Genomic DNA, 113,117 nt, shown 5'->3' on the forward strand with positions numbered 1-113,117 from the left:
ACGTAACTAAAGCATGGTGAGGTTTTTGGCAGTAGATGGGGCAAGGCAGGGATGGAGATGGGTGAAATTACAAAGGTTACACTTTAGCAGCCAGCAGAGAGGAGATTTTTCATCCCATCAATCTGGGCTGGATTCAAACTTAAGTGCCAGAGGTAAAAGGACATGTTTGAACCCACTGTACTGGCCACTTCTCTTGGACTGGGCTCTTTATCATTTTTTTTAGTCTTGTAATTAAAGAGGTATTGTAAGCTCCTTTGATGACTTACTCTGACACTTGAGTATGAATGCAGCCCAGACTGATGGGATAAAAATTTCCACTCTCTGCTGGCTGCAAAGCTGCTAGTGTAATATACATGGCAGTGCGCTATGCTCCATAGGTGAATAATTTTTAATGTTAAGAGGCAGGAGTTTCACATCTCTCCTAATGCCAACATGATTTGTAACACTGCTCTGCAATGGAGTGGAGTTACACTATACCAGCTGTGTAGCCTGAATGGTGTGAGATTGCTACCTGTTGTGATACGCAGACCAGAAAGGTCCCAGGGTTGACCTCTGATGTCTGCTATCACTCAAAGCAGCAATGAAGGGCACAACAACTCATCCTAGTGAGGACCCTGGGCTAGCAGAGGGAGTAAATCAGCCAAGGTTCCAGTTCCTGATTCCTAGTTAATTTGCTGAAAGGTCAGGATATACTGTGGCATAAGCCAGTGCTGCAGGACAGCAGAGATACAAAATGATTATTGTAGATTATGGCCCAGGATTTTCATTTATGCTATTTCCCAGGGTTTTCCACCGATCTCCTGCCGAAGTTATGACAGGACCTCAGGAGAACCCTTGTGGAAATTCAGGGACACTAGTCAGTATGTGTTTGCTTAAATTTTTGTACCTACTTTTTCAGTTATTCATGGCAATACTCACATGGAAAGTGCTAATTTATGTTTGTTTGACTCATTGATAATTTTTCTTCCATTTTGGATTTTTAAAAATTTACTTTACTGTATTCCACGTTTTGATTTATAAGAACATAAGAAATAGGAACAGGAGTAGGCCATACGAGCCTGCTCCACCATTCAATAAGATCATGGCTGATCTTCTACCTCAACTCCACTTTCCTGCCCTATCCCCATTTCCCTTGATTTCATTTATCTTTTCTATTTATTTAAATTTCTCTTCGACGTACTTCCTTCAAAATTATTTCAGTGGAGATGTGCCCGACTGCTCACTTCCACACCCAACCCCTGTGCAACAGTGTAACTTTGTACTCACTGTGAACAACGCTGCAGGAGGTCAGTTGGTACGAGTTTATGCAGTACCTGATTCTGGCCACTGGGCGGTGTTCCATTGAATCTGAGCAGCCTGTTGCAGTTCTTGACTACTCCAGCAACAGAGTAAAGCCGGGAGGACCAATTTTAACAGGGCTGCAGCAGCCCTAAAATAGCTGTGCTGCATTTACTACCTTGTTAGCCCCTCCAATGCCGCCTGCCACTATTTTCCACTGGGCAGTCCAGGCTGTATCAGGCAGGAGCCTCTTTAGTGCATGCAAGTCTGGGTCCTATGACCTACATAGGACCTACGGTTGACAACCCTCCTGGGGTGTCCGGGAACCTCCTGGACTTGAGGATTGGTCTCCCGAGCGCTGCTGCTAGTAACCCGGGAGAAAAGTACTTTGTATTCATGATTTGCGGAACTTCACACCTGCGCGCCTTAGGTGTGATGTAGTCTGTACTTGCAATTCCCTCCCCCATCATCGTACCTGATGTGCCGCGCACAAGGAGCCTGTCTTGCTTTGTCTCAGAAATTCCTCCCATTTCAAGAAGTGGCCTGGAATTTCTTCACAGCTGGTCCCTCCCAGTCGCTATAACTTTGCTGAAATTGCGGCGATGTTACCCTGTGGAGTGAGACCAGCCATAAGGAAACTCCCAGCCTGCTTTCTGAGAATTTCAACTCCAACAAGCCTGCGACCAGTAAAGAAAGAAAAGAACTTGTGCGTTTGTGCCTTTCACAACCTCAGGACGTTTCAAAGGGCTTTATAGTCAATTAAGTATTTTTGAAGTGCAGTCATTGGTGTGATGGAGGAAACGTGACAGCCAATTTGCGCACAGCAAGGTCCCACCAACAGCAATGAGAAAATGACCAGATAATCTGATTTAGTGATTACTGGGCTAATAAATGGAAGTCAGCACGGATTTGTTAAAAGAAAATCATCTTTGACTAAGTTGGTTGAGTTCTTTGATGAAGTAACAGAGAGGGTTGATGTGGGTGGTGCGGTTGATGTTGTGTATATGGACTTTCAAAAGGCATTTGATAAAGCACCACATAACAGACTTGTTAGCAAAATTGAAGTCCATGGGATTAAAGAGACAGTAACAGCATGGATACAAAATTGGCTAGGGGACAGAAACCAGAGTAGTGATGAATGGTTGTTTTTCAGATTGGAGGGAAGTATACAGTGGTGTTCCCCAGGGGTTAGTATTAGGACCACTGCTCTTTTTGATATATATTGATGACCTGGACTTGGGTATACAGGGTATATTTTCAAAGTATGCAGATGACACGAAACTCGGAAATGTAGTGAACAATGTGGAGGATAGTAACAGACTTCAGGAGGTCATAGACAGACTGGTGAAATGGGCAGTCAAGTGGCAGATGAAATTTAAGGTAGAGAAGTGTGAAGTGATGCATTTTGGTAGGAAGAACGATGAGGCAATATAAACTAAATGGTACCATGTTAAAGGGGGTGCAGGAACAGAGAGACCTGGGGGTGCACATACACAAATCTTTGATGGTGGCAGGACAAGTTGAGAAGGCTGTTAAAAAGCATATGGGATCCTGGGCTTTATTAATAGAGGCATAGAGTACAAAAGCGAGGAAGTTATGCTAAACCTTTATAAAACACTGGTTAGGCTTCAGCCGGAGTATTGTGTTCAATTCTGGGCACCACATTTTAGGAAGAATGTCAAGGCCTTAGAGAGGGTGCAGAAGAGATTTACTAGAATGGTACCAGGGATGAGGGACTTCAGTTATGTGGAGAGACTGGAGAAGCTGGGATTGTTCTCCTTAGAACAGAGAAGGTTAAGGGGAGATTTGATAAAGGTGTTCAAAATCATGAACGGTTTTGATAGGGTAAATAAGGAAAAACTGTTCCCAGTCACAGAAGGGTCGATAACCAGAGGACACAGATTTAAGGTGATCGGCAAAAGACCCAAAGGTGACATAAGGAAACATTTTTTTTACGCAGCGAGTCGTAATGATCTGGAATGCACTGCCTGAAAGGGTGGTGGAAACAGATTCAGTAGCAACTTTCAAAAGTGAATTGGATAAATACTTGAAGGGAAAAAATTACAGGGCTATGGGGAAAAAGCAGGAGAGGAGGACTAATTGGATAGCTCAACCAAAAAGCTAGCATGGGCATAACGGGCCAAATGGCATCCTTCTGTGCTGTACCTACTATGATTCTCTGCCACTGGAAGAAGATCCACTGCCGGTGAAGAAATTAATTTGGTCATTAAAGGTCGCCCGCAGTGAGAAACTGCCATTTGCGGCTTTTGGATGATTATTGTAACTTTCAGCCGAAAGAACAGAGATTCGATGAGGGTAACGCGTTTGATGTAGTGTACATGGATTTTTAGCAAGGCTTTTGACAAGGTCCCACATGGCTGACTTGTCAAAAAAGTAAAAGCCCATGGGATCCAAGGGAAAGTGGCAGGAAACAAAGGGTAATGATCGACAGGTGTTTTTGCAGCTGAAAGTCTGTTTCCAGTGAGGTCCCTTGCTTTTTGTGGTATATTTTAATAATTTGGACTTGAATGAGGGGGGCTTGATCAAGAAGTTTTCAGATGATACAAAAAATGACCATGCGGTTGATAGTGAGGAGGAAAGCTGTAGACTGCTAGGAAGATATCAATGGACTGGTCAGGTGGGCAGAAAAGTGGCAAATGGAACTCAATCCAGAGAAGTGTGAGGTGATGCATTTGGGGAGGGCAAACAAGGCAAGGGAATACACAATAAATGGGAGGATACTGAGAGGTGTAGAGGAACAAAGGGATCTTCAAGTGCATGTTCACAGATCCCTGAAGGTAGCAGGACAGGTAGATAAGGTGGTTAAAAAGGCATATGGGATCATTTCTTTTATTAGCTGAGGCATAGAATATAAGAGCAGGGAAGTTATGCTGGAACTGTATAAAACATTGGTTAGGCCTCAGCTTGAGTACTGCGTACAGTTCTGGTCACCACTTTAAAGTAAAGATGTGATTGCACTTGAGAGGGTACAGAGGAGATTTACAAGGATGTTGCCAGGGCTGGAGAATTTTAGCTATGAGAAAAGATTGGATAGGCTGGAGTGTTTTCTTTGGTTGAGTTATATAAAATTATGACAGGACTATATAGAGTGGATAGGAAGGACCTATTTCCTTTAGCAGATGGGTCAGTGACCAGGGGGCATAGATTTAAAGTGGTTGTAGAAGGGTTAGAGGGGAGCTGAGGAGAAATCTTTTCACCCAAGGGGTGGTCGGGGTCTAGAACTCACTGCCTGAAAGGGTGGTAGAGGTAGAAACCCTCAACTCATTTAAAAAGTACTTGGATGTGCACTTGAAGTGCCGTAACTTGCAGGGCTATGGACCAAGTGCTGTAAAGTGGGACTAAGCCGGATAGTTCTTTTTCGGCTGGCATGGACACGATGGGCCGAATGGCCTCCTTCTGTGCCGTAACTTTCTATGATTCAAGTTTTCAGGAGCAGACGTAGCAAATTTTGTGCAACCAATCAGTTGAGGAACCAAGAAACTTTCAACTGAATATCTGGCCTTGTTTCCTTGCACATGACAGTGCAACTCTATTTCAGAGCTGATTACTTTAATTATGTCAGTATTGATATCTCGACAGGTTGAATTGTTGCACCTACGTGTGTTTGTAATCGAACTGAAAATTACGTGCACTGCATACACTGAGTATGTCCATACACATTTGCTTTTTGTTTGCTGCGTATTGTACATCTCTATGTATGGTAGCCAATACTTGTACGTGTTAAAAAAAAAATGTACAGTCTTCCTCCAAAACAAATCACTTCATTGAACCATCCATCCGTCCCATGGTCTGCAAAGAACACGCAGCACCATTAGAATTTAAAATGTCAAATTATCAAAGATCACAAGCAATTTAAAATGTTACAGATGAGGCAACAAGTTTATTTTCAGATTACAGAAATAGTGGTTTTATAACATCAGATTCAAAATGTATGTTCAACTTACAAGACCCTGCCGCCAAACGTACACTTGCACAGAGAGCTTGGCATTTAAAGGTATGTTTAAAGTAGCAACTGAAAACACATGGCACTGTGTTCTACAACCCACAAATGAATATAACAAAATGACGAACAATGTAAAGTTAAATTAAAGTTACCTTGAACTAACTTCTGTTGTACCAATAGAGGAAAATAAAAGCCCCCACCCCCCATTTCCCTGGCCACAAATTCTTCTGAACACTAAAGCAAATGGACTGGGAACACGAAGCTGTTACAGTTACATTGATTCACAAAATGTATTAGAAAAACAAATTAACTACATTTACATGACTGAGTTTAGAAAGGCTTCTGACATTCAGGACTATTCTCATTTTAACAGTAACCGGCTAAGTGGTTATGTTTCATGTCATAACATAATAACGTTTAAGCTACTGTTTACTTATAGTGCCCCCTTTTTTTAAAAAAAAAGTACAATTAAATTTATTTATACATACATGTAAGAAAATAGGCTGGGAAATCACTGCTTTTTGAGATATCCCATTGGAGTTTCAGTATTTCCTCATGGATAAGATCAATATTCTGGTCAGCACTGCCCATCCTGTCAGTCACACAGGATGTCCTGTCTCCCTAAAGTACTGATTAAGTACAGCAGCAATCATATTTTTTCCAGTCTACAGAGAAAATGCAACAAATGTCTGCATGCAAATGTTCCAATATAAACAATAACATTGTCTCTGTACATAGTCCATTGTTACAGAGTTGGGGTACTACAAGTAGGCTGAAAACAATGGTATCACTGTCAGAATATGACATTTTGTCCTCAACTCCAATCACAAGAGCATGAGATATTCTAAGAGTATTTGGTCAAGTATTTTACCTCCCTGCATGCTGATTCTACATGCAATATTCACAGCAGCGGGCAGGGATGCAAGAAACTTGGACTGCGCTCCAATTTAGGCACCAACACATTGTGTTAATCAGTATGTAAGAGTGGGACTTACCTCAAACTTTGTTTTAGGAAACAATTCATGGAATTGTTCATAGAAGTTTACAAGAACAATGCAGCTTCCTATTTGCATAGAAAGACAAAACAGGTATGTTTATTCTACTCAGTGGTTCATTATACAAGTGTGTGTACAGTTGATTTTGTACAAATGGATGGTTGTATACATAGTGATTCAATATAGATAGATGGGGGGGTGTGTGTAGAAGTTTACTTGGCGCGTGTGTTTTTGTTTAAATACATAAACAGTAATATGGCACATGGTCAACGTGTCTGTACACAAAGTGTTTAGTTAAAATGATTTGAAGTGTATATGCAGTGATTCAGTACAAATGAATCAGTGTAGGCTTGTATATAAGGCGATTCAGTACGCGAGTATGTGTACATGTGGTCATTCAGTACAGATAGTTGGGCAAGTGAGCATGTGTGTATACATGCTCATTTGGTAGATTTGATACACAAAAATACACTGTGATTTAATATGTACGTGTACAAGGGATTCTGAAAGACAAATGGGTACATATACAAGGCTCTATTTAGCAGGAGTTTTGTAAAACCAGTTTTTAAAAAAAAGTTTCATGTTGGGCATTAGCTCGACCAAGTTTATTAGAGCACACAGTAGAAACCAAGCTCAAATTGATAGGAGGTACCTTCCCATTGCACAGTTATGTCATAGAGCAGGAATCTGTATAAACAAATTTTGGAAGAAGCACATAACCTGAACAGGAGCTGTCAGCCAAGAACCCAATGACCCCCCCAAAATATATTCTGCAAAGAATCCCTTAATTAAGAAGCACCATAAAGATGCCCCAAAATAAGGATTTGCTAAAAGAGATTGCCCTAAATAAGAAGTCTGACTAAAGAGAATGTTGAGAAAGAATCAGCCAGTTAAAAACATTTCATTGCCTCTTAGAAGGAAATATTATGGGGCAAGGCAGGTACCACAATAAGTGTGTTTAGAAGATAATTTGTTTTAAAATAATTTTTTTTTAACTCTGTCATGTAAAATATTATTGGTGACAATTGTCATTTAGGACAAGCTGGTTCCAGAACCCACATCTTAAAAACAGCAAAACTATTTTGTCTTTGATTAAAATAAACGATCTTTAAAAATGCAATAAAAACACGAGAAATTAAAGGTTTGCTTTTGTTTGCGATGAAAGAATCGACAGTGAAATGGACTGGGCTTAGTGGTTAAACTTTGATGCCGTTTCATGTTAAGACTACAGAAGTAGACAACATTTGTCAAAGTTAAGGCACAGTCCCCATCATGCATCCATGGGCAAAGCACTATGCTGACTTAGGCCTGAAGCAACTAAAATGATTGAGAATATACAAACACAGACAGGAAACGACCAATTTGCTCACTTAACATAAACTTTAAAAAAAAAATAACCTCCCCCTTGAAGAACCATTTTGCTGAGTTACAGTATTATTGTAACATGGTTGTTTTTGGCTGGTTATTTTTTACATTTCACATCAAGGACACTTGAATAAAGAACTTTTTGGGGGAGGGGTAGAGGGATGGAGATCAAACACATACACACAGTTTCTCTTGAAAAGTCACAAAAGTAAAACAAAACCCCAAATAAAAGTTTGGGGTATAACTGGCAGCATTTATTAATCCTTTAAAAAAAAATCAAATAAATAAAAAAAATCCTCACCCCACCCTGCAGTTTGAACAAGTTGCAGGAATTCTGCAGTGAGATCAATTACATGTTTAACCAACCTAACAAAAAAACAAATTGGAGCCAAAGCCTGTATTTACAGTGTGGATAGCACTCAATGATATGCCATTGTATCTGCAGGGACATATTGATTTATTCTGGTCAACAAATCTTTAGTGCAACACTGGAGACTGCTATACAGTAACCAACCAGGGTGAGGTTGAGTTTTCTTTCTGGTGCTATGGAAAATACAGTATAAAGAACTGAGTTACATTTTATACTCGAACTTGTGTTCACAGTTCGTTAGGGTCTGGGGTGTTCTTGTACTTCTTGAAATGTAAACAGCACAACAAACTCAATGGGGGGAAAAAAGACAATGCAAGAATAAATCAGTGATGCTGTGATAGGCCCAGTCTCCAGGTAATAAGACTATCTTCATCATATTTAATTCTGAACACATCTTTAGGACAAACTCCAAGATTCATGTCTGTTGCACTGGTAACGTGGCTCATAACAGCCTTTGGTAAAGGCATCCTAGTGGCTGATTTCTATCTCACCCCATTTACCACAGCTACCTTCCCTTCATTAAGATGTCCTGCAGCCTCCATCCAAAACTGACAAGAGCAAAAACATCAGCAGGCATGCACCCCATCAGAGCTGAGCATTTACCACTGGAACTAAACAGACTTGCAAATGACAACTGAAGACTTGAGGCCTTTTCAGATAACTGATCTGTTTGGGACAGTAAGACTACAGTGTTTCATATCTCACGCCCATTGATAAGGCTGCAAGAAGAACAGTCTCTCTAGAGGGCCAGCCATCATTTTCTTTGCTCAATTCTGATCAGCAGATAGTGATGAAAGTAGAGTGGTTTAGGGGTGAGACAGGATAGAATAAATTTGTGATTATCACAGTTTTTTTTTCTTAGAAATTTCCCAATTTTTAATATCCAGCTTCATGAAGCTTTTGCTTTCCTTGCACGTGGTGATGTTCCACTTTCTGTCTTCACTGTTCCATTAGATGCATTAGCTGCAAAAACATTATGAAAAATTCAGTAAGGTAACAAAAACTTTGTGCAAAAAACACTCAAAATAGTGATGTGGCCCTCACTGGTAATTCCCATCAATCCACGCCTTATTGGGAGTAGATCCATATTCCTATTTAGAGATGGGATGCGCTAGAGACCTGCCACCCTACTCTCATCCTAGACCAAGAGGTCATTAGAGCTTTCCTGCTTTTTAATCACTTAGTTGACGTGACCCGGTGTACTTAGAGGAACTTTCCTCCATGAAAACCTGTAAGTTATGCTACACAACTACATGAATGAACCTCAGAGCCTGGAAGTGGTCATTTTACTTTACGTGGGCTGCCAGAAACATAGCAAGAATGACTATGAAGTATTAAACATGTAAGAATGGTATGAAAGTATTGCATCTCATCACAGAAATGCATCTAGGGATGTGCAAAAATACCATCTAGTATAGGAATAGCATTTGGAAGCTGAACATTACTACTAGACCAACAACTTGCATTTATATAGCGCCTTTAACATAGTAATATGTCCCAAGGTGCTTTAAGGGCTGTAAATTTAGAGACAGCATGTAATAAGAACCCTCTGATTTTAGGTGTGATTAATCAGGGATCCTAAATTCACAACACTATCACACACAGGCAAAGAGACTGTGAAATCAACTGATACAGATTTAAATTAATTTTTTTTCTACTAACTTTTGATCTTTGCTCTATGAACAGTCAACTATTTGTAAGAATCAAGGCAAATTATTTGACTGGTTTCTCTTTTGCATGTCTACTTTCTAACCAGCATAAATCTTAAGGTATTACAGATTCCATGACACATTCTAATCACCTTGCTGAACAGAGTATCATGTAGAATCATAGAAAGGTTACAGCACGGAAGGAGGCCATTCGGCCCATCGAGTCCGCGACGGCTCTATGCAAGAGCAATCCAGCTAGTCCCACTCTCCCACCCCGTCCCCATAGCCTGCAATTTTTTTCCTTTCAAGTACTTATCCAGCTTCCTTTTGAAGGCCATGATTGAATCTGCCTCCATCACCCTCTCGGGCAATGCATTCCAGATCCTAACCACTCGCTATTTAAAAAACATTTTCCTCATGTCACCTTTGGTTCTTTTGCCAATCACCTTAAATCTATGTCCTCTGGTTCTTGACCCTTCTGCCAATGGGAACAGTTTCTCTTTATATACTTTGTCTAGGACCTTCGTGATTTTAAATACCTCTATCAAATCTCCTCACAACTGTCTCTGTTCCAAGGAGAACAACCCCAGCTTCTCCAGTCAATCCACGTAACTGAAGTCGCTCATCCCTGGAATCATTCTAGTAAATCTTTTCTGCACCCTCTCTAAGGCCTTCACATCTTTCCTGAAGTGCGGTGCCCAGAACTGGACATAGTATTCCCGTTGTGGCCGAACCAGTGTTTTATAAAGGTTCATTATGACTTCTATACTTTTGTACTCTATGCCTCTATTTATAAAGCTCAGGATCCCATATGCTTTTTTTAAAACCGCTTTCTCAACCTGCCCTGCCACCTTTAATGATTTGTGCACACATACCTGCAGATCTCTCTGTTCCTGGACCATTTTTAGAATTGTGCCCACTAGTCTATATTGCCTCTCCTCATTCTTCCTTCCGAAATGTATCACTTCACATTTTTCTGTATTAAATTTCATCTGCCATGTGTCCGCCCACGCCACCAGCCTGTCTGTATCCTCTTGAAGCCTATCACTATCCTCCTCACTGTTCAGTACCCTTCCAGGTTTTGTGTCATCTGCAAGTGTTGAAATTGTGCTCTGTACACCCAAGTCCAAGTCATTAATATATATCAAGAAAAGCAGTGGTCCCAGCACCGACCCCTGGGGAACACCACTGTACGCCTCCCTCCAGTCCGAAAAACCATCGTTCACCACTACTCTCTGCTTTCTGTCCCTTAGCCAATTCTGTATCCATGTTGCTGCCGCTTCCTTTATTCCATGGGTCGCAAACTTGATGAAAAGCCTATCATGCGGCACTTCATCAACGCCTTTTGAAAGTCCATATACACCACATCAACTACATTGCCCTCATCTACCCTCTCTCTTACCTCATCAAAAAACTCTATCAGGTTAGTTAAACACGATTTGCCTTTAACAAATCTGTGCTGGCTTTCCCCAATCAATCCACACTCGTCCAAGTGACTGTTAATTCTGTCCCGGATTATCGTTTCTAAAAGTTTCCCCACCACAAGGTTAAACTGACTGGCCCATAGTTGCTGGGTTTATCCTTACATCCTTTTTTGAACAAGGGTGTAACATCTGCAATTCTCCAGTCCACTGGCACCACCCCCATACCTATGAATGTTTGGAAGATTATGGCCAGTACCTCCACAATTTCTACCCTTACTTCCCTCAGCAACCTAGGATGCATCCCATCCAGACTAGGTGACTTATCTACTTTAAGTACAGCTAGCCTTTCAAGTACCTCCATCAATTTTTAGCCCATCCAGTATCTCAACCATATCTTCCTTTACTGAGACTCTGGCAGCATCTTCTTCCTTGGTATAAGTCACATATGCATCATACCTTTTCCATTTGCCATTATATCTGCAATGCTATGCTGAGCAGTTGTGAATGGGTAAGCAATTGAGAGAACAACAGAAGGGTGAATATTCTTGGAAGATGTATGTGACCATTTGTGCCTTTTCCAACAAAAAAATGGCGCAAGAGGAAAGAAAATAATTAGAGAATGGTTTAAACCATACACTTGTTAGGGAGCAGCTGTCCATTAAAATCAGTTAACAAGCTTGGCAGTTTTAATTAAAATTCTGTAGATCTTCTATGGTATTACCCATGGTAAAGCAGGTGAGATGCTATTTTATAGGGACAGGAGATTTAACACACAATAGATTATTCTGATAAGGTGATTATTCTGATATCCCTTTAAGGCAACAAAGTTTAACTGTTGGGAACTGAACACAAGTTCAAGTTACTCAGATCGATGCAATGTGATGCAAAACACCAGTGCACATATGGAACACTGTGGCCTGAGACTGACTCTATGCCTGATGCATAATGTGCATGTCCACGTGATCAGACAACACATTGCATGCTTGGGACTTGCACGCAAGGCTCATTAAGGTGCTGGTTTTTATCCTAAATAGAAGTCCTCCCCATAACATGGCTAGAGCATCTGAGCAGCATTGCAGATACTTTAGGGGAGGCCTCTAAGAAAGTGGAGCCTTTTTACTTTTGCTTGGCTCTTTCCTGATAGACCACCTTTTGGTGTTCCATTTACCTTTGTTTGTTCTTGAAATAAATTGTTGTTCCTCAGGTCATTTTTGGCCCCAAAAGTACTGCAGCTATAAGGACAGCAGTAACAAAGCCTGGTGTGTGACATCTGGCACACCTCAATATAATGGTTTTTTTTTAAAAAGTATTTTAGATCTCGGGGCTCTGAATTTCCACAAGATCCTCAGAGAAACAGCCATTTATGCTGTTTTTTCTAGGGTTACCGCTATCTATCAATGAAGTTACAGCATGAGATTGGGACAACCTTCATAGAAATTCAGGGCCAGTTTATTTAACTGTAAAAAAAACAATACAGCTACTGTTCAGTGAATTATACTTGTAAATTTAACAAAATGCTGAGCATGCTTTTGGGGTTAGAAGATTAAATCATGAAATGGAGGATGCAGGAAAGGAGAAAAATTAATGAGATTTCCAGGTTTTGATACTGACCCTTGTTGTATTCCTTTTTTGAAGGTTTGTTCTTGGTATTAGCTACTTTTTTTCTGGGGATCTGATTCTGAGTGTGTTCCCTCCACTTCTTCAGCTGGAAGTTAATAAACTTCCACATCATCCATGCTTGTGTTAGACAAATGGCTGCTAAGCAACTGATCCTGTCCAAACATAAAGGCAACCACAGGTCAGTGAAGTACATAATTATTAAAACTAAAAACTTGCACAAAGACAAATGTAATCTAGAAGGCAGTGCCATTAGCTTGCTCTAATATCACAAATGATACTAAATATCTTTGTACTACTTCAGCACTGAGTCATCTGGAAATATAATTTCAGCAAAGCAGTTTTTAATTTAAAACTAAATCCTCGTGTGTTGCATTGGTTGTGAAATGTATTGTGTGACGGAGTGGAGGCCAGTCACAATTCCCCAGATAGTGACTTTCTAATTGCCAGGGCAATTGAGAACAGAGATACAATGCTTCTCTGCAGGGAAGGAGTGAAATTCACAGGGTGAGCAACACCAGACAGCTGTCATATATCTCTTGGACAGTTACAGACCAGCATTTGCTGAGGCTTAGGCGTGAACCACCTGCCTGCTGTCTTAGCTAGGGGATGATGTGTGACATAGTGAAATCTAAGTTATAGTCCAACGATTTTTATTTGAAATCTACAAGCTTTCGGAGGCTTCCTCCTTCCTCAGGTAATTGAGGAATTACCTGAGGGAGGAGGAAGCCTCCGAAAGCTTGTAGATTTCAAATAAAAATCGTTGGACTATAACTTGGTGTTGTAAAATTGTTTACAATTGTCAACCCCAGTCCATCACCGGCATCTCCACATCACAGTGAAATCTGGAGGAGGAAATACAATTCAAGTTTTTTCTTTTTTTAAAAAAAGCTCAGATCGAACACCATTCGTTTTATATTTGTTGCAGGGAATAGATCCTATATTAAAAACCAAGGCTAAAATCAACACCCCTGAACCTTCATCAAAAAAAATTGTACTGACAAAATTACTGCTGCCCTCTGTATTATCTGCTTCACTAAAAAATGACTTGCATTTATACAGTGCTTCATCATGTTTCTCAGAATCGGTTCAAAATGCTTTGCATACAATGATGAATTATTCTGAGGTGCAGTTATGTAGACAACAGCAGCTATTGTGCACACAGCAAGATCCCACAAACAGCAATGAGACAAATGGCCAGTTAGTTGAAGGAGAACTGCTAGCCAGGACACTGGTAAAACTTATTCTCTGAATATTTGCATGTATCCTAACATACATCCACCCAAACAGGCAGATATGGCCTTGGTTTAATGCCTCATCCAAGGGAGGACACCTCCAACAATGCATTGTCAGACAGCCCACATTAAGTGCTTGATTCCTGGAGTGAGGTTTGAGTTCACAAATGTCCAACTCAGATGTGAGAAGCTTCCAAATGAGCCAAACTGACACTAGATGACCTCATAAACAGGGCTGTAAATTTTTAACAGATTGCATTTTTCTGCAGAATCCCTGGAGCTCCATAAAGTCAGGGGGAACTGATGGTTTGCACAGAAATGCTTTACATAGACTTCTGTTATGCAAATCATTTAATTTCTCACCCCGCCCCTTCACTCTTTCACTTCAAGGAGTTTTAAAATACTCTGCAGGAAAAGTGTACTCGGTGAAAACACCCCTCCCCCATCCCCACTCCGGCCAGGCAATTGTTCTCCCCTCTTCTTGCTAATTTCTTCACTTTTCTTAAGGCATTGATTTCTAACTGGGGTATGATTCATAAGTACTATTTGCCTTCTTGTTTTCATCCAAGTGGCCATTATTTACCTACAGGAGTGTTGACAAGTCATTTGACTGTGGAGGCATCACAGCTGAGCCCAATCACAATCTTACCTGAATCCACTCATGCACATTTCCAGCATAGGTTACTCAATAGCAATCAAGAACGACAAGCCTGGCTGATTTCCAACCCCTCCTCCCAAGGAGTGCTGAAACCAACTGTAGTACAACTACTGATACCGAGCAGAGATCAGCTAACCAGGGACGCTTCAGGACCATATGACTCAGTTATTCACTGGATACATTTGCTGAGCTATCAAGGGTGCTCAACATTATAGATGAAGCAGAGAAAATATTCAAACAAAAAAGCAGAATTAGCTTTATACAGCATTATCCTGCATGAAAATCGTGAGACACTGATCATTATAGCATTTACATTCAATGTTACACAGTGTAAGAGGAGGACAGTTTGATCCTCTGTGCTGTTCACTTCCGGGTCTGTGCCATTTCAAGCACGCAGCAAATGAAGGTTACAGCATCTCCTGTGGTCAGGAGGGGGTGCAGGAAGAGAAAGAAAGGAAGTTCAAACAGCAGAACATTACCCAGGTGGTACCTTTCTCCTAGTAGCCAACAAAAGGGGCATTAGTGAGGTGCAAGTCCAGGCAGACGAAGAGAGAAACAATACATGAGAAAAGAGAGTTGCCGCAAACTGAATCTTCAAGACTCATCCGAAGGATGAACTTCATTTTGAAGAGGAAAACCTCCGTCCTCATTTTCTTATCCTCTTCAAACAACAGAACATCAAAGTAGTAAAAAAAAAGTTTGCAATTCTTCGGATTTAATGCTATTACTAACTTGGAACATAGAATTGATAAAATGAATACCTCTGTGAACAGAGATAGATTCAAATAGTAATTCCTGGAAAAAAAATCATGAGGGCTGCTTTTTGTAGATTACTTTAAGAGGCCAAAAAAACACATTTAATTTTGGCCCATGATGAGGGTAGCTACATGAATAGAATGAGCTTTTATTCTGCCTCATAATTCATGACCAGCTAAACTAACACACAAAGAAATTCTTTCCATTACCTATCCCACAACACAATATTCACTCATGAGGTGGTCCTGCACAAGCAAAATAAGCTTTTAATCGGCTTGGCAATTCATGACAAGTTATGTTTTAACACAAAGAAATACACACCCAGTATTCATCCTTTTTAGAGATGGGATTACCTGAAGTTATATTTCAAAAGTAATAATTAATTAGCTAGACTGGGCATATTTGTGTAGTTCTATCTGTATGGTATGCCAGGACCTTAAAAAAAGTAATAAAATTTATCTTTGATTTCAGAGACCAAATATTTCCCCACAGAAAAGGAGGAAAAATTCTAATGAAAGGTTGCCTGGGCTGCCCTCTCACAACAGCTACCAGTTAGTTACCAAGTGGCACTCGTGAAGGCCCTGTGGTCATCTTGGCCAGGAGTGGTGCAAACCACTGGGGCATGAACAAAAGTGAAAGAGGAGAAAAATACTTTTTAAAAAAAACACAAGTCAAACCCTGAAAAAAATTAACTAAATGTAACTAAGCCACATATTCAACACTAAAATGTCAGCAATTCATAACCTGGGAACTAAAATAACACTAACCTATGCCTTTAATGTTAAAATAACATCTCAAATATACCCTCACAACAATAGGTACGACTGTTTTTCAAAAGTTAAGACTACATGCGTCACTTCAATGTCCCACCTGATAGTCAATGTGTTGAAATTTCCATTTGCTACTGAAAAGCCTTGATTCTCTGCCCTCGCAAGGCCAAAGCCAAAAGTGAGGACAGACAGAGTCAGTGTGAGGAGGCGAGCCATTACAAAAAGTAGAGCCCAGAGAGTGAAGCTGGGGAGAACAAAACACATCTTTTTAGACGGATTGCTAAACCTTATTAATTAAATTAAATATACTCATCATTCAGCACATTGTTATATCAAATATATTTTACAGTTCCAGTGATCACCAGTTATTTGCAGCATTCTAACCTAGTGGCACAATGTATTAGCATACTGTACCTTTCCATCATGCCTCAGCTATTGTGTGGCAAAGCATTCCATTTTCCAACTGTGAAGACATTTTTCCTAATTTCTCTCCTCATTCCCAATTTTAAACTGATGGCAACTTTTTTCTGACTCCACAACCAGTAGAAATAGTCTTTCCTTATTCACCCATCATAATTTTTAAAATCTACATTAAACTTGCTCTTAGCCTTCTCTGCTCAAGTGGAAAGTCCCAGTATCTCATGTCTCTAGTCATAACTGTAGTTCTCCATCCTTCGTACCATCCTGGTGAATCCACACTTTCTTTTTGGCTTTGTGTCCTTTCTATAATGGGGCATCCAAAACTGCACAAAGTACTGTTGCCTAACTAATGTTTTGAACAAATTTATCATTACCTCTTTGCTCTTGTACTTTATGCCCCTAACGATAAAATCCAAAATACACTATGGCTTTATCTAACTACACTCACACTTTCAGGGAATTTGTATTTGCACCCGACCCCCCAGATCTCTCTCTTCATTCCACATGCTTCATTGAGTGTTTATTCCGATTCTTTGTTTTTCCTCCCAAAATGTATTACCTCACACCTCTCCACATTAAATTTTATCTGCCACATGTCTGTTTATTCCACTAACCTGTCCTTCTGAAGCTACAGTCCTCATCACGGTTTGCCAACCCCCCTTATTTTGTGTCATCAACAAATTCTAATATGGTGCTCCCTATAGTCCCAAGTCCAAATCATATATCAAGAATAAGAGTACACCAAATGCTGACCACCCATATCCAACCAATCCTCAAAACGAACACCCATTAACCCTAACTCTTTGTTTCCTATCAGTCAACCAGCTCATATCTAATTAGGCTAAAATTAAAACAACGTGCTCGAAGTACACAGGTCAGTCAACATCTGTGAAGACAAAAGGGGGGTTATGACGTTACAGTGATGTTGGACTAACTGGTCCATAATGACCCAGCTTATCGTTCTCTCCATTCTTGAACAGAGGTCTTACGTTGACTATCCTCCAGTGCCCCCTGCACAATTTGCATATCTAAGGAGTCTTGAAAAAATGTGATTAACAGCTTCTGCAATTTTCCCTCTAACTTCCTTCAACAGCAGAGGGTGCATGCTATCAGGATCCAGTAGTTCATCCACCTTGAGTTCTGCCAATTTTTCCTTTCATTAGTTATTTTTAACAATGGTTCTGCATCCTCCTGTAGTACACCTACATTCTCACTTCCACTTATTAAATATTTTGTGTCAATTTTTATAAATATCTCTGCCATACCTTCTACCTCCACAATTAGGTTTTCCCCTTCATCAATGAGCATTTCCACCCTCTCTAACTATTCTTTCACTTTTAATATGTTTATAAAAGTCATTATTTCCTTTTATATTATCTGCTAGCATTTTCTCACATTTCCTTTGACTCTCCCTTTTTATCTCCCCACTACACTTTCTACATCCCTTATGATGTTTTTTAATATTGTTAGTCCTAGTTTTATCAAGTGCTTTCCTCGTAAGTTTCAATTGAGTTTTAATCTCTCTATTTGGTCATAGAATTCTATCCTGTTCTGCACTCCCTTTTTGCCTTATAGGAATTTATCTGTTTTGTACTCTGTCCATCTCCTATTTGGAGATCCCCTACTGCCTGTTTGCTAACTTTTCGGCTCAAATAATTTGGGCCAGGTTGCTCCTTATCTCGGCAAACTTTGCCTTTTTCTAGTCCAGCACTCTCATCTTTAACTCTTCATTATCCCTTTCAATTTTCACATCAAACACAACTATGTCATGGTCACTATTTTACAATTGTTCTCCTACTCTCATATCAGTTATTTGTCCAAATTCATTTCCCATAACTAAATCAAGCAAGCTTCTTTCCTTGTTGGACAAGAAGCATATTAGGAAGCAGTCTTAGATGCATTCTAAAAAGTATTTCCCACTTTGACCACATACAATACCTCCATCCCACTTGTGATAGTTAAAATCACCTAACATTATTAACCTGCTGGTTTTATGGTATCTCTCTGAACTGTTTGCAAATCTTCCCCTCTAAATCATCTCCATTGATAGTGGCCTGTAATGTACACTGAGAGCTTTAAGTTCTTAGTCCTGCCCAAACCTAAGCCATATCTGTTATACCAACATCATATTCAACCTTAGTTATTAATGTTTCTAATTCTCCAATTTTGAATGCTTTGTGCATTCAGTTGCACAATACTTGATCCTGACTCCAATTTCTTGGTATGGTGGCTCAATCTTTTTCTTAGTTTTCTCATTTATCTCTTACCCCTTTTACAACAGTGTTTTTATCTCACTTATTGAAGCCTCTTTCTTTCCCTTTATCCTCTTGCTATTTCCTCACTATTTCTTTCAACTACACTTGATACTTCTACTCCAACAGTTTTATTAATCCTGCACTCCTCCTTTAGTCCTAAGTCTAGACTTTCCCCACCACCTACATGTAAATGAGTTAGGGAAATCTCACTCACAGTAGCCACTGTTTATATAGGAGTCTTGACAGGATTTTTGACTGCAGGTGACATTAATTGAACTTAATCTTGTCCTCATCAGATGTCCGCACTTATGTACACTCAGCATTGTTTGTTGAACAGCAATCAGGAACAGACCTCTAGCGAGTTTTCCCTTCTCCAACCCAGGGGTGCTGTGGCTAATTATAATGCCAGTAGCGCTGCCTTTGCTGAGATCAGCTAACTTGGATTGAAGGTGGGTCCCACTGGCTTATCTACTTACTGGATAAATTTTGCTGGAATGAGCCCCTATATTTTAATGATGAAAAGAGAAAAACATCTGGTTGTACTCCAATACAGTTCGACAGTTCAAACTCCTAAAAAGTGTCCACAAAACTACTCTTACCCCTTTTGTTTGTTTTCATCACTGAAGTAGAATAATCGTGATGCATGAAACAAGAGCTCTACCAGGTAATGCGGCACCAAGAGAATCAAGCCCAGCCTGTGAAGGCTGTAAGAAAAACAAAATCACTTACAAAACCAAGCTTAAATAAGGTATACAAATTCTGTATACTTCTAAATGTCATCTTGGACTGTTACTTTTATTCTAAAGAGAATACCCACCTTGAAATATCCATATCCACATAGTGTATTTCATTAAACCAGCTATCACAGGCATCAAGAGTCTATTTAAACTTTAAGTTATTATAAGAGCATTACATGAATCACAATTTATTTTCAGATTGGACATGGTAAACTTTGGCATGACTGTACTCAAGAAATACAGTGAACGAGGGGGTTAAGGCAGTGCATTAACTACTGGCTGCTTGCCTGAAGCAATAAATAGCTCCTCTGAATACTGTCAAGCGACACTAATGGTCCCAGTAAACAAGTCAATTTGTTCAATGTTAATTGTATGATTTATATCAATTAGTGTTAATTGTATTCAGGTGGTGAATATCAATTGGGGACTCTCTTGTATCCTTTTGAAAGAAGCGCTTAGCTGGGGTGTGTATATGGGGAATCTGTGAATAAAGGCTTGGAAACAACTATAAAAACCAGGCTCTGGTATTCCATCGTTCACCACATGGCTATCCAATTTTAACATGGTAGCAGACAATGAGAAAGCTCATTATGAGCTTGACAAATATTAACACCTGTGACGTATTTGTATATTTAATGTAAGATGTTTGAAACTACAATTTTTTTTGGACATACAATACAATACAAAACAAAACTTGAAAGCCTAGTGGCCATTGTGGAAAATGGCAGAAAGCAAGTTTAAATCGTCTAGTTACGATTTCCCTCTGATGTTCTTGGAGTTTGAACCGTATGACCAGTGGAAAAATGAGGTTGATATGTGGACACGGTTACTACTCTACCAAAGAGTATACCAAGGCTATGCCATCTACCAAGGCATAGCTTTGGCGTTTTCGCTCCTGAACAAAGTAAAATCAGAAGGTATTTTCTGAGATGGATGCAGATCTTTTGGATAATGATAACGTTTTTACCTTTCTAATAAAATTTCTGGATCAAATTTACAAGAAAGATTAAGTGCCTATGAGGTCTGGTCAGCATTTAATAGATTTCGAAAAACAGACAGTCATTCAGTGGAAGAATAAATCATGGATTTTAACAAATTGTATAAAAGGTTGACCAAGTTCAAATTGGGAATCCCTGGATCAATACTAGCATTTAAATTACTAGATTGTGCTAAGGTGTCTCATATGAACAGGCAACTGGTCCTAACTGGTGTCCAGTTCTTGGAAAAGGAAACTCTGTTGGAATATCTGCTGCCTTAAAGGAATTCCTGGGGAAACGGTCACTCCCTTCAGTTTTCATGGAACAAATGGGGTCTTCCGCTGTGACACAAAGAATGGAAGATTCGATGGTTACCAGGTTTCAAAATGTGCCAGATACTAAATGCAGGCTCCAGTCCAGGTTTCAAAATTTTCAAGAGACCAGACGCAGGCGTCAACATGACGGAAGAATTAAAGACAGCCAGATTAGTGATGAAAGCAGGTACAGCAAATCCAGATATATCAACAGAAGACAAAATTGGGACAGTAATTACAGGTGAATGAATTCCAGGAATGCCAAAGGAAAAATCAGGAGATGCTTTCGATGTGAGTAAGTATCATTGAGGCAAATTGCCCAGAACGAAGACACAGGGTCTTTGAAATGATGCATGAAGAAAGTAGTTCTGATGAAGATAATGAACATGAACAGATTATACTGGTCACAAGATGTTATAATCCTGTGATGAATGTATTAGTCGAGGATTCCTTTAATTGTGCGGTGTTAGTGCATGTACTTCAACTGTATGCGGGGTGGATTGGTTAAAATGTTATCTTGATTCACTAAGTAGTGAGGATCGAAGCAAGGTTAAGGAATATAAAAGTTCTACATGTTTTAGTTTGGAGATGACAACACCTTGAGGTCACTCAAGAGTGGTAATTCCATATAGGATAGCTGGAGTAAGCCATTTTATAAGTACGGATGTAGTCTCTAGTGAGATACCTATGCTTTTAGGCAAACCTTCCATGAAAAAGGCAAAAATGAAACTTGACATGGAACACGATGAGGCAATCATTTTTGGGAAATCGGTTGATTTGCAGTTTACCCAGTCAGGGCATTATTGTATTCACTTAATAAAATCTGATATTTCTCATCAGCGTGTTAGGCAAGTATTAACAGCATCAGGCGATAAGGAGAAGAGAAAAAAAAAGACAAATTGTCTTGAAGTTACATAGACAATTTGCTCACCCTACTTGTCAACGTTTAAAGATCTTGCTAAAAGATGCAGGTGTAGTTGATGAGGAATATACGAGGTTCATAGAAGAGATCAGTGAGAACTGTGAAATCTGTAAGAAGTATAGACAGACGCCCCCACGTCCTGTTGTAAGTGTTCCATTAGCACGTGACTTTAACGAGGTAGTTGTCATGGATCTAAAAGGTATGAGACAAAGACAGAAATGTTTTCATAAATTTTATTGACCTGGCTACAAGTTTTAGTATTGCTACACTGATATATAGGAAAGAGAAGGTTATTATAGATAAAATTATAGAAAAATGGATAGGGGCTGGACTTGGGACACCAGCAAAGTTTTTGACCGATAATGGAGGTGAATTCGCTAATGTGGAGTTCAGAGATATACGTCAGCATATGAATATAATTGTCATGAATACAGCAGCTCAGAGCCCTTTTAGCAATGGTCTTTGTGAAAGGAATCATGCTGTGATTGATAGCATGATGCATTAAAATTTTGTTTGAGTGTAAATTGTCAACTGCCCTAGCATAGGCAGATCATGCAAAGAATTCTCTTCAGATGATTGGAGGATATAGTCCTTACCAACTAGTCTATGGGCGCCATCCCAAATTATCTTCTGTTCTTTGTGGTAATCCTCCTGCTCTAGATGACACTACAATTCGTGCCATTTTTTTCTGAGCATTTAAATGCTATGCATGCAGGGAGACAGGCTTTTACCAAGACTGAGGTATCAGAGAAAATTTGTAAGGCACTGAGGCACCGTATTAGACCACCTGAGACAGAGTTCAATTCGGGAGATTCAGTATACTATAAAAGAAAGGGTCATAGGGAATGGAAAGGCCCTGGTAAGGTAACAGGTCATGATGGTACGCAGTACTTTTTCAACATGGCAATCAAACTGTAACGGTTTATTCCTCACGATGAATTGGAATTAATTATAAAATCTCGGACTCTGAGCAGTTGATAGAAGTAAACGAGACATCTTCTGCCTCCGACGTTCATGATTTTTTTTTGATGAGGTTCCGAATGAGGTAGATCAAGGAACACATGTCAGAGCTATCACATCCACAGAACAATTACCCAAAGTGGGGACACAAGTGACATATATTCCAGATGGGTGTAATGAATGGAGGAATGCAACAATTTTGGGACGTGCAGACAAAGCTACTGGTAGGTTTAAATTTTGGTTGCATGTTCAGGAAGATGGCCATCAAGCGAGGTCCATGGAATGGCAGAATGGGGTAAAAGAGTGGAGAGTACGAAAGTGGAGTATAAGTAGTGATAGGGAGTCCGGAAGTGAATCTCATGTCAGGAAACGATTACGAATTAGAGATGAAAGAGGGAGATCTCGCAGTAGTCCCTACAGACATAGACGTGGACGTAGAGGACGTAGTTTGACTAGGTCAGACAATGAAACAAAGACCACAGAACAGTCACGTAACAGAACTAGAAGCAGAAGTCCTCATAATGATAAGCCGCGTGGGAGGCTTATCAAGATTGCAGCCCATGGAATAAAGGGGGCAGTAGCAACATGGATACAGAATTGGCTAAGGGACAGGAAACGGTTGTTTTTCGGACTGGAGGGAGGCGTGCAGGGGTGTTCCCTAGGGGTCGGTGCTGGGACCACTGTTTTTCTTGATATATATTAATGACTTGGACTTGGGTGTACAGAGCGCAGTTTCAAAATTTGCAGATGACACAAAACTTGGAAGGGTAGTAAACAGTGAGGAGGATAGTGATAGACTTCAAGAGGATATAGTCATGGGCGGATACGTGGTAGATGAAATTTAATGCAAAAAAATGCAAAGTGATACATTTCAGTGGGAAGAACGAGGAGAGGCATTATAAACTAGAGGGCACAACTCAAAGGGGTATAGGAACAGAGATCTGGGGGTATATGTGCACGAATCGTTGAAGGTGGCAGGGCAGGTTGAGAAAGTGGTTAAAAAAGCATACGGCATCCTGGGTTTTATAAATAGAGGCACAGAGTACAAAAGTAAGGAAGTAATGATGAACCTTTTATAAAATACTGGTTCGGCCACAACTAGAGTATTGTGTCCAGTTCTGGGTACCACACTTTAGGAAGGATGTGAAGGCCTTAGAGAGGGTGCAGAAGAGATTTATTAAAATGATGTCATGGATGAGGGACTTCAGTTACGTGGATAGACTGGAGAAGCTGGGGTTGTTCTCCATGGAACAGAGACGGTTGCAAGTAGATTTGATAGAGGTATTCAAAATAATGAAGGGTCTAGACAAAGTAGATAGAGAGAAACTGTTCCCATTGGCAGAAGGGTCAAGAACCAGAGGACATAGATTTAAGATGATTGACAAAAGAACCAAAGGTGACATGAGGAAAAACATTTTTACACAGCGAGTGGTTAGGATCTGGAATGCACTGCCCAAGGGGGTGGTGCAGGCAGATTAAATCATGGCCTTCAAATGGGAACTGGATAAGTACTTGAAAGGAAAACATTTGCAGGGCGACAGTGATAGGGCGGGGGAGTGGGATTAGATGGATTGCTCTTGCATGGACTCGACGGGCTGAATGGTCTCCTTCTGTGCTGTAGCCTTTCTATGATTCTATGATTGTGAAGTTTTGGTGGCTGCCAATATACTTAAGGATAAACAAGTAAGAGAGACAAAATAAAGGGAGTTAAATAGTTGGAAAGAATTTGAAGTTTATTCTGAGGTAACAGGTAAGGGTCAACCAGCTTTGTCGCATAGATCGGTTTGTACTGAAGGTCCTTGCAGAGGGGACTTATAAGGCAAAAGCGAGGTTGATAGCTAGGGGTTTTAAAGAGAAACTGGGTGCCACGGATGTTCGAGTGGATTCTCCCTCTGCTGGAAAGGTAATCTCAAAAATCTTTTTGGCTCTTTTGGCAACATATTCATGGGAAAAGCCGCATTTCCACAGAGCGAGACTTTGAGGGACGTGTTTCTAAAACCGCCTAAAGAGGCGGTAGATGCGGATAGAAAACTATGGAAACCATAAAAAAACTATGCTTCTAGGGTATGGTATTTTTCGGTGAGATCTGTATTCCTGAAAATAGGTTGTGTTCAACTAAAAGCAGATCCTGCAATGTTTTATTGGTACCATAACGGAAAACTTTCAGGCATCTTCATGATGCATGTTGATGATTTCTTATGTGGTGGAACTGTGGAATTTGAGAAATTTGTCATTAATAAGATTAGAGTAGAATTTAAAATTGGGAGTAAAGCCTGTGGGGTTATAAATATATTTGTTTAGATATTAAGCAGAGTGGGTCTGGTATAACTTTAAATCAACATTCCTATTTAGAGAGTGTTACTCCCATCCCGGTGAATCGTACTAGGTCATCAGAGAAAGGTGATGTTATATATAATGAGTCAGAGCAATTACAAAGCTTGATTGGTCAGTTAAACTGGTTGCGCACTCAGACTAGACCAGATGCTAGTTTTGTTGTGTTGGAGTTAAATACTTCAATGAAACACCCCATAGTAGAGAATGTTTTAATGGCAAATAAAACATTATGAAAATTAAATATAGATAAATGTGTACTTAAGTTCCCATCCTTAGGTGACCCAAAGAAAATGAAGCTAGTTATCTTTAGCGATGCTAATCTTTCTGATGGGTATTCTAGTGCAGCTGGTTTCATAGTGTTTCTTATAGGTGAGAATGGGAAATGTTGTCCTTTAGCTTGCGAAGCCAAGAAAAAAAAAGGGTTGTTAAAAGTACTCTAGCTGCTGAAACACCAGCTCTTGACGATGCAGTGGATATGGGATTCTATTTGGTAAATATTTTGAATGACATCCTGTACAATGGGAGTGCTGAAGATAGTATACCCATTGAATGTTACACAGAATCGTTCAGTGTGGGATAATGTACACTCTATGAAAAATGTGAGTGAGAAAAGATTACGGATTGACCTTGCAGGCTTGAAACAAATGCTGGAGAGAAAGGAAATTTCTAAAATTAAATGGTTGGATTCAAGCCATCAACTGTCAAGATTTTTACTAAAAGAGGTACATGGTCAAAGAAATTATTAGGAGTCCTGGAAAAGGGTCAGCTCACAACGTAATGCTGTGAATAGTATAAATTGTAAAGAGTATGGAAATTTTAGATTTTTGAAATTTGTTTGTATTGTGTGTGTGTATATATATATATATATAAAAAGTTTATTTTTTTTAGTTAGAGAAGGGAATCTTAATTGTATGATTTATATCAATTAGTGTTAATTGTATTCAGGTGGTGGGTATCAATTAGGGACTCTTGGATCCTTTTTTTAATATAGGCGAGCTTAGCTAGGGGGTGGGGTGTGTGTAAGGGGAATCCCTGAATAAAGGCCGGGAAACAACTAAAGACCAGTCTCTAGTATTCTATCCATCACCACATGATCTATCCTATTTTAAACACAATACTGTCATTTTTCTCCGTGCCCCACCAATTTTCACCCTACTTTCCTAAAAGCATTGAATTCTGCTGAGCAAGGTACCACAGGCAGCAGGCTCCCTTACCAAAATGGCTATCCTTCATGAGTGATAAGTGTTAGCAGACTATTGCACTGTGGAGGACATTCAAGCCTAATGTTGTCCTCATTCAACGTCAACACACTTTCCAGTAGATGTTACTGAATAGTGAACAGCAAGAACCTTGGCTGATTTTTCCCTCCGTAATCAAGGGGCACAGAGGCTAACTGTTGTACCTGAGACCAGCTATTGTGAATGGTTTTATTGGTTACAGCATACACAAATCACCAGTATTAATTAAATCAAATGTAACTCCTGAAAATCAATTTCAGCAACTGTAAGTGCATTAAAAACAGAATTTCCACAGGGTCACTTCAGTAATATGGGTAGGGAAAATCCAAGCACCAAATCACATTTTAGGTTTGAATTCAAACTTAGAGACTGCTCCCAGACTTTGAGTAGTCAAACTCAACTAGATGTTCAATCGATAGGATGGATGGGAAAAATCAGCATAGGCTCTACCTTGAGCTGCACCTCAATTCTCCCTACTGATGATATCAGCAGAACTCAGGAAGAGGTCAATGCGCACACTGTGGTGTATGTGGGGACAGAAAAGGAGGGATAATAGACATTACAAAATGAAAGTAGATTTTATTATTTGAAAAAAAAAATCCTCACTATTCCGTCGTTCAATATCATCAATAACATTACATAAACATAAAAGTCCATGGGACTGTTGACAAGCACTCTTAATGAACGGATGTCAATTCCTAGCTTAGTCTTTGACAAAATGTCAAAAGCAGAACTTCTTACCATGTGAGGCTCCTAAGCAAATTCACTGCGTCTGACCAGGCAAATGTCAAACTCTGGTCACATTGTCCTAGAAACTAGTTAAGGGGACTTCCTTTACTTCACCCCTGCTAACTCATTTAGCATTGGGTTTAATATATCCAAATCAAAAAATATTACATCATGTAAATACATGGTACTGTATTCTAGCAAGTAAACAATATGTTTGAAAAAGTTAATGGAAAAAAAATATCTATTTCCTTAATCCAAGCAAATTTTTAAAAATCTGACTTAAATAACCAGAGCAACAGGTCAAATTTCTTGTATTTTTAAACTGACTCGGAGAAGCAAGATAATTGGAGAATGAGAAAATTTGTCAACAGTCCCAAATTGGACAATATACCAAAATAAATTATCTAAACAACAGCCTGGTTGAGGGAAAAGTTAAAATATGAAGGTCCGTCCTTTAGGCTACAATATAATCTAATTGCTGTACACTCCAATATGGTACAGTGGAATTTGGATTATCCATGCTCTTATTACCCATAAGTGTTTTCAGAACAGTCAAGATTAGCAGTTCCTGTAGCAGAGAGCAACGAGAGTGCAGCACGCTGAATTGCTGTTCAGAATGGGCTGACTAGTTGCTTTCATTGTGTACCACTTCTTTTGAAATCTTTTCGTTAGTTATATTCTCTAGCAGTCAAAAGATTTGAAAAAAGATAGAATGCAAGGAGAATGATGTACAAAAGGGAGCAGCAGGCCAGTGGCAACAGTTGGGAGAGATCACTGGAGGAAAGGAATGCAAGAGGAGTGCACTGATCAACAGGTGGCTCTCCTTACATTCTGTTCCTTTTCAAAAAAACTTTTGGCAGCTTGAGAATAACTCAATAAAGATCTGGAAAGAAACAGAATGTAGGGAGGGTCATACACATGGGGCTTCTTGCACCCCTGAAAAGTGGATCAATGTGCTCTTTGTTCAAGGGAATCTCAATTACCCACCATTTTCCATGGGCTGAGGAAGAGAGAAGAGATTTTTTTTGGCAGATAATTGAAGTTCCACTGTACATAAATATGATCACTGTATCTAATTTAAAAATAACTGCATCAGAAACATGAATAAAGCTTAAAAACTTACTTTAATATGTAGGCACCGGTGATATGGAATATGTAAAGGCAAATATAGTACAGCTGTCGAGCAATATCCTCCTGTAAGATTTAACAATTTGAAACACATGAGGAACAGAATTTAAGAAATCGAAAAAACACCATGTGTGCCATGAAGCAGGGATGCAGGTTTGCCCCACAATTCCCCAGAGTGTTTGTTCCCAATACCAGCCTTGTCGTTAGAAGATGATAGTGAGAGGAAACCAGGTGATTCCCTACAAGGAGGGAGAAGTCAGGAGTATTACTTCAACCAGTCTTATACATCTTGCAGTCAAGATCAAGAACTGGATTAGCAGAAGCTTTGGAACAGATCACTCAGCTGTCTGCCTGTCTGTCCTTTTATTTGAGGAATGGCGTGGGAGGACTTCAACAAAGGGACAAAAAAAGAACAACATAATTTAGCAGTAAAATAAATGATACATCAATGTAACAACATAAAGGAGCCCATTATTTCCTTGTATTCAAACCATTTTATTTAGTATATATATTTAGTATATCTTCCTTAAAATTGATGAAATTTAGACCACAATTTCAGTCATCATTTACGATCCATTTCATGTCCTCCTTATTCTAGAAGCATTCACTAACATCTTCAGATCAAGTCATGGACAACTCCTCTGAAGTGGAGTGGAGAAAAAGTTCACAAAACATTACTTCCACCTTTTCTTAGTGGCATGCACAGCATGTAATGGTAGGATATATCTTGCTTATGTACAAAAAAAATGCCAAATTTATATGCAAATTACTCTGATTCCAGTATCTTTTGTTTTTCTTGATCAGTTGGGTATCTGGCAGATGTGGAAACTAACCATCGTGCTTAAGAATCTCCTAAACCAAGCTACTGAAAAATCGAAATAGGCAGCTTCAATTTGCTTGACGTGGAGTGTACTCCCTCAATCTCAACATAGGGAATATTCCATTGACCAAAATTCAGAGTTTAGGTGCAAAGGCTTAGAGATCCCTATTTGTGCCCAGAAGTACTACTTGAGACTAATTAACTAAATCCACATAGCTTCTCAGCACAAAACTCTGGTAAGCTGCTTGTCCAGCTAGGAGCACTTGATCCATGATAGTATTGGCTTGCAAGAAAAATGACCCAAGCTTCAGAGAGGAGCAAACATCAAGTCATTGCTGGAGGCTTAGGAGAGGTGACCAAAAGTTTGATCAAACATGTGTTTTATGGGTTTTAAAGTTGGGAAGGGTGGTAGAGAGAGAGTTTCAAGAAACAGGACCACAGCAATTGAATGCTCTATCACTGAAGTGAGGCAGAAGGAGGAAAGCACGAACAAGAGGTCAGAGTCGGAGGATCAGAGGACCTGGGAGGGTTCGGGGGCTGGAGAAGATTGCAGAGGTAGGATGAGGTGAGATCATGGAGGGATTTCTAAATGAGAACAAGGATTTTAAATTCAAGTTGTGGTGGATGAGGAATCATTGTAGTTTGGCAAGGTTGATGGGAGTGTGAGATAGAATGCAGGCAGCAGAGGTTTGAGAAATTTGGACTTTATAGAGAGTGGAGGACAAGATGCTTGCAAGAAGGACACTGCAGAAGTAGCATCTAGAGCCGATGAAAGCATGAATAGGAGCTTTGACAGTAGTGGGGTAAGGTAGGGGTATAGGTGGGCAATGTTGTGAAGATGGAAGTAAATGGTCTTGGTAGCTAATAGCATATGGTACTTGAAGCTCACTACTAGGTTAAACAGAACACTGAGGTTATGCGCAATCTGGTTGGGCATGAGGGAATTGATGGAGAGGTAAAACTGAATGTCGTCAGCATTGATGTCGAAACTGACTCTGTGTCTACGGATAATGATGTATGTAGTATGTAGATAGTGAAGAGGAGAGGGTCAAGAATGGATCTTCAGGGAACTGTGGAGGAACTGAAGGAGAAGGTATTGCTGCAAACATGCTGGCTGCATCAGGACAGGTGAGGTGATTGAGGTGGATCACAGAGGCGAGACTATGAAAGGGGATGATCTGATCAACCACGTCGAATGTTGCAGAGTGGTCGAGAAGGACAAACATGTGGAACGCGTGTAGGTAATGGTTACAAAGGATATCATTGGTGATTTTGACCAGGGCAGTCTCGGTGCTATGGGCAGGGTAGAAACTACATTAAAAAAGGTTCCAACAGGAGTAGTGGGAGAGGTGCGCATACAGTTGGGATGCAATGGTTCGTTCGAGCACTTTGGGCAAAACGGGGAGGCTAGTTGGAAGGAATTGATAGATATGGGGTGAGCTTTTTGAGGAGGGGTAGATGACTGTAGCTTTGTAAGAAAGAGGAACAGTGCCTGAACAGAGGTAGCCAGTAACAATGCTGGTGAGCATTGGGGCCATGAAAAGTAGTTCAGTGGTCAGTAATATGGTGGGGAGAGGATCAAGGAGTAAGTGGATCTGATGGATGAGGTGAGTTTAGAGAGGACAGGGAGAAGATGGGAAAGAAGCTAAGAAATGGAGGGGGGTGGTGAGGTTAAAATAAATGAAGGGCTGAGAGATGATTGGCTGGAGAGGGGAGGAAGAGGTAGGTGGCATCTGAGGCACCTGCATGAATCATCTTAATCTTTGATATGAAGAAATCCACAAGCTGCTTGTACTTGGTGAGGTTGAAACGGCAAGGGAAATAGGTTTGAGGAGGCAGGTTGTTATAGAGAAATGCTGTTAAATGTTCTTAGCCCTTCAGTATAATCCTGCAGTGGAGAATTTGACCACTGAACGAGATTTGTGGTAACGCTTGATATGGTGCAGCCAGATTTGGTGGTGGAAGGCAAGACAGGTTGTGCGCCAAATGCGGTAAAGTCTGCAGCCCTCAGACTTAACGGTGTGAGTTAGCAGGTGTACGAATGGTGGAGAGAGATGGTTAATGTCTTGATCAGGATGAGGGCATTGAAAGGAGAAGTGAGAGATTGTTTTGCAGATCAACTGCGGCATTGATGGTTGAAGGCCAGAGGAGGGGGTTATGAGAGTTAGAGAGTGAATTATTGACGAAGCTGGGAGAATAATTTTTTTTTAGGGTGAAGTTAACGATAGTGGAGTTGGAAATAGGCAGGGAGATATGGATGGTAAGAGACAAAGAAGTGGTCAGAAATGATGAGGGAGGTGATCTGGCATGGAAGCAAGTAATGTAAAAAGCCCTGCATGAGCAGCAAAACGGGTACGGGACTTCAGGAGCAGTCACATCACTGTTTGTCATTTTTAAAAAATATATATTTGTGGGTTCTACAACATTTGTGGAGAGAGAAAGAACTCAGCAAGGAAGTAGACAGTGGATTCAGCAGAATTGGCAAACAATTCAACATCCTTTTTGAACACTAAAGGGAGTATCAGTTCGTCCTAGGTTTTGAACCAGACTTCCAAGCACTGCCTGACGAGAGGATGCCTGATCTTAATTGTTACTGAGCCACTAACAATTTCCGCCTAACATTTAGTTTCCAATTATGGCACTTTTCTCACACTATAATGAGTGTACAAAAAGATAAGAAAATTCTGTTGATACATTTGGTTTTAAATGTTAAGATAATTTTTGATGGTGCAAATAACAACAAATGTGTATATAATCACCTTTCTAACTTTCTGAAAATAGAGCTCTGGTAACGCATGGAGCCAATAGGCGATCTGGCAAATGTAGAAAAATTTCACCTGAAAGCTGAACCAAATAATATATTGAAAGTACAGTACAGCAGCTATACAATCAACAATTATACGTAAACAAGTTTCAGTTTTTTGCAAAACATAGATCAGATTTTAAAACGAAGAATTCTGTGCCCACAATCCTCCACACACTGCGTTCCTGACCATGGGATTTGGGGAGAAACTCCACAGGGAGAAACCAAGAGGATGTCAAGCACTTTCCCACAGGGAGGGAAGTGAAAATAGGGCAGAAATGATGCTGTTTCAGACTGGTATCTTTCTCAACCTGGGGGAGTGGCTAAAGATCGAACAAGAGAAAAAGGATTTTTTTTTTTTAAAAGTCTCACACCCAACAATAAAAACATAGTTACAATATTTTAATAGTAGATGTACTGAGGTGTTTTAAACAGGTTGAAAAAGGTTAGTTGATAATGGCAGCAATACTGTCAAGTTAAGACAATTGGAAGTGGTATGGTATTTTTTTTTAAAAAGAGTAACAGATTGCCAGCTTATTAAAATTAATGTATCTAGAGACACAAAGATGACATTTTCACAAAAAATAGTTACTGTGACTCAAAATGAATGACAGGGCAGAGGTAGTTTAAATGAAAATGTTATTTTGCAAGAACCGCATTTTCAAACAGCACGTACATACAACCGGGCTGCTATTAAAGCAGAATGTTCCCCTCCCCAAAGTTGCTTCCTCATTCCCTCTCTTGACAGCCTCAATTCTTGCTGTGCACTAAGTGCACTCATAGAAACAAGAGTAGGCCATTCAGCCCCTTGAGCCTGCTCTGGCATTCAATTAGATCATGGCTGATTTGCACCTCAACTCCATTTACCCACCGTTGCTCCACATCCCTTGATACCCTTATCTAACAAAAATCTATCTATCTCAGCCTTGAAACCTCCAACTGTCTTAACATCCACAGCTTTTTGGTACCACTCTTGTATCTCATCCAAGTGACTAATCTCTAAGTAAATCCAAACGGTTATTCAGTCACGTGGGACTATCACCGTTAACCCCAACCTGTCCTCACCTAAGTTGCACACTTTCTACCAGGAATGACTGGATAGTGATCTGAAGTGGGAATGCTGGTTGCTTTATTACCCCTTCTTAGCCCAGTGATGCTTATGTCAATGTTGGCACCACTACTGCCTTCCCAGCAAAGATCAGCTAACTTAGTACTTGACCAGGGATTGAATAGGACAACTGGTTTGCATGGCTCAGTTCCACGCTGGACGGTATGTAATAATGACTGCATTTCAAAAAATAATTCCTCAGTTGTGAAGAGTTTTGGGATGTCCTGAGGATGTGATAAGGCACTCACTATAATTACAAGTTCCTTCTTTCTCTTTCCAACTGAGCATAATGTAAACACAGTATTAGGTCAATAAGTTCCAGCAGTCTGTTTGCTGTAATTAAACTTACTGCTATGTCAACAACAGAGACCTTATTGCAGAACTAAAAAACCAAAATAAATTTTCAATTACTACTGCAAAACAAAAAAGGACCATGTTCTTGTGGTACTTTTAACAAAACCTCTTCAATGGATACCAATGATTCCTTAGATACACTAAATAAAAGCTTCAAAATATTTTCTCTCCTTCAAGAATCACTGCACAACACATCATATTCCAGTCAAGAGCAGACAGGGGATTTGATCCAATACAGGAAAATGACCCACAATAATCTGCTCTCCACATTTACCTCTGATCCTAAGGCCAAGTGCTTAGCACCTCCCCAAAAACATAACTGAGATTCTAAGTTCAACATACAGGGAATCAGGGATATGAAAGTACTAAAGCACCCAAACGTTTTTAACAACAGGAACCATCTTCAGCTGCTTCATCAATGACCTTCCCTCCATCATAAGGTCAGAAATGGGGATGTTCACTGAAGATTACAGTGTTCAGTTCCATTCGCAACCCCTCAAATAATGAAGCAGTCCGAGCCTGCATGCAGCAAGACCTGGACAACATCCAGGCTTGGGCTCATAAGTGGCAAGTAACATTCGCGCCAGATAAGTGCCAGGCAATGACCATCTCCAACAAGAGACAGTCGAACCACCTCCCCTTGACATTCGGCATTACCATCGCTGAATCCCCCACCATCAACATCCTGGGGGTCACCATTGACCAGAAACTTAACTGGACCAGCCATATAAATACTGTGGCTACAAGAGCAGGTCAGAGGTTGGGTATTCTGCGGCGAGTGACTCACCTCCTGACTCCCCAAAGCCTTTCCACAATCTACAGGGCACAAGTCAGGAGTGTGATGGAATACTCTCCACTTGCTTGGATGAGTGCAGCTCCAACAACACTCAAGAAGCTCGACACCATCCAAGATAAAGCAGTCCGCTTGATTGGCACCCCATCCACCACCGGCGCACAGTGGCTGCAGTGTGTACCATCCACAGGATGCACTGCAGCAACTCGCCAAGGCTTCTTCGACAGCACCTCCCAAACCCACGACCTCTACCACCGAGAAGGACAAGAGCAGTAGGCACATGGGAACAACACCACCTGCACATTCCTCTCCAAGTCACACACCATCCCGACTTGGAAATATATCGCCGTTCCTTCATCATCACTAGGTCAAAATCCTGGAACTCCCTTCCTAACAGCAGTGTGGGAGAACCGTCACCATACGGACTGCAGCGGTTCAAGAAGGCGGCTCACCACCACCTTCTCAAGGGCAATTAGGGATGGCCAATAAATGCCGGCCTCGCCAGCGACGCCCACAACCCATGAACGAAAAAAAAGGGACTGGCAGTACTGGTCTCATATTGAGATTTGCATGTCATTCTTAGGTTGGATTACTGGTCATAGTTCATGTTTTCTATCAAACTCTTGAACCCCTTCTGTACTGAGTTAGCTGTTCTCAGTTAGGTGGCAGTAACGGTGACACAATTGATTTCAGCCCCTCTAGATTAAGGAGAACAAAATCAGCTAGAGTTTCCATTCATAACCACTATTCAGCTGGAAATGCACACATAACAACATCAGATGAGTATAGGATTGAGCTCATCTGTGATGTCCCGAGCGGTTAAACAGCCTTCCAACGCTCATAATCAAGGCTCACACATGAAAAATGGCTTCGGTACTTGTGCCCATGGAACCATACCACAGTCAATGCCTTCAGAAGGAGGAGGAGAAGGACGGGGAGAAAGGGTGCGGGAGGGAGGATCAGGGGCTGCTTGGTACCTACCCTTAGAGGAAGCAAGCGTGGGTGGAGAAAAGAGTAGATGGAAGGTTAAGGTTCAGGTGAATGACAGTGGAGCAAGGGAGTGGAGATGATACAGGATTGAGCAGGCAGTTCAAAGAGGAAGAGATTGGGTAGTGATGGGTTGCTAGGAAGGGAAATGGGTAGTGGGAAGGTGACGATGTTAGGAGTGAGGATTGTTGGGGATACTTGCAACTTATTTATGACAAACGTGTGTCCCGCTGCATTTTATAACTATGTCACAGACCTATATTCAGGACTGTTATTAAGTTTGAGGAATTTTTTGAGTCTGCTGTTACTAGTACAATCACCTTGTTTTGCCTAATCTTTTTATTTCTTCCCCCTGCCAGATTCCACCCCAACCCCACTCCTCTTTTCGTCCCCCTGCACCAAGCCACTACCCTTGTCCAAGGGGGCAGGCTTCAATCAGTAACAAACTACTAGGAAGTCTACAACAGCAGACCAAATTGAATCTACCATTGGTCAATAAAACTCAGCTGTAATTATATAGAACCAAAATGTTTAAAAAAACTAATTTCTTCTTAGTTGAAACATCTGCTTTGTGGTATCCATGAATGAGCCTTTCAACCAAGGTGTGTTTGAAAAATAGGAATCTGTTGAAAGGAGAAAATAAAGGATCTGGGATACACAAAGGAGAAACGAACATCTTAACATTAAAGTATGTTGCTCTTTAAAGAGCTCTACCATAGGGATTGAGAACAGGGAATTATAGATTTGTATACGAATATTAAAGGCAGCAAATAACTTAAATTTTTTCTAGTCTGCACACTATTTTCTTGTTTGCTTTTATCAGCTTCTGTCAAAGCCAAATTTATTCCTCTTATTTTTCTCCTCCTCCTCATAAGCTGCCAACCCTTGCTGAAGTACAATTCCATGGGCACCCACAACCCTCCAGTATCTCACCCAAGTGATGACCATGTGTGAACCTAGACCATGAGATATCAACAGGCTATTCATCTGTGGAGAGCATCATTGCTAACATTGATCCTGTTTTCACAACGTCCACTTTTTAGCAGGAATCACTGCATAAACAACCAGGAGCGTGAAATTCCTCTCAACAAAAAAAAAAGGACAATGCTTATTTTTCATCTGTTAAAGACATGCTAACAAAATCGTATTTTCAGATATTACACGTTTCAAATCTACACGTTCTTATGATTTTATCAGCAGGTAGTCAGCAGCAGAAAAGTAACAGGTATTCACCCATTTCTCATTAAAAGAGGAATTTCACACCCAGGAGTGGGAACCCGAGCTGATTTTCCCCCTCCATAACATGGGGTAACCCACCTGCTGCTCCAGTTTAGATCAGCTAGCCTATTACAACCACAAATCAAACCTGGTATCCCCTAAATCTGGCCTGAATTGCTTAAGTGTTGCACCAAGTGGTCTTGTCATCTACTAGACCATCAGGGAAGCTGTATTTGCTGCATTTTAGCAATCACAAAGTGGAGGTAGACAAAACCATGTTGGTCTATAACTTCAACAATCTCACACCAATGTTATCATGCAGATATGCTACAAGAGGACCCCAACAGAAGCCAACCTCACCCTGTGGCATTTACTCTACTGGAATGGCTGAATACAGAGTTTCACAGTTGAACATTAAATAAAGTACTTAGAATTCTTAGTGATTACTCCTCCATGATTATTCTGCTTTCAGAACCATACAATACCAAGTTTTTTTTTTAAAAGGAAGAAAAAGTATTTTCTTTCCATTTAAAAAATTAGAAAAATGCGCTTACAACATGTGAGAGTGTGGATATCTTTCCCACAAGAGAGTAGGCTCTGTAGTAAATTTTTCCTGGGGAGAAAAAAAATGAAAGAATATCAGTACATTAGAACTTTTATGATTTGATATAAATTCTACAATGAAATATTTGAAAGATGTATTCTTACTGCAGTCAGGATGCTTCCTCCCCAGATAAAGGAAAACAAATAGAAGAATGCCAGCTGGCCAGATTCATTGAATTTACTGTGCTTCGTTTTGGACAAATGCAGCCGTCTGTTTATTTTCTGAAAAAGGTAAAAATGATAGGGAAAGAACTTAAGAGATTTGTCCTGCAACCTTAAGTTAAAAAATGTAAACCTGGCTACCAGTGAATGTGAAGATGTAGGTTCAAACCAATGTGATTCCCCACACAAAACAAGGATCTAATCTTCAGTCAGCCTTTACAGAAAGAGGAGCTAAAAATAGAAAGATACATTTTTGAATATCTGCAATTCTTGTACTACTGATGACATAACCACATAATGCTACTGCATCAAAGCTGATGTAATTTCAGTTTGTGCATTGAGTCCATTGTTTACAGAGCTGTCTTCTTCACAGTTCCCCTCTATGTCAGTCCATGAGCAGTTAACAGAAATTGTGGTTTCCCCATTTTGGAAGCGCTCCACCAAAACCAAAATGTCTAGTCCATCTTTGTTTGGATCCTCTAATACTAGTGGCAACATCTGCGGGGTTGTATATCACATAAAAATGTGATATACAATGGCCAAACCTTGATAATGTTGTCTGTATGAACCATGCAAATTAGTAATCCTATAGCTGATTCCTGACTGATCATTGAGTTTAATACATTAATTGTATAACGGCCCAAGTTATTCCATCAATTCCCAAGCATACTAAATAACTTACCATGAATGGCAGCCAAACAAAAGTAGTCTATTAAAGACTTCCGTTTTGACATGTCTTCACAGTAGTTCAAGCCTTCTGGCATGAAATAAGGAATCAGTTTGGGATAGTGGTGCTTTGATTGACAGCTGAGTCTGGGGTAGGAATTAGGGCCAGGTGTATTTTTTCTTTATAGCCCTTCTGACAGACAGTTCTATGGCTGGGGTTCCAAGTACAACCTTATATTGGGCTACCTGCATATGGCTCAGAAGTGTGTGATCAACAGAAGATCTGTTCTAGTTCGATTTTGTGGCAGTGATTCACCATGCAAGAAGTGAACATCTGTTTTCAAGGACCAATGTATGTAAAGGTATAGCTCAGGGGAAGCGTTATTGTTTTTATATAGAGCAGAATAGCAAAGTTTACAATTACTGAGACTGAATAATAGAGTTTCTCAGTTCTCAGAAGAAATATAATCTAATCGAGACAGAGTGGTGAAGAGGTTTAAACATTAGGGGAGCAAGGAGGAAAGCAGGCAAAGAGGCAGTGACTGAGAAAAGGTTGACAGTGGCGAGTGGGAAATAGGCTGGTAGTAAAGTGGGTATTTGAACAAAGTGAAGGGTAGCAGTGAAAATTTAGGAGTTGCAAAGTCTGGTAACAAGTATAAGGGGTTGGTGGGATAAGATGTGAACAGGAAGGAGTGTGTTGGGATGGTCCTGAAGGAGGGAATGGTGGGAGAATGACGACGGCATCGACAAGTGTTTATATAGCGCCTTTAACATAGAAAAATGTCCCAACACGCTTTGCAAAGGCATAACCAAAAAAAGGACACCGAGCCAAAGAAGATATTAGGAGGACCAAGAGGAGTTTTAAGCACAATCTTAAAGGAGGAGAGGCAGAGGAGTTAAGAAAGAGAATTACAAAGGGTGGGGTCTAGGCAGCTGAAGGCAGCTGCCAGTGGCAGGGTGAAAGGGGGAGGGGATTCACAAGAGACCAGAATCAGAGGATTGGAGAGTTTGGGGCAGTTGTCGAACTGGAGGTGGTTACATAAATAGGGAGAGGCAAGGCCATGGAAGGATTAAAATACAACGGTGAAGATTTTAAATTTAAGGTGTTGGGAGATGGGAGAGGGTGAATGTAGGGCAGTGAAAACAGGGGTGATGGGTGAGTGGGACCTGGGGCAGGATAAGATAAACACAGACTTTTGGATGAGTTGAAGTTTATGTAGGATGGAGAATGGCAAGCCAGCAAAGAAAGCTTTGGAATAAATTGAGCCTGGAGGTGACAACGGCATGGATGCAGATTTCGGCAGCAGATGGGCTGAGATAAACACGGAGGCAGGTGACGTTACAGAGGTGGAAGTAAGCAGTCTTTGGGATGGACGGGATTTGGGGTCAGTAGCTCAGCTTGGGATCAAATAGGATGCCAACACTGAACAGTCTGGTTTAGCCTGAGGCACTGGTCGAGGAGGGGAATGGAATGGTGGCAAGGGTATGGAATCTGTGGCGGGAGCCAAAGACAATGGCTTCAGTCTTCCTCATGTTTAACTGGAGGAAATTGCGGCTCATCCAAGAATTGATGTCGGACAAGGACATCCTTCTGTGCTGTATAATTCTATGATTTGTTTATGTATAGAAATGGCTGTTGGGAACAGCAGCTTTGGAAATAAATGTATTTACAGATCCCTACAGCTTGTATTTGATATTTTTCTTGCAGCACATCAGGCTTTCTATTTCTTAATTACTTACATGCCAGGGTTGGGCACAGTTTATTATTTACAGGTCCGCATCCCGTGCACTGTTCATTTATATACTGTAACTGACATCTGGAACACTAACATGAGAATGAAATATATTTATAGACATACACCTTGTATTTGATATTTTTGTTGTGATACATAAACACCATACAATTCATTAATTACTTACAGGGGTAGGCATAATTTATTAATTGCTTATAGGTTGGGGTCAGGAGGATTCATTCAATTATTTAAAGGTTGGGGAAAATGTATTAATTATTTATGGGCTAGGGTAAGGAGAATTTATTAATTATTTACAGATTGGGGTTGGGCATAATTTATTAATTATTTAAGATGTTGGCATCCTGTGCACAAATTATATATTGAAATGGCCACTGGGAACAGCAGCATTGGAATTATATATATTTATAGTCTACTTCCCTTAATTCAAAATTGTTTAATTCAAATTAATTTTAGTACTAATTTCCTACTTTCCGATGTTACTGCATTGCTGAATTTAAATTAAAGGATAATTTTTTTTGGAGCAAACCAAAGTCACAGGACTATTAATTATTTACAGGTTGGGTTCGGGAGAATTCACTTTTATCGCAGGTTGGCCTTTCACGACCGTGATCCCACACATCATCTATTTATACGTTGAAATGGCCATTAGGAATGACAGCAATGGAATTAAATACAATTATACAGCGCATGAATCTCACAGAAATTATTGTTTTAAGATTCGATTCAGGAAAAATTAATTATTTTTTTCCAGGTGAAATCAAATATAGTTACGTACTTCTGAACTTTTTAAATTAACATTTTTATTGCAGCATATAAAAAAGGCAAAAAAGAGAAACAATAAAATTCTTAATAGTATAGTAGCAAAAGAACCTGCCAATGTTCCAAGTTGTTGAGCAGGGCTAGCGCTTTTGGCGAACAGACCTGGGAGATGCAGCTAGGAGGAGCAAACTAGCAGTATATTGAAGAATCAGTGAGATGCATAAAAGGTATGCATATAAAATCTATTGTCAACATGACAGGAATAGCAGAACAACAGAAGTGCATTGTATACACAAGACTTCCAATAGATTATTCCATCACTCAATATTTCAAAAAAGAGATTTGCTCACAGGTCGTCTCAAATATGGACTGGCAGTGCAGCAGTTGAATAGGAGCAGAGAGTGGAATCGAGCATTTGGACATGGAATGCTACATGGGGGCAGGGAGCAGAGAGCAGAGTAGCTGGACAAAGCAAGGCCTGGTGCAGGAATTGAGACCCAGGATGAAGAGGAATGCAGCAGGGTTAGTTTGCCCATTATTTAACAACTGGGAGTTACAAAGCCTGGACACTGAACCAGGCAAAGGCGCTCCTCGGACTAAGTCCCGGAGCAGGGACTGATGAGAGCAGCAGTATTAGTTCTGTATAACGTATAGCATGTTTGCATTATTATATATTACAGTTACATTTTTTTTTATTTGGTTGCATCCTTTTAACTTGGTTTTCTTACTTTTACACAAGAACATTTCATAGCTGTGATCAAAGTATTCATCTGTTCTAATACTACTTTCCATAGGCTTTAGTATAATTAGTCCTTTCCCCCGCCCCACCTAAATGAAGGAAGAGATAGGGCTTACAATATGTGCTCAAGTCTCTGACATTGGACTTGAACCCATGACCTTCTGACTCAGACATGGCTACGGGCAAAAATAAAGCTGTAAATTAGATTATTATTTGGTTAGATAGTAGAGAACAGAAGGTAATTCTGAACATTTTTTGTCCTCAAAAGTGAGGTGATTTCTTTTTCTGGTGTTTTTGGCCCCTCTCCTGTCTTGGATCTCTCTGCATCACACAACAACTCTGGATGAGGGGCCACCGTGCTCTCAAGCCTTCACCAGTGCCACTCAAAACTGTTTACCGGGAGGTATGCAAGGGTAGACCATTCCCTTTGAGGAGGTAGCTAGCTCTCCTGGTATGAGGTGTTGGTTTCAGGGAGCAAAAACCCATTGGGGAAGTGGGGGGGGGGGGAGAAGGGAGTTAGAGAGATGACAAGGAGGCAGGGGAAATTTTAAAAAGCAAGCAAACTATAGCGAGGTCCAGTTATACTGGATGAGGTTTTTCCAGACAATCTGCATCTGCCCAAATCCAGCAGAATAAAAGGGTCATCAGTTTCTCTGGTCAGGATTAACAGTTTGCCCAGACATGCCAACAACACATGCATTACTTTTCTTCACATAAGAGAATGACTCTCCCGATTCTTGGCTCCCCAGCTTCCCAACTCCACGTTTGTCAAAGTTCTTTTCTTCAGGTTCTGCAATGCCACTGCCCATTGCTGACATCTGAATGGATGTACTTTCCCTCTATCCCATAGGTATCAAAAACCACAATACAGTGCCTGAGACCCCTCTCTGTCTTCCCTCTCCCTCTCAGATTGAGCCTCCTCACAAGAAAAAATCCTAACCCCACTAACTGCTAACCCTACTCAAATGTGAAAAATTGTATAGCTCTATAGGAACCACAATGTATGAAGAAACAAGTATTGTATAACTTGCAAAGCAGGATGTAATCTGTTATTCTGTATTCTACCATGGTTTGATAAGTTTTCCTCTCATGATATCCACAATAGGTACTCTAGATCTTGGATTTGATCAGTTAAAATCCAGCTGCAGTTCAGTCAGCTCAAGTATCACAGATTATAAAAGCTACCATGGTCCGAAAATAGCCCCAGTATACAAATCTGATGTCATGATATAATTTTCTATTTCACTGCTTTAACTTCTGGTTAACAAGTTTTGATGATATTTTAATAAAGAAAAGAACCTACATTAACATATCGCTTTTCATGACCTCAGAACGTCCTAAAACGCTTCGCAGACAATGATGTACTTTTGAAGTGTAGTCACTGTTGTAACTTCACTGTGTGCAATGAGCACTGCATCGTCAGTGAAAAGAAGTTCTATCAACGGATGTTTGATTTTATTTTTTGCTCTTAGACGTGCAATATTAAAGAGTTTTCCATCTGTTGTTGTATGGAGTAACACACTTTCGGCATTGGATGAGAAAGCATAAAGAAGCAGCAGAGCGAAGAACATACTGAAGACTGTTGGTGCCAAAATATATCCCTGTTTCACACCACTATGATTTCAAAACTGTCAGACTGATTACCATCGTACTGGATTGCAGTCTTCACACCATAATGGAAGGGTCAAATCAGTCAACCAATTCTCTCCAGCAATTGGAAAAGGCCCTTTGTAATAACTTTTCACTTCCTTTTGTGATGAATTTGGACTAACCATTAATCTAGATAAGACAGTGGTCATGGCACATGGATCAGGCAAACTGCTAATCCTGTCCAGAGAAACCGATGACCCTTTTATTATGCTGAATTTGGGCAGATGCAGATTGTCTGTAAAAACCTCATCCGCCACAAGTGAACCTCACTATGTGTTGGATGCACCAGAAGTTTCAACAGTTAACACAACGCTAGGAGTTGTACACAAGTTCTGCCACCCAAGATCAACTCTAGCCAATGAGCTAAAGTCTCACATTGGAAAGGCAACAACCATGTTTGGCCAATTAACTAAGCATGTGTGGGGAAAAAAATTGGAAATTAACATTGAGCTCTTCAGATATGGGTCTACTAAACATGCATTCTGAGCACGCTGCTGTATGCTGTAGTCTTCTCTCATACCTGGACCGCCTATAGCAGGTATAAGAGAAGACTAAATTATTTCCACTCCCACTGTCTCCACCATATTCTAAGTATCTAGTGGGAATACAAAGTGCATAACACCAAAGTACTTGAGGAAGCTAAGTTGCCATGTCTAACAACCTTTCTCAAACATAGACGCTTCTGGTGACTTGGTCATCTATATTAGATAGAAAATGGGCGTATTCCAAGGGATTTTTTGTGTGGAGAACTTGCAGATGCTTCAAGGCCACTGGAACAACCTAGGCTCAGGTTTAAAGACATTTGCAAGAAGGACTTGAAAACTTTTAACATTGATACCGCAGGATCGGAAGATGTGGCTAAGATGTGGGGAGCCAAAAGGCTGAAGAGAGGTTGCTGAGAGAAAGGAAAGAGAAAAGAGCAAAGGGGAAAGCACATTAGAATTAATACTGCGCAGGCTTCATCATCTGGCACTGTGATTTATAACTGCACCATCTCTGACAAGGACTGTCATTCAAGAATTGGACTCTTCAGCTACTCATGATGATGTAGCATGGCAAAGTAACTGAATTGCTTTGGCGCTTACACCATTGTCTTTCGAGACTGACAGTTGCCATATTACTCACTGTTGTAATGAGGGACACAATAATAGCTACTAGGATGTTGCATCAGAAGGACAAATATATGCAGATGTTTACAATTCTCAAGACACGTGAGGATCTATAGTACTTCATTCTTTACAAATACAGTATTTGTGACTAACACACAGACAAATTTTATCTGAATAACCTGCATCAAATTTTCCTTAGGAGCTATGGTCAAATATGAAAAGAGGAAGCTTTTAAGCTTTTCACTTACATCCAGAATATACTCTTGGATCACAGCATGTAGAATGATAGCTATCAACATATAAAAGAATATGGTGGCCAAGTCTTTAAAGCCATACTCATAGAAGTTGATAGAATCAGTTCCTTCATCTGAAAAGAAGAAAATAAACGGTTAAGCATATATAAATACATTTTGCAAGAAATTGACATTATAAATTCAAAACTGCTAGACACTGCTCCTAGCAGTCACATTTGGCAGGAGCGCAGATTAGTGAGTCATGCATGGAGTTTGGGGCGTTGATTCAGGGCATGACTAATTTTACAGCTATTGATTTTAGTGGCCAGAAAATTAGGAGTGATGTGAATTAGGTGCGCTCACCCCCATACTCAATTCTCTAATCTGTGTAACGGGAGAGGAGTCTCGTAATTTCAAAACTTATATTGAATTTGTTATTAGCAAGCTTTTTATCAGCATGTTATATATTTGTGCTACATAATGCAGTAATATTGATTTAACCTCAATAGGAGGACCCTAGACTGCTCTTACTGTGGCTATGGCTACATTGGTAGCAAGCTGTAATGAAAGAGAACAAAAGAACTTGCATTTAGATAGCGCCTTTCACGACCTCAGGAAGTCTCAAAGCGCTTTACAGTCAATGAAGTACTTTTGAAGTGCAGTCACTGCTGTAATTTAGGAAACATAGCAGCCAAATTGCACACAGCAAGATCTGACAGACAGCAAAGAATTAATAACTAGATAATCTGATTTAGTGATGTTGGGTGAGGAATAAATATTCGTCAGGGAGAACTCCCCCGCTCTTCTTCAAATAGTGCTGTGGGATCTTTTACATCCACAAGATCGGGTTGATTCCTTGCAAGCTGAATCAGGTCCATAACCCAGGACTAGACTATCCACCCTCGCTCAGATAAAGCATTGCAAAACCCAGCCTTATTGCCTCTGTCCTGGTTGATACAGTTCAAGATTTAGATTTGGGTTGGAAACTAGCATGTTATGATGAAATAAAAGCCCACTCCTTCTCCCCAACCCACCTCCCCCACTTGCTAATGGTTATAGACCCTGGTGGACTTCAGTACATGTCACTAAATTGCACATGATTAGGCACTAAATACCAATCTCACTACAAGAATCACAAGGTTGGCTGCATTAGGAAATGTAAATGTCACATGGATTTGATTGTTAAATGTGCAAAATGATTCATGCTATGGAAAATTAATTTTAATTATGGAAAAAAACGGATCTTCAAATCTATAGTCTTTATTGGTTATTTAATGGACCGCCTGTGGAGTTGATCGTGGTGCATCGGAGGATACACTATAGTAACGTCAGGAATGTTGGAGTATGAAACAAACAACATGGATCAAAAACATCTTGTGCAATCAGAGATCCCATCTTCTTAGTATCAATTCTGGAAATCATCAGGAGCTTTTTTTTAAATTTCAAACTATGTTTCAAAGTTTGGAATAATAAAGTTTCTGATTTCCAGAATTGATACCAAATTTTTAAACATTAAAAAAAATGGAAAAATATAATTTTTAACAACTATTGCAAGTGTAAACAAAAAGCAAAGTATTCAATAATATAATAAAAATCTATTAATTCTTGAAGCTCTCGGGATCTCACCTGAAGAGTCACATCAAGTATGCCTGATTTTGTTAATGAAATTTTAACCAAATAGCAACAAATTAAAACTCAACAGATAGAGAACCTATCAGAAAACAAGTGGTAAGCAGGTATGCTAACCACTAACCATGAATCAGCAGTCAGAATACGACTACCAACAAAGCAACTGCCCAGAAGGAAACCAAAGGAATCACTCAAAATATTTTTTGAAAATGTCTTCGTCCACCATATCTTCTTTTGTTAGTAATCTGAGGGCATAGTACCAAAAATAAGATTTCTAATATAATAAACACATCTTTTAAAATTACATAGTTCACAATAAATATTATAAAACTGAATCGTACAGTTGCTTTTTCTGTATTGGTCTCCAGCAACGTTTCCCATCAGAGATCAGCCCCTCTTTCAGACACCTGGAATTTTTCAGGCTGCTTCACACAAAAGCATGTCAAAACAGCTAATAAACGACATCATATACAAATCATTCTACTTCTGAGTGTCAGGAAATTGCCATGGTAGTGACATTCTCTGACAAGTTTTGGTTATATATTAAAGCAATAGCTCAGGGTAGTGATAGAATCATTGAAGTTTAAACCACAGAAAGAGGCTATTCAGTCCATCATGTCTATGCCAGCTCTTCGCTAGAGCAATCCAAAAACTATTATGATGACCAGTAATGAATGTGTGAGGGGTAGCTATGAATTTTTTTCAATGTATGAACCTTTGAACTCTTTCTAAGATAAGTGGCAGGAAAAACAATGCAACTTGGTATATACAAAATCAAAAGCAAAATATTGCATATGCTGGAAATCTGAAATAAAAACAGAAAATGCTGGAAAAGCTCAGCAAGTGAGGCAGCATTTGTGGAGAAAGAAGTAACAGTTAACGTTTCAGGTCAAAGATCTTTCGTCAGAACTGGAAGATGTTAAAGAGTTGAAGTTTTTAAGCAAGTACAGAGCCAGGGAAAGGGGGGAGGGAGGGAAGAACAAAAGGGAAGGTCTGCAATAGGGTAGAGGGCACGAGTAATTCAAGGACAAAAGGGATGATGGCGCAAGGTAAGAAAGGTGGTAATGGGACAAGTTAAGAAACAGAAAAGTAGCTGCAAATGGCAACAGCAGAACCATAACCATCAGCTGCAGTCCAATAAATTTTTAAAAATTAAATGGGGGCAGTGATTATGTTCTGAAGTTGTTAAAATCAATGTTGAGTCTGGCAGGATGTAAACAGCCTAAACGAAAGATGAGGTGCTGTTCCTCAAGCTCTAGAAATGTTCGTATTATTACTAGTAGATCTTCAAGATCTATTTCCTCGAGGAACAGCACCTCAACTTTTGTTTTACAACTTTCTGGACTCAACATTGATTTCAGTAACTTCAGATCATAACCACTGCCTCCCTTTTTAAAATTAAATTTTTTTTTATTGGACTGCAGCTGCTGGTTATGGTTCTGCTGTTGCCATTTGCAGCTACTCAAGATCGCTCTTTTGTTTCTTAACTTGTCCCATTACCACCCCCCTTGTCATGCACTAACATCCCTTTTGTCATTTAATCACTCTTGCCTTCGACCCTATCACAGACCTTCCCTTTTGTTCTTTCCTTCCCGCCACCGCCCCCCTTTCCCTGGTGCTGTACTTGCTTAAAAACTTTAACATCTTCCAGTTCTGACGACAGGTCTTCGACCTGAAACGTTAACTCTGTTTCTTTCTCTGCAGATACTGCCTCACTTGCTGAGCTTCTCCAGCATTTTCTGATTTTATTTTAGTATATACAAAGGCATACATATAATCAGTTATAGTAAAAACAGGTTTTATATTATACATAAGGACACTGCCACTCTCACCAATCCCAGCACGAGAACCTGACCTTTGCCACGCTCTGTTCCCAGGTAACAAGGCACCAACTTTGCTCCACTCCTGCTTCAACTTTGGCTACGTGTTTCATTCCATTCCACTCCAGCTCGCACCCAACTGCTCTGCTCCCAGGCCTCGAATTGCATTTCCCTTTCACATGCCCCTCTCCCTTGTTCCATTCCCCACTTGACTGACCCACACCCTGACTCATAGAATCACAGAATCATAGACAGTCACGGCACAGAAGGAGGCCATTCGGCCCATCATGTCCATGCTGGTCAAAAAGAGCTATCCAGCTTAATCCCACGTTGCAGCACTTGGTCCGTAGCCCTATAGGTTACGCACTTCACATGCACATCCAAGTGCTTTTTAAATGAGTTGAGGGTTTCTACCTCTACCAACCTTTCAGGCAGTGAATTCCAGATCCCCACCACCCTCTGGGTGAAAACATTTCTCCTCAGCTCCCCTCTAATTCTTTTACCAATTACTTTAAATCTATGCCCCCTAATCACTGACCCCTTTGCTAAGGAAATAGGTCCTCCCTATCCACTCTATCTAGGCCCTTCATAATTGTATCTACCTCAATTAAATATCCTCTCAGCCTCCTTTGTTCCAAAGAAAACAACCCCAGCCTATCCAATCTTTTCTCATAGCTAAAATTCTCCAGCTCTGGCAACATCCTCAAATCTCCTCTGTTCCCTCTCTAGAGCAATCACATCTTTCTTGTAATGTGGTGACCAAAACTGTACGCAGTACTCAAGCTGTGGCCTAACCAGTGTTTTATACAGTTCTAGCGTAACCCCCCTGCTCATATATACAGTGCCTCAGCTAACAAAGGAAAGTATCCCGGATGCCTTCTTAACCACCTGTCTGCTACCTTCAAGGATATGTTGCCAAGCATTCCAAGGTCCCTCTGTTCCTCTACACCTCTCAGTATCCTCCCATTTATTGTGTATTCCCTTGCCTTGTTTGCCCTCCCCAAATGCATCACCTCACACTTCTCCAGATTGAAATCCATTTACCACTTTTCTGCCCACCTGACCAGTCCGTTGATATATTCCTACAGTCTACAGCTTTCCTCTTCACTATCAACGACGCGGCCAATTTTTGTATCATCTGCAAACTTCTTTATCATGCCCCCTACATTCAAGTCCAAATCATTAATATATACCACAAAAAACAAGGGACCTAGTATCAAGCCCTGTGGAACCCCACTGGAAACAGCCTTCCAGTCACAAAAACACCCGGCAAACATTACCCTTTGTTTCCTGCCAACGAGCCAATTTTGGCTCCAACTTGTCACTTTCCCTTGGATCCCATGGGTGTTTACTTTTTGACCAGTTTGCCATGTCCCTGTCCTTGAATATCTTGAAAATCTACTAGTATTAATATGAACATTTCCAGAGCACGAATGATGAAATCTACAAACATTTCATTGTCAAAAGAAACTTTATTCTTAACAAAATAAACCAATGTAAGATGCAGCCAGGACGCCAACAACTATGTTGAACAGTTCAATAAAGCTATTAATATATTAAAAGTCTTGCGTATAACATCGCTGTAATATATTTTCTGCAACATTTTTTTGTAACATTGCTCAGTGACACTTAAATCAAAATTTATTCTAACCTGGGCAGATTTATTCTACCACATCTAATTAGGTAATTCTTTCCATGATCAGCTCCCAGCCCAGGTCCTGCCAGCTTTGATTTCCACTTTCTCAACAGCTGCAGCAGGCCACATAGAAATAAGTTAAAACAGCTTAATAGATCTGAACAATCCCAATCTAGGTGCTAACATCGGAAAGTTTAAACTTTTAAAAATGGTTCATACAATTAGAGTAATTTATACTTTGTAATTCCTACTCTTGGCTCTCTTTCTTACAGATGCAAAGCGTTCTTAAAATGCTGTTTATTTTGGCTCACTCTCTCCAAGAACATTTTGTTTCCAAACTCTCTCAAGCTTGTTAATTGACCTGTCAATCAAATAAACCCAAGGTTCTCAACTGTAACCTGACCTGTAAGTGAATGCAACATTCATTTCAAAAATGCAGAGCAATGCCACCTTCCAGCTTTAAAAGGAATACACATCTACATTCTATTTACATGGTATAATGTTCCTGGCCTGTACATCCTTTGACTTACTGTGAATATGGCCATGGGATATTCATATAATAAAATGCTCGGTAAAACTAAAAGACTTAAATAGATGCACACTCGAAGTGCCGTAACCTACAGGGCTACGGACCAAGTGCTGGAAAGTGGGATTAAGCTGAATAGCTCTTTTTCGGCCGGCACGGACACAATGGGCCGAATGACCTCCTTCTGTGCCATAATTTTCTATGATTCTATGATTCTAAATTGTGCAATCCAAAAACTTGTTCAAAACATTTCAATAATTACACCACACTTAGCAAAACTACAGTAAAAATTATTTTCATTGTGCAAACAGCACAAAATACTCCTTGAGGGGGATGGAAGGAGCAACCCAAAGTGAGATAAAAGGACACACATATAAGCACAGACCGATTTTCAGAAGGAAACAATTCCAAAACACACAAACAAAAAAAATTCACATCAATAACCAAAAGGACCAAAAATAAGTGGCAAGATGTATTCAAATAAAAATCACAAAAAATAAAGGAAAACAGCAGTTAACAATTCCAGCCAAGCAACTGAAGGTCAAGTCCCAAGCCCGACACAGTGCTAGGCATCTGGGGGAAACAACTGTTGCAGGCATGGCAACACTGTGGAGACAACTGTATGAGTTAAGATTTATAATTTTAGTATGAATTATTAAATGTTTTGTATGTGCTTATAATATCACAATGAGTATGAGTGTAGACTGGGTTAACTCACAAATCAAAATGAGGGCTCAAAACATTTTAAACAAAGATCTTTGAGTGATTTGATTGGCTGCTTTTCTAGTGCTTACTGGTTGCAGTTTCCTGTTAAAGAAATGGCTGGAGGATTCCATTCAATCAACATCATTAAATTAACAGTTGCTGCGGATTACTTGGTCTTTTATTGTGATATTTGACCATTTTTGAGATGCGGCACACTATGGAGGCAAGACTTCAATATGTATCAGGATTTGTTTCAATCAGAGAGGTCTGATGTATTTTGTTTTTCCACACTCACTTTAAGCCCATCAGGATAAATATCTTACCTATATTGATGTATGTAACATTGTACTGTACGGTGATGAACATGATGGCAAACTTGGCTGTGACCTGCAGACAAAAACAAAGTTTAGACTACACACATTTTACATGCGTTTGAATCAAATGGAAACATTTAATTGAGAAATGCAACTGAAGAACTGTATAACAAAATATTTTTCTTATTTGACAATTTCCACTTTGTGTCCCAAAGCCTTTTTTTACTGTATTGAAGAAATCCATAGAGTTATGCCTCCATCATGTGGATTTCCTCCAAATCATATTTGCCCACATTCTCCTCTTCATAAATGTACAGCGAGGAAAGGGCCTCTGAGTCTATTGGGGGGGGGGGGGGCGCAAAGAACAGTAATTTAAGAAAAGTACATAGAATTTTGCTACATTTAGCATTCCCCTTGTAGTTGCAAAGTTATTTGATTCAGTTTCTCCACACTTGATGTTACTGTACTGTTTTAGGATTAGTGGTTGAGGTATTTTTTAAATCTTACATTCTTGTGTGTTTTGGGCAGAATTTTTCTCTTATTTTCCTGTTACATTTTTAATATTGCATCGTAATGTTCCAGCCTTGGTCACGTTGCTGTTCTATGCATCTGTCATTGCACAGGAATTTAGGAATGGATACACACTGGATATTTCCCTAATACTCAGATTACATATTTAAATTGCTTTCAGTTTCTAGGTACCACTCAAAAAAAATCTATTTGCATCGATTTTTGCCAAAAACAAAGTATGAGAGATAGTAAATTTCAGGTATTTAAGAGTATTGCTTTTAAAATAAAGGTGCAAGTTATTTAAAAAGGTTGTGTATCATGGTGAGACCAATGAATTGCATTAAGTGCAATATGTATACATTTTCTAGCACAACGTACACATTTGTACGAATTGTCGAGTCACTACACTTGACAGCATCTCGACGCATTACACAGTATATATTACACTGGCTGGGAAGACATTTTTAGACCACAAGTTTTGCTGCATGGATGTATCTGGACAGGAAGGTGAGGAAGTGAAGACCTGGGTGAAAATCACAAGAGAAAGAAAGGGAGCCAGACAGTGTCGCCAGAAGACAGGCAGGCAGGGTGGGAGCCTACCTGGGCTGAACCTAGTCAAATCTTTCTTCAGTCTGGAATGTAAGTTGGCGGTTGAGGACCAGTCTCTGGAGATGGTTTCTGAAGGAAAGAAGAAAGTGGGTGGACACCATGTGGCCCCATGGAACATGATACTACTTGGGAGGACAATGATCATAGGAGGAAAAAGTTTTAATAGTGCAAGACTTCGTGATCGGAGGGGGTAGACTGGTAGATTTGGGTCATGACTTACAGTGCAGAACATATTGTCTCTCTGGTGCCAGGATAAAGGACACACAGGAATTTGCAGGCAGACACTAACAGGGTTAAGTGAGCAGTCAGTGGTCATGGTCAATATGGGAACTAACAACATTGGTAAGACAGGAAGGAGTCTTGCACAGGGAATATGAGGAGCTAGGAAGAAAGATAAAAAGCACGGATCAAAGTTAGTATTCTCAAGAATACTGTGTGCTAAACACTAAGCCAGACACGTAGAGGACGATTAGAAAGCTGAACATGTGGTTAGAAGAATGGAGTAGGAGACAGGTTTTCAAATCTGTGGAGTATTGGAACCAGTTTTGAAACAAGTGGTGGCTGTGCAGGATAGACTCCACCTGAACCAACTGGCAGCAACATCCTGGCACCAAGAATAGAGCATGGGTGTGATTTTAAACTAGTAAGCTGAGGAGACATGTATGGTATTACAAAGGAGTTTGGATGGAGCCATTGACCTTAGAATGATTGCATCTTCACTATACTTATTCTCAAAGCAATCTGAAATCATAAACTCAAGATGGGGTGGGTATGGAGAGATGCAACCATCCAGACTTGGAAATATATCGCCGTTCCTTCATTGTTGCTGGGTCAAAATCCTGGAACTCCCTACCCAACAGCATTGTGGGAGCACCTTCAACACACGGACCATAGCAGTTCAAAAAGGGAACGGCCCACCACAACCTTCTCAAGGGCAACGATGGATGGGCAATAAATGCAGGCCTCGCCCGTGACGCCCACATCCCAAGAATAAATTTTTTTAAAGTTTCACCGAGCCAAAAGCAGCAAACAAATTAAAGGATGTCCCAGGCTCCAACAGCTTTTGTTTAATATATGCTTCCCCAGAGATTATTTCCTTCCACAAATTGACTAAGTCTTTTTATCTTTTAAGTCAAGTCCAGATTCCGAATATTTGGGATTTTTTCTTTATTTCGGAGTATGGGTAGTTTTCTTCCTTCTCTCCTTGGCCACACACTCTCACGTGTAAGGGATTTGCTAACAGGACTGGCTTAAAAATCTGCTGTAGACCAGCTATACGTTGATATATACAAAATATCTATTCTATTTTATCACCAGCAATTTTTTTTTACAACAAAAAAAACTCGATAGTTTTGCTCACAGTATTTCGGCTGTTAGCAGCCCTTAATACTTGGATGATGAAAGGCTGCTGCAGACTAAACAGAAATCAATTCTCTACGATGAGAAAATTATTTGATACAGGAACAAGGTTACCCTTTAGTTTAAAAATTGTTTCGAGTTTTAATGTGGGATTGATTAAAAAGCAATCTTACAAATGGTTCAGATTACATCATAAATAGCTAGGGTGAATCTCAATTGAACCAGAGAATCACTCTCATGCAAACGATTTTCAAAAATTATACAAATTGTGCTATTCCTGAGAATTCTTTCTTTTGATGCCTACATAAAAGGATCGACAATTTAACATTAACTGGCTACATTTGCAGTAATAGTTAGTTATTGAGAAATAATAGTCTGCACATATAAAGAGATTTAATTCATAATGATTAAAGCGTTCTCTTAAATTAATGCCACATAGAGCACAAGTTGAATTAGGTGCAATTTAGAACAATTGCACAACGTTTGCTGTTACATAGCTTGAGTTCTGTTTGACATTTTATTAAATTGCTTAACAGGGTAAAAAAAAGTGGCTCCTCCAATGGCTCAGCAGATTAAAATCACTGAGATAGCTGAGCCATACAGACCATGAAGGTCCAAGTTTTGATTCCAGGGGCAGGATTTTAACAGGTAAAAACGGGTGGGTTGAGGGTAGGGGGGGGCATTGAAAATTGCAACAATTTCAGACCCGCCCCCAACCTGCCCATTTCCGGTTTTCACCGGGGCAGGACAAGGTGCTCTCAGGAGGCGGGTTGGTCACTAAAATCTATCAAGGAGGCTGCGGGCTTCCATTTTGAAAGGTTTTGCGATTTTAACCCCTGGGGGCTGGGTTTCCCGGGCCTTCTCCTTCATGCCGCATGAAATGAGGCGAGAAGGCCCGAAACTGTAGGTAGGTGCTTTTCTGGCACAGCTTGTGGGCCTGGAGGAGCAGGAGTGCTTCCCCCAGGCCCAAGCCTACCTGCAACGACCCCCCCAGCGATTGCCTATATCCACCCCCCAACGATCATGGACCCCCCCCGCCCCGAATGATCGCAGACCCCCGATCCCAACCCCCCCCCCTCAGTGACTGATCCCGGTGATTGACGCCCGAGACCCACTCCCCCCCCCCCCCCCCACACACACGACTGACCCCCCGATGTCCGACCTCTGATGACTGACTGACTGACATCCCCCCCACACCGATGACTGACCCCCTCCTCCGTGACCCCCATGCCCCGAGGCCACCCATGCCTCCCCCCCCCCCTCCTCTACCGCATCCATACAATCTAAGACTTACCTGAACACTTAACTCTTCCTTGCTCTGCTCCCATCCAACTGGGACCAGCCCGTCAATCAGGCCAACCAGTCGGACGGGAAACCGACAAAAAAAAAACGTCCTTATGTCAAAATCGTAAGGACGTCCTGGTAACCTGTACCTCCGAATTTCCTGTCCACGATTCGAAATCCCCCCGCCTTCTTCCCTGCTCCGAGTCAAAATCCTGGCCCAGATCTCTCCTGAATTAGCTGATTTCAGTAGGGTAATGGTGGGATACTACAATTGGTCTCAGCACCGCTGAGTTAAGGAGGGGAAATGCACTACAGGTTTAGTATCATTTTCAAGTGGCATCTGCTGGAAGTATACATGTGAATGTTAGATGAAGACAGCATTGGGCTCAGTTGTGATGCCACAGTGGTTGAATAGCCTGACAATAGTCACTACTTAGGCTCACACATGAAGAACTGCCACTTAGGTAAAGTACTAAAAGGTGACCCCCCCCCCCCCCCCCACCAGTAAGAAACTAAAGCTTTTAGAAGGGGAGTGGAGAAAATTGCTGGGAAAAAAAGTAAAAAGTTGAATTTTAAATAAATCTCCCCTTCTTTTCTGGAAGTGCTGAATCATGCTGGGGTGCAATCATACAAGTGTCATTACCTTCTCGGTGAGCCGAGACAGTGCATGGAGGCCGTCAGAGCTGAGCCCAATCATTTCCTAAACAGAGATTCAACACGCACCTGCTTTCCAGCACAGGTTACTAATTAGGATTAGAAGCAGGAACCATGGCTGATTTTTCCACTGTAGCCAATTGTGACACCACAACTGCTGTCCCAGTTAACTCACTATGGTGGGGGAATCAAACATGGGACCTTCTGGCTTTGTGACAAACATTTATTTATTAAGTCATCAGGGGAACCACAATGAAGGTTTTAATTCCTCTTATCAATAGTTCAGGGGGAAAAAAAACATCTACCAAAGCAACGATATATGCCCTGGAAGAACAAGCTAGTCTGAGAGAATTGCGCGGGAGGCGTCTTACTTAGTACCAGGAGAAACTGTAGAAGGAAAAGTCCACAGCCTATTATGCAAATAAAATAAAATTGCAAATCTGAAATGAGAAGAACAGTAAATGGTGACAATACACTATAAGTCAGTCAACATCTGTAAAGAGAAACGGCAAGCCGAAGTTTCAGTTCTGATAACGGGTACTAGATTTGGGGATTTTGCACTACATACTCAGGTTCAACATCACTTGTCACTCCTGTAAGTGGACCTCGCATTCTCTACAAACTGGAGTGTCTTTACCTGCCTGATATTTAGGTAAATAATAGCAAGACCTAGGAGTCAAACAGAGAGAACCCTTGCCACACTACTCCGGAATGTATCACATACCACCAGGCAATTCTCATCATCATGCTAGCTGCAGGATTTGCTACTTAGGCATGAATCTGCATTCTACACTATGCCACCTCCTCCTAATTTTAAAGATAATGAAGTCCAATTGTCACAAAATTACTTCAATAATTAGGTGAAGTATGTCCAATGAAGGAACATTCAAATATGCTTGCACACCCAACCCTGACTCTTGAGCCTACAGTGTCGTCAAACATTTGTATGCAACCCTCTGACGTAAGAAAATCCAGGCTGACCATAGTAAGTTCCTCCCCAGCACCTCCAAGATTGAATATATGGCATGTATGCCATATATTAAAACATGTAGTTCTCTATCATTAATGGAGTATCATACTTATGCATGGTTCAAGCAACAATCCAACATCAATGGGCGAGTCATGCATATAGCTTCAATTATTGCTTCCTCTATCCATTCTCTCCTTTTCATATTTTGAACTGCCAATGTTCCCATTAGCAACCTGGCTGTTTACTTCAGCAAGAATCAAAAGCTGCTCTTAAAACACAAGCAAAGGGGCTGAGATAAAACCGAAGGTTGAGTAAACAAGATACTGAAATAGCAACAACCCAAACTTCAGCAGTTTAAAAAGTCTTTACAAAAGAACCACTGGCTCCAATTTTCAGATGTAAAAGTGCTCAGACGAGGAGGAACGCGATGGACACCTACAGACGCTGAAAGACGCCCTCGTAAGAACGGGATATGATGCTCGACTCATCGATCGACAGTTCCGACGGGCCACAGCGAAAAATCGCGTAGACCTCCTCAGAAGACTAACACGGGACGCAACCAACAGAGTACCCTTCGTCGTCCAGTACTTCCCCGGAGCGGAGAAACTACGCCATGTTCTCCGCAGCCTTCAACATGTCATCAATGATGACGAACACCTCGCTATGGCCATCCCCACACCTTCACTACTCGCCTTTAAACAGCCACCCAACCTCAAACAAACCATCGTTCGCAGCAAATTACCCAGCCTTCAGGAGAACAGCGTCCACGACACCACACAACCCTGCCACGGTAACCTCTGCAAGACATGCCAGATCATCGACACAGATACCACCATCACACGAGAGGACACCACCCACCAGGTGCACGGTTCATACTCCTGTGACTCGGCCAACGTTGTCTACCTCATACGTTGCAGGAAAGGATGCCCCAGAGCATGGTACATTGGCGAGACCATGCAGGCGCTGCGACAACGGATGAACGGACACCGCGCAACAATCGCCAAACAGGAGGGTTCTCTCCCTGTCGTGGAACACTTCAGCAGTCATGGACATTCAGCCACCGACCTTCGGGTAAACATACTCCAAGGCGGCCTTCGAGACACACGACAACGCAAAATCGTCGAGCAGAAATTAATAGCCAAGTTCCGCACCCATGAGGACGGCCTCAACCGGGATCTTGGGTTCATGTCACGCTACACGTAACCCCACCAGCGAACAAATGTTATCTGTTTTTAATATAACGGGTCAGTGACTGTCTTCGTTCTGTCTCTCTCTCTTTTTTTTTTGGGGGGTTGTATATTCAGTGGCCTTTTAGATGACACCTTTCTGTCTGCTCACTGTGATTGCCTTGGCAACGGGCAGTAATCACCAGGCTTTGTTATGTGATCTTAAAATGCGAAGGATTCAAAATTATCACTTCCACACCGCCTGAGGAAGGGGAAAGCCCCCGAAAGCTTGTGGGATTAAAAATAAAATCGTTGGACTATAACTTGGTGTTGTAAAATTGTTTACAGATGTAAAAGGCCTAATGACAAACACATGTTAAATGCTGCACGTGGAAAAAAACAATTATATCGAAAATAAAAGGCTATGGGAACAGGAGAATCTCAACGGTTTCTTCCCCCTCCCCACTCTGCTTTTCCCCTTTTAGGTCATCTCTCTTGAAACCAGCAACTCATGACGGGGAGCAGTTCTAAGAGGGGTGGTTCATCTCATGTGCAAGTGGTAATGTTTTCATCCACGGTACCCATCAGTGCTGGTGAGATATTAAGACACACAGGCAGGAATAGGCCACTCAGTCCCTCGAGCCTGTTCCGCCATTCAACCAGATCATGGCTGATCTGTACCTCTTCTAAGCTTCTAAACTCAAGGGAATATAAGCTAAGTGTATGCCACATCGCCTCGTAATTTAACCCTTTAAATCCCGGTATCATTCTGGTTAATCTGCAACGTATCCCCTCCAAGGCCAATGTATCTTTCCTCAAGAACTGATCGCAGTACTCCAGATGGGGTTTTGCATAACTTCCTCCCTTTTACATTCCAGCATCCTTGAGATAAAGGCCAACGTTCCATTTTGATTACTTTCTGTACCTATCAAACAAAGCAACCTGGTCCCATTCTTTTCGTTACCAGATATTTACATCTCCAGCAGGGTCCATTGATTGGTAATCAGCAGAGAGAACCCTAAGCAATTTTCCATTCCATAACCTGGGGGGGGGGGGGGGGGGGGTCACAAAGGACAACTATAACACTGACACTGCCATCTTGTTTGGCTTGCATAACTCAGCATATGTCATAGATCAAACCCAAGACTTTCTTGGCCTAAATGGCTCATTCCATATCCATACTTGCTGAGCTTTTATCTTCATTGGCTGCATATGAGCACATCATGGAGCCTCAGGAGCTACGTGTAAAGTTTAAAGAAATGTTTCCATTTATTGGTAAACATTCTACAGTTAATTCAAAAATTATTTTGCTTGAAAAAAAATGAATTATCCAGTAATTCAAATTAAGCAATTTAAATAATTTCTTCCATTACTACAGTGACTAAACTTTCAAAAGTACTTAATTGGCTGTAATTCGCTTTGGGGTGTCATGAGGTCATGAAAGGTGCTACATAAATGCAAGTCTTTCTTTTCAAAGGCACAGGAGTCTTTTTTACATTATCTCAATTCAGATTAACAGACAACTTGAATCCAGTCACTTCAAATTAAGAGTAGACTGTGTATCGCAAGCTGCTGATACTAACAGATCTTAGTGTTTTGATTTAGACTTTATCCACTAATGAGGCAATAATGCAGGGAACTGTCTTTTCCAAACTTCTAGGCCCACAGAATTAAAACAGGACAAGCACTGAATAAGAAATACAAGCACAAATAGGACCAAGCTGCCTGGGCTTTGAGAGCTGGATTGCCAGGGCCGAAGATCACATGTGGTCCATAGGCTGCAGGATGGATACCCCTGCACTAAGCCATCAAGGGAATCAATGATTTTATAATGTTGTCTGCATGAGTTATCGGATACTTCGGTGTGATGAAAATCCTGTGTGCTTCCAGTGCCATGTGTGGAAAATTAGAACAGTCAAAAAATTAATAATGAGGCTTAGATCCTTCCTGGCCTGATTGGCTCATTCTACATGTTGCAATTACCAAGCCAGCCACCTGAATAAAATCAACAAAATCAAGATTAAAACTGTAAGAGGCTCATGTCATCTTGTGTCATCTTTAAATGAAGGTTTCATCCCCTTCTTAAAAACAGGCATTCCTGGGCAGGACACAGCAGCCGAGATTTTCTGTTTAAAATAAATGGCAGCGTTAAAAGAACGCCTATCTGAAAATCTAGGCTAACATCTCGCAGGATAGGACAGACATGAATGTTCACACCAAAAATTTGCCCACTGAAGAAATACACTGCCAAGATCCCAAACTCATATCCAGAAGGTTAAACAGTATATGACTTTACTTCAAAAGGCTTAAGGCAACTACTGTATGTCCAAGAAAAGTATAATTTGTGCTATTCGCTACACCCCAAACCACAGGTGCTTCTCCATTAGTAATTCACAATGGTAAAAAAACTAATTTGAGCCCTTGACGGAATGAATCACAGCTGTAGCAACCTGCATGTCCTTTATAGACAACAGATCAAAACGCAGACGCAGATGAAAATGTGCAGGTTCCTCCAAAAGCTGACCTACAATATCCTGTGGCGATTTCTGTATGAAACTAGCCCAGTTGGAATCATTCGACGACAGCAATAATGACTCGCAGAACTACAAGGCTCAAGTCAACCTATACACAAAGCATTGTTACGAGCAGCCAAGAGTCTTAGTTCCACAGGACAAAAATAGCATAGTGTTTTAATAGGATCCTTGATCCTATCAAAAGTAATGCCCATCAAAGAAAGTGAAAGGGATTAATACTCAGATTACTACTCTTTATGCACTGGAGCTTTTGCAAACTGATCAGGAGCTGGATCGAACATACTGTGACCTTCTGACTATAAGAGAACCTGCAAAAGGACCAACTTCGGCAGATATTTAGGGTATAGGCAAAGGATCGCCCTAATCTTATGCTATACAAGATACTGTGGGTTAACTTGGACTTTTCCAAGAACAGAGCATTCAAGGCAAATGCCAAAAAAGGAAAGTCTTCCATGGCAATAACTTTAGCAAGAAAGGTTGCATAAGCTTGTGAAGCAGCAGCTTTAAGCCTCAAGCCAGAAACCTGGATTTAATGAGTGCTGCGATGTGCCAAGACCTTTTTTGTTAAAAAGGTTAGTGTGTGTCAGGAGCTACGTGACAAAATTAACATCCTTCAGGAAGATCAACTTCTTATTTGACCCTGAACGGATCTTCCAAACACCATTTCCTCTCCATCACAAATGCCCCTATGTCCACCTCCGTAACATCATGCGTCTCCGCCCCTGCCTCGGCCCATCTGCTCCTGAAACCATGCCTGTCACCTCGAGACTTGACTTTTCCAATGATTTCCTGGCCAGCCTTCCATCCCCCTCCATAATTTTCAGCTCATTCAAAACTCTGCTGCCCATATTTATTTTTCCATTCATTTTTGTCTGATCATGCTTCGGTGAAGCGCCTTGGGACATTTTTCTACATTAAAGGTGCTTTATGGATGCAAAGTTATACAAATGTTGTAGAACTAGCATCAGAGCTTCTGAGTTGGGATGAGGAACAAATAGAAAACACTCCTGATCTTTATCCAGCAACTCCTGTTGGACTTACATGTGTGCCCGTCAGGTGAGGATCGAATCTAGCTCAGTTGTGACACCTCCTGCGGTTCAACAGTTTGCTAACATTAGCAATCAAAGTTCACACATAAATTATGGGCAAAGTATGGAAGTGCGCCCTGCATCCATGGAACTATACCCCATTAAGATGGCAATGCCTCCATTGGAGGAGAGGGGAAAAAATTGGCCAGAAGGTTTCTTAGAACATTAATCTATCTCCCACGGTGTTGCACATGGGGACTCAAGACCATTTAATCTTTGGGTGAAACCAAGTGAGAGGGCCGGGGATAATTGGACCAGAGTGTGCGCAGATGTAATTCAGTCCCCACTTTAAAGTGATAGATTGTCTTATTTTTATAATACCATTATAATTTCCTGTGCTCATTTATAATATAGAGCGTCTCCACTGGCAAGGGAGTACAATTACAGGGTAACAAATTTACGTAGGCAGTTTCCATTATAAATGTTGACACAGGAATTTATAATGGAAAAAGTGGACAGGAAATGCACGCAGACATTATAATATATTACATATAGATTTTTTGATAAGGGCGATAGTTTAATCTTCCCATTAGGCCAATTCGATCTCTGTACTGCCGACTCTATTCATTCTTCAGGGTGATTAAGTGGCACTGCTGTGGCTGTAAAACCTACCTGAATAGTTCAGTTGGAATCTGACATCATGATACGGTGGCCTCTATAGTTAATCCCCTTGGTCACAATTTATACTTCAACTTTCTCTTTGATCCAACTAAACAATAATCGATTATCCTTCGTCAAAAGGTCACTCACATCAGATCTGCAGTATTTCCTCAACATGCAGAAACAGATCTATACTCTAGTTCTCGTGGTATGTTGTCAGTCATGGCATTGCAAATAAAAGTAGGAGACTTGGCCATAGTCCTTTGACAAAGACACAAAAAGAATGCTTCAAGAGTTCAAAATGCTTACTTCATTTGTGAATTAACCATAACCACATAGTTTCACAATTGTACTAGTACTGCTATGCTCCTAGATCACAGCACAAAGTGATAATTCTTTCAGAAAATGTCACAAGATTATTTCACGAACCCCCTTTTTAACCACCTACTGAAAGACTACCACGTTAAAGTGACCAAGTCTCTGGAACACCAATTTTGCCTGTTAGGTAGTTAGTAATTGGCATTGCTTCTTCAAACCTTTGGCATGCCCATCTGTCGCTTAACATCTTCTGTGACAAGTTGCCACAGATACCAAAATTTTCCAACCATTAAACAAAACTGAAGCTACGCTGTCCTCTGAATTGACACATCCTTCACCCACCTTCCTACAAACTGCTCACTCTCCTCAGGTGCCTGGCACCTGAGGAGAGTGAGCAGTTTGTAGGAAGTGGAATTCCTGTATTCTACCAATACCTGAGAAAGCTGTAAATTTCAGCCCAATGCAACAAAATAAGGCTCTTTGGGGGGGAAAAAAAACATATTACAACATCTACAGTAATACTTCCAAAGAAAATGACACAAAAACATTTATTTAATTTTAGCTCAGTATTAGACTCATGGATGATGCTTTAATACTCCCCACGATCATAAGAAATTAAGCCTACCTCACATAAAAAACACAAGAAATAGGAGCAGGATTGGCCATACGGCCCCTCCAACCTGCTCCGCCATTCAATAAGACCATTGGCTGATCTTCGACCTCAACCCCATTTTCCTGCCCTATCCCCATATCCCTTGATTTCCTTCGTGTCCAAAAATCTATCGATTTCCGTCTTGAATATACTCAACGACTGAGTATCCACAGCCCTCTGGCGTAGAGAATTCCAAAGATTCACAACCCTCTGAGTGAAGAAATTCCTCCTCATCTCAATCCTAAATGGCCGACCCCTTGTCCTGAGATTATGCCTCCTAGTTCTAGACTCTCCAGCCAGGGGAAACAACCTCTCAGCATCTACCATGTCAAGTCCTCTCAGAATTTTATACATTTCAATAAGATCACCTCTCATTCTTCTAAACTCCAGAGAGTATTGGCCCATTCTACTCAATCTTTCCTCACAGGACAACCCTCTCATTCCAGGAATTAATCTAGTGAACCTTCATTGCACCCCATCGAAGGCAAGTATATCCTTCCTTGGATAAGGAGACCAAAACTGTACACAGTAATCCAGGTGCGGTCTCACCAAAGCCGTGCACAATTGCAGCAAGACTTCCTTACTCTTGTACTCCAACCCCCTTGCAATAAAGGGCAACATACCATTTGCCTTCCTACTTGCTTGCTGTACCTGCAGGTTAACTTTCTAAGTTCAGTGTACAAGGACACCCAAATCTCTCTGAACACCAACATTTAATAGTTTCTCACCATTTAAAAATTATCCTGCTTTTCTATTCTTCCTACCAGAGGTATTTGGAATGTTAAAGATGGATGCGGGTGAAACTAATCAAATTGTTGCAGGCCCAAATATGACACTTGTATAGCTAGTCACAAGAGCTATTGAAAGCTTTTTCTGTGACGAGACAAAATCAGAAATTTACAACTGTTCACTGAAAGCAAGCTCTGGATTTTGCATTGAAATATGGATATTGAAAGTACGAACATTACTTTAAATTGCCACGGAGGACTTTTTAAATGAAAACATTTTTTCCTAAAAATGAATAAAATACATCTTTGCAATTGGTGCAGAGTTAAGCAAAGGTAAAAATTGACGAAAGAACCAAATAAAGTCGGTAAGCAAAGAAACTACATAATTATCAGAATTGAGGATACACAGAAAGGTAAAAAGAATCAAAGGGTATGGATCAGACATTCGCCAGAACTTGCAACTTTGGCAGGGGTGTAAAATGGGCGATACCAGATCGGCCGTCCATTATACACTCTGCCCGATTTCCAAGTCAGGCGGGGTGCATAACGGCCAATCCAATACCACACGTTTTACACTACTGCCGAGATTGAAAGTTCCGGCCATAACACCCAAAAATCTTGCTAAACTTGGAAACATTCTTGAGTAGAATGTTGCAACCCTCCTTCAAATGTGGATGCTGCAAGCTCACCCCTATGTCAGATCACATTTACAACCTTACAAAGTCACTCTGCTCCCTTTCGCAATGGCTTCACCAGCATAATCAGATACTTATAATTATCACCTATATCTGATTTACAATTACTGCCATTCAGGGTATACAAAAGCAGTGCTTATCCCCGCACAGACGATCCTCTCCTCATTTTAGCTATGTGTTTACAAAGCATTAAGGGAAGAGGTAGTTTTAAGAAATTTGAAAACTTTCTTTTCCTATTATAGACATCCATCAAATGATTTTCTGCCAATGGAAAATTCACACGTACAAATAAGCATCTTACCAGCAGCGGTAGATAATAGCTGCAGCGGTAAATTGAACTACATTTTCCATCAGCTTATTGTAAAACTAATTCCTCATTCATACTCTATGGAATTAATCACAAGCTTGAACATTCTACTTGTCTTAGTAATTGCCAGCATACAATGCAATACTTTCAGTTTCCACTCCTCCCCTTGAAGGTCCCAACTCACGCTAGGTTCTATGGACACAAGTACATCATTCAAATACCTATTCTTTTTTTCCTATTTCAAAATAAACTTTATTCATAAAATTTGTGTAGGTACATACAATGCAATTCAAGTCATGCTTCAAAAACAATACAAGTCATACAATTTGCAACAGTACATACAGTACAAATCAACAGTCCAGGTACAATCAATAGTTACGCACCATACATTGTACATACAGTACATGACACCCTACGGTGCCTCACTACATTACAGTCGTTACCGGTTACAGATACAGTACATTTTATTACGTCCATTTATCATTCTACATTCTGCCCGAGGGGTTTTTCCCTGATTCCAGTCCCTCGGTATACAATGGCGGGAGGGCTCTAAACCGTGGCCTTTCGCCATAGAGCCTTTGCGTAGGTCGCACCTCGCTTCAGTGCATTCCACAGCACGTACTCTCGCACCTTGGAGTGTGTCAGGTGGCAACACTCGGTCGTGGACAGCTCCTTCAGCTGGAAGACCAGCATGTTTCCGGCAGTCCAAAGGGCCTCTTTCACCGAGTTGATGGTCTTCCAGCCTCAGGTGATAGCTGTCTCGGTGTGCGTCCCGGGGAACAGTCCGTAGAGCACAGCGCCCTGTGTTACCAAACTGTTTGGAATGAACCAGGACAGATACCAATGCATCTTTCTCTACGCTCTCTGCGCAAAAGAGCAGCCCATCAGGAGGTGGAAGACGGTCTCCTCCCCGCCACAGCCTCGAGGGCAGCTTGCGGTGGGGCTGAGGTTCCGTGCTTGTTGGAAGCACTGGGAGGGCCTTTCTCACCACCATCCAGGCTACATTCTGGTGCCTGTTGGTCAGTTCCGGCGACAAGACATTCTGCCAAATGGCCTCGATCGTCTGGTCAGGGAAGGAACCAATCGAGTCCACCCTCTCAGTTCCTTGCAGGACTCTGAGAACGTATCGTGTCGACCACTGTCTGACGCCTTGTGGTCAAAGGGGTTCTTCCTCAGGAACTTCTCCACCCGGGACAGATGGGGGGTGGGGGTGGGGGGGTGGGGGGCGGAGAACGGTCCAGCTGAACGGAACGTCCTGTGCCTGCTCAGCCAGCTCCAGCCTTCTCAGTGTGCTGGACAGGTATAAACCCAACATGTGTAGAACGCCAGTGTTCACGTATGGCGTTCTACACGTATCCTGAGGCAGCCACACACAAAGGTGGCCATCAGGATCAGAGAGGCTTTGGGGACGCTCTTCCCCCCTTTTGTCTGGGGTCTTGTACATGGTGGTCCTGCGGACGCATTCTACCTTGGACCTCCAGACAAACTGGAAGATAGCTCAGGTGACTGTGACGATGGTGTTGTGGGGAATGGGTCAGGCCCTGGCCATGTAGCGCACCACTGCGAGTGCCTCACACCTTATCACCAGGTTCTTGCTGGTTATGGAGAGGGATCGCCCCACCCACATACCAAGCTTTTGTTTGGCCTTGGCGATCTGCTCCTCCCAGTTCTTTGCGCAGGCCAAGGGCCACCCGAGCCAGATCCCTAGTACCTTCAGGTAGTCGGACCTGAGAGTGAAGGGGTTAAAGGATCGGGTCTCCCACCAGCCAAAGAACATGGCCTTGCTTCTATTTCAGTTCACTCTGGCCCCCCGAGGCTAGCTCGAAATGGTCGCAGGTGCCCATCAGTGTGTGGACCGACTGCTGGTCGGAACAGAAAGTGGTGACGCGTCCATGTACAGGGAGGCCTTAACCTGAGAGCCTCTGCTGCCTGGGATCGTCCCATCCCGCCCGATACCCTCATCCTTCCTGATGGACGCGGCAAATGGCTCAATAGAACATACGAACAGGACCGCAGAGATAGGACAGCCCTGCCTAACTCCAGATCTGATCGGAAAGCTCTCTGACTCCCACCCGTTGATTAGGACTGTGATACGGATGTCCGCATAGAGCAGTCGGATCCAATCGCGGATTCCCTCCCCAAAACCCATTTCGGAGAGCACGTCAATCATGTACGTGTGGGATATTCTGTCAAAGGCCTTCTCCTGGTCCAGGCTGATGAAGCAGGTGTTCACCCCCGTCCTGCACGTAGGCGATCGTATCCCTGAGCAGCACGAGGATTTCAGAAATCTTCCTGCCGGGTACAGTACAGGTCTGGTCTGGGTGGATCACCCACGCCAGAGCAAATTTGAGCCTTTTGGCGATTGCCTTAGACAGAATCTTCTAGTCAACATATAGCAAGGAAATGGATCGCCAATTTCTGATTTCTTCCCTCTCCCCCTTCCTGTTGTAGATGAGGGTGATGATGCTTTTCCTCATGGACTCTGACATGCTGCCTGCCAGAAGCATACCCCCATATACTTCCAGTGGGTCTGGGCCTATCCAGTCCCACAGAGCAGAGTACAACTCGACCGGTAAGCCGTTGCTTCCGGGAGTCCTACTTTTCTCGAAGGACTGGACGGCCTTAGTCAGTGGCCGATCCAAACTCTCCCTCTCGCTGTCCTCTAAGACCTCCGTGATAGAGGACAGGAAAGACTGGGAGGCCATGCTGTCTGTGGGCTTCACATTATACAGCCCAGCATAAAAGGATTTGATGATCCTCAATCCTCATTATGTCCGCCTGCGAGGACGTCAGCAAGCTGTCTTCCTCTTTCAGGCTGCTGATCAGAGGTCTCTCTGAGCAGCTTCTGGAAGAAGAAGCGCGAGCACTTCTTGCCCCACTCCATGGAGCGAACTCTGGACCGGAAGATAATCTTTGAAGCCTCGGAGGTGAAGAGCTAGGCTTGCTGGCCCTTCACCTCTGAGTTCCTCACTGACATCGACCCCCATCGACTGCATGCTTTTCTGGAGCTGTGACACTTCCCTCTGTCTGTCTCTTGCCTTCTGAATACTTTTGAGAATGAAGAGCCTCTTGATGTTGGCCTTGATCGCTTCCCACCAGTGCACTGTGGAGTCGAAGGGGGGTTTCACGGTTCTCCAACCTGTGTAATCCCTCTTTAGTTCCTCGATGTTCTCCGGGGTCAACAGTCTCACGTTCAGCTTCAATATCCCCCTGCCCACCCTCTAATCCTCTTGTGATTGACTGTCAGCCAGTACGAGGCAGCGGTCAGTGGTCAGAGAAGAACACCGGCTGGACATCGGTGGATCTGACCTTGTGCGTTGCGGACACAAAAAGGAAGTCTATCCTGGAACGGATAGACCTGTCTGGCCTGGACCAGGTGTATCTCTGCAGCGCTCGGTCTGGAGGGTTGCTGAAGACGTCGCAAAGCTTTGCATCTTTCACCACCTCTATCAGGAGTTTGGATGTAGTGTCCAGTATACCACCGCCTCTGCTGGATCGTCCAGCCGCATCAATGATGCATTTGAAGTCTCCGGCGAGAACGATCGGTCTGGAGGTTGCCAGCAGTATTGGGAGGTGCTGGAAGACCTCCATCCACTCGCTCTTGAGGGACGAGGCGTACACATTGATCAGTCGGAACGGGGCGTTCTTGTACATTCTCCTTCATGTGTAAACTTAGATAGGATGTTTGACAAAGAATTGGGAGAACATCACAGTCAACCCTGATCCTGTTCATTTGTGCACACTTCACAGCAGAGATTACTGGAGAGTGAGGAGAACTCTGGTCATCTTCTCTAGCTCAGGGGCACTGAACCCACTGTAGCATCCTACTACTTGAACAGCTGAAACCAGCAAAGACCAGAGATTGCACATGGGACCTTCCTGACCTGTATGAATCAACTTATGAGAAATACATTTACCTACAGAGCCAATGAGAGCTTGTGGCAATACTTTCAATGTTTGAACAAATAGTATTTTTCCTGCTTTGTTTTATTTGAGTGAAGCATTAATTGTGTAATTAGTTGTGGTATTTTCTGTGTCAATAAAGCCTACATAAGACCTGGAAAAGAGGGCATCTCATTCCCCTTTTTAAAAAAGAATATGGTACTATCTTGATGGCTTAAAAGTTTTGTCCAGTGAGTAGCCAAGAAATACAAACCAGAAAGGTTCCAGGTATGATCCCCAGCATTAAAGGCCACCTCTCAGTCATTTACCTAGCTGCTAATAAACCCCAATTGTTTTTTTTTTGTCCAATGACTTGTACCATCAAGTCTACAGAAATGGATTTACTCAGGTCAGAGGCCAGAATGCTAAACAGCTCTGAGCAGTGAGCTGGGCTTAACAGATGATAAATGATCTTGAGTGGACAGAGACAGACTAAACAGTCCATTTTTTCCACCTATGCAAGTGGTACCACAGCATTCCAACGTGTGTTATTATTTTGGAGGGGAGGGGTCATGGTAACTTTTAAATAACAACGGGCTGCCACCTCAGTAAATCTATTTCTGTGAATTCTATACCAGTACACATCTTTTATAAACCCTTAAATCAAAAGCAAAATACTGCGGATGCTGGAAGAGTCGGAGATGGACTATGTGAAGGCAAGGGAAGGGTGGAAATTGGAAGCTTAGTTGATGAAATTTTCTAGTTCAGGGAGAGAGCAGGAAATGGCACCAATACAGTCATCAATGTACTGGAAAAAGTGAGGGAAGGGACCTGAGTAGGACTGGAACAAGGAATGTTCCACGTATCCCATAAAAAGGCAGGCATAGCTGGGACCCATACGGGTTCCCATAGCAACACCTTTATTTGGAGGAAGTGAGTGAAGTCAAAGGAGAAGTTGTTCAACGTAAGAACAAGTTTAACCAGGCGGAGGAGGGTGGTGGTGGACTCTTCCAAACACTCCCTCCAGGTGAAACAGCGGTTTACTTGCACTTCTTTCAATTTAGTATACTGTATCCACTGCACACAACGCGGTCTCCCCTATATTGGGGAGGCCAAACGCAGACTGGGTGATCGCTTTGCCGAACACCTCCGCTCTGTCTGCAAGCATGACCCTGACCTGCCGGTCGCTTGCCATTTTAATTCCCCTTCCCACTCCTACACTGACCTCTCTGTCCTCAGCCTCTTACACTGTTCCAATGACGCTCAACATAAGCTCGAGGAACAGCACCTCATCTTTCGTTTAGGCACTTTACAATCATCCGGACTCAACAGTGATTTCAATAACTTCAGATCATAACCACTGTTCCCATTTTTTCAGTCGGCTAGTGCTGGTAATGGTTCTGCTGCTGCCATTTACAGCTACTCCTGATCAATCTTGTGTTTCTTAACCTGTCCCATTATCACCTCCCTTGCCTTGCACCATGTTCCCTTCTGTCATTTAATCACTCGTGCCCTCTACCCTATCAGAGAACTTCCCTTTTATTCTTTCCTCCCCCCCCTCTCCCTTTCCCTGGCTCTGCACTTGCTCAAAAACTTGAACTCTTTGAACATCTTCCAGTTCTAACGACAGGTCTTCGACCTGAAACGTTAATTCTGTTTCTTTCTCCACAAATGCTGCCTGACTTGCTGAGCTTCTCCAGCATTTTCTGTTTTTATTTTATAAACTCTTATCAACTTACATTTATCGCCTTTATTTAATAAAAGCTCTTAAATAGGCTCCAATATTTATTCCACTTTAAAGGTCAACATCGCAGGCCTATATAAAAAAAAGTAGAATATTACCTGTTTTTAGCAAATTTTCTCAAACCATACTATTATCCCATCGATTGCTGAATATTTGCACCCCACCACTATCCTCACTTCTTTGTTTAGTCTTTTAAAGTATTTTGTCTCGGCCTATTTTATGAACTTTATACTTTTTAAAAAAAATCTTCCAGTTTTTTTCTCCCCTCACCTTCTCCCCTAAAGGCATTACTTGATGCTGCGTTACAACTGTACAGGCATACTCTGGTATCTCACACAAGTGTCATTTATTCATGTGCGAGTCTTGACAGTGAGTGTTAGCAAGCTAATTAACCTGTCCTCACCCGACAACCATGTCCACTGCACATTATCTATTGAGCACATCCCTGCTACAAAGTCATTGTAAGGTGGGAACACAGACCAATTTTCCCCTCCTTAACCCAAGGGTGCAGGGCAACACTGAGCATCATCCTAGCTGAGATGAGCTAACTTCCTGGTTTTTAATGTCTCAGCTATTCACCTTATTAAGCTATCAAAACAGTGTCATGCTCTTTTTATTAAAAAGGGCCATGATGTGGAGATGCCGGTGATGGACTGGGGTGGACAAATGTAAGGAGTCTTACAACACCAGGTTATAGCCCAACAGCTTTATTTGAAATCACAAGCTTTCGGAGCTTTCCTCCTTTGTCAGGTGAGTGTAGGATTCCATAAAGGTACAGCATATATAGTCAGAGAACAATGCTTGGTGATTACAGATAATCTTTCCAACTGCCCATTATCACACCTCGGCAGAGATATAAGCAATCAAAGGAGTGGAATGGTGTTCAGACAGAGAAACATTACATACAAGACTAGTGAATACACAAACAGTCAGAACACAAAGACACAGAAAGAGAGAGAGAGCGCGCGAGAGAGACCCGAAAGGCAGAGAAAGAGAGAGAATGACCAGTTGTATTAAAAACAGATAACTTTTTTTCGCTGGTGGGGTTACATGTAGCATGACATGAACCCAAGATCCCGGTTGAGGCCATCCTCATGGGTGTGGAACTTGGCTATCAATTTCTGCTTGATGATTTTGCATTGTCGTGTGTCTCGAAGGCCGCCTTGGAGAACCCTTACCCGAAGATCGGAGGCTGAATGTCCTTGACTGCTGAAGTGTTCCCCGACTGGGAGGGAACCCTCCTGTCTGGCGATTGTTACGCGGTGTCCGTTCATCCGTTGTCGCAGTGTCTGCATGGTCTCGCCGATGTACCATGCTCCGGGGCATCCTTTCCTGCAACGTATGAGGTAGACAACGTTGGCCGAGTCGCAGGAGTATGAACCATGTACCTGGTGGGTGGTGTCCTCTCGTATGATGGTGGTATCTGTGTCGATGATCTGGCATGTCTTGCAGAGGTTGCCGTTGCAGGGTTGTGTGGTGTCATGGACGCTGTTCTCCTGAAAGCTGGGTAATTTGCTGCGAACGATGGTCTGTTTGAGGTTGGGTGGCTGTTTGAAGGCGAGTAGTGGAGGCGTGGGGATGGCCTTAGCAAGGTGTTCGCCGTCATTGATGACATGTTGAAGGCTGCGAAGAACATGGCGTGGTTTCTCCGCTCTGGGGAAGTACTGGATGACGAAGGGTATTCTGTTGGTTGTGTCCCGTGTTAGTCTTCTGAGGAGGTCTATGCGATTTTTTGCTGTGGCCCGTCAGAACTGTCAATCGACGAGTCGAGCGTCATATCCCGTTCTTACGAGTGCGTCTTTCAGCGTCTGTAGGTGTCCATCGCGTTCCTCCTCGTCTGAGCAGATCCTGTGTATTCGCAGGGCCTGTCCATAGGGGATGGCCTCTTTTTAGGGCTTTTCTCCCCCTCTTTTTCTTAGGCCATCCTGCACCACACACGATCCCCAGCCGAAAGGATAGCCGAATGTCCGGTGAGGAGCGGAGAGACACACAGACTGGGAAGATCGCAGGTCAACTGCTTCTCTATAGACTAGTAGTTGTTTACAAATCTGCAGTTCCACTCTAAGGTCGGAATAAACCAGGAAATGAGTGGCTTTCTTACTCTTAAAAAAAAAGTATAACACTGAAATTTACACGTAACAACGTGTAACAAATGGGTCTCCAAACTTTTACATATACCAGAGGATCTCCCATGGCATTGCTCACCGTGAGTTCTATAATGTGTTGTGGGGGGGCGGGGGAAGGGTTGACATCTCCACTAAAACCATTTCGAAAGAAGTTTGTAGGAGATCTGCCAAGAAAAAGTGAAGTGACTGTTTTACGATTGGTTCCTGGAATAATGCTTTCCGTACTCACTGCATGTAAATAAATAAAGAATTTGGTCCCCTCACATATAACAATTACGTGAAAGGCGATGAGGTGGAGGTTTTTATCACGAGGACCAAGAAATAAAAAACTTAAGGAAAGGTTAAATTAATTTGCTTCTTTCTTTATCAAAAATCTCTAACAATACCTGGTGGGTGGGGGGGGGGGGGGGTCACTAAAAGGTTTGTTTAAGCAGAACAAGTAGCTCCTTCCAACTTCAAATAATTTCCATTACAGAGCTTCAGGCCTACACCAGTCATGTGACATTGTTCATTCATCAGCCCAACTAGCTTGGGAAGCCATATTACCTGAAACATAATCAGCTTCTCACCCATATACAGTAACCTCCCACATATCAGGATTGATCACTGCAACAAATGTAATAAATGCAGGCCTTAATCCTAATTTTTACTCAAATGAGGTCCATTTAGTTTCATGTTGAAGATTATTTTCCCTCTTGTCAAGTAGTGCACAGGAGTCTCCAGTAGCCTAGTGGAAAAGTCACCACCCAGTGTTGTACTAAGTTGTACATACAAGAAGGTCCCAGCTTCAATTCCTAATCTATGCTTTCTCTGATCTTAGCCAGTAACAATGATAGGAGAGCTAATATTGGCCTCAGAGTGGAGCAGCTGATTACTTTTGCTTTACAATCTCTTGCCTGGCTGATTATTCCAGACATTCATCACCCTTTATATGTTGAAATTCTATGGTGTCAGAATTAAATTTACTTTTATCACTTTACTTGTAACCTCTGGTGCGATTATCCTGCTTATTTTGAAGTAAATATTCCAGATACTTAATATATTTCCACAAAATTTCTCACTTAATTATCTTCTGTCTAGACTACAGAGATTGAGTTTTTTTTAAAAAAAAGCTTTCTTCATAGTTCATCCCTTTTACTCTTAGAATTATTTGTATTGCTCTTCTGATGCATCATCACCAATGCTTGTATGCCCCTTATCTATAATCTTGTCAGAAACCTTTCTGTACAGTGGACAAACAAAATACAGACACACACAGTGATGATAATTTATATCTGTGAAAAAGATGCACGTGACTGGACCAATCAGGGTCAGCTGTTCTTTAACAATTCTCTGCACAACACACTCACTCGCCATTCTTTATTCTATCTGTAATCTGGTTGGAAGGCCATTTTTGTTGTTATTTTTCCCTGTAGTACACACTTACTGAACAAATAATGGTACATTTTTTCCAGAATTTTCCCCAAATTAAGCTGTTTTTGTTGATTACTTTGATTTTTCTCTAAAACACAAAAATACAGCTGCTGCAAACATTTAAATTACATTACAAAATATAAATGAAAATAAAAAACCTCAAAGGGCAACTTTTAATTTGTCAGATATTATATGTTGTATTTGTATAACATCCAGTTCTGAATGAACCCAACTTCCTCCCTACCCGTGCCACCCTCTCAGGTTGAACCAGGCTGTTTGCAATTCGGTAACTTGTTCGACCCCAAATCCTCTCCATCACAAAAACCACTTACTTCCATCCTCCCCATCTCACTTCAGCTGCCACTGAAACACGCATACATGCCTTTGTCACCTCCAGGCTCCATTACTCCAATACTCGTATGACCAGCCTCCCATCATCCACCATCTGTAAACTTTAGATCCTTCAAAACTCTGCTGTCTGTACCCTATCCTGTACCAATTATCTCCTGTCCTCATTGACCTACATTGGCTTTCAGTTCTTCAATACTTCAAATTTAATTTCTCATCCTTGCATTCAAATCCTTCCATTACCTCCCCCTTTTCTATTTCAGAAACCTCCTCCAGTCCTACAATGCCCCTAAACTGTCCATTCCCGTGATTCCGCCCTTTTGTGCAGCACCCCTCCCTTTGCCCCACCATTGGTAGTCATGCCTTCAGCCGCTTAGGTTCCACCCTATGGAATTCCCTTCCTAAACACCTCTGCCTCTCCACCTTTAGTATAGAATCATAGAATCATAGAAGTTACAACATGGAAACAGGCCCTTCGGCCCAACATGTCCATGTCGCCCAGTTTATACCACTAAGCTAGTCCCAATTGCCTGCACTTGGCCCATATCCCTCGATACCCATCTTCCCCATGTAACTGTCCAAATGCTTTTTAAAAGACAAAATTGTACCCGCCTCTACTACTGCCTCTGGCAGCTCGTTCCAGACACTCACCACCCTTTGAGTGAAAAAATTGCCCCTCTGGATCCTTTTGTATCTCTCCCCTCTCACCTTAAATCTGTGCCCCCTCGTTATAGACTCCCCTACCTTTGGGAAAAGATTTTGACTATCGACCTTATCGATGCCCCTCATTATTTTATAGACTTCTATAAGATCACCCCTTAACCTCCTACTCTCCAGGGAATAAAGTCCCAGTCTGTCTAACCTCTCCCTGTAAGTCAAACCATCAAGTCCCGGTAGCATCCTAGTAAATCTTTTCTGCACTCTTTCTAGTTTAATAATATCCTTTCTATAATAGGGTGACCAGAACTGTACACAGTACTCCAAGTGTGGCCTCACCAATGCCCTGTACAACTTCAACAAGACATCCCAACTCCTGCATTCAATGTTCTGACCAATGAAACCAAGCATGCTGAATGCCTTCTTCACCACCCTATCCACCTGTGACTCCACTTTCAAGGAGCTATGAATCTGTACTCCTAGATCTCTTTGTTCTATAACTCTCCCCAACGCCCTACCATTAACGGAGTAGGTCCTGGCCCGATTGTTATGTTGTTCATGTATAATGTATAATCATTATTTTGTAAATATTGTAATTTATGTTTTTATTCTGTTACAACCCTTATTTCCAGTACTAAGTCTTCAACTTAGTGGAGAAAGCAAGACAGTGGTCAAAAGGATTTTGAAAAAGTATCTTCGCCAATTTCTTTGTTTTCCTTTTTTTTAAATCATTGGTACCTATTCGCTGTATGCCTGTTTTTGAACTCCATGATTGGTGTTTTTTGTTCCCACCTACTACTTACCAGTTGTTACATTCCCTACCTGTTGTGATTTGTTGCCAATTGATGTATAGGAAAGATGAGGTCATCAGGTTTAAATATGACACAGAAATGTGTGTGATGTACAAAACATACACTAGATGCAAAATATATATACACACACATGTCCATACATATAAAAAGATTTAGCACAGAACAAACTAGTTGCAATTTGAAAAAAAATTAAAATACTGGACTTTTGATCAGATTAACTGTGTCATTCTGGCAACCCATTACATTAAAAATCCTCTCCTGTATCCAGTATTGCAACACATGCACGATATTATCTGATCCCATGGCCAGTACTACAGTTAAAAGCAAAATACTGTGGATGCTGGAAATCTGAAATAAAAACAGAAAGTGCTGGAAAAGCTCAGAAAGTGAAGAGATTCTTCCCCTCCCTCCATTCCCTGGCTCTGTACTTGCTTAAAAACTGTTAACTCTTTAACATCTTCCAGTTCTGACAAAAGGTCTTCGACCTGAAACGTTAACTCTGTTTCTTTCTCTACAGCTGCTGCCTGACTTGCCAGTCCTACAATGCCTGTGTAACCATCATTTGACTCACAGCATTCCTAAATATGAAGTGTGTAGATTTCATTTGATTTGAAATGTATAGTAAACAGGACTGGTCTCGACTTGCCACTAAATATAATTATTTCCACAACTGGGGCTTGCCAGATAATTCAAGTTTCATGTCTGGTCAACTGCATGAACAGAAAGATTTGCATTACACAGTGCCGAATCATAGAACCATAGAAATCAACAGCACAGGAGGAGGTCATTCCGCCCATGGTGTCCATGACAGCTAATTGATAAAGCAATCCAAAACTACTAATCCATCATCAATGTTTCAAAGCACTTCACATAAAACAAACTATTTTGAAGTACAGTGTTATGTAGGCAAAAGTGACACAAGATCTCACAAAGAGCATAGAGTCAATTTCATCGATTTTGGTGGTGCTCAGGTGGAATTTAGGCTAGGACATCAGGAAAACTCCCGTTTTTCTTGTAATTGTGCCAACAGCAGAAAGGGACTTGCTTTAACATCTCATCCAAAGAACTGCACCTCTCACTATGCAATGCTTCCTCAATGCTGCACTGGAGTGTCAGCCTAAATTATGTGAAATGCTGCTTGAACCCGTAATCTTTTAAAACAAAGGCTAGAACATTACCAACTGAGTCAAAGGCTAGAACACTACCAACTGAGTCAAACTAACAATACTGTTTATCTGTGGAATGTCTTACTTTAAAATATATGAAGACAGCCTCAGAGCTCATATTGGGGAAGGAGATATTACAGTCTGGCTCCATAATATCCTGTCCTCAGGGACAGGATATTATGGAGCCAGGAAAGGGGATGGAAATGTCGATATCTACACAAGAACTAAATCAGAGAACACTTCTGGCACTGATTTTCCACCTCCATTTAAATGGTGTGCCTATATTCATAAAATGGAGTGTGACAGCTGCTGAATCCTGCCACTCATATTCAGTTACACGCTGACTCCATTTTGCGGTTATTTCAAGCATGACAGAAGACATACTTGGAAAAGTGTTGGTGAAATTACACAGCTAAAAAAAAAAACTTCCTTTTTGATTTTAACATCACATTCAGCACCTGGTACTCTGCGCTAAAGTGCACTCACTGGGGGTGAGTCACAAGGCTATAATTTAATAGAGGAATTCAGACGATGTCAAACCACCAGAGCAAGACTTGGATGATTTATAACCATCACCTAAGCCTGAGATTAGATTACAAACTGTATCTCGCATCCAACATGATTTGTTTTTAATATTTATTTATGGAATTTCAATAAATCAATAATCTTTGATAATATCAAAACTATTCTTTTGTGATTGCCACCAGTATATTAATTGCATGAGGGTGCTGACTCTGGAAAGTATCAAAATCGTAATTTCACATTAATGGAGACTTTCCTCCGGCATTCTGTTCCTGCAGTATTCCTTACAGATACCAAGGAGTGAGGTTGAATCATAGGACTCACATGAAAATTTGTAAGCTGTGTGGGCCAATTTCTGAACTGCTCATAATTCACTGCCAGGTTTCCTTCAGTCTACTTACAAGTTACGTGAACTTTTTGATTCAATTATGTAGAGAATTGTTACCTGGGAACAATTAAAAACAAGTGACCTCATTAGCATGAAGCAGAAGAGCATATGTGAAGTGGTAAAAACGGAAGCAATTACTGGCCAGAAATTACCTTTAGTTCAAGAAATTAGATGAAATAGGATTATGGCAGTTTATTCCTTTTTCATGGTGGGGTGGGGTGGGGTGGTATCAGGGAGAACAGGGTAGTGATGCATCATGACAGACTCACTATACAGTTGGTGCGTGAAGTTTTCAATTGAGGGAGTAATAGGAAGGAAAAATGGTGAACACAAGTAATCCATGAATGGTGTTGAAATAGCTACGAATGAAGTTAAAAAAAGACCTAAGAGTCTTAGTAAACTGAACACTCAACGCATCCAACCAAAACACAGCAGCTATAAACAAAGCCAACAGAATGCTGAGTTGTGAGGAAAGATTGGCGAAACATGGGCTTTTCAACCTTGAATCTAAGAGGTGATCTTAAAGGAGGTATACAAGATAGTTATCGGTAAAGAAAAGATAAATCTACAAAATTAAATTAAACTGAGAGCAGAATAAGAGGTCACAGGTGCAAACTAGTAAAAGGACTGATAGCAAGAAGGTTTTTGTTCACAAATCAGTGATAACAGATAGAACTCCATGACAGAGTTGTGGAATCATTTAAGAACCAATTAGGCACAGCAATGAGGACTTTAGGGCCATTCTGAATGGATGAACTAAGATGGATCAAATGGTCGTCCTCATCTGTAATTACCTTGTGATTATAATACAGGGCACCTCTGATTGCAGCAGTGTGACCGTCCCCATTTCTCACACCAGTAATCCTTATAACATTTGAATGAGACTGTTATAAGGCTATTTGGTGGGCAGTTTTATGCAGTGGATTTGGCCCACCAGAAACTAAATTGTGACTCCTTAATTTTCTTAGAATCATCACAACCCAGTAACATAAAAGACCTTAAATCTTTTTGTGCTTGACTGGATTTGAATCCAAACAACAAAGGTGAAAGGACAGAGTCCTAATACAGTGCTCCTGCAGTCCTCCTATTCAAACAGCTGTCTAAACTTTAAGATGTTCAAAAATTATAAGAAACAAAAGAAAATGGTTCTTTGTTACAAAGCTGTGGTGCACTCTTGCACACAAGGAACTATGATTGAAAATCGAATATTTGCAATTTATACAAAAATATCAGCTATAGTAAGTGAACAAAACTTTTTTGAAAGTTCGATTTTATGAAAAAGACACTCCATAAACTGCAAAAACAAAAGTCAAGGTTAGACTATGTTACTTCTGCTATCCATCTACTTTTAGTCTATAAAATTACTCATTCTGGGAACGAAGTACCAAACTGGAATGCCATATAAAAAAATATGGCAAATTAGAATTTATTTTCACACAATTAAGAGTTGTATGCCATATTCATTTTTAATACATGATGTGGAGATGCCAGTGATGGACTGGGGTTGACAATTGTAAACAATTTTACAACACCAAGTTATAGTCCAGCAATTTTATTTGAAATTCACAAGCTTTCGGAGGCTTCCTCCTTCCTCAGGTGAACGTTTTCATTTCCACGTTCACCTGAGGAAGGAGGAAGCCTCCGAAAGCTTGTGAATTTCAAATAAAATTGCTGGACTATAACTTGGTGTTGTAAAATTGTTTACAATTTATAATACAAGTCAACCATACCCTCACTCTCCTACATTTCTCCCCCCTCTTCAATTTTCTTCCTTAATCCGACTTTCAAGTCTGTCAGTGCCGGTATGCAACGGAACTGTGGGGCAATCATGTACATTTTCAGCACAAGGTTCTTGGATAGTGACCAGAAGTGCAACCCTAGCCGATTTTTCCCTCTCCCTATGCAGAAGACATGAGATCAAATGTAGCAACTTCTACCCCAAGAGATCATCTGAAAGACCTCGGATTCAACCTGGTACCTTTCAACTCTGTGTGGCTCAATGCCACATCACCAAGTGCTTATGCAATTAAGCCACTGGAAGCACTAAAAAAAATTAAAATCAGTTACTGCAGCAGACCTCTAACCCAGATGACCTCACATCTTTCTAGACAGCTGGAGTGAGAGACACACACAATAGGCAGCCTTCTATTGCATCTGTCACTGTCCTACACACTGTTGAGGGAAGCATCATTCTGCACACAAGCACAAGTGAGCAGCTGCAGTCTATTCACTCCACCCAGAACAGTTAGCTACATATTGTAGACAGTCTTTCTGATTCTTTGAAACTAAGTTTCGATGCAGAAGTCAAAATTTCAACAGAAACACTTAACAGTAAGAGCTCACAGGGTTGGGAGTAATATATTAGCATGGATAGAGGATTGGTTAACGGACAGAGCACAGAGAGTAGGAATAAACGAGTCATTTTCAGGTTGGCAGGCTGTAACTAGTGGGGTGCCGTGAGGATCTGTGCTTAGGCCTCAGCTATTTACAATCTATATTAATGACTTAGATGAAGGGACCGAGTGTAATAAATCCAGGTTTGCTGACGATACAAAGCTAGGTATGAGGAGGACACAAAGAATCTACAAAGGGTTAAATGAGTGGGCAAGAAGGTGGCAGATGGAGTATAATGTGGGGAAATGCGAGGTTATTCACTTTGGTAGGAAGAATAAAAAAACAGAATATTTTTTAAATGGTGAGAAACTATTAAATGTTGGTGTCGAGAGATTTTGGTGTCCTTGTACATGAAACACAGAAAGTTAACATGCAGGTACAGCAAGCAATTAGGAAGGCAAATGGTATGTTGGCTTTATTGCAAGGGGGTTGGAGGAGAGGAATAAGGAAGCCTTGCTACAATCGTACAGGGCTTTGGTGAGAATGTATGTGGAGTACTGTGTACAGTTTTGGTCTCTTTACCTAAGGAAAGATATACTTGCCTTAGAGGCGGTGCCACAAAGGTTCACCAGGTTGATTCCTGGGATGAGAGGGTTGTCCTAGGAAGAGAGATTGAGAAGAATGGGCCTATATTCTCTGGAGTTTAGAAGAATGAGAGGCGATCTTATTGAAGCGTATAAAATTCTTAGAGGGCTCGACAGGGTAGATGCGGAGAGGCTGTTTCCCCTGGCTGGAGAGTTTAAAACTAGGGGGCATAGTCTCAGGATAAGGGTTGGGTGATTTAGACTTGAGATGAGGAAGAATTTCTTCACATAGAGCGTTGTGAATCTTTGGTATTCTCTACCCCAGAGGGCTGTGGATGCTCAATTGTTGAGTATATTCAAGACTGAGGTTGATAGGTTTTTGGACTAAGGGGATCAAGGGATATGGTGATTGGGCGGGAAAGTGGAGTTGAGATCAAAGATCAGCCATGATCATATTAAATGGCGGAGCAGGCTTACTCCTGCTCCTATTTCTTATATTCTTACAATACTTTCATGAAAATTCCAGAAGTTCTTGTAAAGAATTGTAAACAATATTTTTGCAAACTGGCTGAATGTCACGGGTTAACATACTATCTTTTCATTTCTGACACATGGGTCAGAATCCAAATCAGAATGCCTGCACTAAAACTCTTGCAGTGAAGAGTAAGGGAAATGGGTAAAACTGCCATTAGGCAAAACTGCCCATCATTTGGCACAAGCTGGCAATTGCACTCAGAGAGACGATGTAGATGGTTGGTATACAAAATATTTAAACGTTATGCGTTGCAGTAGGTAGGACAGAATGAGGAGCTGGCTTTGCTTGTGACTTGGAAACATCTGATCTAACATTGGGTGCTTGAAATTATAAAAACATTGCACTTAATGTGCACTTTGTCACTTGATGTACAGAGTGTGAGTCACCACTTGCCCCTGATTTGTTGTTGTTTGATGAATAGGAAATTGAGCCAATCACAATTTAATGGGTAGGGGAACACACAAATCGACCGCAAGCAAAGCAAGATGAGAAACTTCCAATGAGGACTCACCAAGCACATACGCGAACAACTCATCATGGATGAGAAGTCTGCAAATCTACCAATAAAAGGAAAAAGAACTAATCAAATTACTCAAAATATAGTTTGAAAACCCTTTTTTCTGGCTGTCATCTTGGTTTCTCCAGTATGTTGAGCACTTACACCTAGCAATAAGGTTTTTAACATCATGTCGACATTAAAAATTAGAAATTTTACAAGAAAATTATTAAATTTACCCGTACACTGGCATTTTCTGTGTTTCAAACGCCATTAATAACATTTTCTGTCAGTAGCTTGTCGCTCTCAGAGAGGCTTGAGTTCATAAGGCTTCCTAGAGCTATCAGTATGTCAGTTCAAGCTCCAGTAAAATAGCTGGCTACAGCTCCCTGCATAAGCCAGTATGTCTCTGTGTAAGGTCATACGTGGAAACAGCATGCACTTAGGCTGCCTCCCATTTGAATCTACATAAAACAACCACATTTCAATGTGAGGAGGAATTTTTAAAATAACTTACAGGAAGGCTGTTGTCAGCTCCAGCCCTTTCAGCAATGGCTGAGGAATGACAACAATAAATAGCCAGTAGTGAATACTTCAACAGCAACAGTGAATTTTTTTGTATAAAACATCAACAATTTTTAAACTCTTGCAAGTAATTCTAATCAAGAGAATGTTTACTTATGTAATATAACCATCACGTGCACATATTTATTTATTAACTGTAAAATGTGAGGGGAACAAATTTTATCTACCTGCAGCAGGTAAGAGAAAACACTTATTTTGCACAAACCAACTGATAAACACCTACTCCACTGTTTCTCACAAACTTCTTTCCAAATTCTTCCAGTGGCAATGTGCAAATGCCAACATCTGTTCTGAGAAATACCTCAGGAGATGCATTCATACTATTTATACATGAACCCAGCATGGAAACACCGAAGTAACAAAGTGAAAAAGCAACTTTTTCCTGGTTTTCTGGACAACTGGAGAAAAAATAAAAGAAGATACAGTCACAGAATGAGGCCGTCTGGATCAGGGAAGAACCAACCACTAATTGCTGTTCATATGATATCGAAGTCTCAAAAGGAAGAGTGTTCCACTGCTTTTTGACTCATCTGGATGATGGCCTATTCATTAACAGGTGGAAAGTGAGTACCTGAGAACCAAAAATCCCATCTGAATGTTCAAAAATAATTTTAAAACACACTGACTAGTGTTGAAATTGCAGTAGTTGCAATTATACTGTGAGCAATACCCAAAATGAAGCCTGCAGAACCGCTACACAATGAGAGGTAACTTATGAAAACTACTGGTCTTATTTCCCCGCCCCCCCCCCCCCCCCCAACCAAAACAAATTCCTCTGATCCTTGCTGGGGTACAGTTCCCCAAGTGTCAAGCTCCCTCTAGCATCTCACCCTGGTGCCACATTTCATGTGTGAGCACAAAACGTAAACTTTGTCAGCCTATTTAACCATAGAGCCCCTGTCCGCACCCAATAGCCACACACGCATTTTCCAGCAGGTATCACTAGATAGGGTGGCAATCCTGGCTGACTTCCCCCTACCCTACCCTACCCTACCCCCCCACCACCACTCCTCCTCCTCCTCCTCCTCCTCCTCCTCCTCCCCCCACCCCACCCCCAACAGTCCAGGGAATAGAGGTGAACTGTCACACTTCAATTAACTAATTTCAACACGGGATATGAAATCAGCATAAAAATCAAACTCACAGCCTTGTGGCCTGCACGGCTCAGTACTACTATGAAGCATCTTGGGCCCATTCCTATGTTAGACGCTACATATATGCAAGCTGTGTTATATACCATTGGGGGAACTCTCAGTTTGCTGTAAAAGCCACTGGTTCACCAACATAATAGAAAATAAAGCTGTTTCCAAATAAAGATCTTTTACTCATATGAAAATGTGAGTATATTGACGTCATCTCTATTTATATATTTTTGCTCTTGCCTCATTCCATAGCACAGTGTGTTAGAATGCTAGTGGAACTTCAATGTGCTGCAACACATTGCCACCTAAGTATACATCGAGAGCTAGAATTTAACATTACTTCAGGCTGCACATAAGATAACAGACCAAAATTCCAAACTTGGTCTTCTATCTCAAATGTCAACATCTAATGTCTGACAGGCTCCTTATTCAAAATAAGTTCATTATCTTAAAAAAATCCACCCCATCATATATAGTCTACATCAGTGGTTTTCAAACTTTTCCTCGTGTTACGTTGGGGGGAGGGGGGGAAACGGATGAGCCTGCAAACGCTAATACATTCCCTAAAACCCACTGTCCAACTTTCAAAAGGCCAAAGGAAGACAGTACTGTCATACCGTCATTCCAGAAAACATCTTTATTGGTATGTAACAGAAATAATGTATTAGTACATCAAATAAACACAAATTTCTCAAGACATTATGCCGACAACACATTGTATATTTTGGCCCAGTGAGAAATCTGATAACTTTGCAGGCCTGCTGGGACCCCAGTTTAAAAACCTATGGTCAACACAGCCAGAAGCAGCCATTATGCCCAACAGCAACATTTGCATCCTATACTAAATTTTGGTTTGCCTGTTGCATAAATGGCAACAGATGCAGAGGCCTAGACTAATAATCTAGGGAATGTAAGTTCAGATCCCACCACAGCAGTGCAAGAATTTTAATTCCAGTGAAAGAAATCTGGAAATAAAAAGCTGGTATCAGTAAATAAAAATGACCATGAAGCTATCAGAATGTCATAGAACCCCAACCGATTCACTAATGTTATTTAAGGAAGGAAACCTGCCATCATTACCCAATCTGGCCTATGTGTGACTCCAGTCCCACACCAACTTGGTTGACCCTTAACTCTGAGGTGGCCTAGCAAGCCACTCAGTTGTACTAAACCGCTACCAATGGTTCAAGAAGGCGGCCCACCACCACCTTCTCAGGGCAGCTAAGGATGGGCTACAAATGCCAGCCTGGCCTGTGACATCCACATCCCGAGAGTGAACAAAAATAAATTCAAAACACGACAACTCTAAGCCCTATTTGCAGAGCAATAGCTATACTCCAGTACAAACTCTGCAATTCTGGCGGTGAAACCAAAGTGAAATTTCCCTGTAAAACATTTTACTGGACCAAGGCTTTACTGAAATTTACACAAATCTGCTCACCTTCTTAGTTAAAATGCCAAGAATTGTTATACAAATCTCTAGAAGGTAAAGAGATAAAACTGCAGCTCTTTCCAAAATCATGCATTTTTTAAATAGTTCCTTCCCCAATACAGAACTCATACATCTTCGAGTATGTTCTTTTGTGTGGTCACTAAAGTCAACAATATAAAGAGTTCACTAAAGGATATTTCCTATTCCTATCATCATAGTTACACAAGAAGCTCAAAAGAACATGCAAAATAGTTCAACTTTGCAGAATAAATAAATACAGTAATCTGCTATAACCTACATACAGTAATCTGCTATAACCTACATTTTCACTCCTCTTAAAATTGGATTCAATTTGCATATTCTAAATCTTTCTATACAAAGTACAGGTTTACAAGTCTTTTATCTAGAGTTACTGGTATGTGAATTGCACACTGAAAATTCCATGAGACAGGTATTGTCTCTCCTTGAAATTAATTTGAAAAACATCATTGCTACTATGGAGAGCTAGATAGGTGTTTTAAATTTGATCCATAGAACCATTTTATAGTTTAAACTGTAAGGTAGATTAATCGCAAAAAGAATGGATAAACTGAGCTTAGCTTAGTTATGCCTACGTTACTAGAATGAACGTGATAATGCCAGTCTCTACTTAAACTGCTACTGTTTTTAACCAAAACGGAGAATCAATATCCCCAAGCAAGTAGATTTTGGTATCTGCATCTACCATAAATATTTCCAAAATGTCTCTAAAAATACCAGCACATAAATAACCCAACCATTTCCAAATGTTTATATATTGTATATATTGGGGGCAGTGATGATAGAATATTCTCAGCATTTCCAGTTGCTACATCACAATGGTTCAGTAACACTTGCATCAGTATACTTTCCTTTTCCATGTTGTAAATTTAAAATTATAAAAGTTTGAACACAGCAAATGTAATAGTGAATTCCACATGGTTCTGGTGAGATAGGCTTAACCTTTAAAACCAAACACATAACGTGCAATCAATAAAAAGTGGTTAATGTCAGGGCAGGTTCACAAGTTCAATAAACATGGCAACACCCTAGTTTTTATACAATGCTCTATTTTTGGTGACTTGAATAAGTATTTTTAATTATGAAATCAGTGTTTCATGCTTTGTGAGAAGGATCAACTTGTTCCACTGTGGCAAACAAGTCAATAACAAATCACAGAGAAAACAACAAGCACAAGAAAATAGCAAATGGGTCAGAAGGAAGTAGGGACGTGAAGGAAATCAAATATTCTGCAGTAAACTGGATGAAACTTAGCAAGTAACATGAGAAGGTGAAAAGAGTGAACGCAGAGAGGGAGAAGCAAATTTAGAGACAGAGTTGGGAGGGTGCAACAACAGCCAGAACGATAAAAACAGATGCAAGTTTTATTGGCATTTTGAGTAAAGAAAGTCGTCCTAACATAATAATTTGTTTCAAATTTACTTTTTATTCATTGCTACTTATTTCCCAGGTTCATGCTTCAAAATAATCTGCTTCACTTAATATTTTATGTACTTAAATGAAGTCTTATTAATTGTCCACATTCTAGACTTGAAAGCTTAAGCTTCAACAAATATAATTTCATAGCGGATGCCCTTTGCACTTGTGATTAATATTGTTTCTCTTTTCTACAGCATTCCTTTTTTTCTAAGCATATCTTTTTTGTACAGTGTCCTAAACTGAACACACTAAATATGGTCTGACCAATACATGTAAAGCCTCAACGTGACTTCAATAGTATTACATTCTATTGCACTGGCTATATATATATTCTAGCACTCTATTGTGTTTTTTTTAATTGATCGACCATGGACATGCCACACAAGTTCTCCTGGACTAGTTTCGATTGCCAAAGGGGTCGGAGAGGAAAGTCCAAGATTTTATCCCGAAAATTGGCCTGAGTTTCTACCTGGTTTTTCGCCTCTCCCAGGAGATCACATGTTGTGGGGTGGGGTGGGGAGTATTGTGATACACAAGGTATCACGTTTGTATGGGACAGGCTCGATGGACCAGAGGGTCTTTTCCTGTCAATTGTTCATATGTGCGCAGCAATTACCATCTCCAACAAAAGAGCCTAACCACCCCCCCTTTAACATTCAGTGACACTACCATTGCTGAGTCCCTCACCATCAACAACCTGGCGGTCACCACTGAATAGAAACTCAAATGGACCAGCCATATAAATCTTATGACTACTACAGCAGGTCAGAGGCTGGGTATTCTACAATGAATGGCCCACCTCCTGACTCCCCAAAGCCTCTCCACCATTTACAAGGCACAAGTCAGGAGTGCAAGCAAAACTCTCCACTTGCCTGAATGGGTGCAGCTGCAACAACACTCAAGAAGCTTGACACCATCCAGGACAAAGCAGTTGCTTGTTCGGCATGTCATCCACTAGCCTAAATATCCACCTCCTCCACCACTGGTTTTGTGTGGCTGCAGTGTGTACTACCTACAAGACTCCACAGCATCTTCAGCAGCATTTGCCAAACTCCACCACCTAGAAGGGTGCATGAGAACATCATCACCTCCAAGTTACACACCATCCTGACTTGGACATATATCGCCGTTCCTTCATTATTGCTGTGTTCAAAAAGGCAGCCCATCAAAACTTTCCAACGGGCAACTACGGATGAGCAATAAATGCCAGCCGCGCCAACAATGCTCAGATCCCGAGAATTAATTTTTAAAAAACATTTGGATAGCATGTCTTCTATGACACACAATGTCTTTTTATGTATCCTAATGCTAATTCTACTCATTGCATACTTATGACCAAAGTCACCAGTTTGCAGTAATCATGGAAAATAGACAAAATCCAGAATGTGATCCCAAAACACCAGTAAAAGTCAAAGAAAATGGAAGATAACAAAAACAGAATTTGATTCGGGCACCCATAAGCCAGTCTGACTAATTAATGGACTGAATTCCACTTAACAAAAATGGAATTTGACTTTTTCCAATCACCAGGCAAATGCTTGTGACTTATCTTTTCAGTCAACGTATATGCAATACTTGACATTTGTGTGTTAAATTTCATATGCCACTTGTCAGCCCCTTTATGTAAGCAATCTAAATCCTTTCGTAAATCTTTCGCAACTGACTTTACTGCTCTCCCTACTTTAACATCATCAACAAACTTGATTATCTCAATATCCAGGCAATTTATGAACAACATAGGTCCAAGCAGGTTCTTCACTCAACACCTATCTCCCAGTAAGATGTACAGCTCTCAGGCGTACTTGGATTAATCTAGTTTCCTATCCAGTCCCATGCTCTGCTCTAAATTCCCATAGCTTTCAAGTTAACTGGAAGTTTTCATGTAGGACTTTGTCAAAAGTTTTTCAATAGTCTAAATAGCTATATTATTGGAATACCATCTTATCTGTAACATCCTCAAAGACGTTTGTGAGCTAGGAACTTCCCCTGCTACATTGCTATAAAAAGTACTTCCTCCGTCCTGTCCCTTAAAATAGATTCCATTATTTTACATGCTATTGACATTAAAACTACCAAGGAGCTAAACACAACCAAGATGGGTTCATCAGAGATAAGCATCTGACAGTCAGTATCTCAAAAGGTCTGGAATTCAAAAAGTGTCTAACTAGTTAAAGAAAAAAGGAACTTGCATTTATATGGAAACCTTTCACAAACTCAGGATGTTGCAAAGCACTTTACAGCCAGTGAATTATTTTTGAAGTGTAATCACTGTTTCTGTGTAGGCAAATGCAGCAGCTAATGTGCACACAGCAAGATTCCAGAAACAGCAATGAAATGAATGACTGGTTAATTTGCTTTGGTGGTGTTGGTTGACGGATGTTGAATGTTGGCCAGAACATTGAGAGAACTAACTCCCTGCTCTTCTTAGTGCCGTGCGTTCTTTCACATCCACCTGATCATGCACGCAGGAACTCGGTTTAACAACTCATCCAAAAGATGGCACCTCTGACAATGCAGCACCCATGACTATTGCATTGAATTGTCAGCCTACTTATAAGTTGAAGTCCTGAATTGAGCTTCAGGATCACAATCTGCTGATGCAGAGGTGAGTCTACCACTGAGCCAAGTTGACACTTAGTATTCTACTGCTGCAAGCCCATAATCAAATGGCAGATGAGAAGTGAAAAGACCAAGCACTTGAAACATTCAGGTCTTTTTTTTATTACATTACATATTTGCATTCTGAATTCCCCAGTTATGATGTAACCCATGGTATCATGTCTATTCAAATCACAATAGTTTCTAACAAACAAACTTCTATAATTAGGTCCAAAGCTTTAGATAAATTCCATATAAAACATCAACCCATGTTGACCATTAATGCTGCAGGTTTTAATGTAGAGGTTATGGGATAAAATGGGGCACTGAACTCGCAACAAATCTGAAGGTCTATAAGGCAATATTTATAACATCTTTACTGTATGTGTGCGATAGCTGGACCACTTACAGTTGCTACATCAGAAAACTCAATCACTTCCATCTAGGTTGCTTCACAAACCTCATGAAAATTCAATGGTGGCCCAAGATTCCAGACACTGAGGTCTTCAGAAGAGAAAATATGCCAGCATGGAGGTAACGACAATAAAGGCGTAGCTAAGATGGGCTGGTGACTTAGCCCGAATGCCTGATACTACACTTGTAAGGAATCTTACAACACCAGGTTATAGTCCAACAGTTTTATTTGAAAATCACAAGCTTTCGGAGCTTACCTCCTTCGTCAGGTGAGTGACCTGACTCACCGGACGAAGGAGGTAAGCTCCGAAAGCTTGTGATTTTCAAATACTGTTGGACTATAACCTGGTGTTGTAAGATTCCTTACATTTGTCCACCCCAGTCCATCACCGGCATCTCCACATCATGATACTACACTACCCAAGAAGGTATTCTATGGTATGCTGAAGCTTGGCAAATGCTCATGGGTCAGTTCAAAAAATATAAGGATTGCCTAAAAACCAATCTAAAAAAATGTGGCATCTCAACTGACATATGGGGGCACGATAATTGCGACAGGAAAAAAGTGACAAAAGATGATTCACAATGGCACGACAAAGCTTCAATCAAGCCGAAGAAAAGAACACAAAGGAAATCAAGGAAAGATCAACTCTTAGGTTAATCTGTCATCCGTTGTCATGTGTGTGGGAAAACATTCCTTGCTAAAATCAGACTTTAGTCATTTGAGAACTCACAACCTGTATCAATTGGAAATGAAAAAGCTGTCATTCGCGACAACGATGGACGAACCTTCATCATCAAATTGTAAAATAACTTCAAAGACAACCAGCAGGCAACAAATATTATGTCCAAACATATAATGTTGGAGATTCCTCAGTACTCACTGAACACCTCATTTTTGAAAAATCTGAATTACATTAAAAATGAAATGTGTAGAAGTTGAAATACCAATAAGAGTACGACCGAGAAACTCAAGACCTTTTACAATAAAACTGGCTACCTGTAACTCAGCAGCTTTCACTTTCAAAACGTGAATATTAAGTTTAATGAGAGAAGCCAGCATTGATACCACTTAGTAGAAAGCAGCAGGTTGCAAGAAGACATTAACCTGATGAATGTGTACAATTCCCTCTGTAAACCGCCAACATACTGCATAGCTTGGAGTAACGCTCAGTAGTTCTGTATGCACCTGGCCTATTCCATTTGAGGTCACCACTGCCCCAGCATATTTTCCCTCTGTTCCCGCAGTGGGGCTGTTTCTTTTCGAGTCTGGGCCTCTGCCCTTTGCCCATGTGCCCTTTAAGCCTTCCTTTACCTCGAACATCAGCCCCAGCAGAATCACCATTGCGACGCACGACACGATATCCGCATGGTTCTGGATCACGAACTCATGACTGAAGACGGCAGGATTTTTGCTTTTCTTTCTCAGGCCCATGATGGCTGACGATCTAAACAACTTTTTGTTTCAAACTGAAACGTAAACAAAATAAAATAAAAACAAAAAAAAAACGCTCCAAAAAACCCCCCACCCCCCCCTCAGCTCCCTGACGTTGGCGAAGCCACACGTCCTTGTTGCCCGACTCCCACAACTACACGGCGCTGACGCCACCTGGCTGACAGCTTCGCCGACCATTCCCGACGCCCACGCTCTTTGATTGACAGCAAAGCGAACCAATCAGAATGCCAAGAGCCTCACACCAACGGTCTCCACCACAGTTCGGGCCCGTTGATTGTTTTTTTTTGATTGACGGCCCGATTAGCCACTTGCAGTACCAGATTTTTCTTTTGTTTTCGTAGGGGAACCAATCAGCTAAGAGGGAGGGTGGGAAAGGTGGGATAAGTCTAACTGTTGGTTGTTCTGCGCATGTGCAAATGGCTTCTCGGCGGATTGTCAGGTAAAACGTCAACTGTCAAGTCGTTACTACGAAAGGTGTTGCCTGTGAGTCTCTCACTGGTGATGTGGCTGACCATTTAGTAGGTATTTACGGCATTTATCATATTCAATATATTGAACATATCATGTTCAGTATAAGACAATAAGATTAAGGCAATAACTTTTCCTTTTTTATTTGTAGCTATTTTATTTTGTTCAATTTGAGACCCCCCCTTCAAATAAAATTAACTGAAACTAAATAAATTAACATTTCACTCAAAAGTTAATCCATTCATTTTTTGACATTTTTAAAACAACTTGCATTTAAATAGTGCCTTTAGCATAGACTCCCAAACTGTGCCCCATTTACTTTGACATGTGTGCTAACCGCAACAGTATTACAAAATGATTCTACATTGTGAAATTGTGAAGCTTCATCTGTATGTCCTGCAGATGTGTTGAAAGAAGTAACTTTTATTGCTGTTGAGACATGTAACCTCCCAATTTGTAATAAGTGATTTCTACATGTGATATCAAAGAAATCTGGGGCACTATGACCTGTTCTGAAGCCTTGGCATTTCTTATTGTCAATAGATACTATTCTGAACACATACTGGGTACTTAAAAGAGGGGTAACTCAATCGGTAAGTATAGTTTAATGACCTGCCCAGAGAGCACCAGTTTCTTTTAAACAAGAATAAATGTTTATGTTTGAAAACCTTTTACAGTATTAATCTAAATAATATTGTGCCAAGTGGAACAGATGCACTGGCTTGATGCAGAGATGAGCAGGATTACGTTGCATTTGGTATTTAAGATTGATGTAGAGATGAGCTGAATTATGTTGCACTTGGTGTTTAAGATCTCTTTAAAAATTGATTGTGAGCCAGTGCTGAATTTTTAAATTTGTTGAGTAATTCTCTTTTGGATGCTTTGTACATTAAAGATGCTTTATAAATGAAAGTTGTAGTGTAAGCAACTTACCAGTGCAACATTACTTGGTGTGCAAACATACTGCAGCACAGAATAGTTTGGCATGGGAACATGCCAGTGTCATCTACTTTCATTGACTTCCCAGTCTTTACTGAGCTGTCGAAGTGGCAAGTGGAAGCCTAGAGTATCCCTGATAGGGTGGGAAAATTGGGTGAGTTACTGCAACCTGTTGCTAAGAGTGCCATTGGCACAGATCTGGGATTGTTTAAAGCAGGAGTGTCCAAGCTTTTTATCTTTGTGGCTACATAGGCACATATCACGGAGCTTTGCGAGCCACATATAACGTTCGAGTCAATACTGCTGTTAATTTATGTAAGTCACGTGTTGTGGATGCTAACAGATCCAGGTGTTCTGATTTAGGATTCATTTACCAATGATGGGACTCCACTAAGAACAGCTTCTTCCAAACTCCAGGCCATGAAATTCAATCATGAAATTCAGAAAATCAGAAGAAATATAAGTGCAAGTACAACAGAGTTGCTCAGACTTTATATCTAATTGCAAAGGACCTTACGTTGGATGTGGACCATGAGCTGTAGTTTGGACACTTCAGCCTAGATTTCTTGCCTCCCTCCTGTCAGTTTTTCAGTCAGATCTGGGACAGCTGGGAATGAAAAATTACTAGGGGGTAGTGAATGCCTCCCCTAATTTCCTGGTGGCCATGCACAGCGGTGGACCATATGCAAATAAAGGAAATACGTTCTCTGGTGTATTTCTTGCAATTCGCATCTTTTGCATGCTGGATACCTGTTAAGATTGTGCTCTAGTAAAGTCACTCATTGGCAAGTTTCCAGAGGTTACACACAGCTGGGTTAGTGATAGTACCATGGAATTCGATTTTAGTGATAACTGCTTACAGCAATCATTTGGTTGTATTGATCAACCTACAACCCATATGTATCTGTGTGGTTTCTTGCATTTGTGGAATTTGGTTCTTTGGTCATTGTTTTAAATAACTGCAAAATTCTTTATCATGCTGAAACAATAGACTGATTTTTTTTTATTCGTTCACGGGATGTGGGCGTCGCTGGCAAGGCCGGCATTTATTGCCCATCCCTAATTGCCCTTGAGAAGGTGGTGGTGAGCCGCCTTCTTGAACCGCTGCAGTCCGTGTGGTGACGGTTCTCCCACAGTGCTGTTAGGAAGGGAGTTCCAGGATTTTGACCCAGCGACAATGAAGGAACGGCGATATATTTCCAAGTCGGGATGGTGTGTGACTTGGAGGGGAACGTGCAGGTGGTGTTGTTCCCATGCGCCTGCTGCCCTTGTCCTTCTAGGTGGTAGAGGTCGTGGGTTTGGGAGGTGCTGTCGAAGAAGCCTTGGCGAGTTGCTGCAGTGCAACCTGTGGATGGAATGTTTAGGGTGGTGGATGGGGTGCCAATCAAGCGGGCTGCTTTATCTTGGATGGTGTCGAGCTTCTTGAGTGTTGTTGGAGCTGCACTCATCCAGGCAAGTGGAGAGTATTCCATCACTCCTGACTTGTGCCTTGTAGATGGTGGAAAGGCTTTGGGGAGTCAGGAGGTGAGTCACTCACCGCAGAATACCCAGCCTCTGACCTGCTCTCGTAGCCACAGTATTTATATGGCTGGTCCAGTTAAGTTTCTGGTCAATGGTGACCCCCAGGATGTTGATGGTGGGGGATTCGGCGATGGTAATGCCGTTGAATGTCAAGGGGAGGTGGGTAGACTCTCTCTTGTTGGAGATGGTCATTGCCTGGCACTTATCTGGCGCGAATGTTACTTGCCACTTATCAGCCCAAGCCTGGATGTTGTCCAGGTCTTGCTGCATGCGGGCTCGGACTGCTTCATTATCTGAGGGGTTGCGAATGGAACTGAACACTGTGCAGTCATCAGCGAACATCCCCATTTCTGACCTTATGATGGAGGGAAGGTCATTGATGAAGCAGCTGAAGATGGTTGGGCCTAGGACACTGCCCTGAGGAACTCCTGCAGCAATGCCCTGGGGCTGAGATGCTTGGCCTCCAACAACCACTACCATCTTCCTTTGTGCTAGGTATGACTCCAGCCACTGGAGAGTTTTCCCCCTGATTCCCATTGACTTCAATTTTACTCGGGCTCCTTGGTGCCACACTCGGTCAAATGCTGCCTTGATGTCAAGGGCAGTCACTCTCACCTCACCTCTGGAATTCAGCTCTTTTGTCCATGTTTGGACCAAGGCTGTAATGAGGTCTGGAGCCGAGTGGTCCTGGCGGAACCCAAACTGAGCATCGGTGAGCAGGTTATTGGTGAGTAAGTGCCGCTTGATAGCACTGTCGACGACACCTTCCATCACTTTGCTGATGATTGAGAGTAGACTGATGGGGCGGTAATTGGCCGGATTGGATTTGTCCTGCTTTTTGTGGACAGGACATACCTGGGCAATTTTCCACATTGTCGGGTGGATGCCAGTGTTGTAGCTGTACTGGAACAGCTTGGCTAGAGGCGCAGCTAGTTCTGGAGCACAAGTCTTCAGCACTACAGCTGGGATGTTGTCGGGGCCCATAGCCTTTGCTGTATCCAGTGCACTCAGCCGTTTCTTGATATCACGTGGAGTGAATCGAATTGGCCGAAGACTGGCTTCCGTGATGAGGCCGAGATGGATTATCCACTCGGCACTTCTGGCTGCAAACGCTTCAGCCTTGTCTTTTGCACTCACGTGCTGGACTCCGCCATCATTGAGAATGGGGATGTTTGCAGAGCCTCCTCCTCCCGTTAGTTGTTTAATTGTCCACCACCATTCATGACTGGATGTGGCAGGACTGCAGAGCTTTGATCTGATCCGTTGGTTGTGGAATCGCTTAGCTCTGTCTATAGCATGTTGCTTCCGCTGTTTAGCATGCATGTAGTCCTGTGTTGTAGCTTCACCAGGTTGGCACCTCATTTTTAGGTACGCCCGGTGCTGCTCCTGGCATGCTCTTCTACACTCCTCATTGAACCAGGGTTGATCCCCTGGCTTGTTGGTAATGGTAGAGTGAGGAATATGCCGGGCCATGAGCTTACAGATTGTGCTGGAAAACAATTCTGCTGCTGCTGGCCCACAGTGCCTCATGGATGCCCAGTTTTGAGCTGCTAGATCTGTTCTGAATCTATCCCATTTAGCACGGTGGTAGTGCCACACAACACGTTGGATGGTGTCTTCAGTGCGAAGACGGGACTTCGTCTCCACGAGGACTGTGCGGTGGTCACTCCTACCAATACTGTCATGGACAGATGCATTTGCGACAGGTAGATTGGTGAGGACGAGGTCAAGTAAGTTTTTCCCTCGTGTTGGTTCGCTCACCACCTGCCGCAGGCCCAGTCTGGCACCTATGTCCTTCAGGACTCGGCCAGTAGTGGTGCTACCGAGCCACTCTTGGTGATGGACATTGAAATCCCCCACCCAGAGTACATTTTGTGCCCTTGCTACCCTCAGTGCTTCCTCCAAGTGGTGTTCAACATGGAGGAGGACTGATTCATCAGCTGAGGGAGGGCGGTAGGTGGTAATCAGCAGGAGGTTTCCTTGCCCATGTTTGACCTGATGCCATGAGATTTCATGGGGTCCAGAGTCAATGTTGAGGACTCCCAGGGCCACTCCCTCCTGACTGTATATCACTGTACCGCCACCTCTGGTGGGTCTGTCCTGCCGGTGGGACAGGACATACCCTGGGATGGTGATGGAAGAGTATGGGATGTTGGCTGAAAGGTATGATTCTGTGAGTATGGCTATGTCAGGCTGTTGCTTGACTAGTCTGTGGGACAGCTCTCCCAATTTTGGCACAAGTCCCCAGATGTTCGTAAGGAGGACCTTGCAGGGTTGACTGGGCTTGGTGTTTTGCCATTGTCGTGTCCGGTGCCAAGTGGTCCGATGCCGGGTGGTCCGTCCGGTTTTATTCTTATTATGACTTTTCGTAGCGAGATTTTACAACTGAGTGGCTTGCTAGGCCATTTAAGAATCAACCACATTGCTGTGGGTCTGGAGTCACATATAGGCCAGACTGGGTAAGGGCGGCAGGCTTCCTTCCCTAAAGGACATTAGTGAACCAGATGGGTTTTTACGACAATCCGGTAGTTTCATGGCCATCATTACTGATACTAGTATTTTAATTCCAGATTTTTTTTTATTTAATTAATTGAATTTAAATTCGCCAGCTGCCGTGGCAGGATTTGAACTCATGACTCTGGATTTTAGTCCAGGCCACTGGATTACTAGCCCAGTAACATAACCACTATGCTACCATACCCGATGTGATTAGAGGTACAGCATGGTTAATCTGCTTGCATTTTTTAAATTCATTCTAGTGATGTGGGTGTGTGGGTGTCGCTGGCAAGGCCGGCATTTATTGCCCATCCCTGGTTACCCAGAAAAGATGTTGGTGGGCCGCCTTCTTGAATCTCTACAGTCTGTGTGGTGAAGGTGCTCTCCCAATGCTGTTAGGTAGGGAGTTTTTTACCCAAACAACAATGAAACATATAGGTCCAAATCAGGATGATGTGTGACTTGGAGGGGAATTTGAAGGTTCCTATGCATCTGCTGCCCTTGTCCTTCTAGGTGGTGGAGGTTGTGGGTTTGGGAGATGTTGCTGAAGAAGCCTTGGCAAGTTGCTGCAGTGCATCCTGTAGGTACTACACACTGCAGTCACAATGCGCTGGTGGTGGATGTTTAGGCTAGTGGTTGAGGTGTCAATCAGGCGGACTGCTTTGTCCTAGATGATGTTGAGCTTCTTGAGTATTGTTACAGCTGCACCCATCCAGGCAAGTGGAGTGTATTCCATCACACTCCTGACTTGTGCCTTGTAGGTGGTGGAGAGGCTTTGGGAAGCCACACGCCACAGAATACCCAGCCTCTGACCTGCTCTGGTAGGCGCGGCATTGATGTGGCTGGTCCAGTTGAGTTTTTGGTCAATGGTGACTCCTAGGATGTTAATGGTGGTTGACACGGCAATGGTAATGCCATTGAATTTCAGGGGGAGATGATTAGGCTCTCTTTTTCTATTCGTTCATGGGATGTGGGCGTCGCTGGTGAGGCCAGCATTTATTGCCCATCCCTAATTGCCCTTATTTGAGATGGTCATTACCTGGCACTTGTGTGGCATGAATGTTACCTGCCACTTATCAGCCCAAACCTGAATGTTGTCCAGGTCTTGCTGCATGTGGGCATGGGTTGCTTCATTATTGGACACTGCCCTGAGGAACTCCTGCAATGATGTCCTGGGGCTGAGACAGTTGGCCTCCAACAACCACAATCATCTTCCTTTATGCCAGGTATGACTCCAGTGACTGGAGAGATTTCTCCCTGATCCCCATTGACTTCAGTTTTACTAGGGCTCCTAGGTGCCGCACTCGGTCAAAAGCTGCCTTGATGTCAAAGGCAGTAACTCTCGCCTCACCTCTGGAATTCAGCTCTTGTGTCCATGTTTGGACCAAGGCTGTAATGAGGTCTGGGTCCACATGGTCCTGGTGAGCAGTTTATTGGTGATTAGTGCTGCTTGATAGCACTGTTGATGACTCATTCTATCGCTTTGTTGATAATTGGGAGTAGGCTGATTAGGGCATTAATTGGCTCGTTTGGATTTGTCCTGTGTTTTGTGGACAGGACAGTCCTGGGCAATTTTCCATATTGTCAGGTAGATGCCAGTGTTGTAGCTGTACTGGAATAGTTTGGCTTGGGGTGGGGCTATTTCTGGAGCACAGGTCTTCAGCACTACAGCCGGGATGTTATCGGGACCCATAGCCTTTGCTGTGTCCAGTGCATTAGCCTATTCTTGATGTCAAGTGAAGTGAATCAAATTGGCTGAAGACTAACATCTGTTATGGTGGGGACATCAGGAGGAGGCTGAGTAGTATTGTCCACCTGGCACTTCTAGCTGACAATGGTGGTTGTAAATGGAAAGATTGACATCTTCTGACTAAAGCTCAGAGTTGCAGCATAAATCCTGGATGCTCTGCCGCTCCTTACCAGTCCCGAGAGTCTCAGTGTATCTGTTCTTCACCTGCCCCCGAGTTCCCATGCTTTACCTTGTCTACTTGAGTCCTTATGCTGTGCCTCTTTCCACCCACCTGAGTCCTAATGATTTGCCTCTCCAGACCTGTCCCTTGAACTCTTATGCTCTGCTACTCCTCACCTGCTCAACTGTTCACCCACTTGAGTCCTGATTGTCTGCCTCTCCCCACCCCGAATCCTAGTGTCCTACATTTCCTCACCCACCTTACTGTGGAGGAAGTTCATTACAAAATGTGCTGTCTGGCGAGCAGAATGCATGTTGTTGAATGTGTCATCGGCAACTGATATTACATTCAATAAGCACTCTGCCGTTTAGCATTTTAAACATACTCCTGTTTAAAATTAATAAGTGTTTAAAGTGCTGGTGAACGGAGCATATGTTGTTGATTGCACATTCAACAACAAATTCCACTTGCTGGCAGGTAAATTGCGGTATGGAAATAGATCAGAGGATTTTTAACGGCATATGTCAGTCTTGATGCGATCGGTGAATTATGATGATTAAACTCAGATCTGCCCAATTCAATCAAAGTCCATAGTACTTACTAATATTAATTCATCTTCCTTACAGCAGTAGAATGGATAAATCCTCAAAGCCGTTAACTCCATTCCAGATCCCTTTCAAGAATCTATTTAATTTTTTTTAAAAACTGATGTTCAAGTTGATCATAAATCCTTGTGATGGATTTTGTGACTCCCTCTTTAACTTAAAGTTTTTTTTAATATCATTTTTACTACTTCTTGCTAAGTATATACCTTTTATCCTTTTTTTCTTCAGAGCCCTGAAGGCTGCTCACCCTAGATTCCAGCTGACAAGGCAAGTGAGAAACTGCAGACATCTTCAGAACATCTGGCAATGCCTCTCTGCTATAACTCAGCAAAAGGTGCTGAAATATAAGGCGTCAATTACACAGCTCAACTTCAGTCAGTGCTGTATCTGTCACCTGGTTAAGATCAGCAACTCTACATCTGTGGCAAGCCTGAGTGCCTATGATTCAAGTGCAGGTCTCTGAGTCTGTAGCATATTATACCACAGGTCTAGTTTACTTTTATAAGGCAGGACAAAGATAGGATTCTCGAATCTTCTTTATTCCTGGTTAGAAATGTATCATTGTTCCAAAATTATGTTTTTATACCTTATACTCAAAGATTCATTATGTCAATGATGACTGTCAAATTCCAGGCCTCTCCCAAACTAAATCCTTTAATCAGTTCAATTTCCACATTAGAAGGGATAGTAGCAGCATTGTACAATTACTGTCATTTTTTAAAAAAACATGTGGCACATTTTTAAAAATTATCTTTTGAAAAGTTGGGGGAAAGGTAAATCAAAAAGTTCTAAACCTTTTACACTTCTTGCACGTTCTAGAAATTGTGGAGATATTTCTCATTGGTCACCACTTATTGTCATGAAGCTTCTATGTTTACATTTGATTTTTACTATTTTTAAAAAACATTAACTTTACATTTATTTATTTTTTCCAATTTCCACCCCTCCCCCATCCTCTCCTGAAAAGGATAATGCTTACCTAGGCCATGTTCCACAGGTGCAAACAGGCCTCTGGGTCTTGTCTGACTGATCATTCTTCACATGTGAATTTTAGACTGAGCAACTAGGAACAGGAGCCAGTAGGCCATAATATTAAACAGTATATTGTAAAAAATGTTGCCTATAATGTATTTCTTTGAAAGTAACAGAAAATTAAATTACCAAAACCCACTCAAATAATTTTCTAATTTTCCATAAATTCTGATTTTATTTCACTCACTTAACAAGATGGTAATGACCAGATCAGAAACTTTTACCATTTTGAGTTGAGTGACAGTTTTGGATTACTCTAGCTGTTCGCACTGGGAGCCAGTCATTGCCTGCTGCTATTATGGCACTTCTAAGGAAAAGTGCCATAATACCAGCTACTTCTTAATAAGCATTTATCCAGATCAATAAAATAAATGCAAAACCAAGAATCAAATTGAACTGCAACGAATAACTTATTGGCTTTTCTTCATGAATCTTTTGTAACGGAGGAGTCAAAAAAGCACCATTATAAAATTACCTTGTAAATAGTTTCTGACACATAGTAACGTTATTATCAATCAAAATAATGGAATATTGAAGAATGTTTTTGAAGAATATTCCATAAATGCTGCAGAAGCCCCACAATTACTGTGACTATGCTATCTTGGGGTGACACCAAACAGAGGCCAGGTGCTTTTTCATAGGGTGGGAATAATCAGTGAGTGACCCAGGAGCATTTGTCACACACCTCCCTAATGGACGGTTTGAGAGCAGCATTGGTAGAAGCACGGATGCGGTTTGCCTGCCTGCCCTCTGCTGTTTTTCACCTACATTACAATATGGAGAGTCTAAAAGGAAGTTATAAAAAATGATTTCCAATATTGTCTTGCTTTCTGAGAAGCAGAAGTTTCTGCTGTTGCTTCTTAGTCCCATTCACAGAAATCAGAGAATAAATCTGGAATGTGCAATGTGTATAAACAGGATAACAGAAATCAACTTGCCAGATATTGGCCACTTGGCTGCCAGCATCTGAACCTCATGAACAAATTGTGTGCTGCCAAAAATAAAATTGTTTTAAATATAGTGTCTGAATTGTTGACCATTATCATGCCTATCTTTCATCCTTTGATCCCTTCTCTCTATCCCTTGACCCTGCCTATCTTTTGTCTCTTAATGGGAGTAGTTCTTGCTCATGTTCTTTATCGTGGGGATGATGGAATTTTGTTAATATCTCCAGTCGATTGATTTGACGATCACAATTTCCATTAATGGTAGTAGCTCCGTGTGGAAACTGGTTACTAGTGGAGTTCTGCAGGAATCAGTATTAAGAGCAATTATTTTTAGCGATTATGATCTGATACATCAATGATCTGAATGAAAGTATTGGGGGTACTGTCAGCAAATTTGCAGATGACGTGAAGATCTGAGCTGGTGTCAGAACCCTTGAAAGAAAAGATTTACAATCTAATGAAGGGACTAGACTGTACATGTGGACAGATTATTTAAATTAGGTAAGTTAGGGAAAACGAAAGGACATGCGTGCAAGTATAGAACTAGGATAGATGTCTTCCCAGAGGATTGTTGACCTTTGTATTAGGTTGCCGGCTCATGCAGCAGATGCAGTTTTGCTGCAAACATTCAAAAGTGAGCTGGACCAGTTCCTGGAGGAGGCTGATATCGCTGCATACAAAAGGTAGATGGGATGTTGGGTAATGTAACTCGGTCATTGTTATCTTCTGGAAAGGTAGTGTAATGGTTGTGTTACTTGACCTGGTAATCCAGAGACTGCGAGTTCAAATCCCACTATGGCAGTTCAAACATTTGTATTCAATCTGGAAATAACAAGCTGGTATCAGTTTTTTTTTAAAAAAGGGACTGTGAAACAATTGGATTGTTGTAAAATCCAACTGGTTCACTAATGTCCTGAAGGAAATGAAAACCTGCCATCCTTACCTGGTCTGGCCTATATGTGATGACAGTCCCACACCAATGTGGTTGACTCTTGACTGCCCTCTGAAGTGGCCTAGCAAGCCACTCAGTTGTAACAAATCACTACAATGCAGTTCAAGAAGGAAGCCCACCACCTTCTCAGGGTAACTAAGGATGGGCAATAAATGCTGGCCTTGCCAGCGACGCAGACGTCCCGAGAATGAATAAAAAGAAAATTTGTTTTTGATTGCCTTCAGGGGTTGGAGAGGAATTTCCCACAATTCTTTGTTCGCCAAATTGGCCTAAGGTTTTTTTAATCTATTTTTGCCTCTCCCAGGAGATTACATGGCTACATGGTGGGTGGGGAGTATTGGCGGCTGTGTTGCTTAGCTACAACATGGCTGAATGGGACAGACTCAATGGACCAGCTGGTCTTTTTCTGTCTGTCTTTTGTATGTTCATAGGACTAAGGAAATAATTTTGAAAACAAACCACAGGCATTGCTCATAATACTTATATTTTCCTTAAAATTTGAAGACATATTTTAAGGCCGCTGGCTGGTTTGCTGCAGCTGCCATGGTTTTGATACCCTGTACCTTGAAGAAAGTCCCCTTCGCTCCACCATTGGCGGCCATGCTTTCAGCTGCCTAGGCCCTAAGCTCTGGAATTTCCTCTCAAAACCTCTCCGCCTGTCTACCTCCCTCTCCTCCCTTTAAGACGCTCCTTGAAACCCACCTCTTTGACCTGTCCTAATATCTCTATGTGGCTTGGCGTCAAATTCTGTTTGATAACACTCCTGTGAAGCGCCTTGGGACTTTTACTACGTTGAAGGTGCTATATAAATGCAAGTTGTTGTTGGACTGTTTGGTGATGCAATAATAAACAATCTTGCATGTGAACAGCACAGAAATAAAAAGTAGTTGCTTCAATTAAATTCTTGAAACTCTGTTCTGTATCTGAAACACTGAAGGGATTTAAATGTATTTTTTGTTGGAGCAACTTATTATAGTAAATACTAGCAATTTAAAGGAAAAAGTGCAGGGAAATACTCCTAAATCTTTAAATCAGATTTGTGTTTTTTTTTGTAAAAAGAAATAGCCCCGGATAAGATTAGCAAGAACAGTAACTAAGGAAAATTAAATATTTAGTGAAGGGCACCAACATTCTGTACAAAGTAAATTGATGAAATAGTCCTGTGATTTTACACACAATAAGTTGGCAGTCTAGAACACGTGCTGAACAGAGGTAGGACCTTCCCAAGCAACTCCCCTCAACATTTCCCTCCCCCCGGTAGACAGGAAGTTAAAGTTGGAGTTTGGGTGTCATTCTTTCATTCCTCAGAGACAAGTTAGAGCAAAAGCTTGGGAACAGAGGGCTTTCTACGCTCTGTTAGGTAATGATACATAGTATGAGAAGACTAAAGGAGCATGAGGAGGAGGAAAGAATTATTTCAAACCTATGTTCTTCTCTGTCATGGCACTTATGTCACAGTAATTCTGATATGTCCTGCTAGCACATTCATTAATTTCTGTAATTCTTAGCAGACCCATTGGTTGTTTTTCAAGACAGGTACTTGTTCCTTCAGTGCAACTGATTCTCATTTTAACCAAGGCTCTGCGTTATAACATGGGGCTGGAAATTGCTCTAAGCGGCGAACCAACAGTGCTCGCCGCTCCATAGATTTCTACTAACCCACTAAATTACTGCCGTCTTTACTGCGGGCACTTCCTCTAATAGGAAGCTGAGAAGCGCCCAGGGCTCATACCAGCAAAGCTAGGACCCATGGAAGAAGTGAAAGGATTGGTCGAGGGGAGAGATCGATCAGATTGAGGCATCCTTGAAAAGCCACGAAGAGTCAAAATAAGCAGTCAAATAAAAACCAGGAAGCGACAGCTGCAACACCAAAATCATTTGTAAAAACAGTTCTAGACAGTGAAAAACAGAGAGGGTAAGAAATAAATTAAATAAAAGAGACAGATGGAAAAAGTTTTTTTTTAAATTTAAAATTTGTTAATTTTTAATTTTTTTAATGACCAAAAACTATTAAAATAAGGAATAATGAGACTCCACGTTTTTAAAATTAACTTTTAGTTGATTAACAGTCATTGAGACTGTTAAAACTTAGTTTAGACTTCGTATTTTTATGCGTACCTGTTTTGTGGCGATATTAGTTACTTTCCAGCTGGGCAGAAGAGCAAGTTGACACTGGTCCATTGATTCCATTGATTGCAGCCAGTGATATCCCTTTAAGGCAAAGCTGACAGATCGCCGGCGAACCAGGAAGAGCAAGTTCCAGATTTCCACATTAGCCTGCGCATGTACAAACACCGGAACTTGCTCCTCAATTTGGCCACTAACAACAGTGAGTGCTGTTGAGCTCTCCGTTCTTTTCTAAGCCCATTATCTCTGTTATACTCTGAATAAGGATTGCTGTTTATAGCACTGTCTCTGTGAAATCTACTGCAGACCTTGCATGTCCAATTATTTTTTTTTTCCAGATACTGGCTGTTGCTCTCAGATGATAACAATTTTCAGCAAAGATGGACGCTCTGTTACTGAATTACAGTTTGCCTTGTATTTGGTAAAACAAACACTGTGTTGATATACATACAAAATTCTTGACTCGCAAGGACCATGTCATAATGAAGCTTGTGGTTGTATGTATTGTACAGAATTTTTGTCTTTTTTGCAGCCTTAAAGGTGTTATGTATTTTACCTCCCCAAGTTTGAATTTCATACTGCAAGCCAACAGTGCCCTTAGGATCAGAGTAAATATTGTAATTCCTTACTACATTAGCAAAATGAGCAGCAAATGCTAAGGCAAACTTTGGAGATGAGGTTCAGGTAATATAATGGTGCAAGAGTCATCTGTATTTATCTCATTTTACCCCCACAGAAACGGAAGAGCAACATAAGAAGAACATAAGAAATAGGAGCAGGAGTAGGCCATACAGCCCCTCGAGCCTGCTCTGCCATTCAATAAGATCATGGCTGATCTTCTACCTCAAATCCACTTTCCCGCCTGAGCCCCATATCCCTTGATCCCTTTAGTGTCCAAAAATCTATCGATCTCAGTCTTGAATATACTCAACGACTGAGCATCCACAGCCCTCTGGGGTAGAGAATTCCAAAGATTCACAATCCTCTGAGTGAAGAAATTTTTCCTCAACTTGGTCCTAAATGGCCAACCCCTTATCTTGAGATACTGCCCCCTAGCTCTAGACACTCCAGCCAGGACAAACAACCTCTTAACATCTACGCTGTCAAGCCCTCTAAGAATTTTATACGTTTCAATGAGATCACCTCTCAATCGTCTAAATTCCAGAGAGTATGGGCCCATTCTTCTCAATCTCTCCTCATAGACCACCCTCTCGTCCCAGGAATCAATCTAGCGAACCGATGTTGCACCGCCTCTAAGGCAAGTATATCCTTCCTTAGATAAGGAAACCAAAAGTGTGCACAGTACTCCAGGTGAGGTCTTACCAAAGCCCTGTACAATTGTAGTGAGATTTCCTTACTCTTGTACTCCAAACCCCTTGCAATAAAGGCCAACATGCCATTTGCCTTCCTTATTGCTTGCTGTACCTGCATGCTAACTTTTTGTGTTTCTTGTACGAGGACACCCAACTGTCTCTCAACACCAACATCTAATAGTTTCTCACCATTTAAAATATATTCTGTTTTTCTATTCTTCCTACCAAGTGAATAACCTCACATTTCCCCACATTATACTCCATCTGCCATCTTCTTGCCCACTCACCTATCTATATCCCTTTGCAGACTCTTGAGTATTATGAAATGGTAATTTTGTTTTTAAATAAAGACATATTCCTGTTTTTGTCGTGTCAAAGACAAAATAGTGTAGTAAGATCATTGGAGGTCTGCGGTGCTCAATAAACCAAGCCTCAACTGTAAAACTTGCTTTTATTTCAACAGACTAGACAGGTAGTTCAAGTTGAGAGCAATTTGTGCTGATTGATCTGAATAAAATTGCACAATGCTACAGTTGCATTGCTGAGATTGATGACTCAAGCATGTGAGGGATTGTGGATTCAAAGCCATGTCCCACATCACATTGGTATTCCAATGCACTATGCCAACATCCCAATCAGTTGTTTCTCCTTACAAGGATTCATAGACTCTGTACTCAATAATCTCAGTTTCTGTAATCACTAGTCTCAATAGGAATCTGTTATATTTATTCCCCACTTATCAAGGTGAGGGATGTGAGTGCTAAGGAAATGGAACTCTTTCCATGTTAGGCAAGAACTGTGACGCCCTTGCAGATCAGGTATAGCACAACCAGATGCAAAGTAAAGTTCCCTATATTCCCTCCACAAAATGCCTCAGCTCCAGCCTCAGAAGAAAAATCACTACTGTATCAGTGTGACATTACTTCTATTTCCCACACCAGCCAATCTGTGGCCTCTCCAATGGAGACTGCCAATTACCGTAGTGCCAAATTAGTGACAGTTTTATGACCGAATTGAGTATCCAAACTTATTTTATATAGCTCCCTTACAGGCAGCAGATGGAAGAGACTTTCATTCATCAGGCTGGGCTAGATTTGAACCCAGATTCCAGAGGTAAAAAGCCAGTGTCTAACCCATTGCAGCACTCTGTTCCCTTCCCTCATGTTTGTTATGTTACATCTTTGATTGAGAAGTTGAGACTAAAGACATTTCTGGTTCGTCGTTTCCAAAACTGATAGAAGAATCATTTCCAATAAATTCAGAAATTTCATGACAATATCTTATAATTTGTCCCAACCATGGCATAATTACATTGCACTGTGCACATTTTGAAATTGATCCAGGTCCAACATTGTCAAAATAATTGTGTGAAGTTATGAAAATATGCACTTTAAAACCATTCATCACCTAATTATTTTGTTCCAGAAAGATATGGGGTATAACAAACTACTACCACCTAAAAGAATGTTCTGTTATATATGTCTGAATTGATAGTTTTGTTACAATACCAAAAATAGGGATTAATCTATGTGATTTAGTTTGGGTTATTAAATATGCCATTATGACATGTCACCTTTTCCCCAAATGAGCTTTTCTTTGTAAGAGCTCTTCGTAGTTAGCTCAGGCAGGTGCAGTGCAGACCCTGGGAAGAACTGTTTTCAATCATCACAATGTTTCAACAGTGATTATAATGCATTCCTTCACCTTAAAGCAGGAATGTGTGGGCGGTGCCTTGGAACTGTATCTACGTGTTCCCACCTACTCGGAACCGTTGATTCCATTTCCTGGGAAGCATGTTAAAAGGGTCACACACAATGGCCTCATTAATGTGCTATCATTCTACCCAACCCAGAGATGATTGAGAGTACCCTGCCCTATTTCATGAATGGTTTTGAAAGAATTGAAAAGTGTTGCTATAATTTTCAAAAATTCTCGCAGAAGCTGTTGGCTGGAATATATGGGGGAAAAAAAGAGATACCATGGGGTAATTTTGACTTTGTGCGATAGTGTAAAATGGGTAATAGTGAATCGGCAGCCCGTTTTACATCTCTCCTGATTTTTATTTCTACTGATTTCAATGGAAATAAAAATCAAGAGAGATATAAAACTGGCAGCCAGTTCACTATCTCCCATTTTACACCGTCGCGCAAAGTCAAAATTGCCCTTCACGTATTTTAAATTTATTTTGTCTTCCATCAGAGAGCAGAATGGCCATTAATGCAAAGAAAATGCCTGTTTTATTTATAAGGAACAACTTATACTTTTGAAATTTAACTGTAAAGATAGATAAGATTTTTTTTATTGTTTGCTATTTACAGTACATTACCAATTATATTACATAATTACCTGGTGACAAAATCTGCTAACATCTACCAGAAGCACTTGATGGTCTGTTTTGGGTAAATGGAAAACCTTTAATGTGAAATATTTGTTATCTAAGTGATTCAGAAAGCAAGTTAGTAATTGGATTAATGGAGGATCGAAGCAGTATTCTATATATTAAATTGAAGCTTTTTGGAGCCTGCAGATTTCCTTCAAGGTAACAGAAGGTTTAAAGGGAAATGACCTTATTTTAGTTAAATGATGAGAAACCTGGGGGGTGGGGGTAAAATCTGGGCGACTGTAATTTTCAGATTGGGATCCGATGATGTCATTGGGCCCGATTGCAAATATTAACTTGAGGCCTGAACAGGGAAGCTTGGCTTCCTGGCAAGCCAAATCCGTTGGGAGCTGGATCGAGGCCCAGAAGAGGCCCATGAAAGTTTAAATATTTAATTTTTTAAGGTTTCCTTCTGGGCCAGGAGGAGCAGGATTGTTCCTCCAGGACCCACAAGGAAACCTTGGACCTCCTCTGTCTCAGGTTTCCCTCCACCCTGCCCTCCTCCCCTAACCGTATTCCTGACCCGCTTTCTCCCCCCCCACTTCCCCAACCCCCCCGATAGGTTTGGGCGGGACTCTACTCTAAGTTATAGAAATGAGGCCCGGGAGCTAAAATCTCTGCGGGCCTCAGGCAAGTTTTCCGCTCACACCGATCCTGCATCACAGTAGAATAGCCTTCACTACAATTTTAAAACTGCTGTGTCCCAGCGATATTACAAAATTATAATTTTTCCAGACTACTAGTAGTTATTGATGATGCTCAACTCCATTTGATTAGTCTGATAACTCTCCTGATGGATCAGCAAGTTTATCCAATGAGTAGCCTAGCCATATAATCCAGGAAGGTTCCACTCCAGTTCATGTTCTGGCTGATTCAGCTGATCTCAGCAAGGGCAGCAATTGCAGTTAGCCTCACCAACCTGGGCTAGGCCTGATCCTTATTCATGTTATTCACCAACCAACATTTCTAGATATGGCTTCCAGATCCAATGCCATCTGTGGGTACATATATTTCAGACCTGTAAAGCATGATTCAATTGGTCAACAAGGCTGGCCTTAGACATCATAACACCTCATCATTGTACTTTCATCTCACAACCATCTTCTTGTTGTCATTACTCACAAGATGGTGTTTTCAACATGGGAAAATAGATTGCTTGTGAAAATGGAATTTTTTTTAACATTCATGAACTTTTATTTTACATTCATTATGACAGCCTATTGTATGTAAGGTTTAGTAATTTGATTTAGATTGTTTCCTTAATCAACAGAATAACATTGGAATAATTAAGTGAAATATACTTCTAAATGGGAAGTAAAGTCTTAGGAAAATGTTCAAAATGCTCCCCATTGTTTTGTGAAAAAACATAATCCCAAGTGTTTGGATTTTTTCCTTCTAATTTTCTCCTTCTCCATCCTTCACTACTGATCTAAATTTCTTGAGTACATGGAGCTCTCCATTACTTTGGGTGGCCACCCTTCTTCTGTAAGCGCAGATTCTGAATGTCAGCAGTCTATTCCACCATGGGGTGGCAGCAGTACCGAGCTGGATCCTGTGCTAACCTGACATCCACTCATAGACACTTTCCAATACAGGTCCAGATCAGAAGCAGGAACTCTGTCTGAATTGTTCGCATCATTAGTCCAGGACTGCTAAGGGTAATTGTATCCCTACTGTAGCCACAGCTAAGTTCAGCTAACTCAACACAGACAAAGCATTGAACCTGGAACTTTTCTGTATGACTCCCGTGTCATAGAGGGAACTTCTAAAAATATTTTTACTTAAAATAAAACTTCAACATTTCCTGCCCAATAGAGGCCTTACAATTTTGGGTCTCTTTCTCTCGAGAGCTGCAAACCGGAGGAGCTGCCTGACTCCCAGAGCAGCTCCATTTATTTCGAAGGGACTTCAAATCTTGAACTAGCCAAACATTTTCCAACCCCTGGAAAATGTGCTATCAGTTGCTACATATAAATAGTGCAAAATTACCGCTGTCTGCAACATGATTTCCTAATAGCTCACTGACCTTGCTGGATGCTATTTTAAGACATATAGGATATCAAAACACATTAAAAATGAGGAGTCATCCATAATTGTTATCTTTTTCACAAGAGTACGCACAGTTCTCTTTCACGTGCACCAAAGCATTTGTGGAAATGAAGTGAGATATCAATTTTTTTGGCAGAAGTTGCTAGATTTTATTTGGCTATACAGGTCATCTGCCTTCTGGGCATGAGATAAGTTGCATGCTGATCTTGTAAGATATGCTGCTCACAGAATGCAGATGGCTATTTTGAAACCGAGCAGCCTGGCCTCATCGTCATTTAACATATATTGTGAAATTAGACAAGTTTCCTAAGATCTACATAGAATTAGATCGGATGTACAGCACAGAAACAGGCCATTCGGCCCAACAGGTCCATGCCGGTGTTTAAGCTGTGAGGAGGACAAAGGGATATAGGCAGGTTAGGTGAGTGGGCAAGAAGGTGGCAGATGGAGTATAATGTAAGGTTATTCAGTTTGGTAGGAAGAATAGAAAAACAGAATATTTTTTAAATGGTGAGAAACTATTAAATGTTGGTGTTCAGAGGAATTTGGATGGCATCGTACAAGAAACACAAAAAGTTAACATGCAGGTGCAGCAAGCAATTAGGAAGGCAAATGGCATGTTGGCCTTTATTGCAAGGGGTTTGGAGTACAAGAGTAACAAAGTCTCACTACAATTGTACAGGACTTTGGTGAGACCTCACCTGGAGTACTGTGTATAGTTTTGGTCTCCTTATCTAAGGAAGGATATATTTGCCTTTGAGGGGGTGCAATGAAGGTTCACAAGATTCATTCCTGGGATGAGAGGGTTGTCCTATGAGGAGAGATTGAGAAGAATGAGAGGTGATCTCATTGAAACATACAAGATTCTGAGGAGGCTTGACAGGGTAGATGCTGAGAGGTTGTTTCCCCCAAATGGAGAGTCCAGAACTAGGGGGCATAGTCTCAGGATAAGGAGTCGGCCATTTAAGACTGAGATGAGGAGTAACTTCTTCACTCAGAAGGTTGTGAATCTTTGGAATTCCCTACCCCAGAGGGCTGTGGACACTCAGTCATTGCGTATGTTCAAGGCTGAGGTAGATAGATTTTTGGATATGGGGATCAGGCGGGAACGTGGAGTTGAGGTCAAGGATCAGCCATGATCTTATTGAATGGCGGAGCAGGCTCAAGGGGCCGTATGGCCTGCTCCTCCTATTTCTTATGTTCTTATGCTCCACACAAGCCTCCTCTCTCCCTACTTCATGTAACCCTATCAGCATATCCTTCTATTCCTTTCTCCCTCGTGTTTATCTAGCTTACCTTTAAATGCATCTATGTTAGTTGCCTCAACTATTCTTTGTGGTAGCAAGTTCCACATTCTAACCACTCTCTGGATAAAGAAGTTTCTCCTGAATTCCCTATTGGATTTATTAGTGACCCTCTTATATTTATGGCCTGTAGTTCTGGTCTTCCCCGCAAATAGAAACATCTTCTCTACGTCTACCCTATCAAACCCTTTCATAATCTTAAAGACCTCCATTAGGTCACCCTTCAGTTTTCTCTTTTCTAGAGAAAAGAGCCCCAGCCTGCTCAATCTTTCCTGATAGGTATAACCTCTCAGTTCTGGTATCATCCTAGTAAATATTTTTTGCACCTTCTCCAGTGCCTCTATATCCCTTTTATAATATGGAGACCAGAACTGTTCACAGTACTCCAAGTGTGGTCTGAACAAGGTTCTATACAAGCTTAACATAACTTCCCTGCTTTTCAATTCTATCCTTCTAGAAATGAACCCCAGTGCTTGGTTTGCTTTTTTTAAATGGCCTTATTAACCTGCGTCGCTACTTTTAGTGATTTGTGTATCTGTACCCCCAGATCCCTCTGTTCCTCTTCCCATTTAGACTCTTGTTATCCAAGCAGTATGTGGCCTCCTTATTCTTCCTACCAAAATGTAATACCTCACAATTTTCTATATTGAAATTCATTAGCCAATTACATGCCATTCTGCAAGTTTATTAATGTCTTGGAAGTTTATTAATATCTGTTTCTTTAACCAGGTTGAGGTCTTGGCACTAAATTTTTTATTGCAAAGTAGTTGGAGAGATAGCACAAAGAGATACAAAAGTACCACTGAGCAAATGACAGAAATTAGGTGCTCTTACACTTTTTTAAAAAAAATACTCCAGTCTCAAGAGCATTACTCTCCTATGTTTAACATTTTCATCAGTTGTAATCTTTGTCCTGCTGTTGGGCTACAATGTGAATACAGTGATCCAATTACTCTAGAGTTCAAATGCGAGGGACTGGTTTCCTGTGTTTATTTTGATGGAACAGGAAACTTTAATCTGACAGCAGATTCATGGATCCGCATTTAATGTATGTGGAAAAACAAAAAATGTTGGAAACGTCCCAGTCCTACTCTGACTTCTCTGTCCTCAGCCACCTACACTGTTCCAACGAGGCTCAACACAAGCTTGAGGAACAACACCTCATCTTACAATTAGGCACTTTACAGCCTTCTGTCCTCAACATTGAGTTAATATTATAACTTTATATAATAACTTTAGATCATGACCACTGCTCCCATTTTCTTGATGTGGAGATGCTGGTGATGGACTGGGGTGGACAAATGTAAGGAATCTTACAACACCAGGTTATAGTCCAACAGTTTTATTTGAAAATCACAAGCTTTCGGAGATTATCTCCTTCGTCAGGTGAGGCTTTCGTCAGATTATCTCCTTCGTCACTCACTCACCTGATGAAGGAGATAATCTCCGAAAGCTTGTGATTTTCAAATAAAACTGTTGGACTATAACGTGGTGTTGTAAGATCCCATTTTCTTGGGCAGCTAGTGCTGCTAATGATTCTGCTGTAGCCATTTACACCTCCTCTGGATCCATCTTTTGTTTCTTCAGTTGAACCATTACCACCCCCTTTTGCCTTGCACCATCATCCCTTTTGTCAGTTAATCACTCCTGCCCTCCACCCTTTTATAGACCTTTCCCTTGATGCTTTCTCCACCCCCCCCCCCCCCCCCCCGACCCAAGCCTGGTCTTTTCCCCTGGCTCTGCACTTGTTTAAAAACTGTTAAATCTCTCACTTCTTCCAGTTGTGATGTGAGGTCATTTATCTGAAACATTAACTCAGTTTCTGTCTCCACATATGCTGCCTGACCTGTTGAATGCTTCCAATTTATTCTGTTTTTATTTCAGATTTCCAGCATCCACAGTATTTTGCTTTTGTTTTAATGCATACATGTTACAATTACATATTAACTTGCATAAAAGGAAACCTGTTTCATTGATGTTCAAATTGTCTCTTCTGCTAGTTACATCCTGTGACTCACTCAGTCCCACGCGCTATTATTTCAAGTTCAGCTCCCCACCTGACGTTGCTGTCGAGGAGGGTTAGCAAGCTTCAGCTCATGATGTGACATCATGGAACCATACCCACTAGAGACAAACTAACAAGGAGTTGACACCTTCAAGCGGTGAGGGGAGGGGAGAAAAAAATGTATTCTGACCTAATTAGTCTTAGATCATTTTTATTTTCCCAAGACATAACATTTCAATCTACATGGCTATGCTATGAAGTTCTGTTTGTTATCCCTTTCATCAAATATATGACTGCAATCCACAGGATCTTGCTCCGGGAGCCAATGCTTAGGGTATTGGTCTATTTTAATATGGAAGGGATCAACCCTGTAACCTTTCCAGTTTGTATGGCTCATCACCACAATACCATTGTATTTATCCAGATGTCTGACAGATCTATATTTTAACAAGCTTTTTGGTTTTGATTGACTATATAATTCCTACAAGGCTGGGTGTTAAGTTGTCCTGCTGCCCTATCAGTTGTACAGTTTGAATCTTAATTTCCAATTCCTAATAGTGTTTTATGATTTTAATTACTGTGTCTATAGCCAAGGAGGTGGGAAGGATTCTTTGGAATTTAATGGCAAAGTCCAATGGGAGCATGATTAGTGAGATCAATCCAGTTGAGCAATCTGGTATATTACATAATGCAGACTGAAGGATAGAAAAATAACTTAGCTGTGAGCAAGATTGGTAAAAGGCAGAAATAAAAGATCCTTTAATCGTCTCAGGCAATAGTTTGTCTTATTTTCATCTCTTTGCTTTAACGACTACCGCATTTTCTTTTTAAGCAAGAAGGATTGGATTAAGAGAGAGAGAGAAAAAAGACAGAAAGGAAAAGTGAAAATTTTTTATTTTACATTTTTAAAACCTCCAACAACAATTAAAACCTTAAGGAATGAGACTCCATACTTGTAATAATTAATTTTCAGTGCCCGAGGTTGACTGGCAGTAATTAACACTTAGCACGTTGTTAAAA

The 113,117-nt window shown here is 41.2% G+C and overlaps 1 protein-coding gene across 1 annotated transcript; it reads right to left on the reverse strand.

The window, feature by feature from the left end:
- Nucleotides 1-5,159: 5,159 nt before the first annotated feature.
- LOC137335165 (translocating chain-associated membrane protein 1-like 1) lies at nt 5,160-90,108 on the reverse strand. Its single transcript, XM_068000329.1, has 11 exons — nt 89,909-90,108; nt 50,493-50,556; nt 43,869-43,987; nt 36,887-37,003; nt 36,733-36,791; nt 31,675-31,759; nt 28,091-28,161; nt 19,356-19,460; nt 16,182-16,325; nt 12,657-12,817; nt 5,160-8,935 (listed from the first exon to the last, which is right to left on the reverse strand). The coding sequence occupies exons 1-11, from the start codon at nt 90,026-90,028 to the stop codon at nt 8,862-8,864; spliced, it is 1,119 nt and encodes a 372-aa protein (XP_067856430.1). The 5' UTR covers nt 90,029-90,108; the 3' UTR covers nt 5,160-8,861.
- Nucleotides 90,109-113,117: the final 23,009 nt, after the last annotated feature.

Source organism: Heptranchias perlo, chromosome 19 (genome assembly GCF_035084215.1).
Source record: "Heptranchias perlo isolate sHepPer1 chromosome 19, sHepPer1.hap1, whole genome shotgun sequence".
Lineage (NCBI taxonomy): Eukaryota > Metazoa > Chordata > Chondrichthyes > Hexanchiformes > Hexanchidae > Heptranchias > Heptranchias perlo.

Bases quoted from the DNA above. Each gene is read 5' to 3' on its own strand.
- LOC137335165 (XM_068000329.1), bottom strand. From the start codon at position 90,028: ATGGGCCTGAGAAAGAAAAGCAAAAATCCTGCCGTCTTCAGTCATGAG. The intron at 50,557-89,908 runs GTAAAGGAAGGC...TTTTGTCTGCAG, and splicing joins TGCTGGGGCTGATGTTCGAG to GTCACAGCCAAGTTTGCCAT. The intron at 19,461-28,090 runs GTAAGTTTTTAA...TTTTTCTTACAG, and splicing joins ACCGGTGCCTACATATTAAA to CCTTCACAGGCTGGGCTTGA.